This window comes from Globicephala melas, chromosome 13, assembly GCF_963455315.2.
Source record: "Globicephala melas chromosome 13, mGloMel1.2, whole genome shotgun sequence".
Taxonomy (NCBI): Eukaryota; Metazoa; Chordata; class Mammalia; order Artiodactyla; family Delphinidae; genus Globicephala; species Globicephala melas.
In genome coordinates, this window is record NC_083326.1 from 33,632,010 (window position 1) to 33,776,188 (window position 144,179).

The following is a 144,179-nucleotide window of genomic DNA, read 5'->3' on the forward strand; positions in this document are numbered from 1 at the left end:
AAACAAAGAGAGATGAACAATACAAAGACTGAAATGAAAACTACACTAGAAGCAATCAGTAGCAGAATAACTGAGACAGAAGAAAGGATAAGTGACCTAGGAAGTAGAATGGTGGAATTCACTGCTGTGGAACAGAATAAAGAAAAAATAATGAAAAGAAATGAAGAGAGCCTAAGAGACCACTGGGACAACATTAAATGCAACAACGTTTGTATTACAGGGGTCCCAGAAGGAGAAGAGAGAGAGAAGGTCCCGAGGAAATATTTGAAGAGATTATAGTTGAAAACTTCCCTAACATGGGAAAGGAAATAGCCACCCAAGTCCAGGAAGCACAGAGAGTCCCATACAGGATAAACCCAAGGAGAAACACACCGAGACACATAGTAATCAAACTGGCAAAAATTAAAGACAAAGAAAAATTATTGAAAACAACAAGGGAAAAATGACAAATAACATACAAGGAACTCCCATAAGGTTGACAGCTGATTTCTCAGCAGGAAATGTACAAGCCAGAAGGGAGTGACATGATATACTTAAGGTGATGAAAGGGAAGAATCTACAACCAAGATTATTCTACCCAGCAAGGACCTCATTCTGATACAATAGAGAAATCAAAAGCTTTACAGACAAGCAAAAGCTAAGAAATTCAGCATCACTGAACCAGCTCTACAACAAACGCTAAAGGAACTTCTCTAAGTGGGAAAAACAAGAGAAGAAAAGGTTCTAAAAACCAAACCCAAAACAATTAAGAAAATGGTTATAGGAACATTCATATCAATACTTACCTTAAACATGAATGGATTTAATGCCCAACCAAAAGAGACAGGCTTGCTGAATGGATACAAAAACAAAGCCATATATATGTTGTCTACAAGAGGTCAACTTCAGACCTAAGGACACATACAGACTGAAATGGAGGGGATGGAATAAGATATTCCATGAAAATGGAAATCAAAATAAAGCTGGAATAGTGATATTCATATCACATAAAATAGACTTTAAAATAAAGAATGTTACAAGAGATAAGGAAGGACACTACATAATGATCAAAGGATCAATCGAAGAAGAAGATATAACAATTATAAATATATATGTAACAAGCATAGGAGCACCACAACACATAAGGCAACTACTAACAGCTATAAAAGAGGAAAACGACAGTAACGCAATAATAGTGGGGAACTTTAACACTTTGTTTACACCAACGGACAGATCATCCAAACAAAAGTAAAAAGGAAGCACAAGATTTAATGACACAATAGACCAGATAGATTTAATTGATATTTATAGGACATCCATCCAAAAGCAGCAGATTACACTTTCTTCTCAACTGTGCATGGGACATTCTCCAGGATAGTTCACATCTTGGGTCACAAATGATTTGTGACCTCAGTAAATTTAAGAAAATTGAAATCATATCAAGCATCTTCTCTGACCACAGCACTATGAATTAGAAATCAATTACAGGAAAAAAAAAAAGTAAAAACACAAACACATGGAGGCTAAACAATACTTTACTAAATAACCAAGAGATCACTGAAGAAATCAAAGAGGAAATCAAAAAATACCTAGAGAAAAATGACAATGAAAACACGATGATTCAAAACATATGTGACACAGAAAAAGCAGTTCTAAGAGGGAAGTTTTTAGCTATGCAAGTCTACCTCAAGAAACAAGAAAAATCTCAAATCAACAACTTAACCTTGCACCTAAAGCAATTAGAGAAGAAGAACTAACAAAACCCAAAGTTAGCAGAAGGAAAGACATCATAAAGATCAGAGAAGAAATAAATGAAATACAAACAAAGAAAGCAATAGGAAAGATCAATAAAACTAAAAGCTGGTTCTTTGAGAAGATACACAAAATTGATAAACTGTTGGTCACACTCATCAAGAAAAAGAGGGAGAGGACTCAAATCAATAAAATTAGAAATGAAAAAGGAGAAGTTACAACAGATACTGCAGAAATACAAAGCGTCCTAACAGATGACTACAAGCAACTCTATGCCAATAAAATGGACAACCTGGAAGAAACAGACAAATTCTTAGAGAGGTATAACCTTCCAAGACTGAACCAGGAATAAATAGAAAATATTAACAAACCAATCACAACTAATGAAATTAAAACTGTGATTAAAAATCTTCCAACAAAGAAAGTCCTGGACCAGTTGGCTTTACAGGTGAATTCTATGAAACACTTCAAAAAGAGCTAACACCAATCCTTCTCAAACTCCTCCAAAAAATTGCAGAGGAAGAACACTCTCAAACTCATTCTATGAAGCCACAATCACCCTTATACCAAAACCACACAAAGATACTACAAAAAAAGAATATTACGGACCAATATCACTGATGAATATAGATGCAAAAATCCTCAACAAAATGCTAGCAAACAGAATCCAACAACACATTAAAAGGATCATACACCATGCTCAAGTGGAATTTATCCCAGGGATGCAAGGATTCTTCAATATAGGCAAATCAATCAATGTGATACACCATATTAACAAACTGAAGAATAAAAACCATGTGATCATCTCAGTAGATGCAGAAAAAGCTGCTGATAAAATTCAACGTTTATGGCAAATACTCTCCAGAAAGTGGACACAGAGGGAACGTACCTCAACATAATAAAGGCCATATACCTCAAACCCAGAGCAGACATCATTCTCAATAGTGAAAAACTGAAAGCATTTCCTCTAAGATCAGGAACAAGACAAGGATGTCCACTTTCACCACTATTATTCAACATAGTTTTGGAAGTCCTAGCCACAGCAATCAGAGAAGAAAAAGAAATAAAAGTAATACAAATTGGAAAAGAATAAGTAAAACTGTCACTGTCTGCAGATGACATGATACTATACATAGATAATCCTAAAGATGCCACACCAAAAGTACTAGAGCTACTCAATGAATTTGGCAAAGTTGCAGGATACAAAATTAATGCACAGAAATTTCTTGCATTCCTATACATTAATAATGAAAATTCTGATAGAGAAATTAAGGAAACACTTGCATTTACCACTGCAACAAAAAGAATAAAATACCTAGGAATAAACCTACCTCAGGAGACAAAAAACCTTTATGCAGCAAACTATAAGATACTGATGAAAGAAATTAAAGATGATACCAACAGATGGAGAGATATACCATGTTCTTGGATTGTAAGAATCAATATTGTGAAAATGGCTATAATACCCAAAGCAATCTACAGATTCCATGCAATCCCTATCAAATTACCAATGGCATCTTTTACAGAGCTAGAACAAAAAATATCAAAATCTGCATGGAGACATAAAAGACCCCGGGTAGCCAAAGCAGCCTTAAGGGAAAAAAATGGAGCTGGAGGAATCAGACTCCCCAACTTCAGACTGTACTACAAAGCTACAGTAATCAAGGCAATATGGTACTGGCACAAAAACAGATATATAGATCAATGGAACAAGATAGAAAGCCCAGATATAAACCCACACACCTATTGTCAACTAATCTTTGACAAAGGAGACAAGATATACAATGGAGAAAAGACAGTCTCTTCAATAGTGGTGCTGGGAAAACTGGACAGCTACATGTAAAATAATGAAATTAGAACACTCTTTAACACCATACACAAAAATAAACTCAAAATAGACTAGAGACCTAAATGTAAGACTGGACATTATCAAACTCTTAGGGGAAAATATAGGAAGAACACTCTCTGACATAAATCACAGCAAGATCTTTTTTGATCCTCCTCCTATAGTAATGGAAATAAAAACAAAAATAAACAAATAGGACCTAATGAAACTTAAAAGCTTTTGCACAGCAAAGGAATCTATAAAGAAGTTGAAAAGACATCCCTCAGAATGGGAGAAAATATTTGCTAATGAATCAGTGGACAAAAATTTAATCTCCAAAATATATAAACAGTTCATGCAGCTCAATATCAAAAAAAACAAACAACCCAAGCAAAAAATGGGCAAAAGACCTAAATAGACTTTTCTTCACAGAAGACATGCAGATGGACAAGAAGCATGTGAAAAGCTGCTCAACATCACTAATTATTAGAGAAATGCAAATCAAAACTACAATGAGATATCACCTCATACCAGTTAGAATGGGCATCATCAGAAAATATACAAACAGCAAGTGTTGGAGAGGATGTGGAGAAAAGGGAACCCTCTTGCACTGTTGGTGGGAATGTAAATTGTTACAGCCACTATGGAGAATAGTATGGAGGTTCCTTAAAAAACTAAGAATTACCACATGGCCCAGCAATCCCACTACTGGGCATATACCCAGAGAAAACCATAATTCAAAAAGTCACATGCACCCCAATGTTCATTGCAGCACTATTTACAATAGCCAGCTCATGGAAACAACCTAAATGTCCATCAACAGACGAATGGATAAAGAAGTTGTGGTACATATATATAATGGAGTGTTACTCAGCCATAAAAAGGAATGAAATTTGTTCATTTGTAGAGACGTGGATGGATCTAGAGGCTGTCATACAGAGTGAAATAAGTCAGAAAAAGGAAAACAAATATCATATATTAATACATATATGTGGAATGTAGAAAAATGGTACAGATGAACCAGATTGACAGGCAGAAATTGAGACAGAGATGTAGAGAACAAACATATGGACACCAAGGTGGGAAAGCAGTGGGAGGTGGGAGGGTTGGTGTGATTGGGATTGACATGTATGCACTGATATGTATAAAATGGATGACTAATAAGAACCCACTGTATAAAAATAAATAAAAAAATAAAGAAATAATAGGTCTTTCTTTTTAGATCTCTGTATATTTATATGTCTGTAACTCAGAAAGGCCTCTACCTGTCATGTGAGTATATAATATTTTCCTACCTGTAAAGGTATTCTCAAATTTAATTATATAACTTTTTATAGGAGTTTTATTGTAATTAGTGTAGAAATAAATATGCACTAATGATAACTGAATATTTGTAGACTTTTCAGAAAAACTTAAATCTCTACTACTTTTAATGTAAAAAATAAAAATTATTCTTATATCTAAATATTAGTTTAAGAATTCAAGTTTATATAATTTAGGCAAATTTTTGACAAATGATACTACTCCAATATGTTTGGTTTAATAAAAGCAGCTGTATCTTTTCTGATTTGTCAGTATAATATACAAGAAGATATTTCTTCTGTTTTGGCTTATTCTCTCTAAACTTATATAGGTTTACTGATTGAATAAGCTAATATTACTTCTATTAAATGTTTAAGATTACTGAAGCTGTAAATTTGGAGAGCAAATTGAATCATTATTCTGATAAATTTTATTTCAATAGCAAATACGTTTTATAATATGTCAGCTTGAATATAGTTTTGAAGATCTTTAGGCAATTGAAGAACTTATACTAAATTGAGTTAGTTAATGGATATTCAGTTAATACTTAGAAGTATGATAAAATAGAATAATGAAACATTAATTACTAAGCATAAGTTGAAATTTATATACATTTTTGGGCACATTTTTATTTGATGAAGAATATGTACGTTTTGCCACCTTGAAATTTTGTATTGTAAAGGAGGTATAGAGACACAGAAAGGCATACATGTTTGTGAAAAGACAATTTTACTTATTATGGTCAAAACTGGCTAGGATTTGCTGGGTTTATTTATAAGTCTTTGAAAAAGACCATTAGTATTAAATATTATACTAAGTAAAACTAGAATTTGGTTTTATCTCTGTTAAAATAAATAAATAATTTTGGATATTGGTCTGCCCTTTAAAGAGACTGAAAAGATGTACTTTACCTTCTGTGTAATCTGCCTAGATAACAAAGACTCTGCCTTAACAGAATAATTTTCTATGCTTTATAATTATTTTATTATATCCTTGATTATTTAAGTAAACAGAGTTTTCTCACTTAGGAAATATTAAGGTTCTTTAAAAATAAAGTTACATCTTTTTTTAAGTATTTTCTTATCTCTTTGGTTAAATGGGTAGTATTGCACAGCAACCCATGATCCTATATTAATCAGTGTTCAAATCTCATGACAATGTTTGGTACTTTGTCTCCTGCAAATAAAATCCTAAAAGATATCTTTGCATCTAAAACTGTCCTTTAGAGATTCCAGAGGATTCCTGGATAATCACAAAATGTGTTCTTTCATCTTAAAAAAAGGTGAGGTGGTAAAAATAATAAGATTTGATATGTTACTATTAATGAATTAAATAGAAGGATTTGTCAAATTAAAAGATATGCTTAACCTTCCTTAGGTTAAATTTACATGGGTAAAATGACATTAATACAAATAGTTCATAAATTGTATACTGTATGGGAAGTACCTAAAGATTTGTCAATGCCCTTATCAGTCTCTATTTATCATTTGTGATGTTATGTTGTCTGATATTAGACAACGACTGTATAAATTGTCAGTCATAACTTCAGTTATTTTTTAAAATGTGGTTAGTCATATCTTTTTTTAACTTTTTATTTTATATTAAAATATAGTTGATTAACAATGTTGTCTTAGTTTCAAGTGTACAGCTAAGTGACCCAGTTATATATATATATATACATGTATCTATTCTGTTTCTAGTCATATCTTTTATTAATATGAATCTAGTATCTTCTAGATACTTATAATCTTACAATTGAGGATTCACATCAGTCACCTATTTTTTAAAATTTTATTATTACATAGATGTTTAGGAGTTCAGTTATTTTTAAATGAGCCCCTTAATATTTTTTATATATTCTAGGTGTATTCTTGGTATATTGGTATGCATAGTATACTATGCATGGTATACTATGTCTCATGATTATTTTATGTTATATTTGAATGTTTTTTATTGTAAAAATTGTTTATCCATTTTTAAAATTTAGATACCATATCCATTCTTTTATGAAAATAAGGTTAATCATTATATTTACATTTTATATATATATATATATATTTTTTAAATTGATTTTACCCTCCTGTTCTACATGGCACAGAAAGAACCAAATTTCTTTGTCAGTTACATTATTTTTGTAATGAACAAAATTAAAAAAAAAAACAGCTAAAGTGAGAATTATAGGACAGATTTGACAATTGTTAACTATTTACCTCAATGCATCAGACAGGTAAACTAATGAAACTTTTGGAGAGTTGTGAAGCCTACATTGTCACTTCTCCACTCACTCCTCCTACTCATTTGTATGTGAATGATTTTTTATTGCAATCTTTGTGGCTCTTTGCCTGAGGGCATTCCCTGACTCCAGCAGCCAGACTCTAGACCACACACAGAAAATAACTACATATATGAAGAGACTAAAGTACATGGGAGCAGCTTCAATAAATGTTATATGGCAGCTGGTGGGAGGTCCCAGTAATATTGAACTCTAGTTGTTCATAATGGTAATCTGCTTATGATTTCACTCAGTATTGACTTCCTTCCTGTATTAGTCTGTCGTGGCTGCCATAACAATGTGACACAGACTAGGTGGCTTAGACAACAGATATTTATTTTCTCAGTATGGAGGCTAGAAGTCCAATATCAAGGTGTTGCTAGGGCTGGTTTTATCTAAGATCTCTCCCCTTGGCATGTAGGTGGCCATCTACTTCATTTTTTTCACATGGTCTTCTCTCTGTGTATGACTGTTATTGGTTGAATTGCAACCCCCCAAAATCCATATGTGAAGTTCTAACCTCCAGTACCTTAGAATGTGATGACATTTTTAAGATAGAGTGCTTAAAAGATTATTAAGTTAAAATATGGCCATTAGAGTGTCCTAATCTAATCTGAGGTGTCCCTTTAAGAAGAGGTAATTTGGACACCAAGGATCCTTGTACACAGAGGGAAGACCATATGCAGACGTAAAGAGGAGGTTATCTGAAAGCCTAAAAGAGAGGTCTCTGGATAAACCAAACCTGCCCACAACTTGATCTTGGAATTCTAACCCCCAGAATTGTAAGAAAATAAATTTCTATTGTTTAAGCCCCCTAGTTGGCAGTATTTTGTTATGACAGCTTTAGTAAAAATATAGTACAGTGACTGTGTCCTGATCCCTCTTCTTATAATGACATCAGTCCCATATTGGATTAGGGCCATCTATATGACCTCATTTTACCTTAATTACCTCTTTAAAGGATGTATCTCCAAATAAATTCACATTCAGAGGTACTAGGTTCAGGACTTCAACAGAGAAATTTAAGGGGAGACAATTCTGTCCACAGAACGTTTGAAACTGATAGGTGTCATTTCAGGGGGGCTCTGAGGAGCCCAGTCCTTTATGTCTCAGTGCAAAAACATTCAGTGAGAAACAAAGTGATAGATAAGTGATTTATTAGAATAAGATGCTTGTGAGGTTTAAAAGCAGGCTGTCAGGAGGATGCTGAACCCCAAGAACTTAGTGGTTGACCGCTTTATAACTGAAGGAAAAGTGGGGAGGGGGAAAAGACCACCTTCTTCCTCATTCTTGAATAGACATCATACTTCCATCATCAGCTCCTCCTCCAGGTTGGGCAAGGGAGTTTTCTTGTCCCTACATGGTCAAGCTAAGACTGTCACAGCACTATCGAAAAATGTTTGCTTATTAGACTAGAGAGAATAATGGAGAGGTATTTGAAAATATAGTAGTTTATAACTTTTGAAAATTGTAGAACAACATGAATTGCAGATTAAGGATTACACTGAATTCTGACTAGGATGAATGAAAACAATTCCTTTAAAGTATGATTTATTAGTTAGGGTACATTAAATTGTTCAATAAATATATCCTAAAATACAATGGCTCAAACTCTTTGAGACTTATTTCTTCCTCACAAAGTCATCCAGGGCAGTGATCTTGGTTTATGAGTGGCTCTCTTCTATGTGGCAATTTATGTACTCTTAGTCCTACCATTCTGTAGATCTACGTTTGCTTGAACTTGTTGTCATCCAAAGCTAGACAGTATTACTTCTTCTTTTCCGATTTGGATTCCTTTTATTTCCTTTTCTTCTCTGATTGCTGTGGCTAAAACTTCCAAAACTATGTTGAATAAGAGTGGTGAGAGTGGGTAACCTTGTCTTGTTCCTGATCTTAGAGGAAATGCTTTCAGTTTTTCACCATTGAGGATGATGTTGGCTGTGGGCTTGTCATATATGGCCTTTATTATGTTGAGGAAAGTTCCCTCTATGCCTACTTTCTGCAGGGTTTTTTTCATAAATGGGTGTTGAATTTTGTCAAAAGCTTTCTCTGCATCTATTGAGATGATCATATGGTTTTTCTCCTTCAATTTGTTAATATGGTGTATCACGTTGATTGATTTGCGTATATTGAAGAATCCTTGCATTCCTGGAATAAACCCCACTTGATCATGGTGTATGATCCGTTTAATGTGCTGTTGGATTCTGTTTGCTAGTATTTTGTTGAGGATCTTTGCATCTATGTTCATCAGTGATATTGGCCTGTAGTTTTCTTTCTTTGTGACATCCTTGTCTGGTTTTGGTATCAGGGTGATGGTGGCCTCGTAGAATGAGTTGGGGAGTGTTCCTCCCTCTGCTATATTTTGGAAGAGTCTGAGAAGGATAGGTGATAGCTCTTCGCTAAATGTTTGATAGAATTTGCCTGTGAAGCCATCTGGTCCTGGGCTTTTGCTTGTTGGAAGATTTTTAATCACAGTTTCAATTTCAGTGCTTGTGATTGGTCTGTTCATATTTTCTATTTCTTCCTGATTCAGTCTTGGCAGGTTGTGCCTTTCTAAGAATTTGTCCATTTCTTCCAGGTTGTCCATTTTATTGGCATAGAGTTGCTTGTAGTAATCTCTCATGATCTTTTGTATTTCTGCAGTGTCAGTTGTTACTTCTCCTTTTTCATTTCTAATTCTATTGATTTGAGTCTTCTCCCTTTTTTTCTTGATGAGTCTGGCTAATGGTTTATCAATTTTGTTTATCCTTTCAAAGAACCAGCTTTTAGTTTTATTGATCTTTGCTATCATTTCCTTCATTTCTTTTTCATTTATTTCTGATCTGATTTTTATGATTTCTTTCCTCCTGCTAACTTTGGGGTTTTTTTTTGTTCTTCTTTCTCTAATTGCTTTAGGTGCAAGGTTAGGTTGTTTATTTGAGATGTTTCCTGTTTCTTAAGGTAAGATTGTATTGCTATAAACTTCCCTCTTAGAACTGCTTTTGCTGCATCCCATAGATTTTGAGTCGTCGTGTCTCCATTGTCATTTGTTTCTAGGTATTTTTTGATTATCGGAAAAGAAGAAGTAAAGCTGTCACTGTTTGCAGAGGACATGATACTATACATAGAGAATCCTAAAGATGCTACCAGAAAACTACTAGAGCTAATCAATGAATTTGGTAAAGTAGCAGGATACAAAATTAATGCACAGAAATCTCTGGCATTCCTATACACTAAGGATGAAAAATCTGAAAGTGAAATCAAGAAAACACTCCCATTTACCATTGCAACAAAAAGAATAAAATACCTAGGAATAAACCTACCTAAGGAGACAAAAGACCTGTATGCAGAAAATTATAAGACACTGATGAAAGAAATTAAAGATGATACAAATAGATGGAGAGATATACCATGTTCTTGGATAGGAAGAATCAACATTGTGAAAATGACTCTACTACCCAAAGCAATCTACAGATTCAATGCAATCCCTATGAAACTACCACTGGCATTTTTCACAGAACTAGAACAAAAAATTTCACAATTTGTATGGAAACACAAAAGACCCCGAAGAGCCAAAGCAATCTTGAGAACGAAAAATGGAGCTGGAGGAATCAGGCTTCCTGACTTCAGACTATACTACAAAGCTACAGTAATCAAGACAGTATGGTACTGGCACAAAAACAGAAATATAGATCAATGGACAGGATAGAAAGCCCAGAGATAAACCCACGCACATATGGTCACCTTATCTTTGACAAAGGAGGCAGAAATGTACAGTGGAGAAAGGACAACCTATTCAATAAGTGGTGCTGGGAAAACTGGACAGCTACATGTAAAAGTATGAGATTAGATCACTCCCTAATACCATACACAAAAATAAGCTCAAAATGGATTAAAGACCTAAATGTAAGGCCAGAAACTATCAAACTCTTATAGGGAAACATAGGCAGAACACTCTATGACATAAATCACAGCAAGATCCTTTTTGACCCACCTCCTAGAGAAATGGAAATAAAAACAAAAGTAAACAAATGGGACCTAATGAAACTTAAAAGCTTTTGCACAGCAAAGGAAAGCATAAAGAAGACCAAAAGACAACCCTCAGAATGGGAGAAAATATTTGCAAACGAAGCAACTGACAAAGGATTACTCTCCAAAATTTATAAGCAGCTCATGCAGCTTAATAACAAAAAAACAAATAACCCAATCCAAAAATGGGCAGAAGACCTAAATAGACATTTCTCCAAAGAAGATATACAGAGTGCCAACAAACACATGAAAGAATGCTCAACATCACTAATCATTAGAGAAATGCTAATCAAAACTACAATGAGATATCATCTCACACCAGTCAGAATGGTCATCATCAAAAAATCTAGAAACAATAAATGCTGGAGAGGGTGTGGAGAAAAGGGAACCCTCTTACACTGTTGGTGGGAATGTAAATTGATACAGCCACTGTGGAGAACAGTATGGAGGTTCCTTAAAAAGCTACAAATATAACTACCATATGACCCAGCAATCCCACTACTGGGCATATACCCTGAGAAAACCATAATTCAAAAAGAGTCATGTACCAAAATGTTCATTGCAGCTCTATTTACAATAGCCCAGAGATGGAAACAACCTAAGTGTCCATCATCGGATGAATGGATAAAGAAGATGTGGCACATATATACGATGGAATATTACTCAGCCATAAAAAGAGACGAAATTGAGCTATTTGTAATGAGGTGGATAGACCTAGAGTCTGTCATACAGAGTGAAGTAAGTCAGAAAGAGAGAGACAAATACCGTATGCTAACACATATATATGGAATTTAAGAAAAAACAAAAATGTCATGAAAAACCTAGGGGTGAAACAGGAATAAAGATACAGACTTACTAGAGAATGGACTTGAGGCTATGGGGAGGGGGTAGGGTAAACGGTGACAAAGCGATAAAGAGGCATGGACATATATACACTACCAAACGTAAGGTAGCTAGCTAGTGGGAAGCAGCCGCATAGCACAGGGAGATCAGCTCGGTGCTTTGTGACCGCCTGGAGGGGTGGGATAGGGAGGGTGGGAGGGAGGGAGATGCAAGCGGGAAGAGATATGGGAACATATGTATATATATATAACTGATTCATTTTGTTGTGAAGTTGACACTAACATACCATTGTAAAGCAATTATACTCCAATAAAGATGTTTAAAAAAAAAAAAAAAGCTAGACAGTAGAATGGGAAAGGTAATGAATACATATGTATTCTTTTTTCTTCTCTTTCTTTTTCTTCCTTCCTTCCTTCCTTCCTTCCTTTCTTTCTTTCTTTCTTTCTTTCTTTCTTTCTTTCTTTCTTTCTTTCTTTCTTTCTTTCTTTCTCTCTCTCTCTTTCTTTCTTTCTTTTTTTCTACAGCAATGTCTAGTTAACATCTGTCCCCATACATAATTACATTTTTTTTCCTCTTGTGATGAGGATTTTTATGATCTATTCTTTTAGCAACTTTCAAATATGCAACACAGTATTATTAACTATGACTACCATGAAGTACACTACCATGACTACTTTATTAAAATCTGCTCCATTCTAGAGAAATTTGTCCCTTGGCCATACTTAACCACAAGGATGGCTGTGAAATATGGACTATCCATGTACCTGGCTATCATATTATTTCTCTAAAAGTAGGAAAAATAGATTTTGGTAGATACCAAGGGTTTTTGCCTCATGCACCATTATTGGTATTATAAAATAAAAATTGCAAAGGTAAAAAAAAACAGCAAGAAACAAAAAAGAAATCCTGAAAATGTATTATGTATCAGATAGAGAAATATACTCTTTACAAAGGAATGTAATACTATTTACAAAGGAACTATTTACAAAGGAACAATTAAATAACAAGATAATTTGCATTAGAATCAATCTTCAAAATTGTGTGACCTTCCCATTATGAATTTTATATCTAAATGATCAAAGTAAAAGGTAAGAGTGACATTAAGCATTTTTACTAATGAAGGCATTATATCAAATATATACTATTGAATGCAAAAATATAGAGTAATAAAGAAAAATGGGAGTGACTAAACAAGTTGTATCTGGAATGGTTGAAAACGGTAAATATAGTTTCCCATGTCAAGAATTTGTTTTCTGCTATGTTGGGGGATACGTGTTGTTTTAACGAAAGTATTTGAATTTTATCAAATGGATTTTCTGTATCTCTTGAAGCCATTTTATGATTATTTGCCTCTAATTGTTTAGTGTTTTGGATTATATCAATCTTCTTTCTTATAGTAAATCATTTTCCATTTAATTAAATCCTCTGTTAACTTTTAAATATGTATCAAACATAGAAATCCCAAAATAGAAAGTACACCTCTGTTGTGTTATGTATAAAAACATTCACAAATAATTTTCTCCACATATTTGAGCACAAGGAAAACATTAAAAAAGCAGAAAAATTGAAACAATAAAAATAGTAACCAGAAAAAATAGTAATTGATAGCAATCTTTTTCTAGAACTATATAAAAATGAAAATAAAAAAAGATCAGAATTTCTAGAAACTAATGATAATAAAATGGCCATGTTACAATCTACAGGATATTGTTAAAAAAATGCTTAGAAGAAAATTCCTCACATTAAATATCTGTATCAATGAATAAAAGAAAATTAAATATCCAATTCAAATATCTGGAAAAAAGAAACAAAATAACCAAAGGAAGCAGAATAAAAATATGCTAATAAAAACAAAAGCAGAGGGTTTCCCTGGTGGTGCAGTGGTTGAGAGTCTGCCTGCCAATGCAGGGGACACGGGTTTGTGTCCCAGTCCGGGAAGATCCCACGTGCTGCAGAGCGGCTGTGCCTGTGAGCCATGGCCATTGAGCCTGCGCGTCCAGAGTCTGTTTCTCTGCAGCAGAAGAGGCCACAACAGTGAGAGGCCCGCGTACCACACACACACACACACAAAAGCAGAAATTATGAGCTAAAAAAATACAAACTTAAATTTAATAAGTAAATTAAAAGCTGACTGTTAAAAATCAACAAAATACAAAATTTTACTTTAAGTTATAAAAAAGAAAATACTGAAATTAAAGTAGAGAAACTTTGAATAAAATACAAAAGGGGAACTCTTTACAAAAAAAATTCTGTAGCTCTTTTGCACAATTCAACTTATACATTTGAAAATCTGTATGAAATGGATTACTTTTTAGGAATATGTAATTAACCAAAATTAACATCAGTGGAGATAATCTAAATGGAAAAAAACACCAGAAAAGGATTTGAGAAACTATATTATGAATGGCATTTCCATAAATAAGATGCATATAAAGTTTTACAGGGAAGTTCTGTCAATTCCATAAATGTCACATAATCCAAAGAGGAGAAAAATAATAAAAACTTCAAAATTCTCATATACAGCAAATATACTATGGTTACAAAAATATCATTGAGAATGAACACAAAATAAAATTGATGAAAAATCTCAAATATCAATATTTTCTCTTAAATATTAAATAAAATAGAAGCAAAGATAATGCAACAAAAATAATATACTTTAACAGACTGATATTGATTATAGAGATTTTTAAAATATTTTTAAAATATTATGATTTTTAATATTAAGACTTTTAAATATTAAAAATATTAATTTAATATTAATAATATTAAAATTAATATATTTTAAAATATTTAAATATTAAGATTTTTTAAATATTATGAAACCCCAAAATACAATGTATCATGTTAATAGATCTATGAAGAAAAAGTATCAATGATTACCATAAATTCTTACAAAGTACTTGACAAAGTTCAACACACTTATAGATTTTATCACCAAAGTATTTTAGTAAAATATTTAGGAAAAAAAAGTTAACAAAAAATTTGCATAATTTATATAAGGAAAATTTAAACCACTGTTGAAACGAACAAAACTATATTTAAGAAAAATGGAAAAAAAGCTTGTTTTTGTATATTGTGATTCAACAGTACCACAAAAAGTCAATTCTTTTTGAATTACTTTTTGAGTTAACCTTGATTGAGCTCTACAAAAATACCAATATTTATTTTGCAATTAGAGAACTTGATTATAAAGGTCATATATAAATTTGTATTTATCTTTATAGATATAAATCCCAGAATAGTCAGAAAATTCCTTAAAAAAGCAATATGTTCAGCTAGAAATTAAAATATATTATAGAGCCTCTATTATACACACAGATGCAATATTTATGCATCTATCATTAGCCAGGCCAGCGAAGTAGAAAAAGTCCAGGTATAGAAATAGACTTGAGTGAATTTAATAATTTTGTATGTGATGAAGTTTCAACTAAGCCGGGGGTTAGCCCCACCTACCAGCTTCCCCATAGGATTGGTGCTGCCTCAACAGAGGGCCCACACATAGGGGGAATATAGAGCTCTGGTGACCATGGTGGAGTGTGTGCAACTGGGCTCAACAGGACATGTCCTACATGAGGTGGCTTCCTCACGGTCAGGACATGTAACCAACATACCTAGTACACAGAAATAAACACAGAAAATGAGGCAAAATTAGGACACAGAGGAATATGTTCCAAATAAAGAAATAAGACAAAACCCAGAAGAAAAAATAAGAAACATGGAGATAAGCAATCTACCCAATAAAGAATTCAAGGTAGTGATTATAAAGATGTTCAATGAAGACAGAGAAGAATAGATTAACCTAGTGAAATTTTTTTTTTTTTTTTTTTTTTTGTGGTACACAGGCCTCTCACTGCCGCAGCCCCTCCTGTTGCAGAGCACAGGCTCTGGATGTACAGGCCCTGTGGCCATGGCTCATGGGCCCAGCCACTCTGTGGCACGTGGGATCCTCCCAGACCGGGGCACGAACCTGTGTCCCTTGCATCGGCAGGCAGACTCCCAATCACTGAGCCACCAGGGAAACCCACAGTGAAATTTTTAACAAAGAGAAAATATAAAGAAGAACCAAACAGGGCTGAAGAATACAATAACTTAAATTTAAAAAATACACTAGAATGGGCTTCCCTGGTGGCGCAGTGGTTGAGAGTCCACCTGCTGATGCAGGGGACACGGGTTCGTGCCCTGGTCTGGGAAGATCCCACATGCTGCAGAGCAGCTGTGCCCGTGAGCCATGGCTGCTGAGCCTGAGCATTCGGAGCCTGTGCTCCACAACGGGAGAGGTCACAACAGTGAGAGGCCAGCATACCACAAAAAAAATAAAATAAAAAATAAAAACACTAGAATGAATCAACAGTAAATTAGATGGTACAGAAGAATGCATGAGCGAACTGGAAGACAGAGTAGTAGAAATCACCCAGGCTGAACAGAAAAAAAGAAAAAAAAAATTAAAAATGAGAACAATTTAAGAGACATCTGGGACAACATCAAGAATATGAACATTGATATTAGAGGGGACCCACAAGGAGAAAAGAGAGAGAGAGAGAGAAAGAGGTAGATGGTTTATTTGAAAAAAAAATAGCTTAAAACTTCCTTAGCCTGGGAAGGAAACAGACATCTAGTTTCAGGAAGCACAGAGAGTCTCAAACAAGATGAACCCACACCAAGACAGATTATAATTAAACTGGCAAAAAATTAATTATAAAGAGAGAATCTTAGAAACAGCAAGAGAAAAGCAACTGCTTACAACCAAGGGAACTCCCATTAAACTATCAGCTGATTTTTCAGCAGAAACTATGCAAGCCAGACAGGGTGGCAGGATATATTCAAAGTGATAAAAGAAAAACATCTTCAACCAAGAATATTCTACCCAGCAAGGTTATCATTCAGATTTGAAGGAGAGATGAAGAGTCCTACAGAGAAGCAAAAGATAAGAGTTTTCAGCACTGCTAAACTGGCTTTACAAGAAATGATGAGGGGACTTCTCAAAGTAGAAAAGAAAAGGCCACAACTAGAAATATGAAAGAATATATCTCATTGGTAAATGCAAATATACATTAAATGTAGATCAACTACTTATAATACTAGTAGGAAGATTTTTTTAAGTAGCAAAATCATCTATATCCACAATAAGTAGCTAGGTTATAAACAAAATATTATAAAATATGATATAAAAAAATAAATGTGGGCAGGGAGAGTAAATATGCAGGGTTGTTAGAATGTTTGAACTTAAGAGATAATCAAATTAAAACAGTCACATAAGTATATAGGTTGTTCTATATGAACTTCATGTTAACCACAAACCAAAAATCTATAATAGATACTTATGCAAAAAAAGAGAAGGAAATCCAATTATAATATTAAAGATAGTCGTCAAGTCATAAGGGAAGATAGCAAAAGAAAAAGAAAGAAATAAAAAAGAAATACAAAAACAAACCCAGAACAATTAACAAAATGTCAGTAAGTACATCCCTGTCAATAATTAATTTAAATGTAAATGGACTGAATGCTACAATCAAAAAACAGAGAGTGGCTAAATGGATTAAAAAAAAAAGACCCATATTAATGCTGCCTACAAGAGACTCATTTCAGATCTAAATACACACACAGACTGAAATTAAAGGAATGAAATTTGGTATTCCATGCAGATGGAAATGAAAAGAGAGCTGGGGTAGAAATACTTAGACAAGATAGACTTTAAAACAAAGACTATAACAAATGACAAAAAAACCCAAAAAACATTGCATAAGGATCAAGGGATCACTCCAACAAGAAGATATAACAATTGTAAATATATATGCACCAAACATAGGAGATCTAGATACATAAAACAAATATTAACAAACAGAAAGGGAGAAATTATCAACTCAATAGTAATACAATCATACTAAAAGATTTTAACATCCCATTTACATTAATGGACAAATCATTTAGACAGAAAATCAACAAGGAAATACTGGGCTTAAAGGACACATTTCACACATTAGGATGAACTTAATGGATTATATATATGGAACATTCCATCCAAAAGAAGCACCATACACATTCTTCAGGAATAGGTCACATGTTAGGTCACAAAACAAGTCTCAATAAATTTAAGAAGATTAACGTCATATCAACCATTGTTTCTGAACACAATGTTGAGAAGTCAACTTCAAGGAAAAATGTACAACAAACACAATTATGTGAAAGCTAAACAAAATAGTACCAAACAACCAACTGGTTACCAAAGAAATCAAAGAGGAAATTAAAAAAAAAAAAAACCCTGGAGACAAATTAAAATGAAAACACATCTATCCAAACTCTATGGGATGCAGCAAAAGCAATTCTAAAAGGAAACTTTATAGCAATACAAGCCTACCTCAGGAAATTTAAAAAAAATAATCAGTAATAAGGGCTTCCCTGATGGCACAGTTGTTGAGAGTCCACATGCCGATGCAGGGGACACGGGTTCATGCCCCAGTCCGGGAAGATCCCGCATGCCATGGAGCAGCTGGGCCCGTGAGCCATGGCCACAGGGCCTGCACGTCCAGAGCCTGTGCTCTGCAACAGGAGAGGCCACAACAGTGAGAGGCCTGCGTACCGCAAAAAAAAAAAAAAAAAAAAAATCAGTAATAAAAACAAGAAAACAATAAACGTCCAAGACCATGTGTCTTTGCAGGTGAATTATACAAAATATTTAAAGAAGATTTAACTCCTATACTTCTCAAACAATTTAAATAAAATGAAAAGAAAGAAACTCTTCCGAATTCATTCTGTGAGACCATCAGACAAAGATATCACACACACAAAAATTACAGGTCAATTTCACTGATGATAAAATATACAAAAATCTTCAACATAATATTAGCAAACTGAATTCAACAATATATTGAAGGCATCATACACAATTATCAAAGTGGGATTTGTTTCAGGGATGCAAGGATCATTTAATATCCACAGGTCAATCAGTGTGATACCCCACATTAACAAATTAAAGAATAAAAATCATATGCTCATCTTAACAGATGCAGAAAAAAATTCTTCAACAAAATGCAACATCCGTTTATAACAAATTCTCAATAAAGTGGGTATAGAGGGAATATCCTTCAATATAATATAGGCCATATATGACAAACCCAGAGCCAACAGTATACTCAACAGTAAAAAGTTGAAAGCATTTCTTTTAAGATCAGGAACAAGACAAAGATGCCCACTTTCATCATTTTTATTCAACACAGTATTGGAAGCCCTAGTCACAGCAAATAGACAAGAAAAACAATAAAAGAAACCCATATTGGAAAGGAAGAAATAAATCTGTCTCTATTTGCAGATGACATGATAAGAGTGTATCCTAAAGACGTAACTAAAAAACTATTAGAACTCATCAATGCAGGGTTCAAAATTAATACACAGAAATCTGCACTTCTATACATTAACAACAAACTATCAGAAAGAGAAATTAAGTAAACAATCCCAGTTACAATCACAGCAAAAAGAATAAAATACCTAGAAATAAACCTAACTAAATAAAAGACTCTGAAACTGTAAGACACTGATTAAAAAAAATAGAAGATGACACAGATGAAAAGATACTATATTCATGGACTGGAAAAATTAATAATGTTTAAATGACCATTCCACCTAAGGCAATCTATATCAAAATACTACTGGCATTTTTTTGAGACCTAGAACAAATAAACGTAAAATTTGTATGAAACACAAAAGACACTGAATAATTAAAACTATCTTAAGAAAGAAGAAAAAAGCTGGGGGTATCATGTGGTCTGATTTCAAAATAAACCACAAAACTATAGTAACAAATGCAGTATGATACAGACACATAGATCAATTGAACCAAATAGTAATCTCAGAAATAAACCCACACTTATATGGCCAGTTAACCTATGACAAACAGGGCAAGAATATACAAAGGGTAAAAGACAGCTTCTTCAATAAATGGCGCTGGGAAAACTAGACAGTTTCATGAAAAATAATTAATCTGGACTATTTTCTCACACTATATACAAAAATAAATTCAAAATGGATTAAAAACTTAACTGTATAATATGAAATCATAAAACTAGAAGAAATCTTATGCAGTACACTCTCTGACAAAAATCTTAGCAGTTTTTTTTGGATCTGTCTCCTTAAGTAAGGAAAACAAGCAAAAATAAACAAATGGAACCATAGCAAAGTAAAAACTTTGAATAGCAAAAGAAACTTAACAAATGCAGAAGCAGCCTACTGAAAGGGAGAAAATGTTTGCAATGATCTATCCCATAAGGGGTTAATATCTAAAATATACAACGAACTGATATCTAAAAAAAATACAACCTGATAAAAAAGTGGGCATAGGACCTAAATAGACATTTTTCCATAGAAGACACACAGAGACCACAGACATGTGAAAAGACATTCCACATTGCTAATCATCAAAGAAATGCAAGTCAAAATCACAATGCTATATCACCTCACACTTGTCAGAGTGGCTATTACCAAAAAGAAAACTATAGCATGTGTTAGTAAGGATGTGGGGGAAAGGAGACAGTCATGTGCTGTTAGTGGGAATGTAAATTGGTATGGTCACTGTGAAAAATAGTATGGCATTTCCTCAAAAAATTAAAAATAAAACTACTTTGTGATACAGCAATTCCACTGGGGAGTATTTTTATGAAGAAAACAGAAACATTAATTCAAAAAGTTATGTGCACCCCAATGTTCATAGCACATTATTTATAATAGCTAAGATATGGAAGAAACCTAAGTGCCCATCACTAGGTAAGTGAATAAAGAAGACGTGAGATACACACACACACACACACACACACACACAATGGAATATTACCCATCCATAAGAAAAATGAAATCTTGCCATTTGTGACAACATGAATGAAACTAGAAGTTATTACACTAAATGATATAAGACAGACAGAGAAAGACAAATACCATATTATTTCACTTATATGTGGAAACAATAAACAAAACAAATGAGCAAACCTAACAAAATAGAAGCAGACACATACTTATAGGTACAGAGGACAAACTGATGGTTGCCGGGGGTGGGGAGGGATGGGGGAGTTTAGTATGTTAGGTGAGAGAGATTAAGAGGTACAAACTTCCAGTTATAAAATGAGTCATGGGAATATAATGTCCAGCATAGGGAATATAGTCAATAATAATGTATTAACCTTGTATGGTGACAGATGTAACTAAAGTTATCATAGTGATCATTTTGTAATGCATAGTAATATCAAATCACTATGTTGTATACCTGAAACATATAATATTCTGTTATTATACTCTAATAAAAAGCCAAAAAAATAAAAAAAGGAAATTGAATACTTACCTAGAATAATATGTAAAATCATGGTCAAATATCACACCATATACCAATGTAAATTTCAAATAAATTGGAAGTCTAAATGTAAAAATGAAAATATAGGAGTTTTAGAAAAAAAAATGAGAGAATTACATCATTATCTGAGACAGAGGAAAACAGGAGTCAAACAGGAAGATAAAAAAGAGAGATTTGATTATATTTTAAATGGAAAACTTTTGTATGGAAAAACACTACATGCAAAGTCCAAAGAAAAAGGACAAACAAGCAGAAAATATTTGCAACATTTATTACAAATAAAGGGCTTATATCTTTATATGTCAAAACTTCTACACATTAAGGAAAATGTGGCCAACAATCTAATATAAAGTGGAGAAAACATATCAATATAATCCGTTCACTGAACAAGAAAGAAAAATTCTTAATCATGTGAAAGAAATATTCAACCTCATGTATAATAAGAAAAAAGCATATTAAATCATATTGATAATACTTTCACATTATCTAAAATATCAAAATCGAAAAGATTGGGAAACAATCCTTATTTACAAAGCTGTAGGAAAATGGACACTTTTATATATTGGTTTTTTGAGAAGATCAAACAAATTGTGATAACATTTAAGCAGACAGAACAAGGAAAAAAAAAATAGACTGCCAAATTAGGAATGAAAAGAGGACATCACTACAAACCCTACAGAAACTAAAAGGGTTATAAAGGAATACTATGAACAGTTTTATGTCAACACAGTAGACAGTTTAGATGGAATGAACAAATTCCTAGAAAGAAACAGATTAACAAAAACTGAAAAAGAATTAGAAAATCTGAATGGTCTGAAGTAATGAAATAAAATAAAATAATAATTTAAAATGTTCTCAGAAATAAAAGCTCAGGCCCAGCTGGCTTCAGTAATGAGTTCTGCCAAATATTTTTAAATGAAATAATAACAACCTTTCTCAAACTCTTCCAGAAATAGAATATGAGAAAACACTTCACATCTCATTCTATGAGGTCAGTATTACACTGATACTAAAGTCAGACAAAGTATTAAAAAAAGAACCTCAGATCTATATCTCTCATCAATACAGGCATGAAAATCTTCAACATGATAATAGAAAACTGAGTGCAGCAACATACTAAAAGATTATATACCATGGCCAAGAAGAATTTATTCAAACAATACAAAGGTTTTTTTTTAACATCTGGAAATCATTTAATGTAATGAATTATATCAACAGAAAAAGAAAAAAAAATAACATGATCACCTCAATAGATAGAGGAAAAGTATTTGACAATGTCATAAAAACACTCAACGAATTAGAAATAGAAGTGAACTTTCTCAACATGGTAAAGGACATCTATAGGAGACCTAACATCACAGTTAATAATGAAAGACTGAATGTTTTCCATGTGACATAGGAACAAGGCAAAGATGTTCACTTTTGACACTTCTATTCAACACTGTACTAGAATTCTAGCTGTAAAGTCAGGAGACAAAAAGAAATAAAGCGCATTTAGATCAGAAAGGAGTAAAACTGTCTTTATATGCAGATGACATTATTCAGTATGTTGAGAATCCTAGACAATCCACAGAAACAATCACCCCCCTGCCAAAAAAAAAAAAAAAAACTATTAGAACTAGTAAACAAGTTTAGCAAGGATGCATAATACATGATACAACATTGTATTTCTATATTCAATCAATTAACAATCAGAAAACAAAAGTAAGTTATTCCATTTTCAATTACATCAGACTAAAAACTTTAGGAATAAATTTAATGAAAAGTGTATGACTTGTACTCTGAAAACTATAAATCTCTGCTGATTGAAATTAAAGTCTAAATGGATGGAAACACATTCATGGATTTGAATGGATTTCAAATATATTCATGTATTTGAAGACTCATTATCAAGATAAGGAGTCTTCCAAAATTAATCTAGCTATCTTTATATATAGATAAGCTGATCCTAAAATTTACATGTAAATACAAAGGACCCCAAGTAGCTAAAACCATACAGAGCAAATTTGAAGGACTTATACTTCTCAATTTCAAAACTTACTATAAAGGTACAGTAATCATGATAGTGTGTCATCTGCATATACATATATATACATATATATATATGCAGATCCCTCTCTATATGTCTACAAAGCCTCTATTTGTCTAGAATTCTAGAAAGTCTAGAAATTAATTCTTACACTAACAGTTGACTTGACATAGATACCAAGGCAATTCAACGGAGAAAGGATAGTCTTTTCAACAAGTTTTGCTGAGTAAATTATATATTTGCATGCTAAAATACACACATATAATACATAATACACAAAATATAAATTATAGTGAATAATAGAATTAAATGCAAGAGCTAGCACTATGAATACCTTAGAAGAATACATTGGAAAAATATCTTCATGACCTTGGGTTAGGCAAAAATTTCTTAACTACAAGACCTAAACACAATCCTTTAAAAAAAAGATTAATTAAACTCTATGAAAATTCAAAATTGCACTTCAAAAGACATCATTAAGGAGTTAAAAAGATAAGCCAGACCTGGAAAAAAGTATTTACAAATCATTAATCCAATAAAAGACTGTGTCCAGAATTTGAATTTGAATAGGCAATTGAGTAAATACTTCACAGAGGAAGATAGACAAAAGGTCAATAAGCTGATGAATAAATGTTACACATTATTTGTCATTAGGAAGGACAAATTAAAATTACAATGATATAACGCTTCACACTCACTGGAATAGCTGAAGTCAAAAAGACAGGGAGCATCATGTATTGGTGAGGGTCTGGAGAAATTGTAACCCTCAGATATCCCTGGTAGGAAGTAAAATAGTGTTTACCTACTTTGGAAGACAGTATGGGATTTTCTCTAAAAGTTAAATATAAACTTATCATATGACTATCAGTTCCACTCCTAGGTATCTTTCAAGGAAGTGAAAACATACATCCACCAAAAAAAAACCCTTATATTCAAATATTTACAGCAGCGTTATTTATAATAGTCAAGAACTGGAAACAATTCTATCAACTGGTGACTGGATAAAGGAAACGTGTTATTTGCATACAACGGAATGCTATTCAGTACCAAATAGGTAGGGAGTACTGAAATATGATACAAAGTGATGAACCTTGAAGACATGCTAAGCCTAGGGTAGACTTTTTCTCTAAAAGGACAGATCATAAAGTCTTTAAATTTTGGAGTCCATAAAATTTCTGGTACAACTATTCAACTCTGACCTTGTAGTGGGAAAGTAGCCATAGATATTATATAAATGAATGGGTAAGGCTGTAGTCAACACAACTTTATTTATAAAAAAAGGGGGTTAGGCAGGATTGTCCTGTGGGCTGCAGTTTTCTGATTTCTGTGCTAAGGGGAAAGAAACAGATGCAAAAGACTGCTTACTGTATGATTCCATATATGAGATGTCCAGAATTGGCACATCTCGGAAGGGGGATTGGCTGTGAAAGGCATTTAAGAGATTTTGGGTCGGGGGTGATTTAACGCTCTGAACTTGAAACTCAGATTTTGGTGATGGTTATACAACTCTGTAAATTTATTAAAAATCTTTACATTGTAAAGGTAAAAATCAATTTTATGATGTACAAATCATATGACAAAATATTAGCATTTGTTAAATATATGTAGTAGATATATGATTGTAATATCATTTGGTACACTTTTCTATATTCTTACAATATTTCATAATTAAAACACGAAAAGATAATTGTTATGTTCCAAACCCACATATTGAACAGAATTAAAATAAGACCCAGAGAAGCTACGTTACTCATTCAGAATTATATAACCAATTAATGCAGTCAAGACTTAGATTCAGGCCTCCTTATGTTTATTTCTTTTGCACTGAATTCCATTGCTTTATTTTCATAGGGAGGAAAGAAACATGGAGGCAATAGAGTATTTTATTCTTTGTTCTCTATTTATTTTCCTATTTTCTCCATGTTGAGCTACTCTATAAGAAACTAACTCACAGAAACAATAGTAAGCTCCTAGAATTTTACAAGGGTAAATGTAAACATCAGATATGTAAATGCTGTGTTTAGGTGGCGTCTTCGGTCTTTGATAACTCTGTAAATATTATTTGTTAATATAATAAAACTTTGGAAAGACATCATCTTAATAGCATACTGGATTTTTTTTTCTTTTTTATCATCTTCCTTCAAACAGTGACAGGCTAGATACAAATTCAATGAATCAGTTTCCCAAGGGTTAATATCTTTATTAAACATGTGCAATCTTCAAGTACTGTTAAAGAAATTATTTTTGGAAAATTTATCAACTGCCATGACATATTAGTGCTTTGTGTGTGTGTGATTCTTTCAGCTTTTAAACACCTGCCCCTTCAAAAAAGAAGCACTTTAATTCATCCCTATTTACACATTTTAAAAGTTTTAGAGTTATTTAAATGTTAGAATATGCCAGAACACGAAAATAAAATCTTGATGAAAAGTTCAGTACCCATGATAGTTATTTATTATTATTCATATTGATTGCATCCCATTTATATGTTTGCCTTTGACATTCCTTTAAATTGGAAAAAGTCATTAGTGCAATTACTTTCTGTGTTGATTTATACAGCTTGTTTCCTTGCTTGGCTCTAGGATACTGACTTCGTTTCTCATGAAGGATACTACAGACCATTAAGTTTAGCGATCTGGATCCCAGTAGTTTTGAGCCCCAATTGCATTTTAAAAAAATTTTGTGAGAGACTGTTTTGCCAAATTTTTGCATATTAGTTTTTAAGAAGGAAAGAGGAAGCTTTAGCAAAAACATGAATCAATTTCTGTAGACCTCAACAATTGTTTCTCCCACTGTGTATATCTATTGGTAGAGCTATGCAAAAGGAGTGAGATTTGGGCCATATTTGGAGCAATTTCCCATTCCATACTTCTCATCTTTCTCTATTAGAAAGTAAAAATATAAAGTGAAGTGAAACAAAACAAAAACATTAAAATCAAATAAATGCAAATCATGGGAATGTGTACAGGTGGTCAAGAGAAAGTACTTAAAATTTTCTAGAAGAGACTCAAGCTCATTCATGACAAGTTGAGTTGATTGGGATAAAATGCTGTTGTTTATGTTATTCTAATAGGTTGGATTTGAAGTTGTTACTGCAGGAGATTGAGTTAGAGTATACTATAACGCCAGCCAAATTTCATCTAAGTTGTTTATTTTTACTTCTCTCTTTAAAATATGTATGTACTTATATACAAAATAGCTGACTGCTATTTTACATTGGTTTTAAATTGCTCTTATTTGCTAAGAGTGTTTAGTAGCCTGGATAGCCAAAAATCTGTGAATTAGTCCTTGTCCTAGCAAAGCTTTGTTAAATTTAGAGACACTCTTTTGCCTTCCCTACACAAAATGAGCACTGTGACTTTGGCTCCTCTTTATATAGTAAATAGGCTTTAAAATATTGGGTCGGGCTTCCCTGGTGGCGCAGTGATTGAGAGTCCGCCTGCCGATGCAGGGGATACGGGTTCGTGCCCCGGTCTGCGAAGATCCCACATGCCGCGGAGAGACTGGGACCGTGAGCCATGGCCGCTGAGCCTGCGCGTCCGGAGCCTGTGCTCCGCAATGGGAGAGGCCACAATAGTTAGAGGCCCGCGTACCGCAAAAAAAAAAAAAAAAATTGGGTCGTTTAACTGGCAGTAGCTTTTAAAGAAAAGCAAAAAAAAAAAAACACAGCAAAAACAAACAAAAACATTTTGTTTTCTGCTAAGTTTTAAGGTTATCATTTAATTATCTATGGAGAATGGAAAAATGTCTGGACACCTCATAACGCTGTTTCCTGAATGACTCTGAAAAGGGTATTCAGTGTAAGTTCACAAAGTTGGGAGGTGCTTTCCCCCAAGAACTTTTTTCACCCCTTGAGATGATGTTATAAATCTGGCAAGAGAAGCAGCTCTGGATGAAAATAGTGGGGAAAGTGGTAGATGATAATCCCAGCCACATAAATGCTAACAGCTTGTGACTCCTGACATATGTCTCGTTAATTGTTTTGCACCAAAAAAATGTACTGCTCAATTTAATTACCCATATTTTTTCAGCAGTCCCCATCTCAATTCTAATATTAGCTAACTTTTTACAGAGGTTTGTTTGTTGTTGAGCACTATTTGAAGCCTTTAAAGTTTTAAATATATTAATTTATTTAATTCTTCCAGTGACTCTAGGAGGTTGATACTATTTTATTCTAACTTTACAGATGGGGACATTGAAGCACACAGAAGGAAGTGACTTGCTCAAGTTCATCCCAATCTTAAGAGACAGAAACAGGACAAGCATAGGCTTTTGCATCTAATTTTTCCTTTTAAAAAAACTTGTAACTTGGTTATAATAAGGACTATTTGAAAAGAATACATCATCAGCTCAGAATGAAACATTCAAAAGAGCATTCAAACTATGCTTGGAACAATGTCAGATATTTAGAAGTTTATATCCTCTCAGTTTCCCTTTTTTTTTTTTTAAGAACAACACTCCTATGGATGCAGAGGACTCATTTATCTTTCAGAAACAAAAGCTGCATCATCTTTGTCATCCCTCTGATGCTTGTACAAATGTTTCTTTCTCTGAGAAAGTATCTTTCACCAGGCTATCCCTCCAATCCCAACACACACACACACACACACACACACACACTCCACTCCAGCCCATCTCTCTGTGTCTTTCTGTATGTGAGTGGTTGTGTCAGATTCTCCTGCAAACTCATTTGCTCTGGGAGACTTTTTTAAAGAATCCCACCTCACTCCAATTAGTAGATCTGAACCCTGCAATTTGTCACTAAGGTCAAAGTTCATGAGGACATTGAGAGGGACTTTCTCTAACTTAGGTCTGAAGGCTGCCCTGCCCTGCCACCATGTCAAGTAGGCCAGAGAGTCAGCATATACATGTCCAGATTCTTTGACCTCTGGCTAATCAGAAAGGAAGCCTGGATAATGAGAGCAGATTAATGCAGATCTGGAGATCTGCATGTATGGACACTGATCTCCCACTCTGGTCTAAAAGCATTAAGACTCACAGGTGGTAGGGTCAGTACTTACTGTTGATCTCAGTAGCCCTCAGCTTTTAGCTCAAACCCACCATATTACACAAACATCATTATTCATTATAAAACTGCCTAGCCCTTCTACAGCACATCCTTGTGGTATTTGACTCTGTGACCTATTCCTAAAGTAACTCTTAGGGGTTGACTCCATGCTGTGTGCAGAGAACAATGTTTTCCCTTTATTTGTTAAACTTATTTCACTCATTAACCTCTTGCTGTAACCCTTTGATCTCCTCCTTCCACTATTTTCAGTATATGAGTGAGAAATAATTGACCTGTTGTCTGGAACCATCCCAACAGGAAACCCCACAGTGAAGCCTTCTTGGAAGATATTTCCTCAGTTGAGCATAAGCTCTTCTGACCAAAACCTTGCCTTAATGTTCTCTTCACTGGGGGCCAACTCATGCCCCCAAGCTGTCTGGCTGCTTGGCAAATCATCCCACAGTTTTCTACGGAGGGAAATGATCACATATATGGGGGTCTGGGTCACATTCTCTACTCTTAACCTACGTTTCTGACTAAGTTTTCTGTAATAAAAAAAAGGACTGTATTTTCAAAGAGAAAGTTAAATAAAATCCCTTTGTCAATGAAATTCCCTGGTTGAGGTGGAGGCCTCCAAGAAAGGAGAATGTACAGGTTACAGGACCCAGCCATGTCCACCAGCAGATGGATCATGGGTGGGAGGGCAGACCACTAGGGCTGTCACTTGGTGTCAGATCATCCTCCTTAACCTGAAAGATGTGCAGAAGTCCTCTGAAAGTGTCCATACAGTGCATTTGGAAAAGTATAATATCCTCCTCAAAATGTTGGACAGTCACTGTGCTGCATTCTGTTAGTGGGAAGAACATTTCCTTGGCACTGAGTGGTTGATATATACTTTTGTCCTGAAAATAAAAGTATCACTCCAGAAACTCTGAATGTTTCCAGTCTTTAGTTATTTATTTTGACAGAAGATGGATTAGGACCAAAGATTCTTAAAGTCTGGAACCCAGAAGACAACAGCAGCAGAAACATCTGGAAACTTGTTAGAAATGCCCAATCTCAGGTCCCACCCCAGATATATTAAAACAGAAACATTTTGAATCCTTATTTCCCACCATATTTTGGAACCCATTTTCCATCTGGAAAAACACTGAATCTCATCTTCCTGTGTCAGCTCATTACGCCTACACCTTAATTACTTTCAAAATAACTCCCTGATGATCTGTGGTTGATAAAGACTTTAAACATTGCTTGAGCCAAACAAAACCTTGAGATTCCCAGGGGAGCCATGCTATGGTAATAAAGGTTATTGGATGTGGGTATGTCTGGGTGTGTGAGTGCTTAGCATGTCAGTGTGCCTATGGTGACGGTAAAATGGAAGAATTTATTACACAGAGTATAGTACGTAGAATAAACAATTGCCTACTCTGTTTTCTTATAAGTTCAACCTTCAACTGATTTGGATCTTAAAAAATTACTTTTCCACCTATCCATATTCTCGAGTTAGCCTTGATAATTACCAGGTGTGAGGCTATGAAGCTCAGAGATACTTCTCACTTTCTCTGGGTTCTATAAACCATCTGGCATCACTGAACTAGGGAGCCAGAATCTCATGACTACCTCTAATGGCACTTTGGGGTAGGTGATATGGTTGAGCTACTTGTAGGCCATGAAATAGTTGCATTCTTCTTGGCTTGGGACAGGTTTTATGAACCTGTTCCCACTTAGTTCATTGGTTGCTAATGGCATGAAAGAATGTAGGAAATTAGGGATTGAAGAAGTCTGGAAAACAGCTTGGATACTTTTATAATTTTACACAACCTAGAGGTTGTTCATCCTGGCTTAGTAAGGACTGACTAGTCATTCAACACTTAATGTTAAGTATACATTAAATTACTTTTATGCCTCAAAAAATGAAGTTAAGAAGATGATGCTTAGTTCTCTCTCATGTGTTGTTCTTCCTGCTTCTCATGTTTTTTCCTTCTTGCACATCACTTGTCCTGAGGCCCCTGGACTCCTAGGTCTCCCTCTTCTCATTGTAGTGCACGGCCAGGCTTGAATCACACTCAACTCCTTCTGGTAAATTCCATATCCTAGATTTTTCTTTTTCCTTCTCCCCTGCTTGCTTTCAGAAGGATTAGTTCTTTTTCTCCATCCATCAGCACCAGTTTTGTTAAACTCTAATAATTTTCCTAATTTTATTAATTTCTTCATTCAAGTAGGACATATTGAACCCCACTTCATGCAGGGTATTTTCTGATGATTGGGATTCTCAGAGAATCAGGGCATTGGTAGAGTGATTGCAGGGAGAAGCCTACTTTACACAGGGGTCAGGAAAGTTCCTTTCTTTAGGATGACATTTGAGATGAGACCTGAATGTTGAGAAGGAGTCAGCCAAGTGGAGATTTTGGGAACAGAACTCCAGGGAGAGGAAACAGCAAAGTCAAAGCTGTTGAGGCAGGAACAAGCTTCTCATGTTAAAGGAAAGGCCTGCAAGTGGGCAAGTGGGTGGAGATGAGGGAAGGTAAGAGTTCAGGTTCAATGCAGCAGGTCAAGGTAAGTAGTTTGGATGTTATTCTATGTACTTGGAAAAACTGCTGGAGAGTTTCAGCAGGTGGCATGATGTGATTTAAAGAATCAGTCAGATTACTGGTGGAGGAAGGTGGCAAAGGGGCAACTAAGGAAAACATGAGACCAGTTAGGAACATAATACAAGAAAACAGACAAGACACAATGATGGCTTGGCTAGATTGACAGCAGTGGAAATGGAAGTGGCCAGATCCAACACACATTTTGGTGACACGGTTTCTAGACCCTGCTGATAAATTAGATGCACAACAACAAGACAAGCGAGTTACATCCCAGCGGAATTAGCCATTTAAAGGAAAACTATTTAAACCTGAAATGCTTTAACCAAGATGAATACATTGTTAATGGTGCAATTCTATTTAGGGGCATTTTAGGGCAGGTGTCTTTTACAATCTCTCAAATATCACCCATAGCTGGATTGAATGCACTATTTAATGCTCAGTAACTCACTTGACCATATCCAGCATTTTCATCATCTGCATGACAAAGGCTAATTACTCTTGCTAAATGACTGCAATTCACTGAGAAATAAATAACAAAAAGCTAAGTTACAAAACAAACAAACAACTAAAAAATGGGGGTAGAGAGAAATAAAGAAGAAAATCAAAGTCCACCAGATTGGTGCATCCTGATTTAGGCCTTAACAGGTCTCACGTTCCTTGACCACAATGATCTGCCCACAGCCTGTGGTCTGGAGGCAGCTTGCCCAGGAAAGAAGCAAACCCTGTTAACTTTGGTTGACCTTCCAATCACTTTCAAAAAAACACAAAACAACAGCAGCCGCAGTAGTAGCAGCCATAAAATCCCCTGGCCTGACTCTCCCTCCCTTTTATTTTCCTCCCCTCCTATGGCAGGAAACACAAAGGAGAAATCTGTCATTAACTATTTGCAAATGATCAGTTACCCACTGCAGCTGTTTGCTCACCAGATCACCATGCCAAGCACAGCTGCTCAGATGCGCCAGCCCAGTTTGGCTGGGCCACTCACCACCCACCCCCGACTGCCCCCAAACTGCCTCGGGAAGAACGGGGCAGGCTGAACCCCAAATTGGCAGGGTGAATTGTGGTTTTTCACTTCCAGATGATCTCAACTTTTCCACTTCCTCGGCCTTCTTGGACACATGGTGAGACTGGCTGAGAAGCGCTTGCCAGCAGTCTCACCTCCATGGATGCTGCTGGTCTGTAGGCTGAGAGGTGATAACTCTTCAGAGGTTACCGGTCAGTTCCTAAGAAAGGCAGCCTAACTGCTGCCTGGGTCCTCTGGTCCCACTTTTTAAAAGCAAGCAGCTTTGTGCTTCCACTTATTAATTTTCGCCAGCTTCTAAAGGTCAACGACCTGGCAAGCGGAGATTCACAAATAACAGGTGCAGAGACTCTGCCGCCTGCCTCCACGGGACATGGCTCTGTCACTTTTATTTACTGAATCAATCCACCAGTGTCCAGCCGGAGAACAGCAGCTAAATGGCCATTAATTGTGGGTTGATGTGCAGATGAAACCAATCTCCAAAGGGACTGTAAACCTTTGTTCCTTCACCTCCTCCTGCTCTTGCTATGGGATTAGCAGTAAATCATTCAGCAGCCTCATCTCCTTATTATATATTTGACATTAGGGGCGTCCCAGGTGAGCTAGTGCTCACCTAGCTCTCTGTCTCTTCTCCTCTATCCTTTCCTCCCTCCCTCCCTCCTTTCTCTTTCCTCTTTCCCCTCTTTTCTTTCTTTGTCTTCATCTTTTTCATCTCCCTTTTCACAATCCTTCTGTCTCTATTTCTCTTTCTTGCACACACATATGCTCATCCCCAAACATAATGGCCTTTTATGAAAGTAACCTCACTGTCCCAGGGAGCATCATTTTCTGCCCACGCTAACATCTATCTTTGCCCTTTTCCCACATGTGTATATTTAGAGAAAGAGTATGGATACAGCTGGGATTCCTATGCAATTTAAAAAAGACAGAAAAAGTTATCTTCAAAAGGAGTTCTTCCTCTCCTCCTCCTTTCTGTCATTGCTCTTCAGAAAAGCTCTTTAACTCCTCAGAGTCCAAAAGGAGTTTAATTAAAGAGTAAAAGGGAATTTGAAATTAAGCAATAGACAAAGAAGAAATACAATGGATCTGAGCTCTGTCAAAGAGTCTGGGGAATGCACTGTGAGATATTTTTAAAATTTTTTTTATCATCTCTAGGACACGCACAGCACCGACTTGGCCCCTGGTGGCCAGCCATTGGTACAGTTTGATTTGGGAGGCATTAGGGAGGCAACCCTGAGAACCAAAATGAATCCCTAAACTGGTCTCCATAATAAGAACAAATCTATAATGGATTTCAGTCTGATTACATATTTGTATTAAGCATCCTCTTTTTCATGTGTCCTTTAAAAATAATGTATATTTTATGTTAATCAGTCATCTATACCTTAATTTAAAGATTTCTCTGAAGTCATAGTAGGATTGAGGCGGGGGAGGACTGACAGAATGAACGGGGAGGAAGTGGGTAGGTCTCCAAGAGGACCTGTCCTCAAACAGAGAAATGGTGTAGAAAAGCAGGAAGGGAGAGGGGGGCCAAAAGGGTACACTTTCCATAATTCATACCAGGGCTAAGGAAAAACTCTGGGAGTAAGTCCCAGTAAAGCCAGTCTCTAGAGTTGGGGAAGGGAGGAGGGTGTAAATCACACTTGCTTAGTGATCACTGCTATTAATAAAGTTCAATTACTGATATTCATGACACACATTTTTGCACCTGCATGACATGGCACATTGCCTGGGACACAGGAGAAAGCAAAACTAACTTGCACAAGTGTGTATTGAGGGCTAGACATATTCACAGACAGGATTTCCAGGTTATCCAAAATTCCAAAGTAACTGAAGAGTAACCAGATTTTAAAAATTCATATTGAAACTGTGTATTGAATAGTTTCCTTACTAATGTTTATAAAATATTTTGGAGAGGAAATGTAATATAGTTTTAAGAATATCATCTCTAAATCTAGACATCCTGGATTTATATCTACCTCACTGTGGAAACCTAGGTATTTTGAGCTTTTATGAATTTATTTGAGAAATAGTTAAGAGTTTCTAGAACTAACACGGTGAACAAAAATGGACAGTGGCTGTGCATCCATGAGCCTAAAAGTAAAATCCTAACTCTATAAAGTGCTAAGAGGTATAAGATGCCATAAGACAGGATATTTTGGTCTTGACCTACTGAAGAAAGGTGAGTTCTTAGCAATATTTGCCACATCTGGGCTGAGGGTATAAATGGGTTACAGGTGCCAAGACTTTGCTCTCAGAGTGACTGCGTAGGACTCTGGCTGGATGAAGACCCGGAGACAATTGCTTCTCTTTCGAGTAGACTCCTCATTTTTCTTCAGTGTTTTTGTTTGTTTGTTATCATTATCTGGGAATACCATCCTGTGAAAAAGTTTGGAAACTACAGAGTGAAGGAAAACTTCCCTGACAGATTGATTATCATGCTAAAATCTAAGTGATGACTCAGCATTGACCAGCTCAGGGTGCAATCTAAGAAGAACATGTTTGCTGTTCTGGAAGCCAAGTGATTAGGACTTCTCCAGGGACTGTGGAAAGCCAGCATGACAGGAATGCCAAGTTAAAGGTAGCAGGAATGGAAGGGGCGTGAGAAGAGGTGGAGGCCTGAGGATGCAGGGCCTGTGGAGGACACTTTGGAGACCTTGGCCTCAGGGCAAGGGTAAGAATTTTAAACAAAGGTAAAGACTCATGGAACTTTCCACAGCCTCATAATCATTGAACACTGTGGGATATTACCTGGGTCTCGATACTAACTCAGTTATAAAGCAACTTCTTTTTTTTTTTTTTTTGCGGTACGTGGGCCTCTCACTGTTGTGGCCTCTCCCATTGCGGAGCACAGGCTCCGGACGCTCAGGCTCAGCCGCCATGGCTTCGCGGCACGTGGGATCTTCCCGGACCGGGGCACGAACCCGTGTCACCTGCATCAGCAGGCAGACTCTCAAGCACGGCACCACCAGGGAAGCCCTATAAAGCAACTTTTTAAATTTTGATCAACCACATAACATTCTTGTTACTGTTTCCTCCTCTCCAAACTCAGAGATTTTTAAATACATTTTCTCTAAATTGTTTCTAGCTCAACAATTCTGATTATTAAGGTCATTGACAGAGATTCAAAAGGGTCAAATGATTCATCTGGGAGATAATCCAAGAATATACCACAAAATTTACCTTTCTGTTTTTTGTTTTTGTCTTCTAAATACATACCAGCAATTAATAATTGTGTCATTTGACTCAATAAAACAGCAGTAAGTAGACCTTGCTGTAGCCATAAAATGTACTTATTAATGAGAGCAGAGAAGTGTCTAGATTTCAGCAGAGGCTTTATCCTTAGATAAGCAAATCCATACAATTTCTCAAACTTCTTAAAATATAGGAATAGAGAAATTTCAAATATTGAGTATTTCTTCTCAAGCATTTTTAAAAAAACCCTCAAAGCAACTGCAGAATTGTAGGCAGACAAGGAAGCTAGGACTACTCAAGATCCTAGAAGGAAAATTCCAGCCTGGCTTCCATGTACAACAGCCAGCCCTTTGAATTCTGTATGTGTGGAGTAGAGCTGAGTTCTGATCAGTGATGATTTATGTCTGATCCCCAGTTGGATATATACAAAGATGAAGATAGTATACAGATTATAAGAAATCCTTGGCTAGAACAAACCATTAAAAAAAAAATGATGTGGAGAAGATAAAACATGTTGGTAAAGCTTTATGTAAACATGTGGTCATTCTGAAATGCAAACATCTCAATTGCTATGTAGCTTATGTCCATAGGTCCTCTCAACATCCTTGGTGGTAATGTAATTTCATGTTCATGTTACAGAAGGAGCAAAAAGTCATGTCAGCATTCTTATTAGGAAAAAAAAAAATGTTTATTTTCCCTCTTACTGCAAGCTAGAAACAGCTATATTTAACTGAAAAACCTACCTAGATCATTGCAGAAACTGTTAATTTCATAATTCACTTATCAAAGAAAATTTAACTATTTATTATATGTCATGTCCAGTTCTTGATGCTAATATACAAGATAGACATAGTTTATGCTCTCATGAAGTTTCTAATTTGAATACTCTGCATGGAAACTAGGGCATATAAGAGCATATAAAAGGAAACAGTAGCCTGCTCTCAGAAGCCAGGAAAAACTCTGAAAAGCAATGTTTTTGGGGAGATCTGAAGGAAAAGTCAGTGAACAATGCCTGAGAACTTAGTTGGGAAAAGTTTCAACTTCCTAGCTGTTGAGCCAATCAATCTTGAAATTTCATCTTCATTTTGAGAACATCCAAGATGCAAGCTTTACCAAGCTTTTGACAGTGAAAACTTTACCCGCAGCACTTTTAAAAATATCTCCTGGGTATCTCCACATATATTTCAGCCTCTGCACCATTAAGGGATTGGACATGAATATTCTTTAACCCTTTGATCATTTCAAGAGGGTAGGACAGGATAGGAGGAGTCTTTCATGCTGGAAATTCTTATGTCATTGTCCAATGTAATACATAACACACCTGTCATCTTCACAGGAAAAAGCCCAGTTGCCTTTTAAAAATTCAGCCCTAAGGGTCTCTCCTGTGATATGTGACCTAGAAGACAGATAACTAGAGGGATTCTTTGAGTGAAGGAATCCTGGGTTTCATTGCTTTCGGATGTAACCACCTCTAGAGCTATGGAAGTATTGCTATTTAATTAGAGAGATTAAACTAGGAAAGTACTTTTCTCCTGAAAAAAGAGAAGACTGAGGGCTCAGGGGAGTTCTGGGTGTCTATGTCTTGTGCAGGGGCAGAATTTGCTTCTTTAAAATGACTCACCCCTATGTCTGAATCTGGCTCTCCATATTCACCTTGTTTTATTTATACCTTGTTTTATAACTGTCCAAGAAATAGTGGGCATATTTATCTGTCCTTACTGGTGTGGCTGGGTTTGTAATAAAAGGCCTCTAGATTGCTTAATAGAATAATTGTGATAGAAATACCTATTTATATAAACTAGGTTAGAAAAAATAATGCCTACTTATTTTTGTGGGTTTTGAGGGGTTTACAAAAGGATTTCTACCTGAGAAATATATTTTCCCTTGCCACTTGTTTTTCCATCATTTAAGAGAGAAGCGATGTAGAGATTTAAGAGACCTGGGAGTTAGAGGTGAGAATGAGACAGAAAGGTTTGGTTGGGATTAGTTGTGTGAAGAGGTTTGCAGTGTACTTACCAAGCTATAGAGACCCATTTACATTTTGACCAAGAGATGGCCATATTCCAGTCTTCAGTTTCATAAAATAACAGCAATAGGATCTGAGGCGAAATCCAGTAAAATGAATCTGAGCACACTTCCTGTTGTTAGTATAGGAATGAGATCCTTATGCTGATTGGAATTTCAGAGTAGACCAGATGGCCTGGAGGAAACTCAAATGACAGCAAATATAGTTGTAATGGCTACCATCTTGCTGCATTAGACAGACTTAACCCCTCCTAATCATTTGCAAACCACTCAACACTTCATTTCACCTATAAATCCAATTTTTATTCTATTTAAGACCTCTCACCAGGTAACCCCACTCTATTCCTTTAACCTCAGCTACAGCCTTTGCCTCTACTGTATATGAACATCCAGTTCTGATAAAATCTTTGATGTTGTTTTAACTCACATGTACTTTCAAACTTCCATGCCCTTGTATATGGTGTGTCCTTCACTCAGACTTATTTATTTATTTTATTTTTCTTCTCTTCTGTTATCAAATTCCAGCTTATCTTTAGGACTCATTTCAAACACTGCTTTCATTTTAAAGAACACTTCACTCTCTCAATTAGGTTTTGCACCTCTGCTTCCACAAGACCATGTTTGTGCTCAATTTTAGCACTTCATTCATTTAACAAATATTTGTTGAGCAACTATTACTACCACTCAGGATACCACAGTGAGTGTGTAATGCTCCACTGATTTTTTTTTTCTCCATATGCTACTTCTCCCCTAGACTATGGATATATTGATGATGGACCCTATTCTAATCATCTTTATGTCCTAAGTACCTAGCAGGTTCCCTGTTATGTAATAAAGTCCTCAGTAGTTACCTGATTTAATAATTGATTGAATAAGTATATTTTTATGGGCTCCTGATTCTGATCATATTATTATCATTTGCATCTGTTGTTGTCTAACTACTGTCCTTTTATGTACTTTATGTTTCAGAGAGTTTGTAAAATCATTCACTTATCAAATAAATTTTGAGCTGATAATCCAGACCTTTCCATTATTCTCTCCTTTCCTCATAAAACCTTGCTCTTTTCTTGTCCTCTATGTAATTTCCTTAGGATTCAGCCGTTGTAAACCATTTTTTTTCCCCAAGTAAACAAAATAGAAATAAGAGGTTAAAAATGTCTTTTGAAGATTATGTATTTTCCACATACTATGGGACTATAAGGAGTGGTGAATCATGTCACAAGACATCCATGTTTCATGTTGGATTAGTTGGGGTTTATGGAATTAGGGGATTGTAGATTTAAAGAGATTTTGCAGGTGACTTAATCCCACATCTTACCACAGCTTCTATTCATCATTGATAAGGCTCCCAGGCTCCATTTGAATGCTTCCAGTGATGGAGGCCACACTGTATCTTAAGACATTTTAATGTTTCTAAAGTTGTTTTTGTTGTTTTTATATTGATCTAAAGTCAGCCTTCTAATCACTTCCTGGTTCTAAAAAGTCATTAGAATAAATAATAATTAACATGTTAACAATTCACAAAATCTTTTAGGAAAATCCTAACTCTCATTTTAGAAAAATGTTGTTGAGGTAAACTTCAGAGTCAGTGTGCCACTGTTCCAGGCTGAGACCCTACCCTATATTTACTTCTGTGACGCAAAGTAAGGGGCGAGTGCTGATAGTCCGTAAAGCAATCAAGGACTCTTTTTGCAAGTTCCTGCTCTGTTGCATCACTAGAAGCTCCAACTCACCCCTTCTGGGTAATTAACTTGCCTGTTGGATCTTGGCCAGTGACACATTTTACTTTTCTAGTTTGTGTCAGTTAATCAACACTTACAGAGTGCCTGCTGTGACAGGACTCTGTTCTAGGCTCAGTAGAAACATTACCCAACAGTGGCCATGGCAGTCATGACTCTTCTTTTTCCCCAGGGGCTCTCGTTAAACAGAAAGGGAAGAAAAACATGGAACACAACACTCAATTTATCATTCTCAGTCTTCTTTCTAAGAACTTCTTGGAGCATCCTACTGAGGTTAACAACATATCTCTTCCGGGAATCCCTGGAGCTTAGGTTATGGATATTTAATTAAATATTCTTTAAACTATAAGCATATTTTTTATTTATTTAGAATGTCCAACTCTATAGAGAAAGAGCCAGTGTCTGACCATGTTGACCTCACATACTGAATTTGTCACTGAGTGGGGATCATACCTGGCCATATCAGAGTCCTTAAACCAAGGGCCACAGATACATATTATATCATATATTGACAACTGGGCTCCATGCTTTAACCGTCCCCAAAATTGTATGCAAATTAACATGCATGCCAAATTTTTGAGTGTGAGGATGTTCATGACTTCCATCCGAAAATGCATGCTCGGTAATAGAAGCTGCACAGAACCATGACAAACAGACAGCACCTTCTCTATTACCAATAACTGTTTATTCAAGTAACTAGTTCTGTCCTTATTGTGGCTTTACCCTTTCACTCTGTACCTAAAATGCAGAACAACAAAACAAAATGAATACATAACATAACAACAGCAGCAACACATTTTTTGTGGAGCTATTTACAATACTGTGAGAATGCTGGAAAAAAATTAATTTAATTTTTAAATTTAATTTTAATTAATTAATTAAATTTAATTAATTTTATTTTTTTTTACATCTTTATTGGAGTATAATTGCTTTACAATGGTATGTTAGTTTCTGCTTTATAACAAAGTGAATCAGTTATACATATACATATGTTCCCATATTTTCTCCCTCTTGTGCCTCCCACCCTCCCTATCCCACCCATCCAGGTGGTCACAAAGCACTGAGCTGATCTCCCTGTGCTATGCAGCTGCTTCCCACTAGCTATCTATTTTACATTTGGTAGTGTATATATGTCCATGCCACTCTCTCACTTTGTCCCAGCTTACCCTTCCCCTTCCCCATATCCTCAAGTCCATTCTCTAGTAGGTCTGTGTCTTTGAATTTAATTATTTTTTAAATTTTAATTAAAAAATTAAAAACAGGGTTATTCAGATTCTAAAACATGCATAACTCTTCAGTTGAATTTAAATTCAGGGTCACTATATATTCAGAATTAATCTGATGGTGTCCTATTATTATTTACCAAATGAATATAAATACAGATCTTTAAATGGAACAAAAAGTAGAAAAGAAAAAATATGGAGTTGTGGTTAAAGATAGTGACCAAATAGGTCAACTATCAAAGTTTTGCTTGATAGATTTTTTTTTTTCTGTGTTTCATTTTTTCTGGGGCCTGTCAGTTGCTCTGGGGAGAGAACTGTGCTCTTATGAGTTTTATCGAGGAGGGGAAAATAAAAAGGCAGTTAAAAGGCTTTTGAGTTCAACAAATGTGTCCTGAGAGCCAAATGGAACAAGGGTGAAATCCTAGCTAAAACCCGTGGGGAATAATTTGTTGTTAGCAGCATCTGGAAAGGAAGTGTGGCAAGGGCTGCAGAGTATTGTTTAGAGAACAAATGGAAGGAAAAAGGCTTTAAAAAGGTAGCTTTGAAGGCAAGAGGGGAAGGGAGAAAGTGTCGGAGGCCTCGAATGAATTTGGGGATTTAGGAAAGAGATTTAATAGACTGAATAGCAGGTCACCGCCAAAGAAGTGAAAACCTGAGCAAGAAACATCAGTATTATGTGGCGTTAGTGCTGGCACTGCACACCTAAAAGCAAATCAGGTTAAGTAGTTTATTATTCCTCTGGCTCTCCTACCACTAATAATGTATTTTCTTTCAAGAACTGAGTATTTTGAAAATCCATGTTAGTCATCGAGACCGGTGTTTGCACTTATTCGTGGGTGGCCTATTGTCGCAGCCACCTTAATTCTCGTGCCGCTGCTTCTTCCTGGACACAGGGAGATGCTGGACTGACCAGGAGGACCAAGGACCGCCACCCGCCACCGCCACCGCCACCAGGCAGGGGCCCTGGGCTCAACACAGGACCAAGCTTACGCTCTCCCGTCTGCTGCCTGGGCGGCTGGCAGAGCACCCTGCTCTTGGCTCTTCATTGTAGGAACGATATGTCTATTACAGGAAAAGGGGAATATAAAAACCATAATTTCTGCGACAGAGAATGTTTTATTCTAAACGGTCTGTGGCCCTCATCCTAACCTTGCCTTTTCATTCCTGCATCCCACCACTTCTCTTCCACAGGCTGTTCAGACAGACTGGGTGAATGGAGAAGGCAAGAACCCGTGGCCACGGTGTGGTCTCACTGCACCCAAGGCCACATCTCAGGGGTGCAGTCAAGGCCATGGACCACCCAGGCTGCTTGGGGATTGGTGCCTGGCTCCTTAAGACCAGTTCTACCAGAGAATTATTTTGTCCCATTCTGTGAAGCTCTCACTTTCCAGTGTGTGGGGGTAAATAGCTGTAAAGAGCGATAGAAATGAGTCCCAACTCACAATTCACTTTTGGATCCTTGTACCTTCGTTCGTCTCTTCCTAACTTTGGAGATTTGGAGTAACCTTTTACTTCAGATGCAGACTATGCTTATTGCTAAGAGACTCCCCAGAATGCTCCATGTGAGCAGGAAAAGGCTGGTCTTAGCCTTCCTATGAATATTTGGGTATTACAGCAGATTTAACCCAATGACAGCTATCATTTATTGGCAGGATAACATAGCACAGTGTTCACTGCCTACCTGGACTCTGGGATCTGAGAGCCTGAGTCTGAATGTATATCTCCCACTTTGTTGCGCTAAACCTCCCAGACTTTCAGTTCCCTTATCTGTCAAATGGGTTGTTGCGGAGAATTAGTTGACATGTTGATTGTTTAGATCATTCAGTGTTAAGAGCCAGAATCTTAAAAGTCTCACTACATGGGTGTAATATTTTATTATTGTTTGCTCCAGCATTGTTATTATCATTGTGTGATTTTTACTGTAAAGGTACTGTGTAATGTTTACATATGTTGCTTATTTTATCTGAAAAATATCATGTGGTATGTATCTCACTTATCATCCAGTTTACACGTTAATAAGAGGCAGAGCCAATATTTGAATTTGTGTTGGTCTGTTTTCAAATACTGTGCTTTCCTCACTATGCAAGTATTTCAATTATAAAGAAGTTAAGTTACAATATTAAAATTTCTGTCATGATGACAGATGACAGAAAATATCTTAGATAACTAGTAAGATTTTAGATAACTGATAATATCTTTTACTTTTTATTGATTTCTTTTAATTACTTACTCTGGGGCCAAGCAGTACATAAAACCATCAATATTTCATTTTATTATAACAAGAACCCTACAAGGCATCTTTGATTATTATTCCCATTTGACAGATAAAGTATTAATGAGTTTTTTGAAGGCTACATACAGTTACAGAGCCAGCAAATGATAAAGGTGGAATTTACAGTACTCTTGAGAGCCCAGATTCTTTACAAAGTGCGTCCTATAGAAAATGACAACCTCTGTATGTTCAAAAGACAAAGATTGAAGAGGATGAACTATTGAATGGTAGTTGAGATTATTGATGACTAAAGAAATACAGAAGTTTTGGGGCAATGACATTCAATAAGACAACTTGATAATAATGTGATGATGAATTAAAAGGTTCCCATTAGAGATTCAGACCCATGCCTTTTTCCTAATCTTCTGGAGCACCATTATCACCATTACAGACATTGTCTTCTTAATAATAACCTAATGAGCATTGCTTTTTATATATTTTCAAATAGCCACATGTACAATATCTAATTTCTCTTTCACTGGATACCTTTGCGACATTTAGTATTATTCCCATTTGAGACAACAGAAAAGCGAGACACAGAAAGAGTAAAGGACTTTTTGTCAAAGCTAATGAAGATACGGTCCAAATCTCTTGATGACTCGCTCTATTCTCTTAACATTTATTCTGCTCCACTTATGAGAAATACACCAAAAAACCCCATAAAGAATGAAAGGAAAAAAGGCCATTTCTCTCCCCTCCCCCTCCACCAGTAACTTCCAATTACTGGTTGAGATTTACAGTGTGTGTACATGGGTGTGAAAGGCAAACCATGTGGCAGAATAATAGAACAATAAATATCTCTATTAATTCTTCTAATTTTAAATTTTGATGCCTTCATTAGCAAATATACTTTGAGCAATTTTTCTGTACTAACCAGAGTTTAGTTGCAGATATGAATAGATATGATGGTCATGGCCTCTGATCTCAAAGATTTGAAAGTCCATGAGTAAAATAGATACAGATACAAATCACACTGACACAATATTTTAATAGAGGTGTCAAGAGGGCTATGAAACTGCTAGGGATGAACAATGGGTTCTGTCTTAGAAATCTAGGGAGCCTTCAGAGAGGAGAGGGATTACATGTAATTCACCATGCAGAAAAGGGATGTAAAGAAAGGTAGGGGTCATTAACAGTGTATGAAAGAAAGGCACAGGTACATGACCATTACCCAGGTCATCTCTCCTGATTAGAAAGAGTTCAGTGATATTAGTGTCTAGAAAAATATGACCATAATCAATCCTATTTATTTACTCCATTTGATCAAATGACCTTGAGAAGAGAACAGACCTGCATATCAAGATAATATCCAGTTTTATATCCCTGATTTGCCATTAATTGGCTGTGTGACTTTAGGAGAGTCGATTTACATATTAGAACCTCTGTTTCCTTATCTGTAAAACAAGGGAGTTGATATAAGTTCTATAAAATCTTGTAATTTCAGTGACAAGTCCTCCAAAAAATGACAGAAGCATTTTCCCCCCAGCAGATTCTGTGGGTGAGCATATGATCATTGGACCCAGGTGTTTTTGTAATTGTGATAAATTGAACAAATACTGAATGCTCAGTGGCCTTCAAAATTCATCCTGCCACCTGTGTGGTAGGATGGCCTTCTAATAACGGTAGAAGAAACCACCCAGCCACCCACTGACCCACTTCTACTGCCTTAGGTATTTCAGACACAAAATTTTGTGAAATTTTAATAGGCCAATACATTTTCCAGAATAAAGAGAATATCTATCTATCTATCTATCTATCTATCTATCTATATTTTATGGAGTTATGCATCTTGATGTCCTGTGGAAGGATGTATTACTCTAGGGTAAGGAGGATCAGATTATAATGCAGAACTAATTTAAGATTTGCAGAGTCCTGGAGGTAAGAGAGCTACTCATGCCAACTGAAGGAGGCAAAGGGTCTCTGGTGGTCAGGAACCAATGAGAAACCAAGGAAAAGTGCACTAAAAGGATTAATAGTTTAAAACCAATCTACATTGACCTATTCCAAAAAGGAGACCTCATATAAAATAGTAGACATTTTGGAGTAACCAGCTGATTAAGTTTACAGTAATATGCTTTCATCCTCCAGGTGCTATTTGTTTTTGCCCTAGCCTAAGTGGAAAAATAAATAGGGACGTTTATTCATTTTTTTGGGCAATTATTTACTGAGCATTTTAATTCACACCAGTCATGTCTTTTCCTACTACAGCATGCTTGTCACTTGAGGTCATTGTGAAAAAAACAGCAGAGCCAGTGCTGGGGATAATACTGTGAATGCAGAAAGCCAAGAAGAAAAATGAAGTTTACCTTGAACCAAATAACTTGACTTCTCTCACCTATTTTTTTCTTCCCTGTCCCCTCCATACCAACACTACTACCACCATCACACTTTCTTGGCAAGAACACTTGGAAAGATACATGCACAGAGAGAACAAGTATAACCAAACAAATGTGCATTGCTCTCTGAGAATTTGGTCTCCATTGTTTACTCAAGATTACATCCCCTTTTTGGCTAGGTCTAGATTTCAAAACCCAGCTCTAAACAAGCTTGAAAGTCTACACTTCACACTGTCAACAAAACCTAGACCTGCATTTGAAATTGTACAACTTCATTTGAAGAAAGGTTTGTGCACTCCATACTCATAGGAGAAAAAAATCCAGAAAGAAAACAAAGGGAGTTTGCTGCTCTGGCTGTTAATACAGCCTAGGCCACCTAGCAGGCTTTTTAGAGGAAAGAGTCATTATTTCTCAATGAGTAGATAAGGTTAATTTTCAGGGGAGGTGGCTCTTGAACAGGACCGTGAAGAAAGAATAAGAATTGAGCAAGCAGAGCAAAGAAGATAGAAAACTCTAAGCAGGTAGAGCACCAAGTGAAAGGCACAGGATGGCCACAACTGTGGAGAACTTACAGGACACAGAAAAGGGGTTAGTTTGGTTAAGGCAAAGGATACACTAAGGGTAAAGCAAGAGCAAAGGTAAAAGGAGCCCATGACATTTTTGAGCCAGAAGGAAGAACACAAATTTCCCCATCAGGAAGACTAATATTGGAGCAAAGCTTAAGATGAATAGAACTGGGCAGTGACTGGAAGTAGGGATACCAGCCAGGAAACCGCTGAAAAGATACATGTAAAAAACAGGTGATAAAGGCTACTCAGACAGTTAATATGGAAAGCAGACAATGAATGGGAGATATTTTAGGAAGGTTGGAACAACTGAATTGGAAACAAGGGCAGTGTTATGGGCAAGGAAAAGGAAAAAAAAATCAAAATGATGCAAGGGTGAGAGCTTAAACCTGAGATCCTGGGAGGAGTGTTGTGTCATTATATAGAAAGAGAATGCACAAGCAAGAAAAGTTTTGCAGGCAAAATTATATATTCATATTTAAACACACTGAGTTGAAAAAGTCTGCAGAATACCCCAGATGAGAGTTCTTGCAGAATATTAGAAATGTAGTTCAAGAGAGAGCTTAGGTGTGCAGTATTTCTCATAGAGGTGATTTTAAATTTATGAGTGGATTATATTTTTCATATAGTTAGTGAAGAAGGACACAAATGGAGGGGGGCAGATCTTTGGAAAACATACATATTAAAGCATAGAAAAAAAAAAGCATAGGAAAAAAAAGAACTAGAAACAAGAAAGTGTAATGCCAGAGAAAGAAGTAAAAATATATAAGTTGACAGGTATTGAAGGACACAAAGATTGAGGATGATGGAGAATTAGAGAAAAGAGAAAAAATATATTTTATATGTATACATACAGGAGTATTGTAACGTTCAAAACAAGTAGTGTATGATTTGAATAGTGGGGGGGAAAGCCAGATAATGAGAGATTAAGAAACCTGTGGCTGACAATCAATGCAATGATATGATCTGTTCTCAGTCTGCAAAGGGGCTAACGGTCTGGATATGAGGAATCTCCCAGCACCAGTAGTCTGTGATTTTTCTTCACTTTGTGCATCTGATTTGAATTGAGTTCAGACCTACACTCTTCTAAAGTGATGGACAATAGCAGTATAAAACTGATTCCTAAAATACTTAAAATCTTGCCAAAAATAATATGGGTTATAGAATAAAATATGCCACAGACTGTATCTATAGGATATCAACATATAGGTCAGTTATCCCTATTAGTCAGAACTCTGGGTTCTTAGTGTATAAAACAAATTTATTAACTATTGTTGAGATAAAACAAGGTGATTTATTAAAGACTTCTTTTGTTTTCAAAAAATATTGATTTTTTTTGCATTCTTTATTAGTTATTTCAACAGCGGGTTCTAATCAAATTCCAGCATCAGTAGATCAGCAGAACATTTATTGCAGAGCAAGGGTGGTGATAATAGTGATGGTGTTAATCACTACAATTTCAGGGGCACCTACCATGTTTCAGGTGGTTGACAAGATGACTTATGCATGTTATTCCTGTCTCCTATTTGGGGATCCGGAGGTTACTATGTTTTTTTCCAGAAAGCTTGTATTTGTTGGGACCATGTTGTTCTGAGCTCATTAGCTTTCAACAAGCATGACATTATAGTGATACTATTTAGCACTTCCCATCTTCAAAATACTTGGCAAATATTAGATAAGTAGTTCTTCAAACACTCAGAATTTTCCAAGTATGTATTATTGTTATTACCTTGTCACATATGAAGGCTATCCATCTACAAAACTTTTTTTAAGGAATTGGAAGGCATTATTAGTAAAGCCAAAAATCTAATCTAAACACATTTGTTTTGATTCTGTCTTCTGGCCCGAGGAAATATGTCTTACATTCTATGGAAAGCATTTACTAATATGATGTAAGTGATCATACAAATTGTACAAAGTATAGCTGAACTGTGATAACATAGTGTTAGTTTATTTCATAGGCATTTACAAAGTTCCCCTCCTAAATCTGTCCAACACAAAAAGTGGAAATTATCTTTATATGTTGTTTGATTACCTTAGTCTCTAACTCTTACTCATGGTTTAAGAATCACTAAGGCTTCATACAGAAGAAAAATGGCCTTGTTAGAGGTCATGAAGGCTCTCTTCTTCCCATTATCTCCTTACTGACTAGGTCCTTTCTCTACCACTTGTTACTCCAGTTTTGATTTAGTGAAGGATTCAATGAAAATAAAATTTATGGTGAAGGATACTGTGGCTTCCAATCCCTAATAAGCCTGATTACTTTAAACTCTAAGACTATATCCATAAACTTTTATGTAACTTTATATAACTTTCAAGCTGCATATCATTTCCTTCTTTCATATTCCTGATCAAAATTAACTTTCCTCATAAACTTTTCCAAATTAACTTAAAAATGTTCATCCACATTTAAATTCTTAAGCTTCTTTCCCAGTTTATTTTTGTGTCTCTCTGTTTAACATCAGGCTTAATTTAACTAAAATATAATTGTTTATATTCCTTACATATCAACTCTTCTTCTCGATTTTCCTCTGTCAATGGTGCTGTCTTTCTCCAGGTTGCCTGGACCCATACCCATGGATTTCAATCCTAGGGGACTGAAGACCCCATTGGGATTGATTATTACTGCTTATAACATCAATTCACATCCCTGTAGAAATATAGAAAGTGACTGAGATTGGGCCAGCTATGTGCTCACCCCAGAACATTCTTTTCTTTTTCTTTTATTTCTGTATTTATTTTCATTTATCTGGTTTCTTGTTTATTGACATTTTGTGTAGAAACAGCACCAAGCAGAAAATGGCAGTCATTTGGGTAATCTGATTGCAGTGGTTGCTTTCTTGTTAATCGGGAGGTTGTGTGTGTGTTCATAAGCCTTCAATCTAATGTCTGCTCTCTTATATAGCTCTGCTCTACTTTATTAGTCCAGTGTCTGCCATTTGAGTGTATGTTCTTCAAGGAATGGCAAGCTAGTTTAGAATTTAGCATAATATTCATGCTAAATGGACCTAGACAACATTATAGATTAGCAGTAAATTCTTATGAATGAATATATGAGACTGTAGACAAATGTGTTATGTAAGCCTCAATTTTTGCCTATTCTAATCCCCAGGAATTATAATAAAAATAACATATAGAACAAATTCTTGTACTTAGGGAATGTTTTGGGAAAAAGAGAATATGTATATAAACTAGAAAAAACTAAATAACACCTAGAAAATATCTTGATGTGTACAGTGGAATATATACCTGAATAGTTAGTGAATTTAAAATATATGAATGGTCAAAGTGACTGTTAAATGATCTAGGAAATTTAAGTAAAAGTTTGTTCCTTCTTACCTCCTCCTCCTTATTATTTCATCTCTCATAATATCCTGTATTTATTCATACTAATTAGTTTAATATCTTCACAGGTATTGTATTGCTACTATATGTAGATAGGTGTGTTTCTAAAAAGGTTGTAAATCACATTCATTCCTTTAATACTAACCTAGAAGCAAAAAAGGCCGCTATTATTGCAGGTTATTATTCCTGCCCAAGAGATGACAGGATAGGCAGAAACTATTTGGAGCTCCGTCTGAATTGCAGTTTTAAGCACATCTGATGTAGTACATGTCTGGAGGTGGCATTTCTAACCTTTTTATCAACTGGGTTCCATGGATCAGAATAAATGATAACAATAGCTCACCGCCTTCTGCTGGACAGATTTCCTACTTGAAAAATGATCAGGGCCCTATTAAGAGAAGCCACCCCACCCTAATAGGGAGCAGATCACAGTCCAGGTCTCTCTGCAGTTGTATCTCTCTGTGTCAGGGGACATGACCTTGCCTGTCTTTTTCCCTAGGATCAGTTGAATGATGGACTTCTTTTCTTTCCCTGAATTGTTACAGCAAGAGGAGAGGAAGGATTGCAGATTTTTTTTTCTTTTCCTTCAGAAAAGAGACATGGCCCATTTTAACATCCCCATTATCTATGTGTCTGTCCACAAAAGCTCTATTTGAAAAGGCCTATGGTTTCACGATGAGGACAAGCCCTTTCTAATGACACTCTCACTGACCACAGTGTACCTGGGGCTCCATTTTTATATGTGGAATGGCAATGCATTTACTTACTGCCCCTAGACCTTCCTTAAACTGACCCACCCCTCAGATTTTGCTCTGCTCTTCCCTTTCATGAATCAGATCCTGTTTCTCCTTTTATGTCCATATTGTAGTTCTCCTTCAAGATATAATTCAAATTCTGCATTTTCTCTGAAGCAATCCTTACCCATTCTGACTCACAATACTACCTACATCTTTTGAACTACTATATATTATTCTAAGGACCCAGTATAGATACTGAAACTTATTATTATACTGTTTTAATTTATTTATGGTACACAAATGGAAGAACTGATCTTGTTCTATTTTATTTGATATTTTCCCCTTCATTCTCTATCTCCTCCTTCATTTCAAACACATAAAATTGCTCATTTTATGTGTTTCATTCATAACCTTAAAAACATATGCATCCACTAAATTTTTATTTTTATTTATTTATTTTATTGGAGTATAATTGCTTTACAATGTTATGTTAGTTTCTGTTGTACAACGAAGTGACTCAGCTATATGTATACATATATCCCCTCCCACTTGGACCTCCCTCCCACCCCCACATTGAACCCATCTAGGTCATCACAGAGCATGAGTTCCCTGTGCTGTAGAGCAGGTTCCCGCTCGCTATCTATTTTACACATGGTAGTGTATATATGTCAATTCTAATCTCCCAATTCAACCCACCTTCCCCTTCCCCGCCCCACACCATGTCCACACATCAGTTCCCTATGCCTGCATCTCTATTCCAGCCCTGCAAATAGGTTCATCTGTACCATTTTTCTAGATTCCACATATATGCATTAATATATGATATTTGTTTTTCTTTCTGACTTACTTCATTCTGTATGACAGACTCTAGGTCCATCCGCATCTCTACAAATGATCTGATTTCATTCTTTTTCAAGGCTGAGTAATATTCCATCATATATATGTAAAACATCTTCTTTATCCATTCATCTATTGATGGACATGTAGGTTGCTTCCATGTCCTGGCTATTGTAAATAGTGATGCAATGAATATTGGGGTGTATGTGTCTTTTTGAACTATGGTATTCTCAGGGTATATACCCAGTAGTGGGATTGCTGGGTAGTATGGTAGTTTTATTTTTAGTCTTTTAAGGAGCTTCCATACTGATCTCCATAATGGCTGTATCAATTTACATACCCACCAACAGCGCAAGAGGGTTCCTTTTCCTGCACACCCTCTCCAGCATTTATTGTTCATAGATTTTTTGATGATGGTCATTCTGACCAGTGTGAGGTGATACCACATTGTAGTTTTGATTTGCATTTCTCTAATAATTAGTGATGTTGAGCATCTTTTCATGTGCCTCTTGGCCACTTGTATGTTTTCTTTGGAAAAATGTCTGTTTAAGTCTTCCACACATTTTTTGATTGGGTTGTTTGTTATTTTGATATTGAGCTGCATGAGCTGTTTGCATACTTTGGAGATTAATCCTGTGTCAGTTGCTTCGTTTGCAAATATTTTCTCTGAATCTGAGGGTTGTCTTTTTGTCTTCTTTATGGTCTCCTTTGCTGTGCAAAAAGTTTTAAGTTTAGGTCTTGTTTATTTTTGTTTTTACTTTCATTACTCTAGGAGGTGGATAAAAAAATATCTTGCTGTGATTTATGTCAAAGAGTGTTTTTTCTACATTTAATTCTAAGAATTTTTTTTTTTTTTTTGTTGTTGTTGTTGTATGCAGGCCTCTCACTGCCGTGGCCTCTCCCACTGTGGAGCACAGGCTTTGGACACGCAGGCTCAGCGGCCATGGCTCACAGGCCCAACCACTCCATGGCATGTGGGATCCTCCCGGACTGGGGCATGAACCCACATCCCCTGCATCAGCAGGCAGACTCTCAAACACTGTGCCACCAGGGAAGCCCTCTTCTAAGAATTTTATACTGTCTGGGCTTACATTTAAGTCTTTTAGCCATTTTGAGTTTATTTTTGTGTATGATGTTAGAGAGTATTCTAATTTCATTCTTCTACATGTAGCTGTCCAGTTTTCCCAGCACCACTTACTGAAGAGACTGTCTTTCTCCATTGTGTATTCTTGCCTCTTTTGTCATAGATTAGGTGGCCATAGGTGTGTAGGTTTATCTCTGGGCTTTCTATCCTGCACCATTGATCTATATTTCTTTTTTTGTGCCTGTACCATACTGTCTTGATTACAATAACTTTTAGTGTAGTCTGAAGTCAGGGAGCCTGAGTCCTCCAGTTCCATTTTTCTTTCTCAAGATTGCTTTGGCTCTATGGGGTCCTTTGTGTTTCCATACAAACTGTAATTATTTTTTTCTAATTCAGTGAAAAATGCCATTGGTAATTTAATAGGGATTACATTGAATCTGTAGATTGCTTTCAGTAATATAGTCATTTTCTCCACATTGATTTTTCCAATCCAAGTACATGGTGTATCTCTCCATCTGTTTGTGTCATCTTTGATTTCTTTCATCAGTGCTTTATAGTTTTCTGAGTACAGGTCTTATGCCTCCTGAGGTAGGTTTATTCTTAGGTATTTTATTCTTTTTGTTGCAATGATAAATGGGAGTGTTTCCTTAATGTCTCTTTCTGATTTTTTGTTGTTAGTGTATAGGAATGCCAGAGATTTCTGTGCACTAACTTTGTATCCTGCACCCTTACCAAATTCATTGATTAGCTCTAGTATATTTCTTGTGCCGTCTGTAGTATTTTCTATGTACAGTATCATGTCATCTGCAAACAGTGACAGTTTTACTTCTCTTTTCCAATTTGGATTCCTTTTATTTCTTATTTTTCTCTGATTGCCATGGCTAGGACTTCCAAAACTATGTTGAATAATAATGACAAGAGTGGACATCCTTGTCTTGTTCCTGATCTTAGAAGAAATGCTTTCAGTTTTTCACCACTGAGAATGATGTTTGCCATGGGTTTGTCATATATGGCCTTTATTATGTTGAGGTAGGTTCCCTATATGCCGAATTTCTGGAGAGTTTTTGTCATAAATGGGTGTTGAATTTTGGCAATAGCTTATTCTGCATGTATTGAGATGATCATATGGTTGTTATTCTTCAATTTGTTGATGTGGTGTATTACATTGATTGATTTGCATATACTGAAGAATACTTGCATCCCTGCAATAAATTCCACTTGATCATAGTGTATGATCCTTTTCATGTGTTGTTGGATTCTGTTTGCTAGTATTTTGTTGAGGATTTTTGTAATTTTCTGTAATTTTCTTTTTTTGTGATATCTTTGTTTGGTTTTGGCATCAGGGTGTTGGTGGCCTTGTAAAACAAATTTGGGAGTGTTCTTCCATGTGCAATTTTTTGGAAGAGTTTGAGAACATTGGTGTTAACTCTTCTCCAAATGTTTGATAGAATTCACCTGTGAAGGCATCTGATCTTGGACTTTTGTTTACTGGAAGATTTTTAACTACAGTTTCTATTTCATTACTTGTGACTGGTCTGTTTATATTTTTTGTTTCTTCCTGGTACAGTCTTGGAAGCCTGTACCTTTCTAAGAATTTGTCCATTTTTTCCAGGTTGTCCATTTTATTGGTATAGAGTTGCTTGTAATAGTCCCTTATGATCCTCTGCATTTCTGCAGTGTCAATTGTATTTTCTCCTTTTTCATTTCTAATGTTATTGATTTGAATCCTCTCCCTTTTATTCTTGATGTGTCTGGCTAAATGTTTATCAATTTGTTTATCTTCTCAAAGAACCAACTTTTAGTTTTATTGATCTTTGCTAATTGTTTTCTTCCTTTCTATTTCATTGATTTCTGCTCTGATCTTTATGATTTATTTCCTTCTATTAACGTTTTAATTTCTTATTCTTTCTCTAGTTGCTTTAGGGGTAAGGTTAGTTTTTTTTTTTTTATTTGAGATTTTTCTTATTTCTTGAGGTGAGATTGAATTGTTATAAACTTCCTTTTGAAAACTGCTTTTGTCAAGTACCAAAAGTTTTGGATCATCGTGTTTTTGTTGTCATTTTTTTCTATGTATTTTTTTATTTCCTCTTTGATTTCTTCAATGATCTCTTAGTTATTTAGTAGTGTATTGTTTAACCTCCATGTGTTTGTGTTTTTTACAGTTCTTTCTGTAATTTATTTCCAATCTCATAGAGTTGTGGTTGGAAAAGATGCTTGATACGATTTTAATTTTCTTAAATTTACCAAAGCTTGATTTGTGACCCAGGATGTGCTCTATCCTGGAGAATGTTCCATGTGTATTCTGCTCCTTTCAGGTGGAATGTCCGAAAAATATCAATTGAGTCTATCTGGTCTCTTGTGTCATTTAAAGCTTCTGTTTTATTATTTATTTTCTTTCTGAATGATCTTTCCATTGGTGTAATTGGGGTGTTAAAGTCCCTCACTAGTATTGTGTTACTGTCAATTTCCCCTTTTATGGCTGTTAGAATTTGCCTTATATATTGAGGTGTTCTTACGTTGGTTGCATAAATATTTATAATTGTTATGTCTTCTTCTTGGATTGAGCCCTTGATCATTATGTTGTGTCCTTCCTTGTCTCTTGCAACAGTCTTTATTTTAAAGTCTATTTTATCTGGTATGAGTATTGCTACACCAGCTTTCTTTAGGTTTCCATTTGCATGGAATATCTGTTTCCATTCCCTCACTTTCAGTCTGTATGTGTCCCTAGGTATTAAGTGGGTCTCTTGTAGACAGCATATATATGGGTCTTGTTTTTGTATCCATTTAGCCAGCCTCTGTCCTTTGGTTGGAGCATTTAATCCATTTATATTCAAGGTAATTATCGATACGTATATTCCTATTACCATTTTCTTAATTTTTTTCGGTTTGTTTTTGTGAGTCTTTTTCTTCTCTTGTGTTTCTTGCCTAGAGAAGTCCCTTTAGCTATTGCTGTAAAGCTGGTTTGGTGGTGCTGAATTATCTTAGCTTTTGCTTGTCCGTAAAGCTTTTGATTTCTCATTGAATATGAATGAGATCCTTGCTTGGTAGAGTAATCTTGGTTATAGATTTTTCCCTTTTATCATTTTAAATGTGTCCTGCCACTCCTTTCTGGCCTGGAGTGTTTCTCCTGAAAAATCATCTGATAACCTTATGGGGATTCCCTTGTATGTTATTTGTTGCTTTTCCCTTGCTGATTTTAATATTTTTTCTTGGAATTTAATTTTCTTTAGTTTGATTAATATGTGTCTCAGCGTGTTTCTCCTTGGGTTTATCCTGTATGGTACTCTCTGCTCTTCTCAGACTTGGGTGGCTGTTTCCTTTCTCATGTTAGGGAAGTTTTCATCCATAAGCTCTTCAAATATTTTCTCAGACCCATTCTCTTTCTTTGCTTCTTCTGGAACCCCTATAATTAGAATGTTGCTGCCCAGAGATCTCTGAGACTGTCCTCATTTCTTTTCATTCTTTTTTCTTTATTCTGTTCCTTGGCAGTTATTTCCACTGTTCCAACTTCCAGCTCATTTATTCAATTTTCTGCTTCAGTTATTCTGCTATTGATTCCTTCTAGTGTATTTTTCATTTCAGTTATTGTGTTGTTCATCACTGTTTGTTCTTTAGTTCTTCTATGTCCCTGTTAAAATTTATTGTATTTTCTCCATCTGTGCCTCCATTTTATTTCTAAGATTTTGGATCATCTTTACTATCATTACTCTGAATTCTTTTTCAGGTAGCATGTCTATTTCCTCTTCAATTATTTTGTTTTGTAGGTTTTTACCTTGCTTTTTCATCTGTAACATATTTTTTTGTTGTCTTATTTTTTTCTGATGGGTGGGGCTGTGTTTCTCTCTTGCTGGTTGTTTGGTCTGAAGTGTACAGCACTGGAGTTTGCAGGCAGTTGGGTAGAGCTGTGTTTGGTGCTGAGATGAGGACCTCCGGGAGAGCTCACACCAATTAATATTCCCTGTGGTCTGAGGTTCTCTGTTAGTCCAGCAGTTTGGACTCAGCACTCTAACCACAGGAGCTCAGGCCCTATCCCTGGCCTGAGAACAAAGACCCTGCAAGCTGTGTGGTGTGGAAAAAAAAAAAAAAAAGGCAGCAAACCCAAAAGAGCAGAGCTATAACAAAGAATAAAAAATAAAATAAAATTAGAAAAGTAAAAAGTATATTAGAAAAAATTTAAAATGAAACAACAAAGCAAAACGGAACCACAACAGCTAAAAAAAAGTCCAAAAAAGGCCTTGGTGATGGGGGTGGGGGTTTCGGAGGGCTTAGCCTCAGGACCTGTGTGGTCAGAGAGGACTGCAGAGGGTGGAGGTTCAAACCAAGGACACCAACCAGCTTGCCGGGGCTTGAGCTGGCAGGGGAGACACTGGCCGCTTTACCCTCGAGTCCACAGATCCCCTGAAGTTCTCTCCCCTTTCCCACTGATGCCCTCACCATGACTGTACCCCTCTGAGTGTGGGAAACCCCTCCCCTCCCCCAGCTGCACCTCAGTGGTGCTGGTCCCATTCCTCCTCCACTTTTGTTCCTCTCCTTCCCCTCCACGTCCTACACTGTCATACAGGGATTCCTACTGACCCCTTAGGTGTTTGAGGTACCCCACCAGTGCCTGGTAGGTGCCCAAGTTGTGAAGAGATGTGAGCTCTGTGTCCTCCTACTCTGCCATCTTGACTCTGCCCACTAAATTTTTAGAGTGTTATTTTGTGGGTGTATGAGTTTTTCAAAAAATGTATATATAAATTGTAGTGTGAAATATTTATTTTCTTTCTTACATATTACTCTACATTAAAACAGTAGAAAAAATTAGTTAGCTAGATGCCAGATAAATAGATGGAGGAATAGATAGAGAGGGAGAACAAGAGAGAGAGAGAGCACACAGTTAGAAAAAGAGAGAGAGATGGATAGATAAATAGGTAGGTAGTAGATAGATCAGGGAAAAATTCATAGACTCATTTCAAAGGGCCAGTGGAACCAACATGGGAGCAGAAAACAATTAAAGCCAAACTGTCTTATTCACAATGTAGTCCTCATTTTAAACTTTAGACAAACAAACAAATGGAGAATTCTTGACCAGGAAAGGTCAAGTATTTCTAGAAAAGTTACATGACCCAAAGAAAAATGAATGAGTTTTGATTTTAGTCCCACTTTTACTTAGAGACAAGAACCAATGGACCATCACAGAGAGAACTTCTCTTACCTACATTTTTAGAAAAGTTAGTGTGTGTTTCGTCCAGTATTGACTGTGGAACGTTCACATCTGACACTTCTTCCATTTTAGACTGAATAAATGTGCAAATTCTGAGAAGTTCAGAATGGAGACTGCTTCAAATATGTAAATAATTTTATATAGAGTGAAGATAGGGTTTTATTATGACTTTTGTGCACCCTAAGCACTCTTGTCTTTGTGGACCTGTTCTTTCATTTTACAGAAAATAACCAACCAGTAATATATATTATATTTATTACTGTTGGCATAAGATGAGAATAATCAGGATGAATTCATTATATATTCATTATTGTTACATTAATTTTTCTTCTGATTTTAAAATAAATTGAAATAAATTAAAACTAAACATTTTTCTGGCCCCTAAAATTGTTAGTGATCTTAAGCACTGTGCCTACTATGCCCAGTGGAGAAGTCAGCTCCACGTCAGGGGAGGGAGATGAACTATCTATCATTCCAAAAACTTCAACAATTCACATTAACAATTTACAGTTTGTAAAACATTTATGTATCATCTTATTTGGTACTTACAAAAACTTTGTATAATGGGTATTAATGGCACCAGTTTTAGAAATGCTGACATTGAGAGTCTTGCCAGTTGTAGTGTTATCACAACTAGAAATTAGTAAGCAAAATAATTTTGCAAGAACTCGCATCTTAGTTCTTATAGGGCCAGTGCAATTTATTTACCCCTTTGTAGGATCAGTGTTCGACTCAGAATTGCTTCTATTTTATGAGTGGTCATCTGATCTTGTCACATTACAGACAAATTAATTTCCCATTTTGATGTGAAGCACAGCTCTCTCTCCTCCCTCATACATGATTGATCAGATATGTAAATATATATATTTGTTGAATATATGAAGAAAAACATAAAGAGCACTCTTTATAAGCCTAGCTTTTTATTAATGACAACTGGTACCCCTACCTTACCACTCTCCAAAAAACTGAAAACAATAATTTTAACTTTCCTTAGGAGAATTTATTTTTGAAAATTTGGATGCACCACAAAGCTTCAAATAGTTATGGGATTGGCCTATTAACATATTGTGTGTTTTGGGAAAAAAAGCTTATTTTTTTAAAATATCTGAATTCTATAAGCTTTGTTCCTAAATGAAATAAAAGTAGCACAAGTTTGAATATTTTTAGGAGTGTGTATGAAAGTGAAGCTCTTCCTGCTGTTGGAGAGTAGTTCTCTTGTTTTAGTGGAAGAATCTATTACAGATAGCAGAGTCTCTGGCCTCTGTAATGCGCAACACCACTCATCTGTCAAGCTCTTTCATTTGAAAATAATGAGCAGCCAAGAGTTTGAAAAACTAAAGCTATTAAGAATATTTATGCAGGAAAACTATCACTAAACACCTCCATTCACTCATGTAATGAGATTGGCATCATGATAAAAGTCTTGTCTTGTAAGATAACGATCTTATGGCTTTTTCTGGCTCTTAAACCAAAGATAATTGGGTTAATCTCTGTGGGAAGTCCATCTGTTTCCAGTAAACCATTTTAATTGTGGATGACTTTATTTCAGAAAAGTCAAAAAGGTCTTGCCACTAGCTTCCTGATCTTGGGAAATATAAGAATGGATATCAAAATTCAAAATGTATATGTGCAGAAAATAAGACTGCCACAGTGGATTTGCCAGTCTGTACATAGTGTGATGTGGACAATATTATACTATATTTGTTTAGTCCTTTTCATTGAGGATTTAAACATTAAGTTTTGGGCATTAATACTTGTGCATCACTCCTGAGACAAGGACAGAAGGATGTATTAATGTAGCATGGATAACATGAGACTATGCACAGGCAAAATTAGAAAACTAAAAACATAGGTTGTGTTTGCAAACTTTCCATATATGGTGCCACACATGTTGTGTTTGGTCATATAGCTCAATATATTGTGGCATATTCTAATTGTTTCATGTGTGAGGATGCAATGTATTCGACTCAATTTTGCAAACTCATTAAAGGTAGTCTAGGTATATGTATTATACCTGGCTCAGAGTTTCTAGACATATATTTGGTGCTTAGTAAACTTTTAAATATTTTTTTGAGCAATGGATTAATTCATAGTTGAGTTAGATCAGCAGTAATTCTTTCAAAAATGCAATGGATTTACTTAGTAAGTTAGAAAAAAATTCCCCAACACAGTTGCCTTAGTTCATGTTTTCTTTTCATATATGCTAGAACATCATTGAATGAAAAGAAATATATAAATATATTCTCCCTTCCAGACTCTGGGTCTAAGCTGGTGGATTTAACCCAAGTCAGTTAATAGTGGCAGCAACGTACAGCATTGTTATGATGACCAAAAGTGTTCCTTTTGTACAGTAAGCACTATGTGAGTGTTTGGCTTTTCTGTAGCCATGTTATCAGTATATGATTATGATTATTGAGAGTATCATGCCTGGTTCACAGACTTCTGATTGTATACAAGTTAATCTGTGCCTAAGTGAGAGGAAGTCTAGATCAAGAAGCAAACTCTGTCCCAGTAAAACTCATGTTTTAGAGTTAGAAGACATGCTTTGGTCTATATTTCTTTTTTTACTAAGCATTACTTTGTTGGAAAGTAATGCTTAGTAAAAGTGATCTGCTTGCTGTCATACAGATAAAAGGTAAGGCTTCCACAAAAATAAGATAACAGGGAGCACAAGATAGTGACTTTGGCTTGACTCATTCAATATATATTCATTGAGCATCTGCCACATGGCAGGTACTGTACTGGAAGCAGAATCAGAGGTGTCTCTGACATTCTCTGCAACTTACAGTCTCAGGGAAGAACCAACCAGTACTTGGAGTTACACCCATGAAGACACAATTACATCTCTGACCAGGACTACAAAGGAGAATGACATGGTGGGAAGAGAGTGGGTCATAGAGAGATTTAACCTGGAATGAGTGTTCAGGAAAAGCTTCTTTGAAGTAGTAATGATTGAGGTAGAATTTGTGCTGGCTACCAGGGAACAGATGGTGTTCAGGACAGCGCTGGTTGCAATGATCCAGAAACCAGGAGCATTATGTGGGAAGATTCTTTGATGGAAGGTAGCAGGGCATATTTGAGAGACTCTGTAGTGTAGGGATGAAAGGTGACTGTAGAAATACATAGAAGCTGTTCCAGGGCTTAAAACCATGATAAGGACTGTGTTCTGTATCCTAAAGGTATGAGAGTACCACTGAGAGTTTTTTAAAATTAATAAATAAATTAACTTATATTATGGTAAAATATACATAACATAAACTTTTCCACTTTAACTACTTTTAAGTGTGCATTCCATTATTGTTATGTGCATTGACAATGCTGTGCAACCATCACCACTATTCATTTTCAGAACATTATCATCATGCCAAACAGAAATTTTGTGCCCATTAAATAATACCTCGCTGTTCCTCCTTTCCCCCACCCCTGGCAACCTCCATTGTGCTTTCTGTCTCTATGAGTTTGCCCATTCTAGGTACCTCATATAAGTGGAATCATATAATATTTGTCCATTTATATCTGACTTATTTCATTTATCATAACGTATTCAAGGTTCACTCAAGTTCTTCATCAAATGTGAGAATGGAGTCAAATATGTGTTCCTGAATTCCTCTTTAGAGGCACGATGGGTAATATAGGATATAGATATAGGGAGACCTTCTAGAAGGGTGTTGTGATTCTCATGGTGAGAGACAATGCAGTCTGGATAAATATATTTAGCAGTAGAGGGAGAGAAAAATCAGCAGATTGAGGAGATATTTAGGAAGAAACTATGGTCTTTAATGAGCTGACCATCTATTTCGGGGACATGAAGCAAATAGAAAGCACAATAATGCTAACTTGTCATAACAATTACAGGGCTATATACAGATATAGAGAGTCAACAGATATTGATTTAATAAAATTGTGCCTGAAGATTGGATAAGCAAATCCAATAAGCAAACGATAAGCAAACATCATTTCAGATGAGAATAATAGACATACGGTGTGTAACAGTGAGAGAACAAGATAAGGCAGAATGATCAAATGTCAAACTCTGTAATTTATTTTTTTTACTTTTTAGCTTTTTTTAATTAGTTATCTATTTTATACATATTAGTGTATACATGTCAATCCCAATCTCCCAATTCATCCCACCATCTCCCCACCCCACTTTCCCCACTTGGTGTCCACACGTTTGTTCTCTACATTTGTGTCTCTATTTGTGCCTTGCAGACAAGTTCATCTGTACAATTTTTCTAGATTCCACATACATGTGTTAATATACTATGTTTGTTTTTTCTCTTTCTGACTTACTTTACTATGTATAAACCCTAGGATTTAGACAAGCCCTATGATAGCTATAGAAATTCTGAGAGGGGGAGAACAAATGGGGAAATCAGGGAAAGCTTCAGAAGAAAGTAGGACTGAGCCAACCCTGGTCACAAGGTAAGGTTTTGTGACATAGAGGAAAAGGATAAGCTTATCGCAGAATGACAAGGTCAGAGTGTTAAGAAAATGCCACATTAGTCCAAGGACCACAGTAAAATTTCAGAAATGGATGAGAACTTTCTCAAGGAAAGAGAAGCAACATTTCTACATGTATTTAGACAATAATAAATAATGCAGGATCAGAAAATCAATTTAGTGAAAGACAATTCTTCTTTCAACTTATCCTTTGGATGCCCTAAAATGCTTGAGGTAGACACTCTTTTGCTCTGAAATGACTCCATGGGGATCAGCAGAAATCTTTTAATTTGGAGCAGTATCCCCAGCTCAATGTGAAGACGTTTCCATGTTCTAACTAAGCTTAATAATGTACTTGAAGTCTAGAACAAATAGCCAGAAAATAAATGTTTTCTGTAACATGCTGGAAGACTCAGATCTGACTGTCAAGGAACTGAATCTACTTCACACTGTCAGGAGAATTTCATTAGTATCTGAAGCAACTAATATCAGTAGGTGAATAAGATAAGTAATGAGGCAGAAAAAGAACAAGAAGACTAGATGTACAAAGCAACCCATGGTGAGGCAATATATTGATTGGAAATTACAGTTAATTACACTGGTAAGGGGCAAAGAAGGCAGTGTTTGCTAAGATGTGAACAAGTGACATTTCAAAGCACTTTCCATGTGTTTGAACTCAGACCTCTCATCGGCCTTTGTGTTGGTGCAGAGAGGAGAGAGAGGTAATTGCATGAGGTCAGTTCCCTTTGTTTAGAAAAAGGCATTTTCTGGCTAGAAGCTACATTTAAGGCTTGAAAAACAACAGATGAAAATATATTGTCATCAGGCCACAACATTTTCCTTTGACTTCAACTACTAGTTTCTCCATAACTTTGTTTGCTTCACTTTTACATTGGTTCTACCAATTAGTCAGTTAGTTCCACAGTATATACTGGCGCCAAAACAGCACCAGATCAGGCAGATTACTAAAGCCACCTCTTGAGAACTGAGTGCAGAATGCAGTATTATAAGTCAAATAAACGGTATGGAAACAAGTGTTAGGGGACTTAAACAGTCACTGTAGACAGATGGGATCAAAGAAAGTTCTGATGGACCAGGTGGACCTTGAGTGGAGTCTTGAAGGGTTAGAACATTCTATCAGGCACAAGGAAGAGGATGTGCTTCCAGGAGGGGCAGGAGTGTGAGCAAGGAAAGATGAGGAAGGTAACAATGAGGGCTTGTTGGGACCACAGTTCTTTCAGAGAAGTCCTGGTTGGAAGAGCAGAATGAAGTTCCATGGAAGGAGTGCTGACTCTCAGGTTACAAAGAGAGTATGATTTTATCATATGTAAGTATACAAGGCCCCAGTGACTGTTTTAGAAACCTAGATATTTAAAAAAATGGGGTGTTCTAATGTTTACCTAATGGGAAAAGTGTAGGCTGGAAGACAAGTTCAAGGCAAAGGGACAAGGTTGGATACTTTAGCCCTGGTTCAGGCATGAAGGAGTCACAACCTGATTTATGTCAGGCCCAGCAAAGTTAGAGGAAGAAGCAAGGGCGGGAGCCATCAGAACATGACCAGCCTCTCCTCCTCTGGTGGACTCAGTCTATGATCTCAGACGAGCTGGGCTCAGTTACCAGTGAGGTATTTGCTAAGGAGTTAGGAATTAAAAAGTCAAAGCTTGTGAGGACTTGTGTAGGAGGTAGAAAATGTCCATTGCCATTTCTACCTCCTTGGGTGCTGCCTCCTGGAATGGTACCCCTGAAGCTGTGCAAAGATGAGGCCCTGGAGACAGAGCAACTGAATATCGGGAGATCAGGGGTGTGGTTAGCAAGTCTACGGTCGTTGAATGGGGGCAGAAGAGTATTGATTTGTGGTTCAGTCAAAGACAACAGTCACAGTAATTCCCCAGGACTTCATTAATCCCCATGATGGTTGCTAAAGGCTGCTTTCTCATGGGGACCCCTTACACCTTAGCAGTTCCTCTCCAAGTTGTCTTTGTTATTCAAGCATCTACCCAAGTAAGGATGTTGATTCCACAGAGACAGAGATTGCTGGGTTTTAGGTAATGAAATTCTTTCCTAAGAGATAGTTGCTGTCAGGCTTTCTGGGTATTCAGAGATGACTCAAATTATTCTGAAACCTAACTGCACTTTAAAACCACGTCAGGGGCTTTTAAAAGATGATAGGATGGGATTTCCCTGAGCTAATTAAATCTGAGTCTTTAGGGTGGGCAGCATTGCTATTATTATTTTTTAATTGGCTAGGTGATTCAAAGGGGCTAACAAAATGTCTTGATGGATGTTTGCTTCAGCATAAATTATTCACATCAGACTCACTTCAGACTCGCATGAACCAGTACAGTGCATACATCGAGCAGAGAAAAGAGTTTCCAGCCGTGGGCAGTGGGTGATGGTCAGATGAGCTCAGTATAAAGGAGGACAAGATGTTTGGACACTGGACTAACAGCCAAGAGGGAGTTTGTACCTGCCTTTTAACTTTTGCCCCCAAGGAGTTGATGTAAAACTAAGGATGAGGCTTACCCAAGACTTGGTTTAACTGACTATTAGAAAACACTGTTAATCATTTTGAGTTGATTTATAAAATCCTGGATGATTGCATAGCCCTGTCAAAAAATGTACCAATCAGACAAACTACCAGCCTCAGGAATGTAACCCAGAACTTGGTCAGAACACTGTCAAAAAGGCAGATTCTTCATGGTCTCTGGCCGTGGGCTCTGCATTTCTGAGAAGCACTGCATTCTGATAACTAGTAGCATAGAGGAATGCAGATGCCCTTGGACACCCCAATTGATGGTTTCTAAGTAAGGTCTGGAAGCAGGTTTTTTAAAATGAGATTTTTATCGAGTATTTTCTTTGGGAATTCTGAAACCACAAAAGCAGCTTTAAAACTCTTCTCTGAAAATGTATAATGATACCACTGGGTCCTGAGGTTACATCCTGAGTAGAGGCTGGTGCCTTTAGCTACAGAGTTTTCCCTAAACCTGCCATATCTTTTAAATAAATGATGACTGAAATCCTTGCAGTCCCAAAGATATTAGTAAACTTAACCCTGAAGAGCTGTCTCTAACAGCACTGTCACCTACAGACATTCACTGAGAATCTCCTGCTCATAGGGCACAGAGAAAGGCTCCTGAAACATCAGGTGTACAAAACACAATCATGCACTAAGAGATATTAGAGTCACATTACAAAAGAAAACCAAATACAAAAAATGTAAAAATGTACTTTTTCTAAATTTATATTTTAACATTTCAGATTTGGAAACTGAGATCAAGGATTTAGTTTATTTTTTTTCCATTTTACATAAGCCACATTAGACATATCACTTGATCTAATATCCCCCACAAATATAACCTTTCTATGGCTACAGCAATAAAACACATGATTTGTTTAAATAACCATAGTTTTAAAATTCATATTTTTCATTCAAAATAAAGAGATCACAGTATAATGAATCTGGCTCGTAGATTCAGCAGTTTCTGGGTGCACCTGCCTTTGTTACAATCAAAACATTGACCCCAAAAGGGACCTGTAATTCAGTCTTTGCATCATTTTGAAATGTGTTGTCTTTATCATATTTACATCATACATGTAATTTTCCTGCCAAGGAGTCAATTTTTTTCGTTCTTCTTCTACTTTTTTTAATCCACAGTTTATATTCCAGGAATAAAACCCATTGCCTTATAGTTTTCTGTTCTCATTTTCTTTGCTTGTACTTTTTAGCATGCTTCAATCAACTTCCCCGCCCCACACAGTTAGTAAACATCTCCCACTTTCATGAAGCCACTTAATGATCAAATATTTTATATTTACTGCCCACTGGAATCTAAATCATTATCATTATCGTTAACCAACTGCTCTGAAGCATGAACAAGTACAGTGCATACATCGAGCAGGGAAAACAGTTTCCAGCTGTGGGCAGTGGATGGTGGCCAGATGAGCTCAGTGTAAAGGAGGACAAGATGGTTGGACACCACACTAACAGCCAAGAGGATATTAGTATCTGCCTTTTTATTTTTGCCCCCAAGGAGTTAATATAAAGCTAAGTATGAGGCTTAACCAGAACTTGGTTTAACTGATTACTAGAAAACACTGCCAATCACTTTGAATTGACTTATCAAATCCTGGATGATGGCATAACCCTGACAACAAATTTACAAATCAAACTACCAGTCTCAGGAATAAATGGGATGTAAACTTCCATTGATCACTGTGAAATCTATTTATATTAAGTTACTAAGTGACTGGGATTGAAAATACCTGTGTGTTCTGTTATTGTTGTTTAATTTATGTTTTATATTAGGTTTAGGATTACTTCAGTTACTGTTGTGAATCTTTCTCACATGGATAACTGCAGGGAAGTGGTTTGCATAAGTATTAGGTAAAACAAAAACATTTTAAACTTTCTCTCCCATTCTCTAATCTCTCTCTTTCTTTCTCCATCCTCACTCTGTTTCAATTCCTTAGCTTACTAAAGAAGAAATACACAAACACACAAACATACATAAACACATAAAACTTTTTACAGAAAGAAACTTATCTCTAGTATGAAACTTCATATGTTTGTTTGTTGGTTTGCACGCAATATTCTCATTTAGTTCCATAGAAACCTACTGAGACTCATGCTAAGCACTGAGCCAGGTGATGAGAGTACTTACATCAACAAGATCTGGATGCCATGAACATCACATGAATAGAACATAGGTAGCTGTATGACTTACCCTTTTCGTATCACTTACATATCAGACATATCATGTACATTGTATACCTTAATTTTCATTTTGGCATTCATGCTGAGAAAGCAGCGCTGCATAATGGAAAGTTCATTGCCTAGGCAGCAAAGACCAGAAAGTTATTTATTTGATCTTGGGCAAGTCATAACTTCTGTGGTTCTCAGAAACCACATATGTCGATTTCAATGACTTGTCTATCTAATGGGGTTGCAGGTGAAGATCCAACAGTAAAAAATAATAGGGACATTTCAAATTATTTTTAAGACAGATAGATTATAAATAAATAAATGCAAAAAATCATTTTTTAGTGACAGAAAGTTTAAAGGATGACTGCTGATAGAGATATATTTTTGCAGTAAACAGGTGAGCAATCTCAAGCTCCATCCCTTATGTCCTCCCTTTTATATATGCAGTTGTTTTACTTTTCTTCAAAATGGAGATTATGCTCAGGATGGCAAACACTAGTAGCTTCTGGGGCTGGTGACTGAAAGATTCAGATGTCAAGTGCAAGGTCAATGGGCTAGTGTCCTGTGAGGTGGGCGAGGGGCACCAGGAGTTGTTGAGCACGTGCTGATGCCTGAGAACCCTGGTCCAAAGCATAGGCACTGGAGTCAGTACCATAGTGAGAAGCCCACATTTTGAATTTTTTCTCTAGTTTTTCTCATCCATTATATGCCTTTTTTAAAGGGAAGACAAAAAAGCTATTTTGATTATCCATTTAGCAGCTGGGTAACATGAGGAATGGGATGAATCACTTACTAATACCTTCTCCCCACAATTTGAATTTCAGGTTTGCTAAAGAAAACTAAAGGGGATGAAAGTTCTTCAGGTGGGCATTAAATAAGCATAAATTGAGCAATCTCTGTATACAGGGACCTCAGACTAGATACCAGGGAAGGTGTTGTGCTTATCCTGCATAAAGAGGATAAACTCATCTCAAAATTTGCTTTGGCTGTCAAGACTGATGATTTCAGATACACACTAAGAAAGTATGAAAAGGCTTACTGCTTCCATAATGAGGCTTCCTGAGAACAGAGCATGCCTCCCAAACATTTATGAAAATGGCTTGAGTAAGCAAGGAAATAAGACTGGTTTGAGGTTTTTTTTATTATGGTTAACGGGTGGATCCAGAATGAAGGTACCCATGGGTGGGCAAGAGCAGGAGTTTGCATGATTCGAAGCAAAGAAGGGAACACCTGACTTTCCTAATCAGTTTCCCCAGACATAGGGTAGAATAGGAGGAGAGAGGAGTGAGGCTTCAAAGCTGTCAGTCATCGAAGATCAAAAAATGAAGTTAGATTCTTTTATAAAAGTTTAAATCCTATGGCCAAGACACCTCTAAAATGTAATTTAGTCACTGTAAGTCACAATTAAAACTTTATTTCACAAAGAAAAAAAGTGCAGTTAATATCAACTGGGCGCAATTTGATTAACTTTCAAAATATGTTTCAGATAATAGGAAACATATGGACTTTGAAGATGGCCAAATTGAGAACTAGAGTAATCACAAATGTTCTGAAAAGTTGGTAAATTAGCCAGGGCTTGAAACATGGTTAGGATTTGTCCAAGCCAAGAAGATAGGGGAAGATTTTTCAAGCAAAATGCCCTTCTCAGTCTCTCCTGAAACATATCCAGGTTGTTCATGTCTTTTTTTTTTTTCTTTCTTAAGCTGTAAGTATATATATACACATAGAAAAAAATCAGCTTTGAACAAAGTTTGTGATAGAATGAATATATGGCCCACTGTGCATAGAATGTTCAGAGACAAAGAAAAATTTATTTTAACTTTTGAATCAAGTGGTTATTATTTTTTTATGATTGCTTCCCTTTCTTCTTCATTCATTTTCCTTTTGCACGTTTGTTTGGAGGTTCTCACAGTTAAGTTTTAAGGTAGGTAAGCATAGATGTTCAGACCATAAAGCAGCTTTCCCTAGGGTCAAAGCAAATCACTGCATAAATCAACATACATGAGAATTTCACAGTCTCTCAGCCTCAAGAGGACTTTTGAAAACTGACATGCTGGAGCTTTTCAAGTTGCCTTTGTATAATGTGCAGGGTATTCTCAGCATTACTTCCTCACTACTTCCTACAGAAATGTTAGAAAACTTCAGAAGACAGATTTTTCCTATGAATTTTGGGGATATTTTTCCACCTACAGCTTTGTTTTTGAATCTTGACTGCTACAAACAGCCTTATAAACTGGATTGCCAGAGCCCAGGGATAGTGCACCCCCAGTCAGCCAAATATGAATGAGATTTTGCTGAAGAGTCTACTGGTTGGCTCCCCATAACCTAAAATGAGGATTTGGAAAGGACTCAAAAGTCTTCCCTTTTCTCTCAAAAACTGGGCCCATGGGACCTTGAACAATTTGTAAAACACAACAAAATATCAAGATAATAATCTATATACCTTTTGGCACGGTTTTATGCATTTATACACAATTTCAGTGGGTGTTCTATAGCTCTATGGGGGAAGTTGAGCTGCAAGGAGATGTTTTCCTTGCTTTTTTGTTTGTTAGTTTTATTTTGTTTGTTTGGTTTTTGGTTTGCTTGTTTTGACAGAGAAGCAGTTCCATCATTTAAGTGTTACATTTTAAAAAAATGTATAAAAAAATCTTAGTTTAGTTTGTTTTAGCTTAGATCATCTTTGGGACAGTCAGGCAAAATAGTAGTGACATTCAAGGAGATAACCAAGTTTCCCCTGTTGATGGGAAAGTGCTTCATTTCTCATCTGAAATTTTTTACTCTTAGGGACTGACAACACCTCCAGTTGTTTCCCTTACCTGGAAGAGTGTCTATAGACCTAGTAAAAGTCATTCAACACATATTTTTTGGCACTTGCTGTTTGCTATTTATTCTATTTGCTATTCTATTTTCTAAGAATATGAAATTGAATACAACTTTTTATTTTTGTCTTCAGGAAGCTCCCAATTTGGTGTGAAAATGGGTATATAAACAGTTGTGAAATAATTTGATAAATGTAAAAAGAAATCTGGTAGTGTGTGTGTGTTTGGGGGTGGGGGCATTGGGAGGAGGCTACTAAGAAAGAAATTTTACCAAAATGATGTGCCAATCACATAGGTCAGGCAGAGAGATGGTATGCCAAAGAACTCATAAGCAATGGTATTGCTCTATATGTTTTATTGACAAGGTGGAGATACACAGACATATACACACATAATATTTTAAAGAAATGGACAAATAACTATGAAACAGGTCATGTTAGAAAACAATATATTTCTGCAGCATTTTACTTTTTCAAAGTCCCTCTCAAAGACTTAATGGGACATTAGTTATTGATTTTTTTTTTTTTTTTTTTTTTTTTGCGGTACATGGGCCTCTCACTGTTGTGGCCTCTCCCGTTGAGGAGCACAGGCTCCAGACACGCAGGCTCAGTGGCCATGGCTCACGGGCCCAGCCGCTCTGTGACATGCGGGATCCTCCCTGACCGGGGCATGAACCCTCATCCCCTGCATCGGCAGGTGGACTCTCAACCACTGCACCACCAGGGAAGCCCTATTGATATTTTTGTTTCTTAAGAAAATAAGTTAATTGGGCATCAACATAAATTACATTGAGTAGAGAATTTTGATTTCCAATTTCTAGTTTTCTAACTTCTAGGTGAATACTCTTTTTAACAACTTTTGCTTCAGTCAGGAAATTTTTTTTTATTGTAATAGAGACAAAAAGAGGACCAAGGTAGAAAGTAGAGACATGAGCTAAGGTCTGCTTAAGGAGTTGTAAGTCTGGGTAATTTGATTAAGTTGAGAGTTTAGAATAAACAGTGGCCTCATCTTGACATTCTAGTAATGAGGACATCAGAAGTCACTTCTAATCAAGTGATAAAATATACAAAAGGCAATTAAACAATAGACTATGTTAGATTGACCAAAAAGTTCATTCAGGTTTTTCCATAACATCTTATGGAAAACCCAAATGAACTTTTTTGCCAACTCAATAAAATAGCAATATATTATAAAGCAAATTATAAGATCAAAATTCCTGAGCATACTGATGAGAATATCCAGTAAAGATGGGGAGACTCAGTGACTAACCAGACACTGACTGGTATTGGATATCTATAATTATGCCATACCAGAAGCAGAATATATGAGAAGAGGAAATAAGTGTCCTGGTTTGGAACACTGTTTTGGACTAATGTGAAAAATAATGGGTGGTGGTGGGGAGAATTATAGTTAAATGAGTAGATTTCTGAGAAAGAAAATCTCTGCTATAAGATGACAAGATCTAAATAGTTGTTATGAGGGATAGAAATTGTGATTTTTTAGAAGTAAAGACAATAGAAATTTAGGAATGGAAATAATGAGTGTATGTTGTAATAATCATACTTATAATAAAGACATTAAATAATACAGCCCAAACAAAATACCAGTAAAACATAGGTAGCAAAACATCTTCAAAATCTGAGAAATGTTAATAGAGTCATATTCATAGTGGAAAGTTTAATTCACTTCTATAAGAACTTAAAAAAAAAACATAAATATGGGTATATATAATTTAAACTGTAGAACCAATGTACCCAATATATGAAATGTAATTACCTTGCAGTCAACAAATAAATAAAGACATTATTTTGTGCATATGAAAGATTTAAAATTCATCATGTACTTGGTCAAATTGGAAATCTTGATACATTCTTAAAAGTAGAAAGCTGAGAGTTTAAATTCTCTGATGATGATGTTGCTGTGCAGATATAAATAAAGTAATCACCAAATGACTTTAACCATTTCTTTCTTCAAAATAACCCATAAATTTTACATCAAAACTTAGAGAAGTGGCTAAAGGTTAAATAAGAGAAAAATGTGTAACTTTTAACTTGTGCTATTAAGTAAAAAGATAGAAAAAACTTCTGTCTAAAGCAAGTAGATACAGGAAGGTGTTAACATACTTGAAAAGCAGGGTAAAGAAAATAAAAAATATACAGTAGATTCACAAAAAACAAAAAGAAAGGAGCTTGAGCATAATATAAAAGAAAACCATCAAACCACAAATGGAAAAATGAGAAGAAGATTAAAGGAAGAAAGAAGAAGTACAAAATTAACTGGAAAACAATGTTTAAAATGGCAGTAAATATAGTTATCAATAATTACTTTCAATGTCAAAGGACTAAATTCATGGATCAAAAGGCATAGAGTGGCAGATTGGACGATAAAAATAGAACCTACAATATGCTGTCTACAGGAGACCCACTTTAGGGTGAAAGACATATAGATTGAAAATGAGGGAATGGAAAAAGATATTCCATACAAATAGAAATGACAAGAAAGTGAGGGTAGCAACACTCATATCAGACAAAATAGACTTTAAAACAAAGGACAAAAAGAAAGACAAAGAAGGATACTATAACATGACACAAGAAGAGGATATCATACTCATTAACATATATGCACCCAATATCAGAGCATATAAATACATAAAACAAATACTAGCAGACATAAAGTGAGAAACTGATGGGAATATAATAATAACAGGAGACTTTAACATCCCACTGACATCAATGGACAGATCTTGTAGACAGAAAATAAATAAAGTAACAGAGATCCTGAATGACATAGTAGAAGAGTTAGACTTAATATCTACAGGACACTACACCCAAAAAAACCCAACACACACATTCTTTTCAAGCACACATGGAACATTCTCTAGGATAGACCACATACTAGGACACAAAACAAGCTTAAACAAATTTAAAAGGATAGAAGTTATTTCAAGTATCTTTTCTGACCACAACAGCATGAAAATAGAAATCAAATACAGAAAGAGAAATGAGAAAAAAAAAAAAGATTACATGGGGATTAAACAACATGCTACTAAAAAATCAATGGGTCAATGATGAAGTCAAAGAGGAAATAAAAAAATACTTTGAGACAAATGACAATGAAAACACAATCATACAATATCTATGGGGTGCAGCAAAAGCAGTACTAAGGGAAATTTGTAACGATACAGGCTTTCATGAAAAAACAAGAAAACTGCCAAATAAACAACTTAACGTGCCACCTAAAAGAATTAGAAAAAGAAGAAAAAACAAAATGTAAAGTCAGTAGAAGGCAGGAAATAATAAAGATAAGAGAGAAAATAAATAAAACAGTGCTTAAAAAAAAAATCAGTGAAACCCAGAGCTTGTTTTTTGAAAGGATAAACAAAATTGACAAACCTCTGGTCAGGCTCACCTAGAAAAAAAGAGAGAGGATCCAAATAAACAAGTTAACAAATGAAAGAGGAAAATTAGCAACCAATACCACAGAAGTAAAAAATAACATAAGGAAATATTATGAACTGTTATATGCCAACAAAATGGACCACCTAGAAGAAATGGACAAGTTTCTAGAATGAAATATAGCCTGCCAAACTGAATCAAGAAGAAACAGATAATTTGAACAGACTGATCACTAGATGTAAAATAGATTCTGTAAAAAAAACAAAACAAAACAAAAAACCCAAAAGTATAAGCAAACAAAACAAACAAACAAAAACCTCCTTGCAAATAAAAGTCCAGGACCAGATGGCTTCACTAGGGAATTCTACCAAGAATACAAAGAACATATATCTATCCTTCTCAAACTCTTCCAAAATAACAAAGAGGAAGAAACACTCTCAAAGTCATTCTATGAGGCCCCCGTCACCCTGATACCAAAACCAGACAAAGACGCTACCTAAAAAGAAAATTACAGGTCAATATCTTTGATGAATATACATTCAAAAATTCCCAACAAAAAATATTGTCTTCAACACAAGCCACTATAAATATCAATAGAATAACAATATTAACTAAAAGAAAATAATAGAAGAAAATTAATGACAAAATTGAAAATTAATAAACAATAAAATAAAAAGTATATTTGAATTAATATAGTTAAAATGGTCATACTACTCAAAGCAATCTACAGATTTAATGCAATCACTATCAAATTACTCATGACATTTTTCACAGAACTATAACAAATAATCCTAATATTTATATGGAACCACAAAAGACCCAAAATTGCCAAAGCAGTCCTGAGGAAAAAGAACAAAGCTGGAGGCATAAACCATCAGGACTTCAAAGCTACAGTAATCAAAAGTATATTTGATTAATAAAAGTGGTTAGTCAAAAAGACAATTTAAGTGGGCCCCTGTATATATATATATATATATATATATATATATATATATATATAAAAATTGTGATTAGGAATATGATCTATCTATCTATTTTAACCATAAATAGAGTCATTTCAATTTTAAAAAGATTACATATGAATTTATATGAATAAATTTGAAAATCTAGGTGATTTTCTATAAAAATATAAATAAGTTGCCTCAAGAAGAGGTGAAAAAACCTAAATAGATTCTTTTAAATTATAGAAAAATATATAGAAAAATTTTATTAAATAATTGGCATTTTAATTAAACCAAAACAAAAAATATTTAGAATTTGTTCTATATTTCTAGTATAATTTCTAAATCAATCAAATTATTCCAGGGTATAAAAAATAATTACAAAGATCCCATCAATTCATTTCAGATAGCTTACATTTAATTTAAAACTATTCACTCTCTCCTACACACACACACACAAACACACACACATACACACACAGACACAAACACACGCATATGCCATTCTCATGTATGAACCAGGAGGCAAAATCCTAATAATAGGTAAAAACTTTGGGCTTCTGTATCATGATGCACAGAATTTCACAACTGTTAATATGATTCTTCGATTAGCCTCTGATTATTAGGTATAGCCATTATTATCTTTGTTTTATAGACAGGGAGCTAATTCAGAGAGACAGCATGACTCTTCCAGTCTCCTTCAGTAGGTGAAAGGCAAAACTGGAACCTCAAGGACATAGTTTAGAGCAGCAGTCCCCAACCTTTTGGCACCAGGGACTTGTTTCATGGAAGACAATTTTTCCATGGACTGGGGAGGGCAGTGGTTTCAGGATGATTCAAGTGCATTACATTTATTGTGTACTTTATTTCTATTATTATTACACTGTAATATATGAAGAAATAATTATACAACTCACCATAATGCAGAATCAGTGGGAGTCCTGAGCTTGTTTTCACTTGCTACTTACTGATAGGGTTTTGATAGGAGTCTGCAAGCAATTGATTTATTATGGTCTCTGTGCAGTCAAACCTCTGCCAATGGTAATCTGTATTTGCATCCACTCCCCAGCGTTAGCATCACCACCTCAGCTCCACCTCAGATCATCAGGCATTAGATTCTCATAAGGAGCATGAAACCTAGATCCCTCACATATGCAGTTCACAGTAGGGTTCGAGCTCCTATGAGAATTTAATGCTGTCGCTGATCTGACAGGAGGTGGAGCTCAGGTGGTAATACGAATGATGGGGAGTGGCTGTAAATACAGATGAAGCTTTGCTCGCTCGCACTCCACTCACCTCCTGCTGTGTGGCCTGGTTCTTAACAGGCCATGGATCTGTACCAGTCTGTGGCCCAGGGGTTGGAGACCCCTGGTTTAGAGTCTGCTTTGTTCTGCAAGGCATGCACTTGGTCCTGAGTGGGTGTAAGGTTCAGGCTGAAGACTTTATCCCTCCTCAGCTGCTGTGGTTGGCTCCATGGTATGTTTTTCCTCCCACTGTTGACTTCAGTAAGAACATTGCCCATCAGACATCAGCACAGTTACACTGGTACTGGTTAGCATGTCTCTGACACTGGCTGATCTGAGGCAGAATCAGAAGCAAATCATAAGACAAGATGCAGGGGACCCCAAGGCAGAATGGGAAGGAACAAGATTAGCTGGGGGTCATTTTAATACACCATGGACCTATGATCTTGAGTATTTCACAAACGGACATGAGGGTGGAGCAAGTCATGCAGAAACAGACTGTGAGTACAGTGTGTTGCTCCTTAGGTGAGAATACTGTGTGGTGGCAAACATTTGGATCAGCAATTAGAAACTTTTATTGACTGATCCAAAATATATTTCTTAAGCACCTGCTATACATGTCATTCTTAGCTACTAATTCATTAAATACACATATTTCTTGCTCTTGCAGAGCTTAAAACTGATAAGGGGAAATAGAATGTAAGCAAACAATGAAAAAAAAATAATGAAATTTTGTTCCAGTACTGACTGCTGTGCTAAAGGTCAACTAACACTTGGACACACTTTAGGTCATAAGATTCCTGAGAGGTTGGTTAAATTTTCCAACCATATATTTTCATCAGCAGAATGGAAATAATAATATTAGCTCTGTGAACTCTATTATGGTCCTGATAAGATATGCATGAAAGCATATTTAAAGAAAGTAGTGCCTCTATTAATGAAAGTGAGGATTATAAGTGGTATTATTTTCCAGATAGTCAAAGATAAATATGCCTGAGCATTTTAAATTGTTATTTGAAAGCCATGTAGTGATAGTATTTTCTCTTTTTTTTAATTTAGGGAATAAACTAATTACTATTAACATTATAATATCACTGTGGAATCATTACAAGATAATTATATGGATAAAGAATGTTTTTTTTTTTTTGTCTCTTGCAATAGTCTTTAAAGAAACCATTGTTGATCAAACTCTATACATTTAACAAATATTAAAGAAAATAAATGATTTCATCATGGTCCTTTAACAATTTTTGTAATTAATATTCTTATTTCTTTTGTTTTAAATTTTAGCCATTCAACAGGTAATTAATTGCTCCATGAAGAGGAGTTAAGGGGCTAGAGAATGAAGGTAGAATTCAGACTAATTGCCAGCTAATGTGTCCATGTAGTTCAGAAAGAATTGAAAACGGTTTTAAGAAACACTCATTCATGTCAGCTAGCACTAAATTTTGGTAAAACAATCCACATATGGAAATGAAATTAGAAACCCCGGGGAAAAAAAGTCAAAGGTAAAATGAAAGCAAATTGCATAGCAAATATTACTTACATTATGCTCTCAAATAAGGGAAAACAGTACAAGAAATGAAGCCACATGAGCAAAAAGAAGAAATTTGATTTCTATTTGCATGTCCAAAATCCTTTTACTTAGATGCAAATCTGAAGGCCTAACATTTGACCCTTCTGAATTTGCTCATTTCCACTTTCTCATTAGTTTAACTGACTATATCTTAAAAGCAAACATCATTTCTGTAAATAGTTTGATGAAAATAATTGTCTCATTATATAATTCTATGAATATCTTAATTGCATCCTCAGATGAAAAACAGGATATTATAATGAGACCACAAGGCAGAACAAGGAGGATGTCATGTTTGCCGTCCTAACAGATATTTAGGATAGATAGTTGGGTAAATTTTAAGCCTTGAAATCCTAGAATTTGGAGAAACTGTTAAACTTTTCCCTCAAAGATGACTCATTTTTTTGTCTATACACAATATAACAAGCCTTATCTAATAACAAGGGAGGATGGGCACTCTGTAACCTTACCACCTGAGGATAAGTATATATTCCTAAAATTATTATTGTACAAAAATGATAATAACACCTCACATCTATGTATTATTTTGTATAACACAAAACACTTTCATATGTATATATAACACAAAATACTTTCATATATATATATTATTTTCAAAAGTATTTATGAGCCTTAAGATAGACTATGGAATGCATAAATTTAAATGCATAAATGCATTTAAATGCATAAATTTAAATTAGTTTCAACAAACAAAACCAGAAAAAATATCACAGACACTGCAGTAATATTGTTGCTTTCTCTACACTTGAGGTTTGTCAGTAAATTGGTTTAACCTTTCAGCTTTTTTTTTTTGCGGTATGTGGGCTTCCCACTCTTGTGGCTTCTCCCGTTGCGGAGCACAGGCTCCGGATGCGCAGGCTCAGCGGCTATGGCTCCCGGGCCCAGTCGCTCTGCGGCATGTGGGATCTTCCCGGACCAGGGCACGAACCCGTGTCCCCTGCATCGGCAGGCGGACTCTCAACAACTGCGCCACCAGGGAAGCCCTCAGCTTTTTTTTTTTTTCTGATCCTTGTATAATCTTTACTATTTTCCAGAAAATGTTTATTATTAATACCAGTTAATTTTAATGCTTTTAACTTTTAATGTTTACCAATTCTATTTTAAAATAAACTTTATTTTCTTCCATTACAAAGAAATATATACAGATTATTAAAATCTTAGAAATATGAAAAGAATATAATGAAAACAAAAATCCCTTCACCCATCTGAACTTACCACAGGGCAAGAATTACATTTTAGAATATTGGTGCATTTACTAGGAATTTTTTCTGTACATGTTTGAACACTGGTATATGCAACATTGGACCTATGGAATGCTTAAAAAATAATGTTTATCTGTTTTATAAAAATTATCCAATATTCATTTTAAATTTACAAGTACAGCATGAAAAAATATAGGCTGAAAAGAAGTTGTTAAACATTTTCTCTCCCACCCCCACCCCCCAAATTTTATTTCTATACTGAGAAATATATGCAACTAGTCTAAATTTAGTGAAAAATCTGAGTTTTGTTTCTGTATTATATAGACACCAAACAAACACCTTTGTTTGTTTACAGCATGAGTTTTCACATTTTTGAGTCCATAATACTTATTCCTCATTTGTCTAAAGCCTTGGTTACAAAACTGTTTCCTGTGGTGCTCAAGGTGCCACAGGTGGGACATCACAGTTTTTTTAAATTTTTGAGGGAAACACAGCAACATCTATTAATCCTTATCAGCTTGAGGTAGTTCACAGTTTCAACATTAAATCACATACATATTTTTGTAAAACTGGTTTTTTCAGGAGATGCAAAAAGCAAATATTATATTACAATTATGATTCCACTGGAAATAAGAGTGATGGGATATTAATCTGACTTCAGTGTTTGAGAAGTTATGCAGTGCCCAACAACTGCAAACATCCCACTAATAAATAATGGTGGTTATTACATAATTAAATAAAATATTATCATTTTTAAATTTCTATGTGTTATTTTTTACACATCTCTAAGTTTTAAAACATAAATATTTAAGTTATGTGAATCTAACTTAAAAACAGAGCAATTAGGTATTTATTTTGGTATAAATATTGTGAAAAATTACTGAGACAATAGTGTGTCTTTAGATTGGGAACATCTGACTTAGAGCATCTATTCAAGTAGCATTTTGAAAATTATTAACTAGTGATAATTATTTAAATCTTTACACATTTAATATTTATTTTTAATGCTGTTACTCATACAAGATAATTCAGCTGGGTATAAAATATTGAATTGTAAAATTTCACTCTCAAATCACTATAGATCCATTTTCTCTGTTTTTAAACACTGAGTAAAGAGGTACATTCATAAGTCAAAAGTATATTTAATTTTGAAAATTAAATTTGTTTAGTTTTAGTGAAACAGATATTGAATTTATACAAAACAAGTATTGACAGAATTGAAACTATAAACTAAATTAAATACAGTGTTAATAAAGATTTCTTTACAGGATCAGTATTTTAAGCTTGAATCTATGATTCACCGAAATAGGGTATATTTTTTTATGATGTACATTTCTTTCTTGAAAGGAGCCAAATCTTCCATTAGTTTTCCAATGAGGTCCATCATTAACCCTGCATTCCACTATCAATACTTTTTTCCACAAAGTTCTATATTTTACAGCTGCTAAATCAATAAGTATATATTTTATTTTATCAGAATCATAATATTTTGAATAAACTATTTTGTTTATGCACTTCCTTTATTGTAAACATTCTTTGTGATACATAAATTGAATAAAAGTCATGTGAATGTTTTTTTCAATCCTTTGATTTTCACACTGAGATTAAATATGTAGAAAGAAACAACATAAGATAATTTTTCTTTTTTCGGGTAAATTTAAACATTGCTTCTTTTCTCTGTGGCAAGGAAAGTAGCAGTTCTGGGAAATGAATGTTTTATGACTAAACTATTCTGTAGATACGACCACAAATAAGAAGCTTGAAATAAAGTCACAGGGAAAAAAGAATACTACAGACGCAGATTGTTATAGGAAAAGCAAGTTGCTATTCTCAACCTTGATATTTAAAACTAGTTGCCATCCTGAGTAGGTTCTGGCTACTTTGTGGTTCTGGCATTGCCTAAGCTGTTAAAACACAGCATGTTGGGTTCACTGATATTCATTTAAATTACTCATTTGGGCTCCCAAGGGCCTGTACTTCATATTCATTTGACTTTCAGGCATCACTGAACCAAAAATAAAAAGCAAAGAACAGCCAAAACCATAGCATCTCATTTCATTTTGAAGATTGAATTTGGGAATTTGCAAGAGAAATGATCTTGACACAGAGAAATGCCCAGTATTGTTGGGAATTCTTATAAAAGCCAAGAATCTTTTCAGGAATTGAGCCTGATGATTTGGTTGATAACATAGTAAAGAAACCAGTTAAATATCAGGTGATTATCACCTGGTTTGGGGTTTTGCAAACATTTTGCAGAGCTCTAACTGTGATGTGCATTAGTCACGCTACTGGAGCAGAAAATCAATAAAATGAGGTTCCAAAAATAAAATATTCGTTTGGAATGTTGCTCTGAACTAATTAGCAATGAGTCATTTAAAAGGACTTACCTGTCATTAGGGAAAATAAAAAGTATTTACCATAACCAGTTTCCTGGCAAAACATTTTTTGAGATTGAAGGGGAGAAAAAAAGATTAAAAACTTTGATTCACAAAGTGACTTTTATTTTGACAATAAATCACACAGAAGTCACATTGTGAAATGTGAAACTTAATCATTTTCCTGTCATATTGTTTGTCAAAATACAGAGAGGAAAAAATGATAACTCATAAATAAAAGGTAACTTTATTTCTTTTTTGCTATTTGAAAGTTAAAAGAAATAAAAAAGCTTCATTTGTTAATGATTTGGGATCAAATGCAAACAGAATGAAAACAGATCTCAGTTGCTTGATTATGAATTTTGTTTGAAGTTAAACTTTTTAATTTGCTAAGCCTTCTAAGTAGATGAAAAGTCATTTTTAATCAAATAATTCTTGTATTTTCCATTTTAAAAGTAAATTTAGCATTACAAATATATAATGTCCACATGGAGCAAGGTTTCTATCTTCAAATATATAAATGATATACAGATATATATATTAAATTCACACACAGTTAATGGATATAGCATTAAACACTCTTTAAATAATTTTTAGATCAGAGTTGCTTCATCTGCTTTTTCCATTCAGAAATTTGTCTTTAAAATATGAAATTTCTGTAAATCTTAAAACTAGTTAAAAGGGACACAACATAATCACCTTTAAACATTCTCACTAATAAAAGACACTATGGTACAAATTTGCAAACTTTTAGATTATTTTATTTACACAGATTTGAAAATGAAACGTACTTTATATGTGTTCAAATAATAGTAGTGCTTCAAATATTCTGAGAATTTGCAACTTCTCAAAACAAAAGTGACAACAACCAGCAAGCAAACTGAGAATCTGTGATTACTCAAATGATGGAAATATCTACCTGTTATTTCTTTCTAATCAGTTATTCTTTATCTGTTCCCCACTAGGTCACCTCTCAAACTGATGAAGAAATAAATAGCTTAACATGAATATCCCTTTCCAGCTACCCTTCTCCCATTTCCTCTCTTTCTCTCTCTGTCTCTGTCTCTGTCTGTTTCTCTCTGTCTCTGTCTCTCTTGTTTCCCTCTCTTCCTTTCATGATACATTCCTGTATTTCTCCAGAGAGAGGCTTCTGTTCTGATTCCTCATTCCAGACACTTGAAGCCTGCACTTGTTGGCACCAACACTACCCCATCGTCACACTCAGTCTTACACATCCACACTCTACATGTGTGTGCACACCTACTAAGTCATGTCCCTGTTTTGGAATCACTCATCCCCTGGCTCAAGTGAAAAGAGACAAAAGAAAGAAGAAAGCAAGTCCAAGAGAGTCATCTGCCTGAAGGCCTTGGTGGAGGGAATCTAGAAAAGATTGAAAGAGGAAAACGGACTAAAGAGAAGAGTTGGGGACAGGTGAGCAATAGAGCACTATGTGAAGGGGTAGACAGATCCACAGAGAAAATAGCAAATTCTGTTTTATAATGTTTCCAAAAAAACTTCTGTAGTTTCAAACTTATGTAGAAATTGTCAAGGGTACTTATCAGGCCTGAACATCAGAGCAAGCATTTTTATTGTCCTGTTGAGAATTATTTAATTAAGGAGATAAGTAGGGCAATGGACCATATTAATGACATATACTTGTTAGTTAATAATAATAATAATAAAGAACAAAGGTCCTATTTAAAGACTTCTGAAACTATAAAAGAACAGTAAACTTTGGATATCATTTATTATAAAAAATATTTCTTGTGTATTGAAACCCCACAATAAGAAGGGCCACCAACCTGTTTGGATACATTTAGTGGAATCAATTTCACAAATCAGCTTCTATCAGGATGAGTGTTTCTAGAAATTTCTTTAAAAAATAATTTTAAAAGAATTCTAAGCCTGAGAACTGACAAATAAAGAAGTTACTATCAATTTAATTGTTTAAAGCTATTCAGGATTAAAAACAAAATCACATCAGCCAAGAATTGAGTGAGAAAAGACAGACTAATGACAAATGGTAATATATGCATTTGGGAAAGGTGCAGTGTTTAATCCTGCATTATTTAATATTTTAATGAATTAGAAATGCATTAAATTGTGGATCATATTACATTGAGGTGATTATAATCCCACAGAAACTAGATAAATCTTCTCTGCTCTAAAAGCTGAGCTTTCCATTCAGTTTTCTTTCTTAATATCTGTGATTTCATTCTAACTGGCTATGTTTTGAGTAGAGGACAGGTGAAGCGAGATGGAAGCAGGGATTCAAGAAACTATTATCAGTATACATACACTCCTATGGGACTCTTATTAGTTGTCACATAGATTGTCAGTATCAATATTTTCTTGTATAAGATGGAATGAACAATATCTTTCTTATAAAGATATTTTGTTTTAAGGATAAAATAAGTAAAGAAATACCCAGGCCCATTTTAAAAATTGTATGAAGAAAATAGTGAGTAGAGTTGTTTAATAGATAACAGTTTCTTTTCTCCCTTTTAAAGTATGTAGTTGAACATGATAATTTTTCAGATGGAGAAACCAGAGAAAGGAAGATGACTGTTCAAGTAAGCATGCATAATTGGGTACAGAGGCAATCTGAAAGATATAAAATATCCAAATCATAAGCCAGCCACCTTTCCACCTTACCATTCAATCTTTCACTTTTGCTTCTTTAATCTTCTCCCAATTTTTGTCCTCCAAAAAGCTCATGATGGTAAAAACATTGTGTTATTTTCATTCTTTTCATCATAGTCATTTTTAAGATCCACAGGCAAAACTCTTTACATTCCTGTTTTCTACTTTATCTGCCTGCAAGCTATATCTACTTGCATGCCCTAACTCAGGTAAAATTTATTATTAGAAAATATATAAGATAGTTTTTTCTTCAAAGTTTTGTTTCCCAAAACTTCTATCTTTGTGAATATTAACTTTATTTTACATTACCTAGAAGCAAATCCTTAAAGTTACTTATGAACTACACTTATTCTTTATCAACACATTTTCATAAAAAATTGCATTCTGTTGTTTTTTTTTAAGTTATTTTTTCCATTTATTACATTTCCATAACCACCACTGAATTCTAACCTCATCACATATTCACTTGTGTAGTGGAGATATTTCTATACATTTTAATAGATATGTTTTCCAATGTAAATAATTTATTTTCATGTACAGTTTTCCCTCCTAATACCTCCATCTTTTAAAACAAATATTATTATCCATCACTGTAGGAAAGACAGGCCACCATAAACATCAAAAAAATAAATGACCAAGAGAGTTAATTTATGTCTGTTAAGCTTTAAAACCTAAATCCTGAGGATAAATAATAGAGTTTAAACATATTAGAGAAGCATATTTATTCAATTTTATTTCATTTTTCTGCACCTGAGGAAATATACTTACTTTTCTGGAATAGATAAGAAGACATGATTCAAATATAAATGAAATAAGGTTCTGCTTTAAGTATGTTGGTGTCAGTTTTTAACAGACCATAGATACCAACTATAAAAAACATGTAAAAAGAATTACCTGAAGGCTCTGAAATATGAACAAAACCAGATTAATTTTGGTGGTAATCTAAACTTGGAGGATGCAGACAGCATGGTGTGAGTTTCCCATTGTTATGGCTTCAGTGTGAGGGCAGACCTCAGGTATGAGGCAGTATGGCTGAGAATGATTAAAACTCTCATAGAAAACTTAAGTTTTTATGGTCTGAAGAACCAGAGGACAGGGCCAGAGTCAACACAGCTGTGAGAGTATTAGGGTTGGGGGAATGTCTTAAAGGAGGGAAGCAGAAAAACAGAGCCCTCTGTCCAAATATCTGGATAATACCTACATCATGAATGAGCAAAGCAAACTTAAAACAACTTTCAGCTAATAGAAAGAATTCAACCGATACTTGAGTTGTCCATTCTTGGTGAGGCAGATATTGCTGTTAATAGCTTGAAAAAATTGAAGGATTACAACAGAATATAATATCTACAATTCAGTAGCCATAATATTCAGAATACAATTTAAAATTACACAGAAAACAAGGAACAGGAAAATATGACTCATTCTCAAGGGCAAAATCAATCAACAGAAGGAAACGGTAAGATGACGATAGAATTTTCAGACAAGAAATCAGCTATGATATAAATAGTAAATGAGATGAAGGAAAATACAATTGTAATGAATGAAACTGAAAAATCCCAGGATAAAAATATAATTAAAAACATAAACATATAAAATTAAAAATCACCTATAAAGACTCAATAACACAATGGAGAGGAAAGAGTCAGTGACCCTGTAGTTAGATTAAAAAAATATTAAATCTAAAGAAATTTTTTTTTAAATTTAAAAAGAAAACTGAATTAGAAAACAGTTAAAAAGAAAACAGTTTAAAAAGAAAACTGAAAAAATGAATAAGACCCACAGGGACTTATAAGACAATATAAAAATATCTCACATATTTAGATTTGGAATTGTAGAAACAAGGGAAATACTCAAAGAAATAGTAGCTAAAAACTTCTCAAATTTGGTCATAAAAAATTTATAGATTCACACGAGATAAATAAATATAAAGCCATGACTAGGCACAACATAGTCAAATGGTTGAAAACCAATGATTAACATACAGTTTTGAAATTAACTGGGAAGAAAATGGCATATTACCTACAAGGAAAAAATAATTAAAATAACTACAGATTTCTCATCAGAAATGGAGACAAGAAAGACAATGAAATATTAATTTTAAGGTTCTGAAGAAAAAAACTGTTATTCTTGAATTCTATATCCAGAGAAAATATCCTTCAAGAATAGAAGCAAAATTAAGGTATTTTCAGGGAAAAGAAAACTAAGACTGTGGACTGACCCAGAAGAAATGCTAAAAAATATTCCTCAGGGTGAAGGGAAATGACACCAGAGGAAAACTTGGACTTTCAGGAAAAAATGAAAAGTGGAATTTATAAATAAATAAACAAATAAATAAAATATGTAAATGTAAAATAATATTAATTTTTATAAAATACAAATGACTAAGGAAAATTATCATCTTGTGATATACACAGAAATAATAAATATTGCAGATGTAGCATACACAATACCAAATGGATATTAAATGGACCTATATGAATAAGAGTTTCTACATCTTAAGTGGTAAAATTACTAACTCTAAGTTGTCTGTGAGATGTTAAGAGTGTATATATTATTTCCTAGAACAATCACTAAAAACAAAATACTAATAATATGAAAACAGGTAAAACTAAAAAGGCAATAGCTGCAGTTTAATGGAATTCTGAAAAACTACTCAATACAAAAAAGGCAGGAAAAGGGGAACAAGTTAACAAACAAACAAAAAAACAAAGGCAACAGACAGAAAACAAAAACAAACTTAAATCCAACTATATTAATAATGATATCAAATGTTATTGACTAAACATGTCAACAAAAAGGCAGAATTTCTCATTATGGAAGAGAAAAATAAGCCAATATCCAGCAGTAAAGGTCCAATTAAAAGAGATGAAATGGGACTGAGAAAGGGATATGGCTTTTCACAAAGGAAGCCTGACTATTCTGGCACTACACAAGTGAGAAAATTCACTGAGGTCACTCAACCCATTGGTTAGCTTTTAACTTATTAGATTATTTAAATGTATTTTGAAATAAAATACATTGTATAAAGAAATGCAGTCCTATGTGGGCAGTTGGTTGAGATAAATGGTTTCCAATGTAGATTAGAATAGTTGAGAATTGAACCCTGGAATTTGACATTTAAACTTTTCCAATTTGATGTTTCTCCATAAAATGGTAAAAATAACAACATGTATTTCAGAGGGTTGTTATAAAAATTTAAGTAAATAAACTGTTTGTAAATCACTTATTAAAGAGTCAGTAAATAAGAACATTCAATAAATGTTTATCATCATCTTCACCAACACACTTCTCATTTGTACTATCACCAACATTATTATCATCATATCTGGTACCATGATCAAAGTTATATGGAGTTTCTATTTTCAAATCTTCACATTCAGAGTCCATTAGTATGAATTTTTCTTCTTGATTCTGTTAGAATATCTTCTTCTTTTTCAAGGAAACCCTATTTTGTTAAACAAGTTTGAATGGATTTTAGTTTATTATGATCATATGATGCCTATATAAAAATCCTATTTGCTTTTCAACATATATCCTTACGTAAAATCAACAGGTAGGTTACTTTTTTTTCCTGCACATGTCATATTAATTCTGATGTTTTTCTATGCTGACTCCCTTCCTCTGATGAGCCACTGCTTCCTCATTTTCTATCAGAACAAATCTGACTCATGCTGCTTCAAAGACTACTGAAATAAGCTCTCATTCATTAATCCACCTCTAACCTGATCTACTCTCATGAATCAATCTATTTTCTGAAATATTTTGCCACTAAATATACCCGCACCACAATCTAGCCATTGCATAAGTACTTCCTTTTAGTTTTTCTTTAGCTGTTGTCTGTCACATCTTATACCCCAAAGAGAATAAAAGTCCTTTGGAGGTCATAATGAAGTCTTTGAATTATCTCTCATTATTCACAGTACACAAAACAGGTACTGGTAAAAACAGTTTTTAGTTACCTAATAGTTACTAACAAATTAGATAGGCACTGTCTCTTACCTCTGGAAGGTCTCAATACAATGTAAGATGCATTAATCAACCAGCTAGAACAATGGTAGAAAAAAATGCTGCCAGGGATGTACAGACTTCAAAAGGAATGACTACTTTGTTAATCAATTCCCTTGCCTTTGGAAAGATAATTACTTAAGTGTCTCCAAAAGCTGATTAAAATCAGTAACCTTCCCCACAGGTATCTGTACATATTCTTCTTGCTTATATTTTTGTTGTTTAATAGATAAAAATGTAAGATGTTGGTTGAAGAGACATCTTTGGGATTTATTTCCTTGTTCGTTTATTAATTTGAAGCAATACATTTAAAATATCACTTTAGTTAGAGTCAAAAGACCTGGATTTTTCATAATCTTATTTGGCCATTGAATTGTTATGTAAATTGGGGCAAGACAATTAACCATATAGGGCCACAGTTTCCATATCTGGGAAGAAAAAAATATATAAAATCCAGCTGGACACATTGTGTATTTCTCATATGTGCCTCAAATGCAGTTAGAGGCTAAGATAGGATGTTTTCTAGCTCAATCATTATATAAAAGATCTAACATTTTCATATCATTTGATAAGGGAAGTACGATACTACTGATACCAAATATTTTAAATGCATTTTGTGTCTTAATTAGGAAACTTTTTTTTTTAATATCTAGGTGAGCTCAAATTCAGTTCATTTGTAAAAATTATAAGTAACAAATGTTTGCACTTACATGACACAATCTGGGAAATTCACACTATTCTGTAAGCTAATTAAAGAAGACCCATCAAACAACACTTAGTTAAAACAAATTAATGAAAAATAATGGATTCCAAGATTGACAAATTGCATGTCTTCATTCCAGCATTAAAAGTCATCGAGTCATTGACTATTAAAATGCTGTCTTTCAATACAATGATTTTCCTACTATCAATAAAATCCAAGGAGTCCCCTGTCAGGAGTTTCATGGAGCACCATTATCCAACATCATCCATGCCTTTTCATTTTGGACTAAGTTTTTAGAAATGACATATTTTTGTGATGGCTGATAAATATGAAGTCTGTAAATTAGAGCTCAAGTATATAGGGAAGTTAAGCGATCCACACAAGATTTTCAAACTTATGACCTTAACCTTCTTAGTACAATATTTTAGTCTACTTAAATAAGCCACATGTACACCAGTATGAATATATATATGGCTTCCCTGGTGGCACAGTGGTTGAGAGACCACCTGCCGATGCAGGGGACATGGGTTCATGCCCCGGTCTGGGAAGATCCCACATGCCGCAGAGCGGCTGGGCCCGTGAGGCATGGCTGCTGAGCCTGCGTGTCCAGAGCCTGTACTCCGCAATGGGAGAGGCCACAACAGTGAGAAGCCTGCGTAAAAAAAAAAAAAAAAAAGAGGATATGGTGATTCTCCTTATTGGAAAGTTTACCTGAAAAACTAGCTATCTTCACTGGATGTTTTCACATGTCCCTTCTGCCCTTGATTTAGATATGTTAAACATCTAAATATGATTGTATTTAAATCATTCTTTCTTTGTCCATGTGCCATGATATTTTGTTACATCAGAAATTATTTAAGTTAAAAAATGGCTTTTGGCTAATTGTGCCTGATGCAGATGCTCTTAACTTCCTTAAAATTAAACAAAATGAAACAAAATCTCTGAAATCCAATTAGAGAGGAAAAATTTGTTTTAAATGCATTAAAGCTAAACACATATACTAGCAGACAATCTATTGCCAGAATTGGTGAGTGAGAATTGGAAAACTAGATTAAGAAAAACAGTTAGGAGCTACCTATGACAGCTTCCTGAAATATCACATCTATGTCTGTGGGTAAGAAGACATGAAGAAAATTCATATCTCATCAACTTGCTGTCCCTAGTGCAAAAAGGCAAGGTTTGTGTCAAACAGAAAAAAATTGGTGGGTGTTATCTCTGGTACTTCTGAACATCCATTGTGCTGCTTTACACTTGCTGTTATCTTTTACTGTTCATTCAGAGGATATAACTCCTTGAAAACCAACACAGGTAGCAGTGTGGGAAAGGAGGGTGAAATATATCATCCCAGGAAGTATACAGTCCCATAAGTAGAGTATTAAAGAATATGAAGGGATATAAAGAGTCTGATATTAGTGAATATAGGAGATACCAGTTTTTACATGATTTATTAATTCCATGTCGCAAAATATGGAAGTGAGGTTATGATATGATCTATCAACTCATTAGAATCACAGTTGGTGAATACTTGTCAGCATTTGAGAATCTGGTGAGCAGTTGTACACATCAGCAGTTGTGTCAGATGTGAGTTTAAAAACGAACCCAGAATCAAATTATCAATGAGTCATCAGAGGCTGAATGAGAGAAACTGGACTTCTGTTTTCACCTGTCAGCAGTGAGATGGTGCCTCCATTACTCTACAGGAAGAGTGTCAAAGATACCCACTGAAAACAGAAGGTTTAAGTAAGATCCAGAGTCTTAGAATATTATGCAAAAAGTCCAGATTTATATATAAAAAAAATCATCATTCATCATACAAAGAAGAAGGAAGAGGGCTTCCCTGGTGGCGCAGTGGTTGAGAATCTGCCTGCCAATGCAGGGGACATGGGTTTGAGCCCTGGTCTGGGAAGATCCCACATGACGCGGAGCAACTGGGCCAGTGAGCCACAACTACCGAGCCTGCGCGTCTGAAGCCTGTGCTCCGCAACAAGAGAGGCCACGACAGTGAGAGGCCTGCACACTGCGAAGAAGAGCGGCCCCCACTTGCCGCAACTAGAGAAAGCCCGAGTCCAGCAACAGAGACCCAACACAGCCAAAAATAAATAAATAAATAAAATAAATTTATTTAAAAAAAAAAAAAAAAGAAGAAAAAGGGAGATCTCAAACTGAAGAGGGGAAATAGAAACAATCAATGAATTATATAAATATATAAACATAACATCAATATGACACAGATGTTATACATCATAAAAAGATCTTAAAGTAATTATGATAGAAGTATTTCAATGAGCAATTATGGACATGCTTGAAACCAGTGAACAGATAGAAATCCTCAACAAAGAAATATAAGATATATAGAAGAAACAAATGGAAATACTGAACTAAAAAAAAATATAATAGCTGAGATAAAAAGTCAGTGGACAGGATAAACAGGAGAATGGAGACTAACAAGGAAAGAATGAATGAACTGAAAAATAGGACAACAGAAATTATCCAATCTAAATAATAAAAAAAAAAAAAAACTGAATAAAAGCAGATTGTCTCATGGACCTGTGAGATTATTGCAAAAGATATAACATTCATGTTAGCAGTGTTTCAGAAGATGAGATGAGGGTGGGGCTTAAAAGGTACACAGAAAAATAATGGCTGAAAGCTTTCCATATTTGCAAAAGACTTAAACCTACAGATTCAAGAAGGTAAGCAAGCCCAAATGAAATAAACTCAAAGAAAGTCAAGCCAAAACTCATCATAATTAAACTTCTAAAATTTAAAGACAAAGAATAATACTTGAAATAATACTTGAAAGCAAACAGATAAAAAAAATATACTGATAGTAGAAAAAATAATTCAATAATAGTGGATTTTAAAATTAGAAACCATTCAGTCCTGAAGGAAGTGACACAATATTTTTCAAGCATGGAGGGAAAAAAAGTACAGTTAACTCAGAAGCCTATGAAACTATCTTCCAGAATGAAGGGGAAATCAAGACATTCTCAGATAAAGAAAAATTTGTAACCAGGAGATTTACTGTAGAGGATGGCCAAAGAAAATTCTCTAAACAAGAAGAGAGTGGTAAAAGAAGGATTATTGGGATGTGCAAAGGGAAGAAAACATGGTAATCAAAAATCTAGGTAAATACCATTGACTTTCATTTTCCTCTTGAGTACTGCAAGTTATGTTTGATGGTTGCAGCAAAAATTATAACAATGTCTGATGTGGTTTGAAATGCATGTAGAGAAAATATTTCAGACAATTATGTTATAAGCAGGGAATTGTAAAGAGATGTAAAAGGAGGTAAGTTTTCTATACTTTACTTGAACTGGTAAAATTATGACACTAGTAGACTGCTGTTAATTATGTATATACAGTAGACCCTTGAACAGCATAGGTTTGGCATGCATGGGTCCACTTATACGAGGATTTTTTCACTAAATACATAGTACAACACTACATGATCTGTGGTTTGTTGAATCCATGGATGCAGAACCAGGGATACAGAGGGCTGACTGTAAAGTTATACATGGATTTTAAACTGCACAGAGGGTCAGCACCACTAACTCCCATGTTGTTCAAATGTCAACCATATAATCTAATACCTAGATAGCTCAGTAAAAAGGTATATAAAGATATATACTACAAAACAGTACAGATACATCAGAAAGGAATTCTAAAAATTGTTCAAGTTATCCACAGGAAGGCAGGAAAAATGAAACAGAAAAACATAAACTATAAAAAAACAAACAGAAAACAAAGCAAAACAGTAAAATTAATCTATAACATATCAATAATTACATTAAATGCAAATGGTCTAAATATACCAAATGAAAGACAGAGATTGGCACAGTGGATCAAAAAACAAGAGCTGATTACATACAGTTTATAGGAAAATCACTTCAAATATAAGAATACAGATCTTCCTCAACTTACAATGGAATTACAGTCTGATAGCCCATTGTAAATGGAAAATATTATAAATTGAAATATACTTAATACATCTAACTTACTGAACATTATAGCATAGCCTAGCCTACTTTAAATGTGCTCAAAACACTTACATTAGTCTATGATAGGCAAAAACATATAACACAAAGCCTATTTTAAAATAAAGTGTTGAATACCTCATGTAATTTATTGAATACTGTATTGAAAGTGAAAAAACAGAATGGTTGAATGGGTACGGAACTTTTGTAAGTGTGTTGGTTGTTTATCCTCATGATAACATGACCAACTGGGAGCTGTGGCTTGATGTCACTGGCCATCATCAGGAGAGACTATCATACCATATATTGCTAGCTCAGGAAGAGATCAAAGTACACAATTTGAAGAGTGGTTTATACAATGAAGTTGAAAACTTGTAAGTTAAACCATTATAAATTGGGGACCATCTGTATATGGAGATTGAAAGTAAAAGAATGGAAGAAGATGTATCATGCAAACATTAGCTAAAGGAAAGTTGAAGTGGCTATATTATCATCAGATAAATTAGACTTCCAAGGAAAGACAAAAACATTATATAATGATAAAAAGGTCTGTCAGTGAAGATAACATAGCAATTCTGTGTTTATACAAAAAGCTACCTAGCTATAATATATGTGAAACTAAAACTGGAAGCTCCAAAAGGGGAAATAGAAATGGAAAATAAAAATAGGAAAAGCCATATACACGTATATGAAAAACTCAATTTCTCTTTCTTAATAATTGAAAGAACAACTATATACAAAATCAACAAGAATACAGAAGAAAATAACAGTAACTCATAGTATCAAATTGGCATGAGCAGATCACCCCACCAAACAAATTCAGAATAAAAATTCTTTTGAGGTGTCCAAATATATATATATCAAGATATATTATACTATAGGCCATTAAATCAAGCTCAACATATTTATAAGGTCAATTTTGAATATATTTAAAGGTAAAAAACTGTTTGAATCAATGGATAAACCTATCATGGTTTTAAGTAGAAAGATTAAATATTTCTTTTAAAGATAAAAATTCTTTCCAATTATTTAAAAGTGGATGGAAATTTTAACCAAAATCAGATCAGTTGTTTGTGCATTTTGCTTTTTAAGAACTTGTATGCATGACTCAATTTCATCTGGAAAATAAGACATTCTTAGTTTTTGTAAAGAAAATAGTCTTTCAGAAGAGTTGGATTCTAGTTCTGACATCACAACTTATTTCTAGTCATTTTGGAGACATTAAACCTTTCTAGGTTTATTTTATATAATCCATATAATTGACATAACCATGTATAATTTACAGTGTTATTGTGCTTATTAAACATCCAAAGAAATCATTTGGCACAATACCTGACATAGTCAACACTCAATAAACGGTAGAGATTTTTCACGACTTTTTTCAAAGCTGGATAACAGCCACTGAATTTTACCAGAAATTCTTGCCCTTCCAATGAAGACTGAAATTTATTTTTGGTCCAGCCACACCCTTAACTTTTGGAAATGTGTGTCACAGTCTTTTCAGTACTGAAACATAAAGCATGTAATAAAGACGTGACCTCACACTTTTGTTTCAGAAAAGAATGTTCAGTGTAATATTTAGGTACATCTTTTAGTAGAAATATCCTTCAGCATATTTTTAAAAATTGTTTACCAAATCTGTATTTAGACTGCTTTATGCACATAAATATGTATGTATTTTTGGGTGAATGTTTTTTCAGAAAATATGAATGTAGATAGAGAGGACAATACATTTTACATCACGATGGGAAAGAAAAAAAAAAAAGGTCATGAGTGAAAATTTATTTTGTTGGTACAGTGAAGCCTGGGTTGAACTCTTTCATACAAGATGCACTTTAAAATCAAAAATCTTATTCCTAGGTAATACTGTCAGAAGGTTAACAGGTAAGATTTTCCTTGATATTAAGGAATAAGGACAGTACCAGGTCTGGAGATCTGGGTTTAAGGAAAAACTTGGATAAGAGAAGAAATAACTTCTCAGTTTAGTGGAACTCAGAAGTGGAGAGGCATGGAGAATTTAGAAAGTTGAGCAAGTGTGCTGGGGGTTGGAGAGAAAGCAGAACAAGTGTGAATCAGGAAACCAACCTGGCGAAGATATGGCCAGATCTATGTGGTAGCATTTTGTTATTCCCCTCCACTGGTTCAAAACCTTCTGCAACGTTTTACTGTTTCCATCAGTTCACAATTGGGCTATAGGGAATGGGTATAATATATTGGGTATAATATATTGGGTATAATGGGTATAATATATTGGGTTGGCCAAAAAGTTCCATAAGATGTTATGGAAAAACCTGAATGAATATTTTGGCCAATCCAATACATTTTCTGTTGGATCTGTTGAAACTATCTATTGCCTTTGTTTGGAAAATGATCTTTCCTTCACTAAACAAGTAGTTTCAACTGGTGGTATGAATGTCCTCAACTCATCCTAACTCTGCACAAAGTGGATTGAGTTGATTGATGAAGGCATGGATACCCCAGTTTACTTTAGTTCTCTATCCCTGCCCACAGATGATAGATAAAGGGAGAGGCAAATAAATCAAAGTGAGACAGCTAGAATTTTTCTGTAAGTTATTTGAACTTGAGCTCAATATCCTTCTGGTATTAGTCAATAATGGTATGAAATAAAAATTGTCAGTGGGCAAATTTATGTGGCATAACCTAAATGAGAAGATGAAGCTCACCCCACACCTCAAAGGACTGAGAGCATCTATCACATATGCTGTCCCAACCCAACTTTTTAGGCCCTGATGTGGAATCTATGTGAGTAACCCACAAGCTCTCTCCCTTATTTCGAGTGTTGATCTAACCAGAGTTATGAATCCCCGTGCTCCATGGGGTTGAATCCTATTAAATTTGCATCCAGGAAACAATAGATACAAAATGATGTACCCTGGTCATACATGAATGACCCTGCTCTAAGGCTGACATGTTTGCCAGGGAGAAACTTCAATAAACAATAGGTGCTTTGTCTCCAGGATAGAATATCATATCCTAATAATGAAACATAAAAGGACACAAATACTTCCATGCATGGTTTTTATAGCTCCTTTTCTGAGTTTCTGAGAGATAAATTCTCATTCTTCTTGGTTCTGATATCACTGACTGGTAGACATGTCACTGGATTTTCCAACAATTTTCAGGTTCCAGAAAATTATTCACAACTGAAATTTCTAAATTATTGTAGTTAAAAGAGATTAAGAAATGATCAAATCAATGTCCTGTCTAGTGTTGAGAGTACACTTATATCACTTTATTTGGTATTGTTTAATGCTAACAACAGTACAGTGAGCTGTAGTGGGGACATCTTGTGCTGGGAAATTCACCTTAATATCTAATAGTCTCTGGAGATTAATATTCTTCTCCTGTAGGAGTGGTGGCACTAGATTCAAGTTTTTTGCTTTACATACAACAAACACTGCTTAAGTCATAGCTGTACCACTTAATACTGCCTTCTACATATATTAACAAAATCTTTATTCTTATTTAAATACTTTAAAATATAGTTTCTTTCTTGAAATTATATGAAATATTATATTGAATAATGGAGAAATTTAGATATAGCTAGTTATGGGCAGAGTGGGCTGGAACTTAGGGGTTTTTATTCTTTGTCTGGTCTTTTCTGAAATCTCTTACTGCCTCTCCACTGAAAACAAGATATATTTTAAAAAATGAAAAATGTAAACCTAGGATTCTTTTTCATTTGCTTCAAATTTGCATAACACACACACACACACACACATATATATATATATAATGTCATTCTAGGTCTGTTCATTCATTCTTGGAATAGAGTTATTCCTCACTTCCTACCCCTTGCCTACTTGCTAGTCTAGGAATTGATACAAGCAAAGTTATCTATCAGTAGTAGTTCTGAACCATGACACTTCTATAGGTCAATTTAGGAGACACCAATGTATGCAAAGACACCTCTGCAACAATGAAGAAGAAAGCTATTAATATTTACTGCAAAATAGAACCTCCTACGTAAGAGAGGTTGTCTTAAAATACATAAAAGTCTAAGGAAAACTTCTAAAAGCTGTAAGTACTGATCACACACTACCAATCCATAAGATTAAATGCAGAGAGGCCAAATGGTAGAATTCAGTAAGGTGAGAAAGAGAATGAAAGAAAAACAGAAAGAAAGAGTCTCCAAAAATAAATTCTAACTTTTTGAGGAAATAAGTTAAAAGAGAGAAGACTTTTCAGGCTATATTCAACAGCAATAATCAGGATTCACAAAGCAGAGGCATTGTTGGTAGTTATGGAAAAGCTGTTTTAGAATGTGCTCTGAAATAGACTCTATCTTTGTTTTCTTCACTTTATTTTCTGATTCTGTACATTGTTTCTCTATGGTGCTGCTACTCAGTTGCCTGTGTTTGACCAAGGGCACCCTGAAAAAACTCAGCTCTGTTGCTAAATTCCCAGGATTTGTGACTCTTGCTTTGACTCCTTTCTGTGACACATTTAACATCTCTGACCCTTTTCTCACCTTCCTTAACATGGACCCAATTAGGGGAATTTTTTTCCTTAATACAAAAAGATTGGGCTAGTTCTGCAGCCTGGATTCTGTCTAAATGCTGGTGGCATTTCTTTAGTGTGTCTAACTAGTACAAAAATAGAACTTTCTCCTCACATAGGTGTTAGGAGAATTAATTAATGTTTATGAAGCAACTCAGATCCTTGGATGAAAGGGCCCTGAAGAATTCTCTCATTTGAATGTGGTATTATTGCATCTTCTGATCCTGTGGTGAAGCTGGAAGATAAAAATAGCCTCAAGTACAGTGACCAGCTGTAACTCTGTGAGGGAGGTGTACTCTCTGTTCAGGGTCTGGGTAAAACGTTTATTAAGCACTTCCAGAGAAAAGTTGACTCTATGCACATTTTAGGATTGTGCAATTTTATTTCACAAGAGAAACTCCCAATTCCATGCTTTTCTTTCTTGGGTGAAGACCTAAATATAAACACCAAGGACATATTATATTTTACTTCTTCTCTTTTGAAATTTGATAGCAAAAAATATTAGTAGTTCATATACTAGTATAAATAATTATTAAAGCTTAAACTGGTACTCATAGAATGAGCACTCATTCACATCATAAACTTCATACCCAAAGGAAATAACCAGATAAATGAAAAAAATCTCAAATAAGGAGATTCCAGAGTATTTTGATTAGCTAAGGTAGTCTTGCTGCCTTCTCTAAATTCAGAATACATTGTCTGACATTATGTAAAGAACAGATAAGATAGAGTTAATGGTAGAAAACAAATCATTGGAACTTAACACTTTTTCTCTTCTGGAACAATTTTTGACTACTCTAAGATACTCTTTATTTCAAATCATAATATCTGCTTTATTTCAAATCATAATATTTCAAAAGTAATATCTGCTTTAGATTAGGAAACTTTATTTTCTCACAGTACTTTCATGAAGGTAAAACAATAGATGTGAGTTTATCAATAATAATAAAAATTAAAATAGCATTTATAAGCTAATTATATCTCAAGATCATTTCTAAGCCCTTCATCAATATTATCTTATTTAATTCTTGTAACCTGAGAAGTACATGCCATTACCGCTTTACAGATGGAGAATCAAAGGCACAGAGAAGTGGAATGACTCACCAAAGATGGCAGACTGAAAAGTGGTGGAGGCCAGGTATAAACTCAAGCCATTTGACTTCAGAGTGCTGGTGGGTATAGAGCCTCATTGTGTAGTGTCATGAAGGTTCTTTGATAACATTTGATAATTAAACTCTGAGTGTGAGGAATTTTAAGCACTTTGAAGAGAGATGACTCTTGAGAAGTACATATTTAAGCAAAATGTGGAAAAGGGAAATTATTATTTTCCTCCCTTTAGTCAGTGGTAAACCTCTCTGCATTTGAAAAATATCGGCCCCCATGAAGTAGGAGCATGGCTTTCCGCCAAATGAGAACTTTAGGGCTAACAGCAGGACAGACTGTGAGCCCACAGACAAAAGAGGACTATTCATGCTTGTCCTCTATTTGGGCCCATTCCATCTTTTCCAGACACAATTGTGTCCTTGGATCTCTATTTGAAGAACTCACAGTTGGCATTCTGTTATTGAGTGTCTGGAGAAGTTTGGTTATCTCTCCACAAGGAATCCTAGGGCTGGACTCATGACCTTGTCACAAAGACTAAGCCTTGTGCTACCCCTGAAAGAAAATAAACAGATGTGTCTCCCCTGGTTTAATGGGATGTAAAACAGCACTTAGGCTTGTCACTGTTCCTCCCAGTATTCATCAGCATCTCACTACTAAATAGCATGCTCCCAACTCAAGCAGCTGCCGTCAAGGTAGGAGGTGACAGGCTCTTGGATGGCAAGACGAGATTTCAGATGTGGAACAGTCAAGGTGCCGACTTGAGGAACCTGTAGGGGGATTTAACCATGGTGCTTTTATTTTCAGGGTAATGAGTCAAAGGGAAGGGCCCACCTATGCAGACTGCATCCACGAATGAGACTAGCAGTGAGATTAGGCCAAAATCAGTATTTTCTTAAGAGACCTGGGAAACTTGCTTGTTTTTTCATATATCTAATTATTAGATGGTAATGAATCATACTTAAGAATGCCTGTTTGAGGATCATTGGATACTTGGATAGCAAGACCACTAAAGTGATTATCAGCAGAGTTGGATATCTGACCGCATGCAGTCTCATCCCTTTGGCTGTCTTCCTGAAGGTTTCAGAATAGATTGAGGAGGGTTATTCACTGACCCTACTCTGGGCAGAAGCCTTACTGTGCCCAAGGAGACACTGTCCTCATACCTGAGAGCACTCACAGACTCAGAGACAATGATCTAATTTCAATCCTTGATGAGTTTAGGGTAATGTCGGCCAACAAAAATAAAGGCCAGAATGTTATCTGCAGAATGTCATCAATGAGAGCAAATCCTTCTCAAAATTCTTTGGCTTTCATGACTTGAATTAAATATTCTGAATATTTCTATTGATTGAATTTATCAGAAAACTTAGATTTCTATTTCAGTATGTGCTGCATAATGATAGGAGTAAAATGCTAGCTAATGATAACATTTATTCAGTAGTTAAAATGTCAAGTTTGAAATTCCTTGATTCTCTGTAGGTATCCCACCCTTGTTTAAGCTTTTGCCAATAATAGGTCAGTCCTTCAAAATCTCTATTCTCAGGCATGGCACAAGTAGAGAAGAAGAGAACAAATATAGAATACGGTCCCTGAAATGTAGGCACTTACAGTGTGGCTGGAGGGAAATTACTCAATAATATTAGAGAATAAGAAAAAAAGGAAACAAAAAGGAAATAACACAAGTATTCATGATTTTAGATAATAGAGCTTAAGAATTCAGAATTTGGACCTTAAAGGACTGTTACCCACATAGCAATAAAGACTTACCACTTGCTAGACATGTATCCTTATGTATCCTTATTCATCACATCTCTAGAGTAAACAAAGCAGCATGTACAATCACAGGGTTATTGTGAGGATTAAATGGATCAATGTAGAACAGTGTTTAACCAAGTACCTGGCACATAGTGTATATTCAACATGTATTATATATCAATGGCATTAACATTACTGTTATTATTTCCCCTTAGATAAATTATAGATATCATGGCCCTGTAATACTAAGGACTTCAAAATCTATTGATTGTATCTATGTTGTTTAAAACCCGGGTTCAGTGAATAATAACAAATGACCTTTGATCATTCTCTCTACATCAATCTGCATACCTAATTCTAAGTCATGTCAATTCCTGCTCATATATATTTCTATTTTAGACACAGATTCTAAAAGATTCACACAGACCCACCACATACCGGGTTGTGAAATGTGGCATTTTCACTTTGTTTAGCTTATGTTTATTGCTTACTTTTCCTACAATGAACATGTTAACATGTATTGTTTATACTATAGAAAAACAGGATAAATATTTTTGAATTATTTTTCTCCTCCCCAATTTTACTGTTAATGCCTTAGTTTTGTTTTTTACAATTATTTTTTCAGCCACAGTGTTGCAGCAGCTCTCTTGATGACTATCTTCCACGCAGTAACTTTGGTGGAATTCCCAATTGCAACTCTGTGTGACCCCCATAGCCCTGGAGAATGTAGGCCATGGGTACTCACTTTGTATAAACTTTCAGACAACTCTAGCACAGGATATTATAACTGTCTCTGTCTTTCTGCTTCTCTCACCTCTTTATGAATTAAATAAATGAAAGTGGAAAACATTTTGCCATCAAGTTACAAAATATTCTCAAAAGACTATAGTTAACTAGGTATATGTAAATCCACAGCTTTACACTTAAATTGAATTTCATTTTTGTAGTTTGCATTTTTTAAGTTGAAAATTTCCACCCAACAGAAGTTGTATGGTAATAATTCACTTTTTCTAACTATGTTTAAATTCATTTGAAAATAAAATGAAATGAAAGAGCTCAAAAGAATTATATCTCATTAACTTTGAAGAGGAAATGATCAAGATTTCACTACTTTTTTCCTTATATAAACTGCCTGTTGTACTGCAGAATGTCAGTGCCTGGCATGCCTTCCTGCCAACATGCAGAACAGATGTAGGAGGGCACCTTGGGGACCATACATTATAAACTATGGCTGAAGAACTATTTTCACACCTCTCCCAGCCCTGTCTTCACCTGTTTATGCAGGAAACAGACCTGTGGATTTTAGTTCATCTGGTTCCATGCCAGTGGAGTCCCAGCGGCTCCAGACAACTGCTTTCTCATTTGAAGTTCTGTTCTTTTCCTCCTAGTTTTGGCTGACTGTTGCTCAGGTTTGGCTGCTGGAAGGATGTCAGAGGCCTCTTTGCTACAGGTTGCGTCAGTTTAAGAAGGGGTTCGTAATAAAACAGATTGCTAAGAATGAGACTCAGAAATAAGGCTGGCATTATTTTAATGATGAGGGAGACTTCTATGTAGGCACCTTCAGAAAGACGAGCAGACGTTTGGTTCTTCCTGGTTCCTGCCTATTACCATAAGGCTATGAATTAAGAGAGAGAAAGCTTAAACCTATAAACTCTAGGCATATATCCATACCCATCAATTAGTAAAACCACACAGTGTAACAACATCTAAACAGTATCCTATAACTAATGATTTTCGTGTGATGTACTCAGCCAAGTAATCAAATGCCCCAACAACCTCAGGTCATATGTGTTAAGTTATAATATTAATTGCATTAAAGTCTAATAATTAAAAGAGACTTAGCCATGAACTCCTAAGAGGCAGAAAATTCAAACTTTGACGCTTTATGGATCAGAATGGATAGAGGCCAGCAATAAGCTGTAAAAAACAATGCAGACCAAAATTCAACATTTCTGTTCCCTACATTTTTCTTGGCATGGGGAACATTGCAGATGCCTTCCCTAGAGTGTGGCAATTAGAGCCATAAGAGCTCTGTTATCTCACTTTTGGAATTTTATTCCAGAGATGCTCACACAGGTGATGTGAACTTGGTTGGAAAAAAGTCCTTATTCACTTTTAGAGACTCTCTTTGGATGCAAAAGATCTGAATGATGAGGCATCTGTGTTTTCTTTCTCTATTTCCATCCTAGTGGAGTTAGAATGTCTTTGGGAAAACAAACAAAAAACTGCTGCCAGATACTTATAAATGAGGCTTTTGGTGTGACTCTGAAATAAGTGTCAATATATCCTATATGTGCATGTTCAAGTTTTAAGGAACATGGCATGGATGAAGACTGGAAAAGAGACGAAAAGATGTCTCATAACAGACTTAATTCTTGTCTTATTTTGTTAATGTTCATGTATGGAGACCAAATTGAAGTGTCAGTAGCTTACAAGGACAAAATTAGAGGTCTTCTAGGACCAAAGGTTAAGAATTATAAGCCATCTTGATAGTGTTCTTTTGCCCTCCTTCCTTTATCACATGGATACCTGACTAAGGAAAAGTGCCTTGGGAATTAGTAGTGATATTGGCACTTCTAATGTTACTGGGAACAACTCCCACCAATTCGAAGCAGGATTGGATTTACCACTTTGCCACATTCCCCAGACATTGGAGGTAATCCTTCAGCATAATAAAATATTTAATATTCTGTGGCCATAGCTATTTTTTAGAACCTCGCTATCCTTAAAATGTGGCTTCAGAATGTGAGTAACTAGAAGTAGAGCATTACACCAGTCTCTGAAAGAATACCAAGCAGTCTAGACTAGAGATTAGCAAACATTTTTTTTTTCTCTAAAGGGCCAAGAAGTAAATATTTTAGGCTTTGCATGCCACCATGCAGACGCTGGGATACTTACTCAACTCTGCTCTTATAACTCAAAAGTAGCCATAGACAATACATAACAAATATCTAATTTTGGGGGTCTAAATTTCAGATTTAGATAAAATAAATGGCCAACAGTATTGGCATGTGGTCTTTCGTTTGTTGACTCCTGACCTAGACTTCTGCCCACAGTAACTTCACAGTCCAATTGGGCAGATATGGAGGCATGTGAAGAGTAATAGGTAATAACATGAGATAAAACAAAGCAGTGGAGATAATAAGATATACACAAGTTCAGAGGAACAAAAAATACTTGAGAATAATAATTATATATTACATGAGCCTTGGATAAGATCACCAATGTTCTTTTACATTCTGTAATCTTAAAACGTACCATCATTATAGATTCATCTCTGTTAAGCAGATTTCCATTCCTGGTAAGTGTACCTCACGAGAGTACATTTTTATTAAAAGAAGTGGGTGGAAAAGGTCTAGAAGAAAGGTACAGAAAATCAAGGACTTCTGAAATTTAAGTGGTTGATTAAATAGATTTGAAAGTACCATAATATGAAGTTTGTGTAATTGCCATCTTCTCTATTTTACACATCCCTGACCAAGACCTGTGCGCCTTAGAGTCTGATGATTGTTTCATTTAAGAAAGCCATGTAGGATGATTCTTGGATATATGTTGGCTTTCTGTTTTCATTACAAGCAAATATGGAGCTCCTTTCAGACTAAAAATCAAACTTATAACTCCCAGCTAATATTGTGGCCAGCACATTTATTTTTGATAGAAACGAATGTCAATTTAATTGCAAATGAGGCACTCTCCTTAGACTCATGGCAAATTGCAATCCTGGGCTTCAGTTCTGAAAGCTTGGGTTTTATGTGCTGGATTTTCCTGACCTGGTTTAGAAAATAACGTTCTGAGTTTCACCAAGCAATATTTAAAAAGATATCCTGTGCAGATCGTTTTATGGAGATGTGAATGAAAATGAGTTGAAGATGTCTCAAAGCAGCTGTAGTCTCTCATTCAGAGCGACCAAAGACATCAGAGACACTGCATGAAATCAGAGGACATAGGCATCTTCCTTATCAGGGAGCTAAATTTCCTATCAATGAAAAGAGATTCTTTCTTTTAATGTGATCAAGATGGGTCCCTTAGGGTCATAGTTGAAGTACGTTAGTGGAGAGATTAAAGCCTACCTTCTGCTCATCTATATTTAACCTGAACACAAAAGATTAAGAAGATTTTAGACTCTGGCGAGCTGACTCATTCTTATTCTCTCTCTCTCTCTCTCTTTCTCTCTCTCTATGAACATTGAATTTATCATTTAAATGTTAAAAAGGGAAACCAGATGCTATAGTTATTAACTTTTAGAATCAACTATAATCTTCCTATTAAATTCTTCCATCCAGGTACAGGCAATTATTTGCTTGATCTTAAGGTGCAGAAAATGCAGGCACACAGGGTTTCAGAAAGTCCAGTTTAACAAGACAGGTGGATAACTAATAATGTGGAAAATTACCTGCAGATTGAGGATATTGGGAATGACTAATGGCCAAAACTAAGTGAGCAAATTAGTTGCAAAATGATACCATTTGCAGTAGTTGTGTGAACAGGGGACAGGAAAGCACAGTGGCATGTGGCAGGGAGCAGAGCTGAACAGAGTTTGAATGTGACCCAGACTCAGGAAAGCATGCCATCTACTTATGCCTTCCCCGACCCCAACCCCTGCCCTGTGGCTGCCTCTGTCCTTCATTTATTTATCTATTTTTGCTCATCTGTGCTGGAAGAGTAAGTTTTAACAGTGCCGGCTGTGGAGTCTAGTTAGCTTTATAAAGTCTAACACAGTCATCACCAAGGTCAAAGCCATCAGTTACAGAGCTTGAGTTTGCTTCACAAACCCAGTAGATTTCAGACAGTCAAATATGGTCAGAATTTGTAGAAAAGGGCACAGGGTGGGCTTTGGAACAATCAGAACTTAAGGTTGACTGTTATTAATTAGAAATATGTTGGTATTATCCTCTAAGACAGGTTTGTTGAGCAAATATAACATGAAAAACTTTTGTTTAAAGATATTTTAAAATGACGAGTCATATAACTGGTAGATTTGCTTTATGTGTTGTTTTTTCTCTTTTCCTCATAGAATTTTTAATAAATTGATAGTATGTCTTCAATTCTATGATGTCTTAAGATAGAAAATATACATATCTTGTTGGTATTACATCCATTTTATAACAGGCTTGCTGAGCTACCCATTTTTCCTTCTTCCAGATCCTCTTTGAGATCCCACCCAGTACTAGCAGTTAAAAGGAGGTAACAAATAGCATCGCTGTCCATTGTCTAAACTTACCTCAATGACAATTGAGACAACTTTAATCAATAAAATGTTATTATTATCTATCCTAGAAACTGTATAAATACAGGAAGGTCGGGCTTCCCTGGTGGCGCAGTAGTTGAGAGTCCGCCTGCCGATGCAGGGGACACGGGTTCGTGTCCCGGTCCAGGAAGATCCCACATCCTGCGGAGCGGCTGGGCCCGTGAGCCATGGCCGCTGAGCCTGCGCAAATGGAGCGTGTGCTCCGCAACGGGAGAGGCCACAACAGTGAAAGGGGCCCGCGTTCCACAAAAAAAAAAAAAAAAAAAAAAGCAGGAAGGTCTTCTCAGATCTAATGTTCTTGCTGCTGAAGTGGTAACAATCTGAAAAGAAGGCTAATTGACTACTTAATCCATTTTCTTTGATAAATGTTTAATTTAAGCTTACCACGTTCTGTTCATGGTGGTAGAAAGAGGGTATTGAGAGGTGTTTAAGAGAATCACAAAACAAGATGTCTGCCCTCAAATACTCATAAAACTAAGATGCTCAATTGTGTAAAAAGTGTGTCATTAAGTGCTGTATAGTGTAATATATTCCCCTAAGTCACATGGTAGGACATTTAAACTTTCTCCATAGCTAAATTGAAGACATGAAAAACATAATTAACTTTTTTATGTCTTCACTATTAAAGAACAGGTTTTCAGTACTTCATGTGTAAAAGTCAGCAGTTACCTTATACTCAAGCTGCAGAATATATAGGCATATATTTTGGCTGTCTAATCTAACTAACTGGTTTTAAACTTCCTTCTGTTGACTTTACTAGTAGACACTGTCCTCCTTCTCCAGGTGAGTTGATCTATCTATCCAATAAAAGGGTTACATAATTCCCTGAGTGTTTTGGTGACCAAATTATTCATGGACTTTTGTAACATGGCATGAAAGACTTCAGACTACAATGCTAAAATCCATGGATTAATCCCCCTTTCAATGTTCATTCTACAGTAGTTGGTGATTCAGATGGGCAAAGAAGAGCTGCCTTTTGCTGAAATCTGTCCTTTGATATTTTTAGGATTAAAATATGAGTCACAGGCCTAGAGAACAAGAGTCCGAAAGGATAAAAATCACTCTACTGCATTAGGGCATGCACATCTCAGTTTAGTAGGGCATTTTAACCATTGCAATGAGCATTATATGAAACAAAACCACAACTTCATTAGCAGTTACCAGGTAGAATATAATTCCTTTAAAATGTACTTACTGGTTTACATACTTGATATGAAGTCAGATATTTTCCTTGTGTAGTGTACATGCTATGGTGATACACAATATACAGATGAGAAAAATGAAAAAAAATAAAAACATGCTTTTGTAAAATGTTTTTAATTTGTTAGAAGACTTTGACGTTTATTATCCAATTCATCAAATTTTTAATTCCAATATTGAATTCATAATCTTCTATCCAAAGCAATCACTTCCCCTGCTTTTCTTCCTTGTTTTAGTTAGTCATACCTAAATCTTGGAAGCCATCTTGATTAGCTATCAAATTCTATTCTACAATGTCTCTCACACCTGAAACTTTGTTTCCATTTCTATTGCTGCTATTCCATTTATTACTAAAAAAATTTCCTGAATCTTTTCCCATCATTGTTTACTGATCTAAAAAAAAAAAGTATCCCAAGAGGATAAAACTTATCTGCAGCAGGGTGATTTTCATACTCAAAAAAGTGCATCCTCATTGTCTACAAAATAAAGTGCATGTTACTAGTCAATCATTCAAAGTAGATGGAATCAACTTTGCAGGAATTCTCTATCTGTACCCTCTGATTTAGGATTGAAACTGGATTTTAAGATATATATACTCTTTTATACTCTCTTTACTTCTTTTTCTCTTTCTGCAACACCTATGTTGTAGGACTTTTTTTATAGTTTCTGAAGAACTAGTGACTGCCCCTGAAAATGCTCTCTTCCTCTACTTGACATCAGTTGGTCTAAACATGTTCATGAATCATTCTTCCCATTCTTAATAAGTAAGACAGGGTCAGGAGGCAGAGTTGAACTGGCTGCTGTTCTTGTAACTTTGGTTGGTACTGTAAGTCAAATGTAATCAAGGGAAATATAGTCGGTTACAACAACATGTTCCCTGCACTTGGGATGCAGAGCAGCACTGCCCTCTTCTTAGCTTCCTACCTTCATATCTTCACACTGAGAGGAGTGAATGTTTTCACAGTAAACCAATGGATTATACTATGACAAGTGATCAGTTTTAGTGAGAAAAAAAAAAAAGTTGTGTTTACCTTGAAGCATGTGAAATTTTAGGATGAACAGGAATTACTTGTTCAACTACGAGGGACCTGGCACAAGAGACCTGGGATGATGAAGCAGTCTGCAAAGACTAAATAGAAAAGGAGAGAGGGAGGCTGACCAAATGAAGGATGGAGGCCGTGGGCACCAATGGGAAGAAAACTCTAAATGAAATGAAGAGGCTGCTGGGAATAGTAATAGATTGTTTTTTCTTTTTGTATCATATCTCTACTTTAAGGTAGTTCTCAATCGATTATTTCCTAAATGGTATTTCCAGTTCTTGACTCTGTGAACCTGTTGTAGCCACTGTATATAAAAAAGAAGGACCCCTCACATAAAATTTGCTTTGCTGTCAAATCTAATGACACCACACACATGCACATACACACCAAGAGAACACGAAAAAGTTTATTTCTCACATAATGAGGCTTTCTAGGGAAAGCAGGGTGGCTTACAAAAAGATATGAAAATTGATTGAGATATCAGAAAAGGAGACTGACTGGAGGTTTCTATATTGTTTAGGAGTGGTAGCTGGGATGAGGCCTTGCACGTATGTGCAGAAGATTGCCTTGTTTCAACTTCCCACCTGTGTCAAATAAGGGAGTGCCTAAGCTTAAATATCAGCTTGCCCAAATGTGTGGCATAAGCAGAAAAAGGAGGGGTGAGGCTTAATAACTGTTAGCAGGTAAACATCAAAAAGTAGAGTCTGACTCTTTATTACAGAGGCATAACTGCCTGAATGAAGTATCAAAGGTGCTGGTTAAAGTGGTCCAGCTCAATGAGGAGAAGCATTTTACCACTGATATTGTTTAAGATTGCTGGTGACTGGTGATAATAAAAGGCATATCAAATTTTAACCAAGCCTTTATTATTAACATTTTTCTGGAGAAAGAGTACCCTCTCTTATCTGCACATCTCCCAAAACATCCTCTCCCCACTACCCTGGTATATTTGTAGCTACAGGAACGCAGAGTCTCTGTCTTTTATTCTACAAAAATATTTTCCCATTGTATCTAAGGCTGGGCCCTCAAAATAGATCCATGAGGTGGTTTGACCTTGTAGAGGAGTGTGGCAAAAGTTTGGGGTAAGTTTCTGCAATAGATGTTGCAGACTCCTACAAAAGCAGTCATCTTTTATTCATGCAGAAGTAGTATCCTTAACTTCCAGAATCTAACAGAACTTTATTCTTATCTCATGGATATTGTCATACCTTGATTATTTTATAGATATTTTGTGCTTCTGAATTTTTCTGTAAACTTTTTATTTGGGGAGAATTTTAGATGTCTAGAAGAGTTGCAAAAATAGTACAGAAGTTTCTATATCGCTCTTACTCAGTTTCCCCTAATGTTGATATTTGACATTACCATGGTTTTTGTCAAACTAGAAAACCATTATTGGTGCATTTAAACTCCAGACATTATTTGACTTCCCAGATTTTTCAGGAATGACTTTTAAAAATGTTTTGTTCCAAGATCCAGAGCAGCACGTTTCATGTGTTTATCATGTCTCTTTAGTCTACTCTGGTCTGTGACAGTGTCTCAATCTTAACTTGTTTTTCATTACCTTGACAATTTGAGGATAACTGGTCAGATATTTTATAGGATGTCCTTCAATTAAGGTTTGATGTTGCTCTCATGGTTAGGTTGGATTTATGGACTTTTGGGAGGAATACGATGAAGGTGAAGTGCCTTTTTCATCATATCATACCAGGGGATGCTAGCTTTCATTTGTTTTAATATTTCTTCTGCTAGACTATACAAAAGCTCTTTGAGGTGGGGAAGTATGGATTTTTCACTTTTATATACTTTCAGCCTGGTTAATAAAATGTTTTCTAGATAGAAGATACTCAATACGTGTTTCCTGAATTAATTAAAAAATGAATACTTTCTCATACTACTTCCTATTTGGAGAAAAGAGTAGGGAGTGTAAAATTTTAAATTAGAGTCAAGAAAATGGAGACCCAGACCATAAAGTTGGTAATTAGCCCTGTTAGAACAAGAAAACAGGTTTTTGGGACTTGCATATTTATGCCCAAATCATGGAATCAAACTGATTTCTATTGGTAAGTGGCATGCCTAGTTCCTCAAATCCCAGAGTTTGCTTTTAGAAAGGAATTGATTAGTTTTCTGTTTGACAAAACCCCAAAATTCAGGGAAGTGAGTCCTCAGTACAATTTTATTTTTTATTTATATATACATATATATATATATATATATATATATATATATATATATATAGGAGTATAGTTGCTTTACAATGCTGTGTTAGTTTCTACTGTACAGAAAAGTGAATCAGCTACATGTATACCTGTATCCCTTCTTTTTTGGATTTCCTTCCCATTTAGGTCACCACAGAGCACTGAGTAGACTTACCTGTGCTATACTCTAGGTTCTCATTACTTATCTATTTTATACATAGTATCAATAGTGTATATATGTCAATCCAATCTCCCAGTTCATCCCACACCCCCCTTCCCCCTTGGTCTCCATACATTTGTTCTCTATGTCTGTGTCTTTATTTCTGCTTTGTAAATAAGTTCATCTATACCAACTTTTTTTCAGATTTCACATATATGCATTAATATATGATATTTGTTTTTCTCTTTCTGACTTACTTCACCCTGTATGATAGTACAATTTTAAAAGTTAGAGAAACTAGTAAGTTAGCTAATGTGGTATACTGCTCAAATATACCCAGTTAAAATCAACTTTAAGATATAACATTAATGGAGGATTTCAAGATTTCTACTGGTCCAGGAAGAGTAGATATTTGTGACCTTGAATCTTTTAACTTTTTCTGAATGTTAGCTGTTTCATCTGTTTGCATATTATTTGCTCAGGCTTAGGATTAAAATTGAAGACACATCTCATCTCCTGAGTAATTTGGGGGTTCAGCATTGACTTTTTAGTCTTTAGCATACCAATTTTCCCTGCCATCCAGACTTTTATATATGAATATTCCTTGAACCCATTTGATGTGAACCAGAAAACTAAGATAAAACCCTCTCTTTCAAAAAGCAGACACACGGACAAGGAATGCTGCCATGAACGTGCATTTCTTGAAATACTTTCTGTAATTCCCTGAAGTCCTATAACCTTCCCTGACATCAGTGAAAATTATTAGTTTTGTACTGTGCTGTCGTGTATCATGGTTACCTCTAATTGAAATGGAGGTGTTCCGAATAGCACAATCAGTTAAGAATCTTGCCAAGTGCCTCATTTAGATAATTTATAGTAGGATTCGAGGCTGATGAGTTCAGAGCCCATGAGTTCCCAGAGTCCTTAATCTTTGATCATATTTTGTGGTGGGACAATGCTTGATGAGAGTGGAGTTTGAAGATAACTGCTCCCTGAAAATGTATTTATCAAATACCAATGTTCCTAGCAAAGTGATTTGAGATGGGGATTACCTATCACTGGATATGAACCACAAGGAGTATCTTAATTTGAAGAAAGTACAGGCTTGATACTTTTTAATAAATTCCTGATATTGAATAAAACGTACCACAGCTCTCAAGTTTAAATGACTTTTTTTCATTAGAGACAAGTAGAAAGTTGGAAAAGGGCTAAGAAAGAAATGAAGGAATTAACATCTTTGAAAAAGATTCTGCTGAGAAGTGGCAATGATAAGGGTGAAAAAAAAAGTCACTCTGCATCAAATCAGGGACATATTCTAGTCCTGTTGTCCATATGTTACACCAGGAGTCTTCAAAGTGGGGTATACCAAGTTCAGGAAATTTGCAACACAATACATTAGGGCATGATAATAAATTATTAAAACATGATAGTTCATTTTTTTAATCTCAGTCTACATTGAGGGAATTTGTTTTATAGTATATATAATAATTTATAGTAAAATTGCATATAAATAGATAGATAAATATACATTTATTGTGAATGCATATTGTAATTTTTAAAAATTGAGATAGAAGTGTGATGAGGACATTTTGGGGAACAGTGTCAGACCATCCTGGCATGACTTGTTGTAGTGTGAGACTGTTCTTTAAAATGGAAATATCTTTCTAAATATTTATCTTTTCTTTCATTTATCTATGGATGTTTACTACCCATGGATATACCTGAACATTATCAAAATCTGTGTAGTTAGCTTGTGTTACTTCTTGAACTGAGCTTCATATGCTTACTAAACCCTGAAAAGTGGTATTACCATAATTTATTATATTTTTATTTCAAGATGTATTGCACAGGAGTGCTTACACTCATTTTAGACCTCTGGTTTCATTCAGAGTTTCAGGCTTCTTTTTTCTATTACTTTTTATAATCTTATGAATGATGAGTATAAATACTTTTTAATTAGTCTTCATATAATCAATTTCTCCATTTGATCTTTGACACTTTCCATTGTTTGAAATTTCTTGAGATATTTTTACCAGAGTACTTTGCAGTATTAAAGATATAGACATATATAAAATATTGGTTTAAAAATGTATGTCACTATTAGTGTTTAGATAGTATGACTTTATTTATTCTTTCATTTAACACATATTTGTTGAGTATATAGTTTCTGCCTTAAATGTGCTAAGACATGATTATTAACTTTGCACAGAATATAGACTGATAAGAGAGAAATAGGCCTTTCCTTTCTTCACCTGTGATAAGAGTTATGAATTAGAGATACAAAGAAGAAAGCCTTATTTAGAGGTCAAGAAATGTTTCTAATGGAAATTCTTACACTTAGGTGAAGATGATGATGCTCAGTATGATGATACATGATGATGATGAATATGATGATACTATGCAAATTTGTATTGAATACTCTTAAGTATCAAGCATTCTCCTGAGCACTTTCTGCGAATTAATTCATATAATCCTCATAGTAACCTTAAGAATTAGTTAGCATTATTATCCTCATACTTCAAGTGAGAAGATTAGAGAACAAAAATGTAATAATTTATCCATAGTCAAACAAGTATCATGTGGTGAAACTAAAATTTGTATATTATCTACCTGATTCCAGACAACATTTTTAACCACCAAGATAGCTGTACTGCCAAATAGAACTAAAGGACAATAGGAGTAAGACTGAGATCTTAAAATAGTTGAATCATGAAGAAAGTAGCACATGTGATTAAAATAAAAAGAATACAGGATATGAAATTCAGAGAAAATTTAAGACAGGCAAGAGAGGAATGGGGCGAGTAGACCATGGATTGACTTACAGGACATGTGAGGGATTTTTATTTATATTATGAAGATGATGGAAATACACTTAAGGGTTTTAAATATGTGTGGTGTATAGGGGTGCATATTGTTTGTGCATGTGAAGATAGCTGGTATTCAAAAGATTATTCTGACCTCCGTACTGGGAATGGACAGCCATAGGCCAAATGTGGAGGTGGACCAATATCAACAAGGAGATTATAATAGTCCTTAGAAATATGATTTGGTGGCTTAGAATAGGATGGCAATGATGGTGATAAGGAGAAGGAAATCTATTTCAATATGTTTTTTCAGGACTTAAAACCAACTGGATCAGTGATGTGTCAGATATGAGGGAGGAGGAAAGTGGAGCTATGGAAGAAATCTTAAAGTTTCTGCTTTGTATAACTGGATGAACCACGTTTTCATTGCCAAGTTCAAAACCACTGAAAAAGTAATAAACCAAAGGCAATCGTGGGTGACAAAAAAAAAAAAAAAAAGACACTAAACTGAGCCTTAAAGAATGCCAACTTCCTGGTTGGGAAGTGGATAAAAATCCTATAAGAGGGGCTAGGATGCAATAATTAGGGAGGTTGTGAGAAAATCAAGAAGTGTAATCAAGGAAGTTAAGGGAAAAATTTGTACTAAGAAGGAGGGAGTGGTAAACGGTCAATCAATTGAATGGTATTCAGAAGTCAAGAAAAAGGGCAAATGGATTTGAATTTAGGGTCATAGGTGTCTGCCTAAAACTTTCAGTCTTGTTAATGTGTCAAATATTCTAAACTTTGACTCAAGCACTGATTGTGTACACTTTATATTCTGAAGCTTTTAGTTTATTTACTTGAAATGTGGAAAAAGTAAGAGAAGAAGAGAATTACTATAATTTCTGAAGTTCTTCCTAGTTTTAAAATTCTATAATAACAGCTAAACTAATCAAATATAGAAGTACAAATATCAAGAGAAGATTGGCATTCACTGAAAAGATTCCTTTGTAACAGGGCCTACTCTACTAAGAAACATTTTTCAAAATAACCCTGATTATATCCAAACACAGAAGATAAAAATGGTTGAGTGTTCCAACTGGAAAACTATGAACTGAACAAACTACTAATATTTGCAGAGATAGCCTCCTTTCAATGATTAAGAAGAAAAAAGTCCTGGAAAAGGAGAGGCCATCTACTTTCACTGGAATCAGCTGGAAAACTGCACCTACAGGCAAGACCTTTAGTAGTAACACAGCTATTTTGGGGGTTTTGTGGAAACAACAATTGTGGGGGTGGGAAGCAGGACTAAGAAAAGAATGGCATTGTAAATTATAGTAATATCAGTTTGTTGCCAAAGTAATCAGAAATCTCAGACATTTTACTTGATTCAAAGTAGTCTATCACTTCTAAAGAGATACATTTATTTTGTTTATAAGCTACGTACTACATTAAGAGATAAAGAGTAATATAATAAGAGACCCACAAAAGATATAGTAGTAAGTCACAGCTTGTCCATAGTAAGCCTCAGTTTCCTGGCCTGTATATTAGGGGTATTTATAGATAAACAATTGGATCATAAAAACTTTTTAAGGATTCATTCATTTACACAGATATTTTTTTTCTGTGTAAATACATGTTTATTTTATGCCAAGTTTTTTTGTGGGGCACTGGGCCTTCCTTCTTGAACTTACATCTCAGTTGAGGAAACAGGCAAGTAAATAAACCTTGTCAACACAGAGTTAGGGGGTCCCTACACAGGAGTACTCATCTAGATAAATCAAAAGAGTCTTCCCAGAGGAAGTGATATGTAAGCTAGGTCTTAGAGATGAATAGTCAAGAAGCAGTAAGTGTGGGGGGATAAAAGGGCCAGTCAGTGGGATTGTATCTTGGTCTTCTTGGGATTCTATAATAAAGTACCATAGACTAGGTAGCTTACAAACAACAGAAATTTATTTCTTATAGTTCTGAAAGTGGGATGTCCAAGATCAGTGTAATAGTATGGTCAAGTTCTGGTGAGCACCTTCTTTCAGGCTGGGGAACTAGGTCTTTCATGACTCTTATAAGGGCACTAATCTCCCTCATGAGGGTTCCACTCACGACCTCATCTAATCCTAATATCTCCCAAAGGCCACACACTGTAATGCCATCATGTAGGGGGGTAGGGTTTCAATAAATGAATTTGGGGGGACACAAGCATTTAGTCCTTAAAATATGTGGGAAAAAGAAGGAGGAAAATATAGTGCTTTCCATCAAGACTGAGTAGAGTTTGAAGTGTCATAGAATATTCAAGTGGATAGGTTTAGTTGGAGGTTGGATATATATGTGATTAGACTTCAGGAGAGATATTTAGAAAGTAAGATAGGTAATAACTGACTCAATGGAAGTAGAATTGATGTTTTCCAGGGGGAAAGGGGAGAAAAAAACCCTGAGGGGATATATCATACAAACAACAAGCAGATGAATAGAGAAAATAAAGGAAATTGAAAAGTAGAAGCCAGAGAGATAGAGGGAAAAAAAATAATAAGTACAGTTTAGAGACATAGATGCTAAATGTCGAAAAATCTTTCAAGAGAAAGGGAGTTGTCAACAATGCCAAATGATATAATAAAGACACTAAAAACAAATTTATTGGATTTACTAAGTACAAAACCACTGAAATATTTTGTGAAAAGATTTTTTTTGGTCATGGAGTTAAATGCCATGTTGTTTTGCTCTGAGACATGAGAGGGATACTAGGCAAAGTGTAAGGACAGTTGCATCAAGAAATTTGTCTGTATTAGGTTATTTGATTCATTTCAGTGCTGACAGTGTAACCTAGCAGAACCCTAAGGAGCCGTCCCAGAACAGATCACCCCACTCCCTGTCCCCCACCTGCCTTTTGTCTGTAGAAAAACTTTAGTCAAAGAATAAATTAATGAGAGAAGTGAGAAAATGCAGGAAGAAAGGAAAACAGTCATTAAACAAAGTCAAGGACTTTTATTTCCTCCTCAAGTGCTACAGATAATATTCTGAACCATGTCCTTTGAGCTGTTTTGCAGGCACTGAAAACTCCACAGATGGAAGAAGTTAACTGTATGCTGCCCACAAGCACATAGACCTCAGACCAATTGGAACCAGATGGTTGATGCTGTTGAGTCCCAATTACCTTACCACCAACCGATCAGAAGAATATCCATGAGCTGATCACACATCCCACAACCCCCCTCCTTTACCCTCACTTTAAAACATTTCCTTGAAAGCCTTCGGGGAGTTTGAGCCTTTAAAGCACTAGTTGCCTGGACTCCTTACTTGGCACCCTGCAATAAATGCTGTACTTTCCTTCACCACAACCCTGTGTCAGTAGATTGGTTTTACTGCTCTTGGGCAAGTGGACCCAAGCTTTGGGTTAAGAACCCAAGTTTGGTTCTTAACAGTAGGTGCCTATAAGATAAGAAGCTAAAAAGTGTGCATGATTGAAGAAGGGGTTATCTGAAGAGAGTTAACTTTTTCTGGAGAAATTTTCTTTTCTCTCTGCAGAAAAGAGAGATGCATATTTGGATAAATTATATTCTAATAACTGACTGGCTTAAATAGAGAAGCAGTGTTGTTACATGCTTCATTTGGTTAGAAAGTGATCATTTCTTTGAACCGCCTCAATAAGTCATTTCCATGGGGAACTCAGCTTAAGGAACCATGGAGTATCAGGAACAAAGTGAAAAGGTCAACAGAAAGGTAAATACACACACACACACACACACACACACACACACACACACACACACACCCCAGATGAAATGTTGTTCACATAAACAAATACACAGTAGACCCACAATCCTATACATTTCTGGGCAGAGGTGTAAAAGATGAATATATGAGCAAGATGATGAAATATCCAAAGATAGTACACTGCTGCCCCTAACTTCAAGACAACCAATCAATTCAGTGTGAAAAATTCATTAACCTCTATATCTGGTAACTTACAGACACAGACAAAGCAGTCGGACAAACTTGGACTTTTCACTCTGCAGTTGATGGGGTTGTTGTCCTATAGACTCAGATGAAAATATTCATTTTATTAAACCAAGACTTCTCCCCAACCCCCATCACACAAATCTCCACATTTTTATTTTTCTTATGTTAAAGTCTTCATAAATAACCAATTTATCAGCTAGCCAAGTAAGGATGGTGGAAGCCATAGGGAAAGAAATGTCTTTTGTTTTTTGGCATAAGTACCCTTTTGAATTCACAACAGTATGTGAGCACACTCACAGCATTTCAATATAACATTAGAGTGTGAAAGAGAAAAGGCAACGATCACCCTGAGAGAAATGCTATTGAGAATAACTGGAAAAAATTCATTTTCTTCATGGTGAGATTCACAAAGTAATTCCATGGCAGAAAAGTCAAGGTAAATATTTACTCCACGTTTCTTAGAACCTGCAGGAGGCTAAAACCTTCAGTATTTCTATTTTAATATTTACCTCATGCTTTCGTAAATTAGTTTCACGACCATCATTTCCCAAAGGGTCACTATTTGAGAAAATTAGTGCATGGGGACAATGCTCTGATGCTGGTATGGAATAAAAGTTTCTTTTTTTTTTTTCAATATGCAGAAAAATATGCCCATTGGCCCTTTGGCATAGTTGAAATCTGGCTTTTCTTTATATGTTCTGGTTCTCTCACCCAGAGCATGGGTCACCCATGTCACATGGGAAAATACATAACATTTAGTCATTTAATTTGTGAAGAAAATAGAAAGTAATCCCTGTGAGGAAAATATCAGAATGGAGGGGTAGTGGCTAAGCTGCTGAAGAAGTAAACTTAAATAATGCAAAGTATTGTTGAGTTTTCAGGGTCCAATGGCACAAAACTACTGTGAGTGTTTAATTTCTGCCTTCAGGAAGGGGTACAAAGAAACTATGTGACGTAAAACAAATTCTTTTTGCTTTCTTTCCCCTCTGCCACTATGCTCAGCTCTGTGAACATTATCTGAATCTATCATAATAGAAGCTGTACATGAATATTTAGGTGGTGTTTCTTTTGAATTTATTCAAGGGTACAAAATTGTCAATCATTTATTAATGTAAAATTCAAACAATGAACTTATTTTGTATTAAATCAAGTGTCTCTGGGTGTATGAGTATATGTAGAAGCTACTTTTCATTTTCCTTAAAATTCTTAAATCAGTGCTGCTTGATGTCAGCCAGATTTTGGAAAGGAATAAATGAAGCAGGAAAGAAGAGTGAAGCTGTCTGTAGCCTCTTCTTTGCAAGGAATCAACAGAGATTGTGGAGAAAAGAAACCACAGAGACAACTATAAGGCAACAGCCAAAAGACTTAAGAGCAAATTTTGATACATTATTTATCTAGATTACAGTTGGTTACATCACAGTTTTGAGGTAAACGTTTAAGATTGCAGGTTAGATAAAATCCAGTATTTGAACTGTGCCTTCACCACTTAATATTAGTGTAATCTTCAGCAAGTTGCTTTAACCCCATGAACCACAGTTTTCTTATCAATAAAATTGAGGTGATAATATCTACCTTATTGAGTTGCTAAGAAGGTCAAATAAAATAAAGCTTGTGAAAATCCTTTATAAATTATAAGAAGTTATACAAATATTAGGAATATTACATGTTGAAAAATCTTCAAATATATATAATCTTAAAGATTTTTCCCACATTTTATTTATAAAAGAGATATATGTGGATAGCTCGATTCCCCAACTGCTTTACTGACAGAACACCCAGTGTCTCCCTCTTGACTATTGAACAACACTCAGGGCTACATGTAGTCCTAAAAGGGGGCTGTGTTCAGTTTTCAGTTTATAATTCGAAAAGAGTTGGGATCTGATCAGTCCACTATAGCCAGAATTTCTTTTTGTGACATGGTATTGCTGCTAAAAATTGATAACACACAATCTGCCTGCTTGTGCTGGGCCACTGTTGATATCACATTAAGGCTGACATGGCTTTTCAGGGAGGACAGTCCTACTCATGCTAAACTCAACCAAATTCTCTGCATTGGCTGCAGCAATTAGAGAGTTCTAATCTTTTCTTTAGATGGTTCATATTTTCATTTCTGTATCTTCCAGGGCATAGCCAGGCCCAAAAGACCCAATTCACTTCAGGTCTACTATCAACCACATCACAGACCCAGAATTGTCATCCTTTTCTCCTACACTCCTTGTACTGTGATGCACTCTCTTGTCCTATCGGATGAATGAATTTGAATTTGGGATAATTTACTTCTCTAAGAATATCTTCTAAAATCATTTTGTTACCGAATCCAAGCTCATACTGCTTGCAGAATAACAGACTGATAAATTGAGAGACAAGTTGTTGGAGCAAGAAATAGCAACTTTACTCAGAAAGCCAGCAGACTGAGAAGATGCTCAATTAGTGTCCCAAAGAACTATCTTACCAGAGTTAGAATTCATGCTTCTTTTATATTAAATGGGGAGGGGATATGGCTGGTTGTTGCAAACTTCTTCCTGCTGGAATCCTTTGTTCTTGCAGTTGTCCATGTAGGTCTGGTAACAAAGTTTTTATAAACTTCCAAAGAGACAAATTTTATTCTTTGTCCTGAAACTTTTTATCTCTATATGAATAGGAAAATGTTTAAAAGCTAGAGCCTTGAGAATGGGCTACCTCATATATTTCAGGCTATAGGAAACAGTCTTTTACAAAAGGTACAGAGCGAGCATGCCTAAGCACAGGAACAGAGTACAAAGGTTAGAACTAAAGGAATAGAATCAATATGGAGTCAAGTTTGTTCTGCTACAATTTCAAAAAACTCCACACCTACCTTTCAGGAGAACCACTTTTAGCCATCTCCAGAAGATCTTCTCTCATGCAAGAAGATAAAACAAAGACCAAGCAAAACAAAACTCTTAAATTTAATTTCATCCCTGCAGTAGGATACATAATTAACTCAGTTTGCTATAGCTCAAGAATTTTGAAGATCCCATGTATTAGTTGGTTAATACAAGATGCTATAACAAACAAACCCCAGAATTTTAGCAGCTTAAAACAATGTACATTTACTACTTTCTCATGGAACTATCCAGTGTGGCTCCATTATGCAATACATTAGGGCAGAGAAAATAAATTGGCTATTTAAATTGCTTCATAAGTGATGTCACCTATGCTAACACTTTATTGATGAAGACCTCTCAACCCTTTCTCAATCCAGGAAGTGGAAGTGGGGACGTTGGGAAATAAAGTCCTTGGCTAGATAACTGCTAAGTAACAACAACATAATAACATACAAAGGAAGCATGGGACTCATAGACAGCAAAGGATCTCTGAAACATGATGTTTATGCTGCTGCCTGCTGAGCTCTTTAAATTTTTCCAGAGTAAAACCAATATCCATCCTTTCAACTATCTGCCCTCCCTTTTTGCTGTTCTAGGAGAGGAGTCAAACCCCATATTCCAAATTTGGCTGATACAAGTTAACTACAAGTGTATTTTAAAGAGGACCCAGCCTTGTGCAAGACCCTAAAGGAACTCTGGCATTTGAACTTTGAATTTAAGGCTACATTACCTATGGAGGGATGGGCTACTTAAAGACTGAGAGAAACTAAGCAACACTGATGCCCACCAACAATTCCTAGGTTCCAATTTTGTGAGGAATATTGAAAAATATTACAACTATTATCAATGAGTTTATTTAAATTATCTATTGGGGTAATCAATTAGTTTAGAGTTTAAGAGTTTGTAAGCTTTAGGTGATCATTGTATTCACTATGAATAAAATTGTGTACATGATTCCAAAATCTACTACCAGTTTTTCTCCTAACTTACTTTCTGATAGAAAGGCTAACAATACATCTATGGGACTCTAGTGGATTCAATGAAAGAGTGAATATAACAAAGGACATGTTTGCCTTATGATACTTATGTTGTAATTTTTATTTTGATAAACAAGTGAGACACAGTCCTTCCAGATTCATCTGATACCTTTAGTCTTTTTTCTTTCTTTTCTTTTTCTTTTCATATTCCAGAGTTTTTCCAGGCTTCCAGGCTACCAGACTCTGTGCTAGATGTTCTCTCCGCTGGGTCTTTCCTTTTCCTGCTTCTTGGCATCGTCAACTCTTCTCATGCTTTAACAGCCTCGACATTCATCTCTCTGATCACAGTATCTAAAGTCACATTCCCCCAAACTCACAGTTTCTCTAGAAGTTTTCCATCAATACCATACTATCTGAAATTATTTATGCAGTCATGAATCTCTGGTTATATAGTCACATATTCAGTTGCTCTAGAAATGGAGCTTTCCGCTTTACTTTTTTTTTTTTTTTTCTATAACCAAACTGATTCCTGTTTAAAAAGCAGAAATTTTATCTCAGTACATTTAGGAACACCCCTGCCTCTTTCTCCCTCCTCACCAGACTCCAAATTGCAACTAAATTTTAGGGGTTTCCTAAATGACCCTTGTTAGGTGGTAGGATGTGGCGTGTATGTGAGAGGAATCTTGTTATTTGTCCTTTTTTGTGAAACTAAATGAAACTTGAGCTTCATGACTCCTCCATGTCTTTGTATCCATTTCTGTGTTCTTTGTATTAAAAGAGAATTGTGTAAGCTTTAGGTCCCTCAAAGCTGAACCTACTCCTAACAATATCCTTAGAAAGGCCATAGAAATAAACAATGTATTTTACACTAATTAATCCATCTATACAAGTCTCATTTTTCACTTGGGGAGCTTCAAATTATCTCTGTCATTTGAGGGAGGCTTGACAGTTCTACTGAGATGTTTATCCCAAAGAAAAAAGCCTTTGTGACCACAGTGGCTGTGTTTAAAAGACTGATGGACTCGCATGCAAAAATGAGGTACAATATATTTTGATAACTCCAAAGGAAGAAATTCGACAGAGAAGGAAACAAGGAAGGGAGAAGGGTTATTGGGGACCACATGTGTGCCAGGCACTTTACATTTCCTCATTACTTCTTACAGACAGGGAAATATATGATAGATACTTTATTTACATCTCTTTACAGAGTAAAAAAATAAATTAAGAAAAACTTCAGAAGAATTGAGTTTCCTTCCCAAAGTCACTACTAGATATAGTAAGTGGGAAAACAGACACATTCACTCCTTTATGACTCTAAATCTTTACAGGTGCAATAAATACCCTGTGGAATGTATCTCTGTTACTACAATATGCTTAAGAACAGAACTGTTATATAGCATGACTATTACATTTATTTTTTAATAATAAAATGATATTTCTTACATTTATGTGAATTGTGCATTCTAGACATATTATTGAAATATCCTGTGTTGACCACAGCAACCACACAAATAGGCAAATTAAATAGAAACACAAATAAGTAAATGTATGTACATAAATTACCTTTTGTACCGGAGACATGGGGAAAAACCTGTGCACACAACAATGCCACCTGTGGCCGTAAGAGAACCATTCTGAAAAAAGATAGAGGAAATAAGATTGGTACGTAGAATGTGGATGGGCATGGCAGGGGTGGGAATCTTATGGCCAGAGAAAAGAAATCTGCTTTGTAAAGAGAGATAAAGGGAGCAATATAAAAAAAAAAAAAAAAAAAAAACTCACAATGAAAAGACTCAAAATAAAATATAATGAAGCTCTTCCATTATTTTGAGTCCCATAAGGAGCCTGCAAAACAACAACTTGCTGTCAGAATGAAACTCTGAGTGTTCCCGTCAGAACTAAGTTACATTAAACAGGAGCAGTTCTCGGCGTATTATGCTGCTGTCATTTCTTGGTAAATCCATGTCATTAGCATTGATTTCTCAAGGAGAGATTAAAAGAGGTTTAGTTAGGAGAGTAAGGCAGGAGTGGATATTATCCAAGCCAGTGCAGCTCTGGGTCTCAGAGATGACATTTTCCTCTCTGCTTCATTAACTTGCAGACCTTGTCGAGCTTTGGCTGTTTCTAATTAATTCTTTTACTGGCTTTTCTGAGTGTGTATCATCGCTGGCAAACCATATAAAATGAAGAAATCTCTCTAAGGTTTTACCCTTTTAATTATTATTTTTATTGCTTAAATGAAGCACCAGAATTGCAAATGTTGACATTTTGGTTTCTTCTAGTCATTAGAGTTTTCAAAGGGGGAAAAGAATAAAGAAAGGAAGAAGAGGAGGGGAAGCGTGAGGGGGAGAGGTGCTGTTGAGCAGAGGAAATGAGGTGAGGTTGGGTCTCAATCGTGCAGACAAACACTGAACAGGGAAAAACAAACAGGTTTGCCTAAAGTGACCTCCATGATGATTTTGCTCTTGTGAAAAAGAACAGGAAATGAAATATCATTAGAGGTAACTCCTAGTGGTCTCTTATACCAGCCAGTGCTTAGATTACACAGGACTTGATGTGACTTTTTTTTTTTTTTTTTTGGTACGCGGGCCTCTCACTGTTGTGGCCTCTCCTGTTGCGGAGCACAGACTCCGGACGCGCAGGCTCAGCGGCCATGGCTCACGGGCCCAGCCTCTCCGCGGCATGTGGGATCTTCCCGGACCGGGGCACAAACCCGTGTCCCCTGCATAGGCAGGCGGACGCTCAACCACTGCGCCACCAGGGAAGCCCATGACATTTGTTTTGATGTAAGTAAGTAGTTCCAAATATGGTACACAGTCTGTGTGTGTCCATTTGTTTATTTCCATTTGGGTATTAGAAATACAGAGCATAACTTTTGGGAAAAAGAAACTTCAATCAAAACAAATTAGTTAACAAGTAAATTTGCTTTGGTGATACAAAGAGCAATTGCTGAGAAAAACCAGCTCTGGCGGGCCTAAGAAGTCAGTTTCAACCGATATTAATTGAACATCTATGTAAAAAATACTATGTTGGATATGTGTATAGGTTGATGTTATAAGGAAACTCTAGAGAAATCTGCCTTTTAGTATTTTAGGTTGAATTTGTAATATAAGACACATTCAAATAAAAATGTAACACACACTATTGCCAATAGTCTCCTTCCCATATATTGAAAAGAAGTTTGATTTACAAGTCCATTTTTGAAGTTGGGAGGCATTTTTCCCACAGAAAAGTGTTTTAGACATGGTGTTTTAGTTCCCAATCCACTCACAAAAGCCTATTTAAGTCATAATGTAGCTGAACTACAGTAATGTCCTAATAACACTATGGAAACTAAATGCAAAGCATAACAATGTTTCTATGGCATAATGCATTCAGAATTTAAATTTGCATCTCCAGGAGTGGGACTCTGCTGCTGTGTTGGAAGGGGAGTTATCTTAGCTGCAAGTCCTCTGGGCTCCTGTCATTTTCACTCAACAATTCAGCAGGGCAGGACCTGCAGACATGTATATAGAAGTAAGTGCTGAGTCCCAGAGCGGAGGTGTAAGAGCTTGGTGGTGAGGAGTCCTGAGAAACGTTGGCTACTGGTCTATATTAATCCCTGAGGGTGTGGCTTGGCCTGACTGGCTCCTGGTTGCAAAGTTGTTTTTCATTTATGTCCCCCAAGGAAAGGATGGGTTTCTATTCTGGCTGTCCTCCAGAACTGGTCTCACAATTTTTCTCTCCTTTTATCCCTGAAGGGATTGCATACTTCTTTTAAGAATTTTAAAGATTTGTTTGCCTTTTTTTTTTCTTTTAACTTATTATGTGAATGCAAGGAAGATGCAGAAGGAAAGGCTCTTTCCCTTTCTACTTCTACACATATCTCCTCTCCCCTCAGTGTCCGTTTTCATGTTGTAGATTAGATCTTAGACACAAAGCCAATATCTATGCATAATCATTTCCATTTCAAAGAACAAGACCAGTCACATCATTCTAATCTAGGAAAGGAGAGAATTGAGAGGATAACACATTAATATAAAAAATAACTCAATTTATTGATCATATACTATGTGACAAGTAATGTTTTAGGTATTTTGCATGTATTAATTAATTTAATCTTCCTAAAAAGTAAGGACAATAATTATCTCTTGTGTACAGATGAGAAAACTGGGGCACTGCCCAAGACCACAGGGCTTCATAGGTGATGAGGTGGTGACACGTTCTTCAAAGGGATGAGGCCCAAGAATGCTGCTGAGAAGACCAGTGTTGAGACCAGAATACTCCTGTTAGAAAGGCCTCGTTAAGGGGATGTTACTTCCTTACAACCTCCCTTTTTTTCCTAATCATCCATCACAGTAGTTTAGCCTCTACAAGTCTGAATTGATTCTAAATCTAGCAAGGTGAGGTAGCGGGATGAATTTTAGAGTTTCATCTCGGGTGTGTAAGAAATAACTTTTCCTTATTTCTCTGTAACTCAATTTTATTTCTAAATATGATTTCCCATCCTACCAAGTGTTTGGAAGTTTAGTTTAGTTGTTCTTGGAATTTTCCTAAGGTGATATAGGATTCTAGGATGTTATGTATGGGCTGAAGATTTGGGAAGATGCTGACACCCCATCATCTATCTATATAGGTTACCTCTGACACGTCCATAATTCCTGGGTACATGACATCTTCAGGCTCCCAGGCTCTATGCTATCTCAGACTCATACTTGGGACTTGGGACTTTTGATTAAGCCTGAGAACCCTGTGCCCAGAACTCACCAACTCTGCTGTCATTCCAGTTGGAGGATCTTGCCATTAACCAGCAATGCTGTCCAGTTTTAAGGACCAGCGCCTCCTTGCTGTGGAATTTCCAGAACTTTCTTTCCCCACATTCTGTTTTCACATTTCTTCTTAGTGCTTCTTTCACTTCTTTCACTTGATCTTTGAAAAAATTCTACCTTCTCTGAAAAATTTAACCTTTTGAGAAAACAAAAATTAGAAATACCTGTAGGCTACTCCATCATTCTACCATGAGGATGGTAACAACAGAATCAGAGAAGTAGTTCAATGAAGGGAAGGAAAAAGAGGCAATAAGGAAGACAAATAAAAGACAATGTTTTCTTAATATTTAAAAATGTTTTCCAATCACAGCAAGAATAAGGAGGGATTCCCAGGCAAAGATAAAAAGTCAGAGAAAAGGAAAATGTAAGGGAAGCCAATCTCTTGTGGCACCAGCAGTGGGTAATGGGGATTTCTGCAGCGACAGTATCTATTAGGGAGGCATAGACAATCTCTAGCTTTAGGTGAAGAATGGCTGGAATGGAGAGGTTGGATGGTGGAATTACTGAGGAAGGACATGGGGTTTCTTCTGTATTTTAAAAGATGAATAGGATTTGGAAAAGCAGGAACAGAAAGGGAAACATGTTCAATAGCAAACTATCTAGTAAAATTCAGCATGTGGCTTGAGTAGTGTCAAGTATAGCCCATCAGCAGAGACAAGAGTCAAACTAGCACTGGACAAGCATGAAGCTCTGAATAATGTACCTGTCCTTGCTTTGCCACAAACCCAACCTTGTGCATGGAGGTCAGGTTTCTCCTGTAGAACAAGGGAGTTTTCTTCTTGGATCCATTTGCTTCCTTCTACTTCTGCCCTTTTGTTTGTGACACTGAAAAGTGTGATCCACCATCCAGGTATAGGGCATGGAAGTTGCCAATCTTCTTACCTGAGAATTATGAAATGGGCACATTGTGTACTCCCTTCTCTCAGGGAATTTACAATCTCAAGGTAAAAATTACCATTAAAAATAAACATTCAAGGAAGCAAAATATTATTTTCTTCACTTTTCTGGTCTGATTTCCAATGTCACACTTGCCTTCTTTGATTCCTGGCATAAGCCACAGAACTTACTTTTCAGACTATACCTTTCTTATTGTTCCTCTTTCGTATCTCTGTGAAATTAGTCTCAGTGAGACCATGGCCATGAGTATAAGTGCGTAGATAACCCAGTGAGGAGTTGGTACAGCTTGTACGGCAGTACTAATGAACTGATGCTCTAAGTACAGAGACATTGGCATAGAGCGTTTGTTGTGTTCTACACAGCGCAAATTAATTTTCCAGGGTTACAGAATGGTCCAACTCTAAAATGTTTACTTTCACTTCTCTCCGACCCTGGACTCCATTGTTTACCTCCCTCAATAAAACCCAAGAGTTGCAGGATTCAAACTACATCTTCCCTTTCCTTTGAAATTTCATACAGTTTCCTCCAAGTATCTACAACTTTACAAAGAGACTTCTCCTCTGTAATTTTTTTTCAAAGAAATAAACAAAATGCTTGCATGGGGTTTGGCAAGATGGGAGGATTTTTCAGCATTATTCAAAATTATTTATTTCCAGTGTCTTGAGATTTAGTTTAATTGTTTTCCATCAGTGTGGTTTTAGTTTTATTTATTTATATTTTTGCCTCCACTGGGAAACAGGAGAATTAGAAAAGCTGACTCTGTTTGCACTTGGATTTGTCCTTACATAACCATCAGGTGCTCTGGCAACGGATGATGCTGAGTTTGAAGGAACACTGGAAAGCAGTCATCTGGAAGAAAATAAATTGGAGATTTAAAAAAGTCTATTTTTCTGCCATAGTAGTTTTTTGAATCAAACACCTTTGACTTCCATGAAGATCATAATGAAAAAATACAGAAATGATCCACTGTTGATGAGTGTGTGAGTTTTGGACAAGGGAGGCAGGGAAGTGCCAGAGAGGAGAATTTGCTGGTGAGTAAAACTTCTTCCAGGCAGGTGGCTAAATCTTGACAAACTGCCAAAGCACTTTAACAGCAGCCACTATTGCTCAAGGCACTCTTCCACGCTTTTAATTTTTCCATACTGAAATACCTTGAGCAAAAGAATCTGCCAGCAACTGCCGTCAACGGACGGTTGTATAAATGACAGAAAGAGAGGTTCAGTTAGTGTCTGAGCAGGTTAGGCAATAGGTGGGCCTTCTAGTGATGGAGAAACAGCAAGAAACAAGGTGAATGGGGGCGGCTGAATGAACCTGAGTGTCTCAGGAAAGCATGGAATCTGCTCTTTGATCTTCATAGAGGACACAGAAAGTGAAATCTTACTAATTGTGGAACAGGGATCATGCCTATTAGTCCACTGGTATGACTCCCTTGTCTGGCATATAATTATAAATATTAAATATTGATTGAAAAGGTGGAATATAATTTATTTGGAGTAACAGTGACTAGAAGGGCACAGTAACCTGAATTAAACTGAGTGACAAGCTGTAAGAAGTTCCAGTTTGTCTTAAAAGCTGGAGCACTTGGCTTGGAAGTCTGACTTTTAGTTCCACCTCTGCTCTATTTGGCCATGGGACTTTGCATGGCCAGGTGGCTTTTCCAGCCCTTAATATCTTAATCTGTTAAACAAAAATAACAATAAAGAATGATTAGGTCACATTTAGCATAACTTCCAAGTCTGATACTCTATTTCATTTTATTTTATTTTTTTAGGAGAGACTTTCAAAATGGCAGATGTTCAGGGAGGGAAGACAAGAGAAAGTGTGTTAAAACATGATTAAAAATAATATATAAATTCAATCATTGCAAATGGAAATGCCAGCATCAATGAGGTTACCTGTCCACAGGGGGAAGTGAGCTATTATAAAACATATCCCTGACTCTCCATTAATATTCACATGGTTGAGAATTTATTTTTAAACTCAAGCACTCTATGATTTTGCCTGTAAATGTGCCATGATGAAATGAGCACGTCAAGCAGGAGCAGATTTGAGAGAGCATACTATCTTTAGGTAAGTTTAGTAAGACTTACATCTTTAGTTGTGGTTTCTTTAGTATCTGGAAGATCATTTGCAGGAATAAAATTCCCCTGAGTTTTCCTTCTTCCTAACTTACCTGCCCACTCAGCAGGCTTATGTTCATCAGACACACATCCTCATCGACTAAGGAAAATATTAATACACAACTTGGGACAGAGATTCATTCAAAATGAAATAATAAATATTTTCTTTTGGAAGACTAAGAGATTGTAGGGAAGATCAAACACATAGCCACTAGGGTAATGTAGCTGTGGGTTTTCCAGGAAAATATCCAGCCCTAGAATATACTTTGTTTACTGTCTCAAAGAAACTGCTTTACAATGTTGCAAATATATATATTTTTAAATTAATTTATTTTATTTATTTATTTTTGGCTGCATTGGGTTTTCCTTGCTGCATGTGGGCTTTCTCTAGTTGTGGTGAGCGGTGGCTACTCTTCGTTGCAGCGTGTGGTGGCTTGTCTTGTTGTGGAGCACAGGCTCTAGGCGCATGGGCTTCAGTAATTGTGGCACGTAGGCTCAGCAGTTGTGGCTCGTGGGCTCTAGAGAGCAGGCTCAGTAGTTGTGGTGCAAGGGCTTAGTTGCTCAACAGCATGGGGGATCTTCCTGGACCAGGGCTTGAACCCATGTTGCCTGCATTGGCTGGTGGATTCTTAACAACTGCGCCACCAGGGAAGCACAGTGCAAATATTTTTTTCCCCAGTATCACATTCCAACAGCTTATATTCATGCTGGTGTGTAAAAAACAGGATAGCCAGTATTATTTGAGGTCAATTTGAAGAGCAGGTAGTGAAGCAGTGGGTGCTGCCATAAGGTATACATATTTAATATTGAGCATCATCACCATAATTTTGTCACAAATTCTTTCTAAAATAAAAGGTCAAATAGCAATTAGTTAAATATTGTATTTTATTTTAATTTACTTTACTTTTTAAATTTTATTTGAAAGAATTTACATACAATCCTAGCAGGAAATACAGATCAACAACATGTTATAATAGAAAAAGCACCATTCCTGAAATTAGGAGATTTAAATTCTAGTCTTCTGGCCTTGGATGACTCAGTATCTCTGAGCTTCTCTTCTTTTGTTACCTTTGTGTTTTTTTTTTTTTTAATTTGTAAAATATAGGGAAATAATGACAAAGATCTCTATGGACATTTTCAATCTTAACTTTTTCAACTGCCTATATTTAAGAATTAAATTGTATAGTATAACATTTTAGATTCAAAAAGGGCATCACCACATATGCATAAGATGCCTAGGGACAATGGAATATTTAATTTGAGACTATAGGTTACATAGGTAGGGTTGAGTCAACCTAGGGAGAACCCTGACTGGCATGGGAATTCTGACTTAGTACACTTAATTTCATCCTCAGCCTTAGCATACAAGTGACTTGTTGGGGAAGATGAATCTGAAAGACTAGAGAAAGTGTTGATTACTAGAATAGTCACATTGTTTAACTGATCTGTTTCTTATCCCACTCTCTGAGATAGGATTCTATTATAATTTCTACCTTACAGATCAAAAATTATAAACCAACTAATTAAAGGATTTTTACCAATATCTCAAAGAAAGTTAAGCATCATAATCAGGACTTGAACCCAAATCTCACAATTACACATTTAAAGCTAAAGGAGACTTAAATGTTGTTTAGTTTGAGAATCCAAGTACAGTGCTACTTTGAGAAAACATAGGTCAAGAATCTTTTGCTTAAAATAAAAATAAAGACAGATTCAGGAGATATATTTTACGATTATATAACTAAAATTTCCCTTTGAAAAATACCTATTTTTCTTTATCCAACATAACCTGAATAGGGTATTCTCTGGACAAACTATAACACTTTCAAAATTCGTCTTCCTTGACCTCATTTCCATTTCCTTAACCATTGTCTCTCTTCCACAGTAAAAATTTCCCTTACATCAGGTCCTAACAACCTACCAGTATTTTTCACTCTGCCTAACCAATAACCTGTGCTTCATGGTACCTTATCTCTGGCTGGCATTTTGTTACTTATTTTTGTTTATTTCTTATGATCTTAAATTCAACAGAAAGTAAATTCCATGAAAGCATCGCTGGTCTGCTAGCCTCGCCATTTCACTATCTCCAACCTCAGTGCAAATCCTGGCCTCCCCTCAACCTGTTTCAGGACACCCAGACACATAATTGATACTTGCTGGCTCAGTTGACATTAGTTTAATTTATATTCTAAATACTGCCATATTGTAACTAATTCTAAATGATGCCTTGCATGTGTCCTAATACAATCTCCAGTTTTTAATTCCCTATTTATTATGCCTTTGTGCATAATTGGAATCTAACCTTGTTAAGTGATGAACTGCTTATCAAGTGCTATGCTCCCATATTTGTCCATACGGTGGAGCTGGAATAAGAAGATATGAATAAATACTTTTAAGAATGTTCACATGTTTGAGGTATATATCCCTTTGACCTTATAATGCTCTTGTATTTATTTAAACAAGTGTTTCTTATATTATTTCCAAGCTATCTCAGTGCTCATTTAAAGAGAATATAAGACAGTGTCTACCTTCAAAATATTTACAGTTTAATTCTGGAACTATTTCTGATTAGAAATGATAAATAACAATATATAAAAATGAGTTGCAGGGCTTACCTGGTGGTGCAGTGGTTGAGAGTCCGCCTGCCGATGCAGGGGACACGGGTTCGTGCCCCGGTCCGGGAAGATCCCACATGCCACGGAGCGGCTAGGCCCATGAGCCATGGCCACTGAGCCTGCGCGTCCGGAGCCTGTGCTCTGCAATGGGAGAGGCCACAACAGTGAGAGGCCTGCATAACACACACACACACAAAAGAGTTGCAGTAGATTTAAAAATAGCTAAATGTCACTCCCCTTAGAATCCGGTAGCCTCTGTGGCTGTTTGTCCAAAAGAATGCAGTGAAAATGACTCTGTGCCAATTTATGGGCATGGGTTTTAAGAGGTAGAAAGTTTACATTCCCTCTTTAAATACTCAAATTTGGAACCTAGCCATCTTTCTGTGAGGGTTTTCCAAAAGCCCAACTGACAGGCTCATGTAGAAATGAACTAAGGCTCCGAGTTGAAATGTACAACTGACAGCCAGGACCAGTTTGCCAGCTAAATGAGTGAGCCATCTTGGAAATGGATTTTCCAGCCCCAGGCGACTTGCTTGAACTGACACTGGTGTGGCACAGATAAGCTACTTTAACAAAGCCCTGTGGAAATTACAGATCTCTGAAGAAAAAAAAAAAAATTCTTTAAAATATTAACTTATTAAATTTGGAGATGGCTTATTAGGTAGCAATAGGTAAGTACAGCACCAAGTTTTGTTTTGTTGTTATTATTTCTACATTCTTTTCTCAACCTAAATTCATTTAGAATTCTCTCAAACTTAACTCCTCAGAGGGATCTTCTCTGGCAATCCTACCTAAAGTCACACACTGCTACCTATTCCCTATAACTTTGCTTTATTTTTTGTCATAGGATGCATTTCTACTTTAATTATTATATGAGTCTATTTATTTATTTCCCTTTGTCTCATTAGTATATAAGATCCATGAGAAGAGAAACTTTTTTTTTGTTTATTGCTGTATCCTCACTTCCTAGATTAGGGCTTGGCATATAGAAAATGCTTAATAACTATTTGTGAATAAATGCCTGATAAGTGAGATGCCAGGGTGGCTCAGAGATGAAAGAGATCATAGTGGCTTCTCAGACTAAATAACAAGGAGGAATTTTTTAACAAGCTGGACTGGAAGTAGAGAAGGATTTAGAGAATGTAGATAGGGAAGGAGAGGAAAAATAGAAGAACTTTTAGTTGAGAGAATTAGAATAAACAATAGATCAAAAAAGAGAAAGTTCATGGTACAGTTAAAGAAAGTAGGTAAACTATTTGGAATGGAAAAATGATGCGTGGTCATGTAGAATAAAATTTTTCTTTTATACTGAAGACCACTCACTTCTTTAGATAGTCACCTTCCCTGGAGTGGAGCGGTCCTCCAAGATGAGCCACCTTGTGATATTTGTGTTTTTCATAGTCACACACACACTGAATGGAGCTGACGTGTGTAACTCATAGGATTGTGCAGAAATGATAATGTGTGACTTCTGAGACTAGGTCACAATGATGCTATAGCTTCTTCCTTTGCTTTCTTGGATCACCCACTCCCAGGAAGTTTAGCTGCCATATTGTGCCTCTCCTTTATGAAGAAGTTCATGAGGTGAAAAGCTGAGGCTTTCTTGACAATAGTCACATATGTGAACTGTCTTGGGAGCATATCTTTCAGCCTTATTCAAGCTTTCAGTGACTGCAACCCCAGATGATATCGTGGTAGCAACATCATGAGACGATCTGGAGTCAAAACTAACCTGCTACACTGTTTCAAAATCCCTGACCTACAGATTGTGAGATAACACATTCTTATTGTTGTTTTTGCTAAGCCATTGTGTAATTGTTTACAAAATACTAGATAACCTGTACACCTGGATTTCTTAACACTCTCTTCTGATCCCTTTCCTCCTTCTCTGGATGCTTCTTGGTTCCCTTTGTGTATCTCTCTCTCTGCATTTTTTATTGTTGCTGTTTCCCAGGTCATCATCTTTGATCTTCTCTCTTTTCCATTTATAAAATATCTTAGGAAAATCTTTTCCATTCCCATGACTTCACTCACCACCATTATGTTAATGTTTCCCAAATCTATATTTTCATTGCAAATGTATACTCTGATTTATAGATCATATATCCAGGTTACCTCCAAATATTTCCACTTGACATTATAACTTTAGACATGACCTCAAATTCTTGTTATTCTCAGCATGTACCTTCCCCACTAAACATGATTTTCATCTAGTATTCTTTGTCTGAGTGATCACTTTGTCACTCATCCTGTCATACAAATTAGAAATTGGAAATTAATCTCATCTTCTGCAATATATTCAATAGATGCCAAGTCCTTTGGTATTTCTTGTTTCTGATATATTTCATACCTATTCCAAGTTTCCATTTCCATAATTACTGAAGTGTTTTAAACCTTTATATGTCTAGTCTAAATTATTAAACTATGATATTAACAGGTATCCCCGACTCTTGTTTCATTTTTTTTCCAATTAAGTCTCTATTGTGCTGCTAGAATAATTGTGCTGAAAGGAAAATCGAATCAAAACACTTCCCTGATTAAGCATTCCCCATAACATTCATGTTAAACTCTAAAATCATTGCCTAAGATCCTAAAACTGTGTAGGACCTAGCTATCTTCCAATCTGAGCCAGTTATTAGTGCTGTGTTGCAAACCACCCCCAAATGTAGTGGCTTAAACCAATAAAGCCATTTATTTTGTTCATAAAGTACAAATTTTGTAGAGCTGGGCAGGGACAGATCATCTCTGCTCAGTCAATATCAGCTGAGGCAGCTCAAAGGCTGAGGCTTAGAACCATCTGAGGGCAGACTCACATTTCTATTGGTCAATGCTGGCTGTTGGCTGGGAAGACTCACACAGTCTGGGCAGTCAGTGAGAACATTTACTCATGGACTTTCTAAGTTTCTGTTTGGCTTTCTCACAATACAGTGGAAAGATTGCAAGGGAAAAGAGAGAGTCAAGTGGAACCTGTGGCCTTTTTTGACTTAGCCTCAGTCTTGTAAGGTCACTCTCTCTACACTGTATGGGTTAGTTACAAACCATCCTAGCTTCAAGGGGTGGGAAATGGATTCCCTTTCTTAACGGGAGAAAGGCAAGTTTCTGGAAGAGTACATGGGGTCCAAAATATTGCTGTTGCTATTTTTGGGGAAGCTAATCTTACACACAGTTCCATTGTTTGACAAATGGACATTGTTATATATATTTTAACTCTGTTGAATTAATTGCAATTTCCAAAATAGATAACACATTTAGTATATTTAACTCTGCACATGTTCATCTCTTTGTTTGGAATATGAACCATTTACCCCTCTCTTATGCCCAATTCTTCCTCCAAGATTCAGCTTGGCTGATATTTTATCTTAAATTCTCTTTAAAACCCTAGCTCCCATTAGGCACCTTCCTCTGGGCTATTTTAACATTATTTTCAATCTTATCTTCTATGTGTTTGCCCTGACATTGTACTTTCTTGAGTACTCATCTGTCTTTTCCACTGGACTCTAAGCAACTAGGAGCAACTGGTAGGGATGCAATATCTGCAGTTAAATATTTAATGAATGCTTGGGGTAAAGATGTTTGGGGTCCCATTGCCAAAGACCTTGAATGTCAGACTAGAGTTCAGACTATATCCTTGTTTTCACTAGTTAATTATATATATGTTGATAGCATTAATCACAGAAAGAATATAGAACTAACATGATAACAGAATAATACATTATAAGCCAAGGGTTGGAGGTAGAGTGTTCTCTGATGATCTATCTAAAAAACAACAGCAACTATCTTGCTTAGATTTTAGATGCAAGTTGAGGAAAAGACTCAGGCTTTAAGATTTGTTGCAGTCCTATGATAATACTAAGCATTCTGTCTAAATGGCTATTGTTCCATTTCAGAGCCTTAATTGCTAAACTGAGTAATTTCTGACCTGATTTTCTGGAAGTTGATGAGTCACACACACAGAGACTTAGAGGCTTTATTGGTGTGGGTCATTTGTAATGTGTAGTGCTTGCAGCTTAATTTAGCATGGCTTTTGAAGATCCCTTAATATTCATAATCTGACCCAATATGGAGATGGTCTTTAGAAAGAGAGACTTATGGGGAAATATATATATGAAGTGATTTTAGAAGATTTCCCAAGTGCTAGCAGACTAATTTGAAGGGTCTTCACTGCATTCTGATAAGAACCTCTCCATATCTCTCTGTCACACCTGGATTTGGCCATCTGGCTACTTCATTTTAATATTTCCTAAGCATGGCTCCACAATGGGGATGTCGGATTTGGGTGCAAAAAAGTGATTTTACTCTTTAAAAAAGATGTGAACAGTGAGATAAGATTTGAGAAAAAAGGAGCTTGTTTAACTGACATTTCCTACCAAACAATTAGTAAAAACATCAATATATGATTTTATGTGTGTAAGAAATGATGCTTTTATTCCAAATGACTATTGGGCATTCATATAAAATACACTGATAATGAAAAATAATATTTAGTTAGAACCTATTATGAATTAGATAATATAGAGATACTAGACAAGAGACACAGTTATTACCCTTAAGACACTAAAATATGTTTTGAAAGACAATACATGAAAAATAAGAATCCAAAGCAGTGCATGACAATTGTGTATACCAATACTATTGTGATACTAAACTTGAAAACATTTTGAAGAAAGGAGAATTGAGGCTATTTCATGCCAAATACGTACATATTTATTTCATCTAACAATTACAATAATGCTTTAAGGTTCTTATTATTTTAAGATATTACCCTATTTTCAGAAGAAGAACAGGAAGTCATGCATTTGAAGAGTTCAGATTGAAACATGGATCTTATTTCAAAGATATTCCCTTTCCAACTTGTCATTCTGTCTCTCATGTATTTTTAATGACAATGTAATTGATGTAGAAGATAAATACTATGTAATTTCATAAAATCAATTTCTAAACAAACTGGAATTAGGTTGACTTCACACCAGATGTAAGGAATTAATCTGGCCCTGAAAGATGGGTAAGTTTGGAGAGGTGAAAATGCAGATGGTTTAATTAAGGAAAATGTATGATTGAACAAATGGAAACTGGAAAGAAATGCAGATTGCAGGAAAGGGGGTCAATGGGAATCCCTCCCATCTTGATTAAGGATCAAGCAAATGGATTGTCTAGGGATTGTTGTAAGGTGCTGACCATGAGGCCAGACCAAGCTGATACCAGGCCAAGGAGTTATGACTTTAAAAATGTATATATTTTTTGTTAGCAATGGAAGACAGCCAACTATATTTTGTTTAATAAAGGTTATCTGATAGTGTATAGTCTGGTTGATCTGTAGTATATATATATTTTTTCTTTTCTCTTTTTTTTTTTTCCGTACGCGGTCCTCTCACTGTTGTGGCCTCTCCCATTGCGGAGCACAGGCTTCGGACACGCAGGCTCAGAGGCCATGGCTCGCGGGCCCAGCCGCTCCGCAGCATGTGGGATCTTCCCAGACCGGGGCACGAACCCGTGTCCCCTGCATCGGCAGGCGGATTCTCAACCACTGCACCACCAAGGAAGCCCTGTAGTATATATATTGACTGAAGGTACATGAACTGGAGAACATATATTACTTTTATAAATTTCAAAAAATTAATAACATAATTAGTGGAGGAAGCAAAGTGAAAAGCAAGTAAAGATGCAAAAAGTAGGATTGACTGGCCTCATTTCTGCTTCCCATCAGAGCTAAACCCATTCTTTGTAAATCATGGTAGAATGGATCCTTTCTCAAGCTATGCTTTTATGATTCATGTTTGGAAAGAATTGCCATGAAAAAAAATCCAAGTCAAAAATAACTCACTGTAATATGGAATGAGAGGGCAAAGAAAAACTGATTCCAAATTTCCATTCCAGTTTCATCCTTAACCATTCCGTACGAAACACCAAAGTTTCCAGGATGAAACTATATCAAACTATACCAAAGCACCTGACTTTTCAGTTCATACAAACACATAAGCCCCTTCACTCGCCATGGAACTTATCAATACCTGAAAGTTTTTTCTCCCCTTTTCCATTAGGAAAACTAATCTTGTCTCAGACTTCCTTTGTTTCAGGAAACTTTATTTCCTTATTTTCCTACCTGGGCATCTCCTAATGGTACATTCCTATTAAAGACCTTATCACATTGCAAAACATTTTGTTTGTTTCTACTAGAATATGAAAAAACTAACTTCATTATATTTCTTTCCCTCCTAAGTTTTCTAATGATGTTTTGGAATAAAATAATTAAATGTTCTTGAACCTGGAAGTATCTCTGTATTTTAAATCATGATGATTCTGAGAATAACCCTAACAGATAAAATTAAGTAAGGAAGAAGACACTTTTTACTTTTTCTGATAAAGATGACTTCTGAATGGTAATCTTGAAGGGATGAACTGAAACTTTGAGCCCTAAGACATATTACAAACAATATTACTGTCCATTTTAAGCAAAGTAAAGATGACAGTTGCTAAGCATACTTTTCCAGCAGGTAGGTGTGGGGAGAGGGCAATGAGGAAGAAGAGAGAGAAGTTGAAAGGAATTCTAACATGAAAGTAGCATATTTAGCTTAAACAGAGATACTTGTTAAGCCATTGAGAAGCCCTAAATGTCCTGAGAATGTTTTCATAGAGGAGTGCTGTAGAGCCCCATGCCTGGAGGCAGTGATGGAAACCATACGATGCCCCACAGTAACCCCTCCACGATTGTACTGGAGGCACAGAGGGGCCTTTTTTATGTGGTTTCTGCCAAGAAGAAATATGAAGATACCTAAATGTAACTGACTCCAACACGTGAGATTGCAGGCTCCCTCCCAGCTTCTGTAACAAAAATGAAGTTTCAAGCAGCAGGAGTTTAGGGAATAAGGTAAATAAGTAAATAAAGTCAAATAAGTCAAGCTGTCTTCAGTGCCCTCCCACCACTTCCATTTTGATGCTATTTCCCTTTCCTGGAGCTTGGTGTTCCTACCCTTCCCACCTCTTGCTCTTAGACAAGGGGTGGTCCAGTGGAAGAAATCTGGATTCAGAAATTGAATCCAGTTTCTTTGCAAACTCCCTAGGTTTTCTTGTTCAAACTTAGACATCTTGGTGTCTGCACTTTAAACCTGAAAATTAAAAGATTGATTTACAGAAATTGTAAAGACTCTTCCAACTCTACTTTTCTCACTTAGGATATTTTTAGAGTTAATGCTGAAGGTAGAGGCTTCAAGGTGAAGTCAACCCATTGTTGTCTTGTTGAATTATCAGTTTTATGTTTAAATTACTGAATTCCTCCTCCTTCTCTTCCTCAGCTGCCATGCATAGTATCAGAAGCTCACATCCTCCTGTCCCATTTTTTCTCCTCTTCACGCCCCTTTGCTGTGGGAGACCTACGAGTCAGTCATCATCCAGGAAAGGTGATTAGAGGGCTGGGGGTCTCAAAGGGGTCCAACAAGTCCTATACTCCTAAGAGGGGTTGAAGCCAAATAAGCCAGGTACTTAGCACTCCGTTCAAACTTAGAAGCATTAAATAAGCCGTAAACCCTCCTCGAGAAAGTCAGCAAGGGATGATGGTGGTAAGGATGATAATGTGAAGCATTAAATCAATGTAGGTGTCATTCAAGGGTTAGACAGGTAAAGGCAGAGGAGAGGACTAAGATCTGGGATCAACAATAATATTTAGGATTTTCTCCCAGAAGGTGGTGTTGCTGCTGGAAAATAATTTCCACAGTGAGTTCATTATTGACCTATGATGACACCTGAGCCCAGTTTTAGAGACAACTGGCTTGTGGGGCGTAAGCAGAAGAGGTTGGGTAAGTCTGGTCTTCTGCAGCAGGTGTTCAATTCTAGCAGTGCTGAAGTCTCTGAGACTTTGCTGCAGCCACCTCTTTGGGGTGAGTGAATACTCAGTCAGGGCCAGATGGAACAGGTAGAATGCAGGCTTAGATTTCATTTTCTCACACTTTGCCTTTTCTTTTCCATTTTCCTTTCTCCCCAAAGCCAGCAGCATGATGTCATTGAGCACAGGTTGGGATAGTAAGGTCAAGATTAGATTAGAGCAGAAGAAATCATCCTGATTACTCTCTTTTCCTACATCAATTTTGGTAGTTTACTCTGCGTATATGGGACTCTGGATGTCTAGATGGGCAGACAAGTTTGGGACCTACAGCTCAGGGTTTTTTGTTGATATTTTATTTTAAAGATATTATGCTTAACAGGGAACTCTGCTCAAGGTTATGTGGCAGCCTGGATGGGAGGGGAGTCTGGGGGAGAATGGATATGTGTATATGTATGGTTGAGTCACTTTGCTGTGTACCTGAAACTATCACAACATTGTTAATCAGCTACACTCCAATATAAAATAAAAAGTTTTAAAAAAAGATTTTGAATATAGTTCCCTGTGCTATACAGTAGGTACTTGTTGTTTATCTATGTTATATATTAAATAAACTTTTAATTAATTGAATATTACAGAAATCATGGCTTGCATGGACTACATATAAGAGGAAAAATAAATTTATTTTTAAAAACCTTAAAAAAAAGATATAATGCTTAAGTCAGTACTGGCAAAGCCAGTCTAGAACAAGGAGAAATTTTCTTCTTTCTAAGTAATTATAAATTTGACAAACTTTATTGGAAAAGAGGTCTTTAGTGGCTCTCGTGAAAAATGGAAACAGGGTGCAAATGTTTGGTTTGACAGTGCTGACTCAGAAACAACCTTCATGTCAGGCGCCCTGGCTTCTAGAGGATTGAGAGAATCTCTTAAATACTTTGGAAAGTCCTAGATGTCACTAAATTTAACAGTTGATTAAAAGGTTAAATTTAGGGTTAAAAGTCGTCTGAATAAAGCCCTGAAGTTTGACTGGCAGCCACCTTGGCACTACCTTCTTTGCACTGCTTTGTGATCTCTGCCAGGGTCTGAAACATTATGGGGACCACCTGCATGACAGGGGTCCCCTCATGGGTGGTACTGTCTTTTATTTCACTCTTTCATTCTCTTTCTTATTTATTTATTTAGTTAGTTAGTCAGTTAGTACAGAAACTTTACTGTGGAGAAGCCTGGTAGGACATCATCTTAATCAGTGATCAAATTGAGAATCATGATTAATGAGACAAATGGAAATAATGTGCCAACCAACAGACTACAATTAGAAGAATGCAAGATCTCTTTTTGTGACATCCCTACCCCCCCCAATACATAACCTAAATATCTTCATGAGGAAAAATCAGATAAAACCAAACTGAAGGACATTATTCAAAATATCTGGCCTATAATTTTCAAAATATCAAGCTCATGCAAGTCAAGGAAAAACTAAGGAAGTTTTTCAGGTTGAAGAAGACTAAAGACACATTATAACTAAAACAACACATGATACTGGATGGGAATAGTTTACTAAAAAGGGCATTGTTGGGACAATTGGAAACACTTGAATAGGCATCAGTGGATTCCATAACAGTAATAAGGCAGTATTAGTTTCCTGATTTTGACAGTTCTATGTTGGTTATTTTGGAGAATATCATTGTTTGTAGGAAATGCAACAGAAATATTTGAGGATGATAAGAGATCACATCAACAGCTTCCTCTCTGGTGTCAAGGGGAAAATAAGACATTTATCTGCACTACTTTTGCAACTTTTCTGAAAGTTTGAAATTCCTTTAAAATTAAAAGTTTCAAAAAGGTAAAAAAAAAAAAGATCAAATATCTATAGACTTAAAGGTACTAGGGATTCGAGTTCCTTAAAGGTTACTACCAGAAAATTATGTGGCTATTCGCAACAATTCTGACGCCAAATGTATGTTTTCTATACCAAGCAATTGTCCAATTCTTGTGGACACCAACTGGGTGTCCTGAAATTTAATTCCATTCTGACACTATCCAGAGTTCGTGCAGATAACATAGGTTAAGGGTTCAGTACCATAAAACTGCCTCACTTCAGACATCAGTTGCAAATATGGGTCTCCAGTTTACACACAACTTTTGTCCAACTGTGTTACAAATTCAGAATTCTGACACCCTCCTCAGTTTCACTAATTTGCTATGACAGCTTACAGAACTCACGGAAACTCTTTACTTATGATTACCAGTTTATTATAAAGGAAATTATAAAAGATTCATAAAATGAAAGATAAAGTGAATAGCCAAATGGAAGAGGTAAATAGGACGAGGTCCAGAAATAGCCTGAACACAGGAACTTCTGTGCCCTTGGAGTTTGAGGTGCACCACTCCCCTGGTATGTGGATGCATTCACCAACCTGCAAGCTCTCTGAACCTCTTTATTTAGGGATTTTATGGAAGATCCATTACACAGGAACAATGAGTAGATCATTGGCCATTGGTGATTAATCCAACCTTTAGCTCTTCTCCCCTCTTAGGAGGTCAGGGAGGAGGATTGAAAATTCCAATTCTCTAATCATATAGTTACTTCCTCTGGCAGGCAGCCCTCACCTTAAAGTTATCTAGGGACCCACCAAAAGTCATGTTATTAGCAAAAACTCAAATATGGTTAAAAAGGGTTTGTTATAAATAGCAAAATGTGCTCCCCTCTCCCTTACCACTCAGATAATTACAAGGATTTTAGTAGCTTTGTTCCAGAAACCAGGGAGAAAAGACAAATATACATTTCTTATTATATTACAATATCACAGGTACCCAATCCTTAGAAACAGAGTAAACCATGTGGAATTAATGTGCATTTATTTTAGCAAATATATTTCATATTGGGAAGTGAGATACTAAAGTCCAAAACTCAGAATTGGCACAACTGAGCGTTAGTTCCATGCCCTCCATGGACAGAGGCCTGTGTGAGAATTTACTTCTGACACTCAGCTTTCTCATCTGTAAGTAGGGACCACTCTCCAACTTTAACAAGAGAAAGTTCAGATTAATTGTTATATATGAAAGTGCTTAAAATGCCTCCCCAGGTGAAATGAAGGACCACTGTCTTTGGGAAACCTACTTGAGTTGATTCTTACATAAAAGTAAACATGTTTTAACCTTCTTTCTAATGTGACTGTCTTTATTATCACTTGCATATTTTGCGTGTAGACACAGACTCAGATTAAGCAAGTTCTAGTATTTCCAAAAATGAGTTGTTTGGTTCCACTGACATTTAGGACATGGCTTAATGGTAAGCTTTTGCCCATCTCTCATTTGAGGCACTGACAGAGGAATCAACAAATACTTAGATTGTTCATTTAAATAATGTGTTTTCCTGACCTTTTGATCACAGAAGAATCATGGATTAGAAAGATGACTACGAAAGGGAAAGAGGTTTATTGCATTAATTACATCAAAAGAGGCTGAAACTGTTCCTGCTTGGGCTCTTAATCAGACTGGTAAGATTAGTGGTCTGTGAAAAGTGTCCTCCCAGGTAACAACTCATTCACTTTCTGTCACTGAGGATTAGTTTGCATTTTCCAGAGTTTTATAAAAACATAATACCATATGTATTCCTTTTTTTTTTAACATCTTTATTGGAGGATAATTGTTTTACAGTGGTGTGTTAGTTTCTGCTTTATAACAAAATGAGTCAGTTATACATATACATATGTTCCCATATCTCTTCCTTCTTGTGTTTACCTCCCTCCCACCCTCCCTATCATACCCCTCTAGGTGGTCACAAAGCACTGAGCTGATTTCCCTGTGCTATGCGGCTGCTTCCCACTAGCTATCTATTTTATGTTTGGTAGTGTATATATGTCCATGCCACTCCCTCACTTTGTCACAGCTTACCCTTCCCCCTCCCCATATCCTCAAGTCCATTCTCTAGTAGGTCTGTGTCTTTATTCCCATCTTACCCCTAGGTTCTTCATGACATTTTTTTTCCCTTAGATTCCATATATATGTGTTAGCATACAGTATTTGTCTTTCTCTTTCTGACTTACTTCACTCTGTATGACAGACTCTAGGTCCATCTACCTCACTAAAAATAAATCAATTTCATTTCTTTTTATGGTTAACTAATATTCCATTGTATATATGTGCCACATCATCTTTATCCATTCATCCAATGATGGAAACTTAGGTTGCTTCCATCTCCTGGCTATTGTAAATAGAGCTGCAATGAATATTTTGGTACATGACTCTTTTTGAATTATGGTTTTCTCCGAGTATATGCCCAGTACTGGGATTGCTGGGTAAAATGGTAGTTCTATTTGTAGTTTTTTAAGGAACCTCCATAATGTTCTCCATAGTGGCTGAACAAATTCACATTCCCACCAGCAGTGCAAGAGTGTTCCCTTTTCTCCACACCCTCACCATATTTATTGTTTCTAGATTTTTTGATGATAGCCATTCTGACCAGTGTGAGATGATATCTCATTGTAGTTTTGATTTGCATTTCTCTAATGATTAATGATGTTGAGCATTCTTTCATGTATTTGGTGCCAACCTGTATATTTTCTTTGGAGAAATGTCTATTTAGGTCTTCTGTCCATTTTTGGATTGGGTTTTTGTTTGTTTGTTATTGAGTTGCATGAGCTGCTTATAAATTTTGGAGATTAATCCTTTGTCAGTTGCTTCATTTGCAAATATTTTCTCCCATTCTGAGGATTGTCTTTTGGTCTTGTTTATGGTTTCCTTTGCTGTGCAAAAGCTTTGAAGTTCATTAGGTCCCGTTTGTTTATTTTTGTTTTTATTTCCATTTCTCTAGGAGGTGGGTCAAAAAGGATCTTGCTGTGATTTATGTCATAGAGTGTTCTGCCTATGTTTTCCTCTAAGACTTTGATAGTTTCTGGCCTTACATTTAGGTCTTTAATCCATTTTGAGCTTATTTTTGTGTATGGTGTTAGGGAATGTTCTAATCTCATACTTTTACATGTACCTGTCCAGTTTTCCAAGCACCAATAATTGAAGAGGCTGTCCTTTCTCCACTGTACATTCCTGCCTCCTTTATCAAAGATAAGGTGACCATATGTGTGTGGGTTTACCTCTGGGCTTTCTATCCTGTTCCATTGATCTATCTTTCTGTTTTTGTGCCAGTACCATACTGTCTTGATTACTGTAGCTTTGTAGTATAGTCTGAAGTCAATGAGTCTGATTCCCCCAGCTCCGTTTTTTGTTCTCAAGATTGCTTTGGCTATTCGGGGTCTTTTGTGTTTCCATAAGAATTGTGAAATTTTTTGTTCTTGTTCTGTGAAAAATGCCAGTGGTAGTTTGATAGGGATTGCATTGAATCTGTAGATTGCTTTGGTGAGTAGAGTCATTTTCACAATATTGATTCTTCTAATCCAAGAACATGGCATATCTCTCTCTCTATTTGTATCATCTTTAATTTCTTTCATCAATGTCTTATAATTTTCTGCATACAGGTCTTTTGCCTCCTTAGGTAGGCTTATTCCTAGATATTTTATTCTTTTTGTTGCAATGGTAAACAGGAGTGTTTTCTTAATTTCACTTTCAGATTTTTCATCTTTAATGTAGAGGAATGCCAGTGATTTCTGTGCATTAATTTTGTATCCTGCTACTTTACCAAATTCATTGATTAGCTCTATTAGTTTTCTGATAGCATCTTTAGGATTCTCTATGTATAGTATCATGTCATCTTCAAACAGTGACAGGTTTACTTCTTCTTTTCCAATTTGGATTTTTTTATTTCTTTCTCTTCTCTAATTGCTGTGGCTAAAACTTCCAAAACAATGTTGAATAAGAGTGGTGAGAGTGGGCAACCTTATCTTGTTCCTGACCTTAGTGGAAATGGTTTCACTTTTTCACCACTGAGGACAATGTTGGCTGTGGGTTTGTCATATATGGCCTTTTTTATGTTGAGGAAAGTTCCCTCTATGCCTACTTCCTGCTTGGTATTTATCATAAATGGGTGTTGAATTTTGTTGAAAGCTTTCTCTGCATCTGCTGAGATGATAATATGTTTTTTCTCCTTCAATTTGTTAATATGGTGTATCACGTTGATTGATTTGTGTATGTAGAAGAATCCTTGCATTCCTGGAATAAACCCCACTTGATCATGGTGTATGATCCTTTTAATGTGCTGTTGGATTCTGTTGGCTAGTATTTTGTTCAGGATTTTTGCATCTATGTTCATCAGTGATATTGGCCTGAAGTTTTCTTTCTGTGTGACATCTTTGTCTGGTTTTGGTATCAGGGTGATGGTGGCCTCGTAGAATGAGTTTGGGAGTGTTCCTCTCTCTGCTATATTTTGGAAGAGTTTGAGAAGGATAGGTGTTAGCTCTTCTCTAAATGCTTGAGAGAATTCACCTGTGAAGCCATCTGGTCCTGGGCTTTTGTTTGTTGGAAGATTTTTAATCACAGTTTCAATTTCAGTGCTTCTGATTAGTCTGTTCATATTTTCTATTTCTTCCTGATTCAGTCTTTGCAGGTTGTGCATTTCTAAGAATCTGTCCATTTCTTCTAGGTTGTCTATTTTATTGGCATAGAGTTGCTTGTAGTAATTTCTTATGACCTTTTGTATTTCTACAGTGTCAGTTGTTACTTCTCCTTTTTCATTTCTAATTCTATTGATTTGAGTCTTCTCCTTTTTTTGCTTGATGCATCTGGCTAATAGTTTATCAATTTTGTTTATCTTTTCAAAGAACCAACTTTTAGTTTTATTCATCTTTGCTATCATTTCATTCATTTCTTTTTCTTTTATTTCTGCTCTGATCTTTATGATTTCTTTCCTTCTGCTAACTTTGGGGTTTTATGTTCTTTCTCTAATTGCTTCAGGTGAAAGGTTCGGTTGTTTATTTGAGATGTTTCCTGTTTTTTAAGGTAGGATTTTATTGCTATAAACTTCCCTCTTAGAACTGATTTGCTGCATCCCATAGGTTTTGGGTCATTGTGTCTCCATTGTCATTTGTTTCTAAGTATTTTTTGATTTCCTCTTTCATTTCTTCAGTGGTCACTTCGTTATTAAATAGTGTATTGTTTAGCTTCCATATGTTTGTATTTTTTACAGGTCTTTTCCTGTAATTGATATCTAGTCTCATAGTGTTGTGGTAGGAAAAGATACTTGATACAATTTCAATTTTCTTAAATTTACCAAGCTTGATTTGTGACCCAAGATATGATCTATCCTGTTGAATGTTTCATGAGCACTTGAGAAAAATGTACATTCTGTTGTTTTGGATTGAATGTCCTATAGATATCAATTAAGCCCATCTTGTTTAATGTATCATTTAAAGCTGTGTTTCCTTATTTATTTTCATTTTGGTTGATCTGTCCATTGGTGAAAGTGGGGTGTTAAAGTCCCCTACTATGAACGTGTTGCTGTCGATTTCCCCTTTTATGGCTGTTAGTATTTGCCTTATGTATTGAGGTGCTCCTATGTTGGGTGCATAAATATTTACAATTGCTGTATCTTCTTCTTGGATCGATCCCTTGATCATTATGTATTGTCCTTCCTTGTCTCTTGTAACAGTCTTTATTTTAAAGTTTATTTTGTCTATTAA